This window comes from Stegostoma tigrinum, chromosome 1, assembly GCF_030684315.1.
Source record: "Stegostoma tigrinum isolate sSteTig4 chromosome 1, sSteTig4.hap1, whole genome shotgun sequence".
Taxonomy (NCBI): domain Eukaryota; kingdom Metazoa; phylum Chordata; class Chondrichthyes; order Orectolobiformes; family Stegostomatidae; genus Stegostoma; species Stegostoma tigrinum.
Window position 1 is genome coordinate 113,474,216 of NC_081354.1, and position 144,179 is coordinate 113,618,394.

Genomic DNA, 144,179 nt, shown 5'->3' on the forward strand with positions numbered 1-144,179 from the left:
CTACACAAAGCTGGCACATGATGCAGGTGGAAGACTGACATAACACAATGTCAAACAGCAACACATCCATCCCCTTTACTGATCACTGCTGACATCCATGTCGAACTGCCTAGTAATTTCTGTGCTAAGGTAAGGAAAGACAGTAATATTGTGAGCCTTTGAGGTCTAGCGGAGCCGAAAAATTGCAAAATGGCAGAACAAGTAGATGCGAAGCTAGTGAGTACTAAGAAAACAAGCAAGGATCCCCAAGATGTAACCTGGTCCAATCCACAGACATTCTTTTTATGTCAGCAGCATTAGAATGAAAGGTGTTTGTGTATTCCAAACTGCAGCATTGAACCATGTTATATATAGAACATAGAACATAGAACATAGAACAATACAGCACAGAACAGGCCCTTTGGCCCTCGATGTTGCGCCGACCTGTAAACTAATCTAAGCCCCTCCCCCTACACTATCCCATCATCACCCAAGATAATAAAGTGTGAAGCTGGATGAACACAGCAGGCCAAGCAGCATTTCAGGAGCACAAAAGCTGATGTTTCGGGCCTAGACACTTCATCAGAGAGGGGGATGGGGTGAGGGTTCTGGAATAAATAGGGAGAGAGGAGGAGGCGGACCGAAGATCATCATCCATCTGCTTATCCAAGGACTGTTTAAATGCCCTAATGTGGCTGAGTTAACTACATTCGCAGGTAGGGCATTCCACGCCATTACCACTCTCTAAGTAAAGAACCTGCCTCTGACATCTGTCTTAAATCTATCACCCCTCAATTTGTAGCTATGCCCCCTTGTACAAGCTGAAATCATCATCCTCGGAAAAAGACTCTCACTCTCCGCCCTATCTATTCCTCTGATCATCTTGTACGTCTCTATTAAATCCCCTTTTAGCCTCTTTCTCTCCAATGAGAACAGGCCCAAGTCCCTCAGCCTTTCTTCATAGGGCCTGCACTCCAGACCAGGCAACATCCTGGTAAATCTCCTCTGCACCTTTTCCAAAACTTCCACATCCTTCCTCTAACAGGATGACCAGAACTGCATGCAATATTCCAAATGAGGCCACACTAGCATTTTGTACAGTTGCAGCATGAATCAGAAATGTGCCATGAGGGTACAGCAAGATTGGCAATGCCCATAGTTAAGTTCTGCATGTGTTTTCAGTCCATGGACCTCACCATGTTGGTCATTGCTGTCCAAGATAGTGGTCTCCAAATGGATCAAGCACAAGATGTAATCACCAGATTACAACTCTGACCTTTATGTCAGGAATTCTCTGTGATTTGTTTCTATCCAGTGGGTGGGGAAATAAGAAACCACGTAAATGAATTAAGATTAACAACTATTGAGATGCTAATACATGTTAATGCAGGCAAAAAGGCCTCTTTCCCATTCACCAGCAAGTCTCTTGTCTCACTGTTCAACACTTACTTGTTCAATGTGACATTTTGTTCTGAACATCGCAATTTTTTAGACTGCTGATCTCACTAAATCTTTACAACTTCATTGCCAATATCTATGTTGTTCAATGTGGGAAGATTCAGCCACTTAGCTTTCAGTTTTGTACTCTGGACTCAATACTGAAGTCAACAATATTGGATCAGAACATCTACCTCCACTTTCTAGGGCTTGTTTCTCATCTTGCTAGGTTGGTCTGGTCATTTTTCTTCTCTCTGTATCCCTTTTTGTTACATTTAAATGGTTTACATATAGATTCACACCTCACTTAGACAAAACCCTGGTTTATTTATTATACCCATTGCATTGATTATTGCATTATGAAATATTTTATCATTTAATCTCTCTTGGCCCACACCCTCCTCTCTTCCTATTTATTTCAGAACCCTCTCCCCCTACCCCTTTTCTGATGAAGGGTCTATTCACAAAACGTCAGCTTTTGTGCTCCATGGCGGCACAGTGACTCAGTGGTTAGCACTGCAGCTTCACAGCGCCAGGGAGCCAGGCTCGATTCCAGCCTCGGGCGACTATCTGTGCGGAGTTTGCACATTCTCCTCGTGTCTGCGTGGGCTTCCTCAGGGTGCTCCGGTTTCCTCCCACAGTCCAAAGATGTGCAGGCTAGGTGAATCGGCCATGCTAAATTGCCCGTAGTGTTCAGGGATGTGTGGGTTACAGGGGGATGGGTCAGGGTGGATTACTTCAAGAGGTGGTGTGGACTTGTTGGGCCGCAGGGCCTGTTTCCACACTGCAGGTAATCTAAAAAAAAAGATGCTGCTTGGCCTGCTGTGTTCATCCAGCTCCACACTATGTTATCTTGGATTCTCCAGCACCTGCAGTTCCCATTATCTCTCATACAATTTTACCGCACCCCCCCCCCCGCCACCCCCTCATCACAGATCTTCTCCTTTGCTCCACTGTCCCCTGTCCCTTTCCACTGGTTTATAAACTTTCATATTTCTATCTGCAATTGTGAGGAAAATTCTTTGGCCTTAAATGCTAACACTGTTTCTGTCCATAGAAAAGTAACTTAAAGTGTGCGCTTACCTGTAAAATTTAAGGCATACATTCATGTGTGTGGACACAGGAAAAGCAAAGCAACAAAAAAAATGGAATTTCACAAAACTATTAATGGCATACCAAGATGTAGAGCTGGATGAACACAGCAGGCCAAGCAGCATCAGAGGAGCAGGAAGGCTGAAATTTTGGGCCCAGACCCTCCTTCAGAAAACGTATCATTTTAAAAAGAAAGTATTTGCATTAAATAAGAATTTTCATGCATTAAGCATTTATTTTCAGTTTTATATTTATAGTTTATATTTATGGCTAAAATTGAGAACAAAATAATTGGATAGAACACTAAATATATCAACCCACATTTGTTTTGTTTGGCATGCTGAAGTAAACACATGAGAAAACAGTTCATTGTTACCGCAATATTACACACTTTTTCAACAGGAAGGAAACATTCCTGCTGGCAGAACTAACATTGATGCATGTGGCCTGAGGGAAAATTGAGCCCATTAATTGAAAGTCTTAAAAGTGGAAACTCATTTCTTCAAACCCCATACAAACACATTGTTGCGTAGTAAATAGCTACTCCCATTAGTGCTAAGTGATATTGAAGAAAAATTACGTAGTGTGAGTTAAGTACAATTGTCATATTATGCAAATACCATTCCAATTGTGATTTTTTAAAAACATCTGTTCGTGAACAGGCTGGGAAATTATTGAGCATGAGAACATCAGTGGTTGATTTAATAAAACAATTCACAAGGGGCTAAAACTGTATCTTTCAAATCTGACACCTTTTACAAATTATATCAAATGCTTTTTTAGGCATTTCAGTGCGTCATTAATGTACTCCATTACTTGTCAAATAACTCACATTTGATAATTGGATGACAAAATGCCAATAAGAAAGTTGTAATGAAATGAAAATGTCACCACCTCAAGAAATTAAACTTGGTACAATAAAAGGCAGAACAAAGCCAATAGTTTGCATTGGCTGTAATGTTTTACCAGCAAGATTATTTAGAATTTTATTAACGTGACTCCCAATTAGACAATACTTGACTATTTTAGTATCAGCTTCAATAAGCCACATATTGAGGGCTTCCAATAATGTGAATAGCTGTGCACAGCTACCCATGCCTGGTGCTTCCTTTATAGCCAACACATCAATTCATAGCAGATCCTGATTGCTGTATGCAGCTAGTGCTTGGCCCGACTGCAAGGGAGCCGAGACTCTGTATAGTTAGTGTTGCTTAAAGTGAGCACAACTGTGTGCCAGACTGTGCCTCTGGATGTTGAGTTGTAGTCTGACAAAAGCAGTTTCTGCAACTTTTCATGGGAGTGACTCTGGCCAGAAAGAAACATGAAAACATCCTCCAATATTCTCTGAAGCTACATTGAACACCTAAATGAATGAGATGACAAGGAGGAGACAGCTCCTCCATCCATGCATTTCCTTCAGATAATTTTTTCAAGGATAGTGACACCAAATAATGTTGGAGACCAGTGCCAGGTGTCAAGCCCCAAAGGTGCAAAATGCATGCAGAACATTGACTTTGATTTGATTTATTGTAGACACATGTACCTATGTACAGTGAAATGTTTTGTTTTCTGAGCAGTACAGGCAGATCATAGCAAAAAAGGACATACAAATCATAGGGTGTTTAGACAGAGTGAGGCATATAAAGTTACAATTGCACCAGTGGTGCAGAAAAGCAAGATCAATGTTAGATTTGAAATTAGATAGGCCCAACCAGCAGTCTAATAATCATGGGGAAGAAGCTGTTCTTGAACCTGCTGATTCATGTGTTCAAGCTTCTGTATCTTCTGCTTGCTGGAAGAGGTTGGAAGACTGTTACTGGGGTGGGAGGGGTCTTTCATGTTGACGGCTTTTCTGTGGCAATGAGAAGTGCAAATGGAGTCAATGGATGGGAGATTGGTTTCCACGATGGTCTGGGCTGTGCTCGCAACTGTCTGTAGTCTCTTATAGCCCTGGGCAGAGCAGTTGCCGCACCAAGCCTTTATGTATCAGATAGAATGCTTTCTTTGAAACATCTGTAAAAGTCGATGAGGTGCCTTATGGGCTTACAGAATTTCCTAAACCTCCTGAGGAAGAAGAGGCGTTGTTGTGCCTGCTTGGCCGTCACACTTACATAGGAAGTCCAGGATAGATTTTTGGTGATCGTCACTCCTAGGAACTTGACACTCCGGTCCCCCTTCAGCTCAGTCCACTGATGTCGATAGGGGCAACTCCACCTCCTTTCTTTCTGAAATCAATGATCAGTTCTTTTGTTTAGCCAACATTGAGAGAAAGGTTGTTATCATTGCACCACGATACCAAGCTCACTATCTCCTTGTTTATTCTGACTCATCGTTGCTTGATATCCAGCCAACAACAGTGATGTCATCAACAAACCTGTAGACGGCATTCATATAAACTTTGGCTACACAGTCATGGGTGAACAGGGAGTACACTAGGGGTCTGAGAATGCATCCCTGCAAGGTGCCAGTGTTAAGGATTATTGTGGGGGAGGTGCTGTCGTCTATCTTCACTGATTGCAGGCTGTGGGTCAGGAAGCTAAGGATCCAGTTCCAGAGGGCGGAGCAAAGTTGTCGGTCTCAGATTTTGAGATTGGTCTGGGAGGGATTATGGTGTTGAAGATGGTGCTGTTGTCAATGAGTAGCAACTTGACGTACACATTATTGTTGTCAAGACGTTCTATGAATGAGTGTAGGTCCAGGAAAATGGCATCTGCCATGGACCTGTTTCAACAGTAGGCCAATGGCAGGAGGCCAAGGCAGTCTGGGAGGCTAGAGTTGATGTGAGCCATGGCTAAACTCTTGAAAGATTTCATTGCCAGAGCCACTGGGCAGTAGTCATTGAGGCATATTGTATGTGTTTTCTTTGGCACTGGGATGATGGTGGTCTTCTTGAAACAGATGTGGACTTCAGGTTAAAGCAAGGCGAGATTAAAGATATCAGTGAATTCTCCCACCAGCTGATCCACACAGGATGTAAGTACACGGCAGGGGAATCCATCTGGGAGTGTTGATTTCCTTAGGTTGACTCTCAGGAAGATTGATCTGACGTCTACAGCTGTGACATAGAAAATGGTTGTATCTCGGGCTGTTAGGGCAGGCAACATCACGCCATTCTGCTCAAACCAAGCAAAGAAAGAGTTGATCATATCAGGGAAGAATGCGTTTTTGTCAACTGTTAGGTTCTGCTTCATTTTGTATCCCGTTATATTGTAACAGTGACAGAACAGAGGGACAGAGTATCTTAAGCCTTTTAACAGAGGGGATAGAGTCCAAGAGCAAAGATGTAACATTGAACTTATATAAGCCACCTATCAGACCTCAGCTGAAATATTCTGTACAGTTGTGAGTGCCACATTGTAGAAATGCTATGAGAGCATTGGAGAGAATATAAAAGCAATTTGTGAGAATGGTTGCAGAAATGAGAAACTGCAGCTGTAAGAATAAATATATTGAAGAAGTTGGGCTTGTTCTCTTTGGATAGAAAGCTGGGAGGTGCTTGGATAGATAATTTCAAAATTAGGAGTAGGCGAGTTAGATTAGATAGGGGCAAGCTATTCCTGTTCATAAATGGGACAGGAATGAGAGGGCATAAATTGAAAGAGATGTGAGAAAAAGTTTCAGTTCAAATCTTCAAAAACAGAGTGAGTGAGTTCGCATATCGAATGAACTACCTGAAATATGCTGAAGGCAGTTTCAGCTGAGGCATTTATGAGGGTATTCGTGACTATTTGGATTGAAATAGTATGCAAGGCTATGGGCAAAAAAGCAGAAAATTGTAACTAGGAGATCATGTTAGTTTGAGGAGTGTCCATGATGGGCTGAATGGCACCTTTCTATACCATGATAGTTCTATGATTCTGTGAAGACTGGATGCAGCACTGCACAGACAATCATTAATCTCAAATGGGTAGTCAAAGCCAATGAAAATAGTGACAAGTTTTATGAGGACTTTCAGGTAGATTTATACACAGGAGTGCAAAAATGAGAGAAAATAGGTCGAGCTTAATCCAGGAGATCGGAGAGCATGCGGGCTGAAGGTTGGCAACAGGTTTGCCCTCCTGTGTTGAAGGTTTTATGTGTTATTCAGGCATTCAAATGGCCGGTTACATGCCTACTATGGGATCAAGGTGTGCAGGAGCAGAAACATCACTCCCCTGAGAGCTGCCACCCAATCACAGGTTAGCAGCTCACATTGTCGTCAGCACCTCCAGAGGTAAGAATGATAGTGGCTAGAAATATAACTCTGTATTATCGAGAGACCCAGGTTATGGGTGGCTGAGGTGTGATGGGGCTTGGTCATTGGTTGTGGAGGAGCTGATGGGCTCATAAGAAAGGGTTGATGGGTGGTTATCAGTGGGCTCCCCATCCGGATGCTCGATCTCTTGATGAGACAGTGAAGTTTGATTTTTGTGGCTCCCTGCATAGCAGTTAACTGCCCAGCCACTGAATACCAGCAGGACAACTAAATATTGGGGATTAATCCATATTCACATGCCGACCACCATAGTATTACTTGAGGTAGAGGCCTGAAGATGTTGCAGTCTCCCCAGCACATTGTTTCCATCTAAATTGCCTCACCCATGTTAAAACACACCTTAGGACAGATATTAAATTTCGCCCAATCTGTTGGGCCAATTGCTGCTATATTTCTGCTGATTGCTTGAGAAATCAGGAAACCTTTATACCCATTTTTAATACAAGATGTAACATTTATAATTCTCCAGTCCTTTGGCAATAAAATTAAGTCTAAGACTGAAACGTTATGACCAGTAACTCTTTAACTTCTTTCCTCAAATCCTTCTGGATCTTGGGATATTTTAAAGTCAGCCTTTATGCAGATCCCCTGTCAGTCAAGTGTCTGAATTACCATAATCCAGGATGTATCTTACTCCTTGGTAAAGGGAGATGCAAATTATTCATTTAGTGCCTCAGCACTGCCAGTTTCTTCCATGCATAAATCCACTTTTGGTTTCTAATCAACTATACTGTTTTTTTTAAAATCAAGCACAAAATCTGGGTTTCTCTGGCTGGGCCAGCATTTATTGCCCATCCCTAATTGATCAGAGGGCAGTTAAGAAGCAACCACAATGCTGTGGGTCTGGAGCTACATGTCAGCCAGACCTGGTAAAAATGGCAGATTTCCTTCCCAAAAGGACATCAGTGAACCTGATAGTTTTTTTTTACCCTGACAATCAACAATAGTTTTATACTTCTGAGGAAGGATCACCGGACCTGAAACGTTAACTGTTTTCTCCTCCACAGATGCTGCCAGACCTGCTGAGCTTTTCTAGCAACTTTGTTTTTGCTCAATGGTTTTATCGTTATCTTTAGACCAATAATTCCAATTTCTTTACCGAATTCAATTTGTACCATTTGCCAATGAAATTTGAACCCAGGTCCCCAGAACATTAGCTGAGTTTCTGGATTCATAGTCTAGCAATAATACCGCTAGGCCATTGCCTCCCCACCTTTATACTCTCTAGATGCCTGTGGAAGATTTCTGGATTTCCTTCTTTCTTAGCTACCCTTCTCTTCTCATATGTTCTCTTTCATTCCCCATTTGCATTTCATATTCTTTTAAATTCATTCCTGACATGTGATTTCACTGGCCAGGCCAGCATTTATTGTCTTTCCCTTCATTGCCAAGAGGGCAGTTAAGAGCCAATCACATTACTGTGGGTCTGGAGTCACATGTAGGCCAAACCAGGTAAAGACAGCAATTAGTTTTCCGAAAGGACCATCTCTCTGAGCCTTCTATGTTGAGCTTAATTCTCACTTGTGCTCTGTAATTGATAATAGTTGTGCATGCAGTCAATGACACACAGCACCACAGGCAATTCAGGAAGCATCTCAAGGCTTCATGCCCATTCTTCCCACTCCTGTCTGTAAAAGGGAATTAAATGCATTCAGCTCTCTATGCACAGAAACTTAGGCACTTCCCTTAACACCATGAACAGTGAAATAGACAATTTTGCAAATGTCAGTTTCTTCAATCAAAAAGGAACCAGACACATATTTTGAAGCCCACAGTCACCTTCACAGCAATGGGTAATGTCCTTTCCTCCATTTTCTGAGACTGTAGTTCTGGCTGCAACAAGTGACACTTTTCAATGAGCATTCCCTTAGTGAAACAAGACGTCAGATACATTGTTTCTCACTCGGATTGAGACTTGGGAATTGCTTCCCAAGAACCATCTTCTGAGAACCATTCCCCCCCTTCCACTTTAAGCAGCTCACCTTCCTCCAAGTTGCCTCCACTCATTCTCCATGTGTTATTGAGGGCCAAGGGGTTACAAACTATTGCATTCATGTCTACAAGAAAGAAATCTGGACCAAGTATATCCTTCTAAAACGTTTAATTTAATATTGAAGCCCACAATCAGAATAAACCTGTGTTGAGATTTGATGAAATAATTAAGGTTCCAATATCAACAATCTGAGAATCTGTTATCAGTATTCTTAAAATTCATAACAGAAGTGCAAAATATATGCCCAAGCAAAACAATGATGGTCTGCATGACAGCTAAGTACAAGCACAGTGTTGTAGCTCATTTACTTATTTATTGCACAAGTGAGTTAAAATTTGCATGCATAATAATTGTTCGATTTTTTTGTTTCATTTTGTCAATAGAGACATACTCATTGAGTTTGATGAGCTTAGGTCATTGATGATCGAATTATTGAAACCTTTGCACTGAAACATGTTATTTCTGCATAATTAAACTGCAATTCTTTAATGCAGCAAAGTGAGCAACTGGAATGCCAAATTTACAGTGATGATAAGCTTTTCATCATTAACAATAGAGTCGTCCATTTTAGAACACTTGTTTTGAGAATTTTATTAAAACTGCAGGGCAATTCTAATAAGCCTGTGATGTGTTAATAAATTGCTGATTGTTTTGTTTTCCTCAGCGTGGAATTTCTGCTCATGTAAGCAATCAAAACATCAGTCTGTTTCTACAACCAACATATCAGGACAATTGGCTTTATCCAGTTGTTATTATCAATAAAGTACTCATTTATATTTTAGATTCATGAAATATGATAAATTCTGCATAAGCAAGCGTTGTTAAAAATGGTCCATATCATATCAGATGCCATAACAGTTGATAGTAAAAAACTACAATAACAACTGCACAGTTAATATTTTAGAATAGATAATGGAGGTAATATTTAAGGTAATTAATGTGTCCCGTTGAATATATGTTCTGTTTAGGTGATTAACATTATCCTCCCCAGGGGGCTAGTGTTGAAAACAGAGAGAAACAGTCACAGTAAAATACATGTGAACAATATATGTCAAAGAAAACAATAGCAAAATTTCAGTTGTTACAATGAATAAAGTCCTGTTGGATTCAGTTAGAACTGCAAACTTGCCAACAATGTTAAGAAACTATAAATACTTTGAAGTTTTAAATTCATTTAATTGTTTTATTTCCACTAAATATGACTTCTGCTGGGCAGTTAGTGTTAGACGGTAAATGCTGACTTACTCATTAAGGCCCATCCTATGAACAGGTCAAAACAAAAATACCTGTAGAATTTTAAGAATTATTAAAATTGCTTTTGTAATATACATCTATTTTTTGACTTCATTGTATGACATAAGTAAGGCAACATTCAGAATTAAAGGTAACGCTAGACATTACACTGTGTAAATATCGATGAACAAATGCTAGAGAAGTTCAATGAAATTTAATTCTCATTATTCACTTGGAAGCATGATCTCATTTATATTACAAAGTTTATTAGTCCAGAAATTTTATGGCATTGCAGCCGCTATTTGGGTGAAAACAAACATGAAGAGTCCATAATGGGCTGCATTGTGCACTCACCCAGTCCATGCTGTTTGTCACATTATCGAATGCTCTACATTCACGCCTAATCTGGTTACTGTGCGTACAATGTATTCCAGAACTGAGAGACTCAAGGCTCATCCAACAATGGATCCCATCTGAATAATCCTGGAGTGTTTCAGGAATTCATTCAACATGTTGACTTACCTCATTGATATTCTCTGAAACTATTCATGTTGTTTGTGGAATCAGATCTCGGATAGTTTGTGATTGAGGAGCTGGGGGCACAGAGTTTGATTGGGCAGAATGGGAAGGTATATATATGGGAAAGGTCTCAACTTCCAGCCCTGAATTGGTCCATAGCTGTGGAGATAAGTGGAGCATTCCTACAAGATCCAACTGGTTAAACCTGAGAAATCAGGAAGGAAAAACATACTTGACTTCATCCTTATCAATCTGCCAGCTGTAGATGCATCTCTCCATGCAGTATCGGTAAAACTAACCATTGCACAGAACTTGTGGAAACAAAGTCCTGCCCACACATCAAGAAAACCCTCTAACGTTTTAAGGAGCACTATTACCATATTAAATGGGATAAACATTGAACAAAGCTTGCAACTCAAGACTGGGCATCGATGAGAGACTGTGGACCATCAACAGCAATTGTACTCCAACACAATTTGCAACCTTATGACATATTCCCCATTTAAGCATGACCATCAAGCCTGGGAGATGGACTCAATGGAGAGTGTAAGAGTCATGCCAGAAGCTGCATCAGGCAAACGGAAGCAACCAAACAGGACTACTCACGCTCCAAAAAGCTTAAACAGCTAATGATGGACTGAGCTAAGCAATCCCACAACTAATAGATCAGGTCTCAGATCAGAAGCCTTATTACATCCAGTTGTGAATGATGGTGGGCAATCAAACATCTCACTGAAGAAGGAGGCTCCACAAATATCCCCATTCTCAATATGCAGAGCCCAGCACATCGGTGAAAAAGAAAAGGCTCAAACATTTGTACCAATCTTCAGTCAGAAGTGCCAAGTGAATGACCCATCTTGGCCTCCTCCAGATGTCCCCAGCATTAATGCAACAATATCTGGACAATATCCAGGCTTGGACTGACAATTGTTAGGTAACATTTGCACCACTAAAATGTCATCCCCAATAAGGAACAATTTAACTACTACCCCTTGAAATTCAACGGGGTTACCATCACTGAATTCAACCCTATGAATATCCTTACAGTTACCACTGACCAGAAATTCAACTGGACTTATCAGTGGCTGCAAGATCAGGTCAGATGCTAGGAATATTGCAATGGGTAACTCATCTCCTGTCTCCTCAAAGCCTGCCCACCATCTACAAGGCACAAATCAGGAGTGTGATGGAATACTGACCACTTACCTGGATGGGTCCAGCTACAACAACCCTCAAGAAGCTTGACACCTTTCAGGACAAAGAAGCCGACCTGATTGGCATTACCAACAACGTTTCTCCAAACCTGATACTCTCTTTCCTGACAACAAATGCTCAAGATACAAGGAGGAGATACAAGTCAAGGGAAGGGATCCAAACATAATAACCCTGACCGAGGTATAGCAGGAGGAACTGGACACGTGTGGTTCAAATGGATCAGTGAGCATCATTGGGGGAGAACCTGATGGTATTCTGGAGCATGTTGCCTGCATTTTATTCTTAACTTTTCATTTACTTCAGCAAGTATGCAGCAAGAGTCATTAATTTGAGCTTCATTCTCAAGGCTATCACTGTATTATCCATCTTCAATATACCATTCCAAAGCTTGTTTCTTTCTCTTTCTTTTAGATCTTTCACCACAGCATCAATTCTTTCTTTAACAATCTCAGAACAGGAATTTGCTGCTGACCAGTATTAATTCATCTATTTGTGCATGGTTTAGTTAGTCACACCAAGATGTTTCCAGCTAATGAAACACTAAGCAGGCAAAACGTAGGAAGGGGAAACCCAAGAGGAAACTTGTCAAAAGATATAGCCTGCTTTCCAGCATTGCCTAGAAGAACAGAGTTATCGAGTTCTTTCACTGAAATTGGCTGAAGATTGCACTAGAAGTTGCACCAAGTAAGAGATAAGCTGCTAATACTTCCATGATTAAAATGAATCTGTTTTAAGCCTTTGTGGTGTTATTGTCAAGATGCAAACAACTTGGTAAATGTGGTGACCTCTAGCAACAAAATGCATCTTGGTCCTTGTGCCAAGACAATGTCTGTGCAGTGCTCTTCATTGATGGATATTCAAAGAGCTGCCAACCAGGCTCTCTCTTGGAAGAGACTGAAGGGATTGGTGAACCAAGCAAAGAAAGGCTCGAATGAGGTCAGTAGTCATCTGTAGTCTATTCTTCCACAAGTCAGTGGTAGAGTTAAATGCCATTCCCATAACAATAGGGGAGGAGATAGTGGTGTTATTGCTGGACTGTTAATCCAAACACCCAGGTAATGTTCTAATGACCCAGGTTCGAATTCCACCACAGCAGATGCAGAATTTGAATTCTATAAAAAAGAATTTGAATTAAGACTCTAAATGAATCCATTGTCGATTGTTGGAAAAACCCATCTGGTTCATTAATGCCCTTTAGGGAAGGAAACTGCCATCCTTACCTGGTGTGGCCTACATATGACTCCAGACCCACAACAATGTTATTGACTCTTAACTGTTCTCTGGACAATAAATGTTGGCCGAACAAGCAATGTCATCCCATGAATTAATTTAAAAAAGACTTCTCTCCCAACGTCAACACATCTGATTCTTCACTGTCTTCCAAATAATGCTCATAATGGCATCAACAGGCCACCTCAGCTACAGCAGGCAAGAAGCACTTTAACCCTTGCAAGCTCCAGCCCCTGGCATTGCAAGCCATGAGGAAGTTAAAGGTTCTGTTGTGAGCAACAGAGGCTTTCATACATTTTGAACTCTTCACACTGAGTGCACATTGTAGGAGTAAAAGAGTTCAAAAACTCGAATACTCTAACATGCTGTAATGGAAAGTACAATAGGTTGATGCTTGAGTACAAAATAAATGGATAGCAATTTTGCGATATGAATTAAATTTACTAATTATTGCATGCATTTATTTCAAATATCTATCCAGCTGTAGAAAGTAAATTGTGTTCACTGATAAAAGTTGCAGAAGGAAATATTTTAACTTTATCTCTGTTACAGTGGCTAACTGCGCACGTCATAAATACTTATTCTTCACTGTGTACGGGGTCACCTTCCAGCTAAATCTGCTGGGCATTCTGGTGATGAATATCATGGCTCAGTAGCGTTGAATATTACCCTGGAATATGGTAAGATCACAACTGTAAATGTTTATGATCTATCCCATTGATTTAACAATAAGGATGACTGCGCTTGTTGAAATTTAAACAGATAACTACCTTCATCAATAGATATTGCTTTTGACTAACGCTAAATCTTGTGTATACCACTCTGAAGAATCGGTAGTCAATGGCTTAGGCATTATGTTATGAAAGTCAAAGAACAGGGAGAAACATTGAAACATAGAATGTAGGAATAGAAGTAGGCCTTTCAGCCCTTCATACCTGCTTCACCATTCAACGTAACCATGGTTCTACTTCAATCTCTACATTACACACCTGCTGTCTCCCCAGATCTCTTGACATCTTTAGTTCCTAAAAGCTTTTAGGAAATGAAAATTCTCCAAATCCATTGATTTTTATACTTACTTTATGATGTGTGTCTCACTGACAAGGCCAGTATTTGTTGCACATCTTTAATTGCCCAACTACATACCTGTCCTGTGACATGGCCAAGTAAGTTAAGACATTGTGGGCCTGGAATCACATGTAGACAAGAGTAGCAAATTTATTTCTCTGAAGGACATTAGTAAGCCTGGTGGGTTTTTTTTATGACAATTGACAATGGTTGGATAGTGTTACAGTTGAGATGTTGCCAGCACTGCAGGGTTTGAGTTATAGGGAGATGCGGGACAGGCTGAATGGGCCGGGGCTTTTACCGCTGGAGCGTCAGAAGCTGAGGCATGACCTTATAGATGATTTTTAAAATCATGTGGAACATGGATGGGGTGAATAGCCAAAGTCTTTTTCCCAGGTTAGGGAAGTCCAAAACTAAAGAGGGGAAAATGCGAGGGGAAAGATTTAGAAGGGACCGGAGTAACAACATTTTCATGCAGATTGTTGTGCATACATGGAAAGAGCTGCCAGAGAAGGTTTTGGAGAGGGGAACGTTTAAAAGGCATCTCAATAGGATGGTTTTAAAGGATATAGGCCAAATGATAGAAAATGTGACTAAATCAGTTTAGTGTATCTGGTAGGCACTGACAAGTTGGACCAAAGGTCTGTTTCGAAGCTTTTTAACTCTACAACTCAATGACTCTATCATCAGACTAGCCTTTACTTCCACCATCTGCCATGGTCTGATTTGAACACTTACCCCAAGAGCATTAACCTGAGCATTTGGACCAGTAGATCATCAACATTACAATGGACATCCCCCCTCCCATCTGTATACTTTAAAAAAACTCCCACAGGTTTGTCAAACATAATTCCTCTTCAATAAATCCATGTTGACTTTGCCTAACCCTCTTGATATTTTCTAAGTGACCTGGTATATATGCTTTAATAATCTGCAATAAATCTCCTACTACTAACGAGAGGCTAACTATTCTGTAAATCCTTCTTTTCTCTAGCCCTCTTTTTTTAATCAGTTAGTTTATGCTTGCCATTCTCCTCCTCAACAAAACTCCTAAATCCCGTGATGTTCATGGCAGGTTGTCTCTCTGTGTGCGAGAACTCTATGCAAACAACCAGCCTTTCGCCATCTGTTTCTTAGTCTCAACTGCTTCTCCTGAGATGGTACATTGAACGTGCCCACCCCTGCACCTCTCTGCAGTACTATTTCCTGCCCTTCTGTCTTTGTTTGTCAATGCATGTGTTGCTCCAGCCACCCTAACACGCCATACTAGCTCTCTCAATAGCTACCAAAGGGAGCTAACACTCAGTTTACACTCACTTGCTGCTTCCCTTTTACTGGCACTGTAGTGCCCATGTGCCACAGTAAATTTAGAAATAACCTCCGAAATTGATGTGCATAGTCCAGCTTGGGTGGTAAGGTGGCTCAGTGGTTAACACTGCTGCCTCATCATGCCAGGGACTTGGGTTTGATTCCATCCTCAGGCGACTGTCTGTGCAGAGTTTGCTCATTCTCCCTATGTCTGAGTGGGTTTTCTCCAGGTGCTTCAGTTTCCTCCCACCGTCCAAAGGTGTGATGGCTAGATGGGATGAAGCATGGTAAATGCAAGGTGACAGGGGTAGGGTAGGTGAGATGGGTATGGTGTGGGATGCTCTTCAGAGGGTCCATTTTGAGCAGATGGGTTGAATGGCTTGTTTCCATACTGTAGAAATTCTATGATTTTTCATGCAAAAACCGCCACCAGGAAAATTTGGAAACGACATGAAAACATTAGACTTCTGGTCCAATATCGTCGGGCCAGATTTTATTCCTCACCCACCTCCTTGATCACTCTCAAGGCTGCCAAAGTTCCAACTGCTAACCATCGTGAATTCTTTGTTCCCAAGGCTCTTTATAAATAGGAAAGCTCTCTGTGATAACTTATGAGAGATGAACAGAAAGGAAATGAATCATTCTTCTGTCATTTCTATCTGATGGACTTGAAGAACAGAGCTTTCAGTTCTTTTGATCATATTTCTGAGGCCATTAGAGATCTCCTTCAACTGTGTGCCAGTTTGTGAGCTGATGAACATCATATTTCACTCCATCTTCTGTCTAAGGTTCAGACCCTCATGCGGATTCTGATCTCCAATTCTCAGAAGCTATTTCTACTTCAAACACATACGCAGAAGCTTCTATAAGTTTGTCATCACTGCCTGCTGATGTGGTCTCTTCAGTGCCCCAACGGACAATCTTTCTTGACTTGTTTCTACCCTAACTAATTGTATCGTGCCAAAACAAGATGACCTTAGATGTGACATATCAAATGCAATAGAGCTGACTTTTTCTCCGTTTTATAAGCATAAACTGAAGTAACAGCAATATTTTTGATAACACACCCCAAACATCTAATTAGCTTTTTCTTGATAAATTTTAAATACTCAACGATAGTGTCACGTAGGCAAGTGGACAGTCGATTATATTTCTAACTTTCCAATTAGGAAACAGTGCAGTTTTGTCCCTTTGATGATTTTTCTCACCTATCAAAAAATGACAGCAACCTGAGCTGCTACAAGGCTGCGGATATAGAACTGGAAGACGGAATTAAATTGAAGAACTTTTCACTAGCTGGAATGGAACAAAATGCCCAAATTTCGTCCTTTTGTGGTGTAAATCTTGACATGTTTCTATATGTAATCTGTACATCTTCCAAGAGTGTGCCCAGAAAAGGGGAATTGTTAATATTTATTGCATTAATCTATTTATTTTACATACAAATTGTATGAGTTTTAGTTTATGGGAGGAGAGGGCTGTTTTTATTCATATGAACAAAAATATTGTAATAACAATTGCATAAAATGTAACAACTCACTCTCTTTAAAAGAAGACCTTATTTTGAAAATATTCACATCTTTTATTCTATATACCCTAGCATTTTCATTGACAGAGTTTCTGCTCAGCTAAAATGTCAAACCTACACAGGTATAAAGAACATTTGAAATAACGTCTCCATCGGAATTGACTGAAAACCTTTACCTCACGTGCCCTGTCTGCTTCTTACGTTGTTAATTTGCTCTGAAATGCTTGTGATTTTGTTGATAGTTTCCTCATTAGTGCAGGAGAGGAAAATTTGAGCTGACAGATTCATCTCTACAAGGGGGACAAATAGATTGCATGTTGCTTCAGTCACATTTCAAGTTATAAATGCCCTTTTCATCAAACTATTTCGGTCATTGACAAGCCTATGAGTGACATTCACAAGCCTATCTCTCATGGCCTATCTAATTCTTCATTCTACCCTATTCAATATGATTATGTAGCTGCTCACTTTTCTAAAAAAAAATTATCGATCATTTTGATTTACCCTTTTGTGTCTACTTTTGATAATCTTGACAAAGAAACTCCTTCCATTCTGTTTGACAGCTATAACTAATGGAACTTTTTAGACCAATTACATTCAAGATACTTCAATCTCAGAATCCTAACATATCTTTAATCTTGATGGTAATCTCAATTTTGGTTATTTTTAGTTTGAGTTATTTTTGGTATTATTTTCCAATGCAGCAATCTTCTTATAGTCATTCCAGCTTTTAGGAAAGTGGCTCGCTTTATAAGTATTGTATTACCACAAGTGATTACTTCCGAAAGAAATTGAAATTGCATTAACTTTCAAATCGATCATCAGCTTGAAATTTGAGGTCAAAATAATAATTATTGCTATTGTTCTGGGCAAAGCCATTCATTATTGAACATCATGTGTACATTAGCCACCTCTGGAATGCTACTGTTGAGCACATTGGGTGTGGAATTCAGTTTCCTTCCCTGTTGCCACCCTCCTGCCTTTGATCCAATTAATTTTGTGATGAAAAGATCTGTGGACTCACTGCCCGAAACACTGCCGCTGAGGCCTAGGTCCAGCTAATATTGCCCCCTTATAGATTCATCCTATCACAAGGGGTACCACCGCAGAAATGGTAAGGAGCATGACAAACAAACACCACATGGGGGTGTTTGTGGATTCCCAGCTGGGGGCTGTAGGAGTGTCCTTCATTCAAATGACTTGACGAGGGGATTTGACATCGTGAAAGGGTTGGGTGAAAAGAAGGCGCTGAGAACTCATTCCCCTGTCCTAACTTCCATTACCTCTCTCCCAAAAACCCTGGCCTCATGGTACCCCACGCACATCACTCATCTGTGCCCTGGAATCCAGCAATGAAAGCAGGTCTCTGGTGAATACCTGATATCATTGCCATTTAATAGAGCTGCTGTTGACCCCTGCTGTGGAACTCTTGATCATGGCATCCTATGTGGCACTTTCTTCCATAGGCCATGTCTAATTAGCTGCTAAGGGGCTGTCACTAGTTTTCTGGGCACTGGCTGAGACCGCTATCACCTCCTCCAGGGGATGAATTTCACATTCCCCTACCAAAGTGTTTGAATGTGGTGGGACATGTCGTGTCCAGCAAGTGGATTCCCCACCACCCTTTCACCTACTCCTACCCACCACCATGGTTACACTAGCAGTGAGGACAGGATCAGGCAACCTGGTCTTCAACAGGCCAATTGAGGCCCTTAAGTGGGCAATTAATGGCTACTTAATCGTCACAATCTGTTATTGTCAGAATATAAACAACATAGAAGTGACCCGCACCAAAAGCACAGGGCTCTCACCCACAAATCTAGTGTTCTGTCCTTTCTGCAATGCCTGTGTTCGTTCAGCTCAAAGATGACCCCAATCAATGTCATGCTGTACACTTATTTTCCTGCTGGCTCCTTTCTGCACATCAATTTTCTTTAAGCTCCATACTGAACCTGTCAGTAAAAAAGCTTCTTCTTTCATGGCAACATGTTTCTCCTTTAATTGCAGATAAAACTTAGACATGTCTAAAACTTGATGCTACTCCCATGCCTGGAAAGACTTTATTCTGCATTTGTCCAGTTGTCTTTGAAAATAGAGATGATATTATCCAATTTTCTCTCTGCTTCACTGCCCTTCTTTTCCTTTTCCATTTTATTTAAACTACTATAATTAATTATCCTTTAAAAGTAAAATCTAAGGAAATTGTCAGACATGCAATCCTCCGTCTAATTAAATTCTTGAGGAATGATCTATCACCCCATCCCATAATTTGATTTATTCTTCCCCAAGAGCTCAAAACTGTAGGAATGAATTGGTGAGTGCACTGACCGATATTCCAACAGGTGTTCCAAGCATTTGCTGGTATAACCTAATGAACATTATGATTCAACAGGGTTCAAAAATGCTGTTTTCTCTGGTAGAGTATTCTAAAACAAATAGGGCTTACACTTTAAAATAAAATCAGGAAACAAAGTTCATAGAAATCTGGAATTCTTGTTTTGGAAAGGCCTGGTTTGCTGCCAATTCAATTGAAATTTTCAAGTCTGTGTTCAACTAAGTTTAATTAGATAAAAGAGTCGGGAGATATAGATCAAGGCCAGATGAATGATATTGTAGTGTAGGTGCGATATAATTAAATAGCTGAATAGGCTGAAGTAGCTGAATAGTCTGTTCCTGTTCCTACATTCCGATCTTGTCAAAAATATCTGTATTTTTAAAGCACCTTTCATGATCTTAGAGGTGACAAAGAAAGTTGGAGAAAGCAGAGCGGTAAATGTTGTCTATATGGACTAAATGGGCAAAGCATTCAACGAGGCTCTGCATAGTAGACCGATTTGTAAGGTTAGATTTTAGGGATCCAAGGGTAGCTACCCAATTAGATACAAAATTTGCTTTAATGTAGGAGACAGACAGTGGTGGTAGGGGAGATAATGGGAACTGCAGATGCTGGAGAATTCCAAGATAACAAAATGTGAGGCTGGATGAACACAGCAGGCCCAGCAGCATCTCAGGAGCACAAAAGCTGACGTTTCGGGCCTAGACCCTTCATCAGAGGGTCTAGGCCCGAAACGTCAGCTTTTGTACTCCTGAGATGCTGCTGGGCCTGCTGTGTTCATCCAGCCTCACATTTTATTATCTATGATAAATTATCATGTTGCTTTACCTCTGCTACTGTTTATTCGCATATTCACCATGTTGTATTCTTCATTCTAATACATAACAAAAATAACTTCTTGCTGGACTGTGCACATTGAGAATGTGAAATTCTTTACTGTTGGCATAAGCGACAACATTCAGCAAATTATTACATTGGGCCGTGCAAAGGTAAATTCTGACTAGACATTGAGGGATTCAGCCTTTTCTGAAGTGATTTCTTGTTTTGTATTCTATCAGCTATCGAAAAAGAAATTAATTGCTTGTTTTGGCATACAATGGAAGGTACCAATGTGGACAGTTATTTAATTTATGTTGCACAAGTCACCAGTGACAGCCCTGGAATTACCCTGTGGCTTACATACAAGAACAACTTTAATAGAATCGTAAAATTATCTTAGAATCTTAGCATTAATATTACTGTCACATATACTCAAACATGTGCAGTGAAAAGTTTACAAATTGCCACTTATAGCTCATCTTAGGTACAAAGGTACCTGAACACAGATTCTTATGTATCAATTCTTATGGTAAAAAAAATTAGAAAAATAAAGAAATAAAATGTTCAATGTTACAGATCATAGGAATAAAATAGAAACGTAAAGAAATAACAAGTTCAAGAATAGTAGTCCTTCCAAATTGGTCCATGCCAGCACTTAAGCTCTAGTCTGCTCTGGGCCTTGACTCCAGACTGTGCTGATCTTCACCTCAAGATTCTTGAGGTCAGCAGACTGTTCTGGAATCACCTCGAGGCCAGAAGTCCACGGCGTGCGGAAAGACCACTAAGAGACAGCCATACAGGACTGCAGCAGTGTGCTATCAGCTTTGGGCAAGGTACATTGATGCTTTGTGAAGCATATTGTAGCATCTGTAGGCCCTCATCTTTGGCTAACTTTAGGTAGACATGTGTTCTGCCTGTATTTTTTTGTAGCTCAGCCTGCAGTGTAGTATTAAAAGTCTTAAAATTCACTGTTGTCGCTCTTCCTTCAAGGAATAAAGAGTGACGGCTATTCCCAAAGATTGATTACTACTGGAAATAATATTGCAAAATAGAGTAAGCATTAATGTGGGCTATGCTTCAGTTGGCCAGATTTCTCCTCTGCTGCCTGAAATTTTCATGCCACAAAATGGGGCACAGGCCAACAGGAAATCAAGGCTGATAAGTCATTAGAGAGATCTAAAGGTTAGTTTTAATTAAATTAGTTCCCACATTCAGAGGAATGCAATTTGGGTTCACAGCAGGTGGCATTAACTGTTGGCTATCCTGTTTACTTTCTTGGAGAAAGAGCTAATAAAGCACTTTATCTGAATATACTGAAACAAGAAAAAACTATTGTGTGTTGTTGATTCAGTACATCTTTAGCATCTTTTACCCAAGCCATGTGATGTGTTAAAAATGCGTTTGAGTACATCAGATTACAGTTTCCATCTGATGTCACTGTGCTAATAACTCTGCGATTTATCACAACTTTCAGAAGTAGAAAAACCTGAAGATGTTGTAGTTATATTCTGATGAACACAAGCACATAGGGCAGGATTTGCCAGGGTTAGAAGATGTTCTCCAAGGCCACCATGACCAGAAGTGTTTGGGTGGGGAAATCTGAGGCAGGTGACAGAATCCGTAGATTCAGAGTTGGCACCAGGCCTGCCAAAGCCCATTAAAGGCAGCCATCAAATGCTGCTGGTCCAATCACCCACACTCTCAGCATCCTCACTGCAAACAGTAGCTATCACTACTGAAAGATGATATACTGACGAATATGTGGCCTCTCAAACAAGCAGTCAGGTAGGATCTGGGGAGATGGTGGCACCAAGATTGGTTGCAGAGAAGGTAAGATCTATTGAAGGCAGGTAGTTATAGCCAATGCTGGATGGCAGGAGGAGGGGACATGGGGAGGATTACAAGGTTCTCCTATTGGCCAAGGGTTGGCCAATAGGAGGATTCCCTTTGAGCCTGCTGGAAGACTGCCAGCATTTACTGAGTGGCCTCCTCGCATGACAGACTGCTACTACTATATGGCTAGCAAAATGTCCATCATGACAGGAATGAGGCATTCATTCACCACATGGTGACTTATTTGGAGACTGTGTGAGTGGTCTGTCAGCCTCTTTATACATCAATAGCAAAATGTTAAGGCACCGGGAATGTGTTGGGCACATTCCTGATGCATTTCTATGTTATTTTGCCAGTATTCCTGCCCCAGGCCCACTTACGAAAGGTCACAATAAATTTAGCCCAGAATTCCTAAGGTATGAAATGAATTGGCAATTTCGAACACAATAGTGTGGGGTGACAGAATGGCTCCGTGCTGCTTCACAGCAGCAGGGACCTGGGTTCAATTCCAGTCTCAGGTGACTATCTGTGTGGAGTCTACACGTTCTCCCCGTGTTTGAGTGGGCTTCCGTCAGGCGCTCCTGTTTCCTCACATGGCCCAAAAATGTGCAGGTTAGGTATTCTGGTCATGCTAAATTATCCAAAGTGTTGGGTGTATTAGCCATGGGAAATGCAGGTTTACAGGGATCAGGGAGGGGGATGGATCTGGCTGGGATGCTCTTCAGAAGGTCTGGGTGGACCTGTTAGGCTGAATGGCCTGATTCTAAAATGTGGGGATTCTATGGAATGATGTAAATTCATAAAATCCCAGAAGTCTACAGCACAGTAAAAAGACCTTTGGCCAATGGAGTCTGTGCCAGTCTAAGAAGAGCACATAATTATTCTAATCAAGTAAAGTCATTCAAAGAAATAAATCCGTAGCTCTGTATTATACTCATGAGTGTATGATTGCAAAAAAAAAGTGATGAATTTTTATTTTCATACCCTAGTAAGGCCAGATGATGTGCATAAAACATCAAGGTTTAAATGTTTTATGGTCCGGTGACTACATGTTGCATTTTGACTGTTACAATTTTTGGAGACATCAGCCAAAAGCATATCAAATGGAACAACCCCAGCCCCGACTGACTTGCCATATGTCTGCCTTTTACAAAGACTGAAGAAATTTGTGTACTGAAGAGCATAAACAGCAAGAGGAGAGCCTAAGGAACTGTTTGGTTCCTGAGGTGGGTTGATTGAAAAGCCTGCCTGAGGGCTCTAGCAGGATGTTCAAAGCTTACAAATAATTATAAAAACAAAATATCTTTCTTGATCTCACCCTTCATTCTCCATTTCCCATCAATGTTAATCTGTGCCTCAGGACCCATTCCACATTGCCCATCATATTTCCAGGCTACTTTTTGCATATCTACCAACCTTATGGTCCTACAGATCCCCATGCCACCCTATGCCCAGCTACCCATGCTTTATGGCTCTCAATGCTTCTTTGCCATTCATCATTCTCCCAGCCCTTTATTGCCCCTCTGCCAACTCAGATACTCACCCATCATCCTTTCCCATTTCTACTCTATACCAGCCAGATTATAGAACATAGAACAGTACAGCACAGAACAGGCCCTTCAGCCCACAATGTTGTGCCGACCATTGATCCTCATGGATGCACCCTCAAATTTCTGTGACCATATGCATGTCCAGCAGTCTCTTAAATGACCCCAATGACCTTGCTTCCACAACTGCTGCTGGCAACGCATTCCATGCTCTCACAACTCTCTGCGTAAAGAACCTGCCTCTGACATCCCCTCTATACTTTCCACCAACCAGCTTAAAACTATGACCCCTCGTGCTAGCCATTTCTGCCCTGGGAAATAGTCTCTGGCTATCGACTCTATCTATGCCTCTCATTATCTTGTATACCTCAATTAGGTCCCCTCTCCTCCTCCTTTTCTCCAATGAAAAGAGACCGAGCTCAGTCAACCTCTCTTCATAAGATAAGCCCTCCAGTCCAGGCAGCATCCTGGTAAACCTCCTCTGAACCCTCTCCAAAGCATCCACATCTTTCCTATAATAGGGTGCCCAGAACTGGACGCAGTATTCCAAGTGCGGTCTAACCAAAGTTTTATAGAGCTGCAACAAGATCTCACGACTCTTAAACTCAATCCCCCTGTTAATGAAAGCCAAAACACCATATGCTTTCTTAACAACCCTGTCCACTTGGGTGGCCATTTTAAGGGATCTATGTATCTGCACACCAAGATCCCTCTGTTCCTCCACGCTGCCAAGAATCCTATCCTTAATCCTGTACTCAGCTTTCAAATTCGACCTTCCAAAATGCATCACCTCGCATTTATCCAGGTTGAACTCCATCTGCCACCTCTCAGCCCATCTCTGCATCCTGTCAATGTCCCGCTGCAGCCTACAACAGCCCTCTACACTGTCAACGACACCTCCGACCTTTGTGTCGTCTGCAAACTTGCTGACCCATCCTTCAATTCCCTCGTCCAAGTCATTAATAAAAATTACAAACAGTAGAGGCCCAAGGACAGAGCCCTGTGGAACCCCACTCACCACTGACTTCCAGGCAGAATATTTTCCTTCTACTACCACACGCTGTCTTCTGTTGGCCAGCCAATTCTGTATCCAAGCAGCTAAGTTCCCCTGTATCCCATTCCTCCTGACCTTCTGAATGAGCCTTCCATGGGGAACCTTATCAAATGCCTTACTGAAGTCCATATACACCACATCCACAGCTCGACCCTCATCAACCTTACTAGTCACATCCTCAAAAAACTCGATAAGGTTTGTAAGGCATGACCTACCCCTCACAAAGCCGTGTTGACTGTATTTGATCAAGCCATGCTCTTCCAGATGGTCATAAATCTTATCCCTCAGAATCCTTTCTAACACCTTGCAGACGACAGACGTGAGACTTACCGGTCTATAATTGCCGGGGATTTCCCTATTTCCTTTCTTGAAGAGAGGAATTACATTTGCCTCTCTCCAGTCCTCAGGTACGACTCCAGTGGAGAGCGAGGATGCAAAGATCTTCGCAAGTGGCGAAGCAATTGCATTTCTCGCTTCCCAAAGCGGCCGAGGACAAATCTGATCCGGGCCTGGCGACTTGTCAATCTTAATGTTTGACAAAATTTTCAGTACATCAGCTTCCTCTATCTCTATCCATTCCAGCATGCACACCTGCTCTTCAAAGGTTTCATTCACTACACAGTTCGATTCTTTCGTAAAGACAGAAGCAAAAAACTCATTTAGGGCTTCCCCTACCTCCTCAGGCTCCACACACAAGTTCCCTATGCTATCCCTGATCGGCCCTACTCTTTCTTTGACCATTCTCTTATTCCTCACGTAAGTGTAAAATGCCTTTGTGTTTTCCCGGATTCCTTCTGCCAAGCCTTTCTCGTGCCCCCTCCTGGCTCTCCTCAGACCATTTTTGAGCTCCTACCTTGCCTGCATGTAATCCTCTCTAGCTGAACTTGACCCTAGCTTCCTCCACCTTATGTAAGCTACCTTCTTCCTTTTCACTAGAAGCTCCACCGCTCTCGTCATCCAAGGTTCCTTTATCTTACCCCTTCTTGCCTGTCTCAGAGGGACATATTTACTCATCACTCCCAACAACTGTTCCTTAAACCATCTCCACATGTCTATAGTTCCCTTACCATGGAACAACTGCTCCCAGTCCATGCTTCCTAACTCGTGTCTAATCGCATCATAGTTTCCTCTTCCCCAATTAAATATCCTCCCATTCTGCCTAATCCTCTCCTTCTCCATAGCTATGTAGAATGAGAGAGTGTTATGGTCACTATCACCAAAATGCTCTCCCACCACAAGATCTGATACCTGCCCCGGCTCGTTTCCGAGCACCAAGTCTAGAATGGCCTCTCCCCTCGTCGGCCTGTCAACGTACTGCGTTAGGAAACCCTCCTGAACACACCTTACAAAAACAGCTCCATTCAAATCTTCTGCTCGAAGGAGGTTCCAATCAATATTAGGAAAGTTAAAGTCACCCATTACAACAACCCTACTGCGTCCACACTTTTCCAAAATCTGTCGACCTATGCTTTCTACAGTCTCCCTGCTGCTATTGGGGGGCCTGTAGTAAACCCCTAACGAGGTGACTACTCCCTTGCTGTTCCGAATTTCCACCCATACTGACTCAGTAGGCAGATCTTCCTCGACAATGGAAGCTTCTGTAGCTGTGATACTCTCTCTGATTAGTAGTGCTACACCCCCTCCTCTTTTTCCCCCCTCCCTATTCTTTTTAAATGTTCTAAACCCTGGAACATCCAGCAACCATTCCTGCCCATGAGAAACCCATGTCTCTGTTATGGCCACAACATCATAGCACCAGGTACTGATCCATGCTCTAAGTTCATCACTTTTATTCCTGATACTCCTTGCATTAAAGCAAACACACTTTAACCGATCCCTTGGTTCCTTCCCAGGAAGATCCTTCCCACTAGCTGGTCTACCTCTTGCTACTGCCTCACCTGCATCAACGCTCACCTCTGGTATACAGCTCAGGTTCCCACCCCCCTGCCATACTAGTTTAAACCCTCTCGAACGACTCGAGCAAACCTTCCACCCAGGACATTGGTCCCCTTCCAGTTCAGATGCAACCCGTCCTTCTTGTACAGGTCCCACCTTCCCCAGAAGGCATCCCAATTATCAACATATCTGAAGCCCTCCCTCCTACACCAGCTGCGTAGCCACGTGTTCAGCTGCGCCCGCTCCCTGTTCCTCACCTCGCTATCTCGTGGCACCGGTAGTAAACCAGAGAACACTACTCTGTTCGTCCTGCTCTGCAGCTTCCATCCTAACTCCCTGAAATCACTTTTTATATCCTCAAACCTATTTCTGGCGATATCATTTGTGCCAATATGTAACACGATTTCTGGCTGTTCACCCTCCCCTTTCAGAACTTTATACACCCGATCGGAGACGTCCCGGACCCTGGCACCAGGGAGGCAACATACCTTCCGGGAATCCCGATCTTGCCCACAAAATCTCCTGTCGATTCCCCTAACTATCGAGTCCCCTACCACGAGTACTTTTCTATTCTGCCCCCTTCCCTTCTTTGCCACAGTGTCAGGCTCAGTGCGAGAGAACTGACTACTATGGCTTTCCTCTGGTAGGTCAACCCCCCCAGCAGTATCCAAAACGGTATACTTATTGCTGAGGGGAATGCCCACAGGGGATCTCTGCACTGTCTGTCTGTCCCCTTTCCTCCCCTTAACTGTAACCCATCTATCCTCGTCCTGAGCCTTAGGAGTGACCAACTCCCGATAACTCCTCTCAATTACCCCCTCTGCCTCCCGAATGATCCGTAGTTCATCCAGCTCCAGCTCCATTTCCCTAACACGGTTTTCAAGGAGCTGTAGCTGGGTGCACTTCCCGCAGATGTAGCCAGCGGAGACGTGTGCCACATCTCCCAACTGCCACATTTTGCAGGAGGAGCAAGCAACTGCCCTAGCATCCATACCCCACTTATCTGAACACCCACTCAATACTAAAGCAGAAAGCTCACTTCAAGTAATAATAACAAATTAATAACAAACTTATGTTCAATAGAGAAAGTTTAGAATGAACCTTACCTTATTAACTAGGTTAGAGGAGGAGGGCGGGTGGGAGACACTACAGTTGTAGAGTCTCGGGTTAAGCCGCCTTGCTGATATATATGGTCACTGCTTTCCTTCCCGGCTGCCCCTCTGGTCCTCGTCACTTCCTCTGATGCTCCCGCTCCTTCTCTGAAAGAGGAAAAAAAAAACACCGCTGCCCGCTACCGGTAAGTAATTTTAAAAATAAACTGCTTTACCTTAGCTGCAGTCTTCCGGGTCCGTCTTGCCTCCGCTGCTGATATATATGGTCACTGCTTTCCTTCCCGGCTGCCCCTCTGGTCCTCGTCACTTCCTCTGATGCTCCCGCTCCTTCTCTGAAAGAGGAAAAAAAAAACACCGCTGCCCGCTACCGGTAAGTAATTTTAAAAATAAACTGCTTTACCTTAGCTGCAGTCTTCCGGGTCCGTCTTGCCTCCGCTGCTGATATATATGGTCACTGCTTTCCTTCCCGGCTGCCCCTCTGGTCCTCGTCACTTCCTCTGATGCTCCCGCTCCTTCTCTGAAAGAGGAAAAAAAAAACACCGCTGCCCGCTACCGGTAAGTAATTTTAAAAATAAACTGCTTTACCTTAGCTGCAGTCTTCCGGGTCCGTCTTGCCTCCGCTGCTGATATATATGGTCACTGCTTTCCTTCCCGGCTGCCCCTCTGGTCCTCGTCACTTCCTCTGATGCTCCCGCTCCTTCTCTGAAAGAGGAAAAAAAAAACACCGCTGCCCGCTACCGGTAAGTAATTTTAAAAATAAACTGCTTTACCTTAGCTGCAGTCTTCCGGGTCTGTCTTGCCTCCGCTGCTGATATATATGGTCACTGCTTTCCTTCCCGGCTGCCCCTCTGGTCCTCGTCACTTCCTCTGATGCTCCCGCTCCTTCTCTGAAAGAGGAAAAAAAAACACTGCTGCCCGCTACCGGTAAGTAATTTTAAAAATAAACTGCTTTACCTTAGCTGCAGTCTTCCGGGTCCGTCTTGCCTCCGCTGCTGCTCGCACTCAAAAAGGCCGTTGGCGTCGAAGGGTGAGTATTTATACTCACTGCTTTCCTTCCCGGCTGCCCCTCTGGTCCTCGTCACTTCCTCTGATGCTCCCGCTCCTTCTCTGAAAGAGGAAAAAAAACACTGCTGCCCGCTACCGGTAAGTAATTTTAAAAATAAACTGCTTTACCTTAGCTGCAGTCTTCCGGGTCCGTCTTGCCTCCGCTGCTGCTCGCACTCAAAAAGGCCGTTGGCGTCGAAGGGTGAGTATTTATACTCACTGCTTTCCTTCCCGGCTGCCCCTCTGGTCCTCGTCACTTCCTCTGATGCTCCCGCTCCTTCTCTGAAAGAGGAAAAAAAAAACACTGCTGCCCGCTACCGGTAAGTAATTTTAAAAATAAACTGCTTTACCTTAGCTGCAGTCTTCCGGGTCCGTCTTGCCTCCGCTGCTGCTCGCACTCAAAAAAAAAGAAAAAAGGATTATTTGATCCCTTTCTTGGGATTTGCATGATCAGAGAAGCCAAAGTGATTTTTTTGTTCTCCAGAATTTCCGGGATGCATGCTTCTGGCACCTTAATTGAAGTCCAGCTGCACACCATTTCAGACACTGCAAGCCAGGCACTGCCTTTTGCTCTGCACTGAACAAGCCTCAATATTCAAGACATAGTTTCTGTTGCCTGCACTATGATTATCTGCCTTTTGGAGAGTGACCTGTGGATGGGGTAGTAAATTTCCTGCTGACTACAATATGAGGCCATGCTGCCAGTCCAAGCCAAATTGGACTCAACTAGTAACTAGGGTCAGTACAGCGTCCGGATGAAGCAGGATATCCAGCAGTGTAGATGGAACGTCCAAAAAGGATAAACACCACCATTCCTTATCTGCTATCTCACTCTCATAAGTCTGCCACTCACTAACTCTTCCGCTGCATATTAATCAATACAAGATTCATGAACTCACTTACCCAACTATCACTATTGGATGTATATGTTCAACCAGAATATCAGAGCCATCTCATCTTCCCAATCCTTTCTGCCCTCTGTGCTTCCCACTCACTCCTGGGGACAACTTACCACTTTTCTATGTCATCACTAGCTGCTCTTGCATGCACTTCCATCAGTCAATCCCTTCCTTTTACTCATTGCAGGAACAATTGGTCCAACCTCTGAATTGATCATGCAACAGCACCCTCACCTCTCTACTTGTAACATTCTGGCCGGTTACACTTAATCTGCAGAGCTGACCGTGAACAATCATCTGAACCACAAGGACATGGATTGTTGGACACTGATAGGAACAAGCACCTGACTGACCATAGCCAACCCCTTGGGCTTGAATTGGATATGCCGTTTGGTTTAGTGTACAGGTCCTAGGATGCCAGACTTCCTCCAGAAATTTTACCACAACAAGAATTTTCTCCAGTGTTGCAAAGTTCAGGGCCAAACTTTTCCTCCTATTATTGCCTTACATTTATGGATTCTCTAGTTTTTGTCCTAATTTCCTTTGTGCCTTTGTGTGGACAGTGGTAATGGTTAGCTCAAGATCAGACTGATCTTGGTACTGGATATCCCTCTTGAATAGTTAGTGATCTACATGAGAGCCTTGAATGATACCTCCAATGCAACTGTTCTGAAAATACAATGTGTATGGTTGTATATTAGGCAACCATTAGGCCCACAGCTCTTAAATTAATCCCAGAAAGAATAATCAGTAAGACTGTTGAATTAGCATAAAAACTAATGTACTGTACATAGTTGTCACCTTTGGTTCTAGTCTACATTACACATCTGTCTGCAGTAAGAGGTAACAAGGTGTAGAGCTGGATGAACACAGCAGGCCAAACAGCATCGGAGGAGCAGGAAGGCTAATGTTTCTGGCCTAGACCTTTCTTCAAAAGAGCTTTAATGTTGTTCATTTTCTGCCAACTTGTCACATCAGAATGAAAGCATGTGGAAATGCTTTTTGCTCCTGCAGGTTCAAGAGGAAATAAAATTCCTCACTCATAAAACATGCACATTGTGGGATTTCACTTGCTTTCCACAGGAGCACACTCTTTCTACTTGTGAGTTTGTGTTAGCCCATGCATTTTTCTGTATTTTCCCTTTCATTTTTCTGGACTGCGCTAATAACTGTGGGGGTACTAGGGGCAGCTGGAGTGCTTGATACAATCATAGCTTGAAGTGCCACAGCCAACATACCACTTGGTTTCTCCTCCTCATCGTCAATTGGATCCTATTGAAAGAAAAATGTTATTCCCATGATAATGCCTTCTGAAAAATGTAGAGCATCTTATGCACCAGGGACTTTCTTTGCACTGTTTGTCTCTGTTGTAAAGATTAAGAAACTCATTCTGTATAGGCAACCAACCCTTGCCAATCCCCCAGACAGATTAAAAACAAAATTGATCTAGGTTCATCACCTCTCACTGAATGAGTAGGTTCAGCATGACTGCCCTAATGTCTGTTTTGGTGTATCTATATGACTGTATATTGCTTTGGCTTGTAAACATCACAATTGTTAGTGCATCCCAAGTAGAAACAATATACACATTCCTTTCTGTATCTACCATCTTGCACAATGTTCATGCTACTGTACGTTTTGCCAGCTAAACATCAAACTTCTATTTGAGAGGCACTGCTGTTTTGCACTAAATTTATTGTAGGCTGAAAGATATACAGAGACTTGGTGACACAGTTGTACCGTTCCTGCCTTTAAGCCAGAATAATCTTAGTTTAAGTTTCATTTCAATGACTTGCGAATACTGTTAACATTGACATTTCTGTGTAGCATTGAGAGAACGCTGCTAAGTCAGAGGTGCTGCACTTTTGTTAAGACAGTAAACCGAGGTTTTTTGGCATGTGTAAAAGTTCTGATGAAGCAGTTTTAACAGTTTTCCCCAGTTCTGTTCCAAAAGGGCAGCCCTTAATTTTAAGACATTTTCCCCACTAATTCTGGACTTATCTTCCTATTTCCATACTATAACAACCATTCAGGATCTAATACACATCAATCAGCGGCACGGTGGCTCAGTGGTTAGCACTGCAGCCTCACAGCACCAGGGACCCAGGTTCGGATTCCCACCTTGGGCAACTGCCTGTGTGGAGTTTGCACATTCTCCCCGTGTCAGCATGGGCTTCCTCCCACAGTTCAAAGATGTGCAGGTTTGATGGATTGGCTATGCTAAATTGCCCATAGTGTTCGGGGGTTGTAGGACGATGGGTCTGGGTGGGATGCTTCAAGGGACAGTGTGGACTCGCTGGGCTGAGGAGCCTGTTCCCACTTTTTTTTTATTTGAAAAAATATACTTTATTCATAGAATGTACAAAAAATAAAACATTTATACACCTACCCAGTCATGCAAGCCGCTCCGGGTTACCCGGGGGTACGTACACCAACTAAAGGAAAAAAAAACAAAACAGAGAGAAAAAAAAACAAAGCAAAGAAACCGCCCCGGCAGTCGTCACCCCGCACAGTCCCCATTGGCCCCCTGACCAGCTGGGGAAGGCGCCAGCTGGGCCCAGTTAAGGAGCCTGTTCCCACACTGTCGGGAATCTAATCAAGCCACCTTTCATTCTTCTAAACTCATGGAAACAAGCCCTACTTATCCAAACTTTACTCATTAGACACACAATCATTCCAGCTGTCAATCTAGTGAACCCCCTCTGAAACACCTCCAAAGCATTTATACTCTTCCCTTCAAAACTAAACTCACATGTTTCAATGCAAGCAAACAGGTGATAGCCATTTTCTGGCTCATTTATCAGTGCAATGCCTCAAACTATCAGAGTCAACCCATCTTATTTAAACAAAGCTTGACAATTATTTATCTGTTATTTGCAAGTGATGCATTCTCCATGTTAATGCCCCTACTAATCAGAGCCTTCTTACCGACAAACCAGCACTTTCCTCTCAGAGGATAAAGTAATCTCTTTTCACTTTGATGATTCTCGAAATTCATCCTGATGAGAGCAAAATGAAAAGCTTTGTCAAATGTTGATGGTTTCCAGCACCATTCATGACATTGTTTGTGTGGGACCTCACTGTGTGCAAATTGATGGTCACATTTTGTATACAAATATATCTCATTGGCTGTTATGTGAGATGGGATGTCCTGAATTTATGAAAGGTGCTCTATACAAATGACTTATTTCCTCTTATGAGGACGAGTTGTTATGAGAATACGTTTGGGCTGTATTTTCTGTATGTTACCTTCCCGAGACTGGGGAGAAAACCATATCCAATGGCTCTGGGGTCAGGATTTAATTGGCATGGTAAGTTTTTGCCTGAGACCTTCACCAAGGGACCCAGTTTCACTGTAGAATCGCAGACTAAGTGAGCATGAGACAGGAACCATGGAATGGGAGTCACAGATTAAAGAATGGGGTGGGCCAGAGGCAAAAACAAGGTTATCACTTAGTTGCCAACACAGAATAACAGTGAATGAGGGACCTCTGCAGAGCTACAGTAAACACTAATGCTCTAATCCTAACAGGGTTTGCTGGGAAGCCAACAGAAGGGCCAGGAAAGCCATGCAGCTCTCATTAAAGCTCTGATTCACAACTGAACCGCAGTGAGCTTAGGGATAATGTGTCGATTGTCACACTGATAAGCTTAAATAACCTCCTGCCTCCAAAAGGTTCTGAGTGCTCTCATCCGTCTCTTCAATCCAGAAATTTAATTGGGAGAGGCTTCTCTTTTTGCTGGGACATTGACATAGAAATCCCAATCTCCATCCCCAATTAACTGAACACATCTAGGGTGATACCCCTCAATACAGCCTGTACATGCTTCTGCCTTATTTCTTTCTATTGATAAAAGGTAGATGTGAATGTTAAAGTTGGTATACTTGTTAATCTTCCTTATGTCCTGAAATTTCTCTTGTATTACTTCAAAGGCATATTAGAGCTGGGTTGCTTTATTCACTTTGAGGTACAATTGGCTTTAACAAGGTGGATGGATTTTTGGCACCAAGTATTATCCTCTGTCACTGAATCTGTCAAAAAAGACATCTGAGCAGTTAATCCTAAATGAGCAAGCCTTAGCAATGCATTAACTTTACACATTTTGTGGCACTGAAAATGTTATTTCTCCTCTCCTCCCAGAATGAGACTCACTTGTATTGGTTAGCCATTGAGAGGGTTTGACAGTGAGGTTCTCTCCTAGAGACTTGGCTATGACACTCCCTTATATTTTATGGTTTAATATTCAAACCCTCATTCTGTGGGTATTTTGCAATATGCATCAGAATGTTACAAACCTTATCTGCACATAGTATGAGAGAACTCAGCAAACCTTATCTTCTAGCTGTATCATAGGTAAGTTGTTTAGCTCAGTTCACTGGATAGCTAGCACCTGGGCTAAACTCAAAGTCTATAGCAGCTCAAGTTCAATCCCTGTGTCATCTATAGTATTTCATTGGCTGGTGTGTGTGATTTGTAGTGTCCAAAAAGCAGGATATGTTCTCGTAGAGCGATGCCCTTCCTTCATTTTGACATTTAGTTAACGCCAGGCTTGTATTCCTAAGAGAGAGTATAATCAGTTGAATGGGAAAGGACCTGTCCTACAATATTCATGGACATCAATCATCCAAATGTATAATATTTGAGTTGCTCCAGTTTTTTTGATCCAATTAATCTGGACTTAAAGTACACAATGTTGTATGAATGATCACAAAACAACTTAGTTTTACTCAATTCAGTTTCAAAATTAAACTCAAGCAACCACTAGGCCTCCTTTCTCTATCCAACCTGCACTGCAGCAGTCCTTCCAATCAGAATAACATAGCCAGTACTTGCTACCTGCACATAGCCTGCATTGCAGCAATTTGCTCACCAGTTTGGTAAACTTAGCTGAATTTTTACATCCATACAAAATAGGATTGTTTTATGAAAACAGGTGAGTACATGCTACTGATGTGTACACCATGATGGAATGTACAGTAGAACTCCATCTTGTTAATGGGTGTTTCAGTAGTTACAAATCTCAGTTGATTTTGGGTTTTGTTTGTTCCCCACCTCCCATATGTTTTCCCAGCATGTATTTCATTGGAGCTGGAACAGTCTCAAGGCTGTACAATTTTCAACGTTTTCTATACTAAATAGAGTGATTTTGCTTGTGTGTTAATTCAGAGATTCTATTTTTAACAAAGATACAGCAAACCAACGCGTTGAAATTACCCAAAATAATTTTCTTCAATAAATTATATTTCATTTCCATTGTTTAAATGTGTTCCAAGTTTTTTGTCATCTGTGAATCTATCAGCATTGTATAGTTTTTTTTTCTCCTCCCTACAGGGCATCCTAATTTTTATGCTGAACAATTATTTTCTGGTGTGTTATTAATTCTGAACTGACAGAAATGGTGGATTGAGGAGGCCACCTTGTGAAGGCAAACTGTAAATGCACCAGCAAGTCTTAGCATGACAGATAACCAAGCATTTTCTCAGCCACATTAAGATTTATTACATAATCTGAGCATTTTATAGTGGTTCCACTGTATATGAACTGTAGACATCAGCATGTTAATATGTTTCTCATCATTTTAGAGAATGAGATCATAAATAACTCTGGTTAACAAAACATCAGGTCCATGTTAAGAGAGGCAGGTTGATCCAGTTTTACATACTGTTGGGCAAAAGTGGTGACGAATATATTCAGGAATCATTAAAATTCTTCATGAATTGTAGGATATATAATAACATTCAGGGATGGAAAAATGATAGCTACGTAGATGAAATTCCAAGTTAATTTACCACTAAAATATAATGGAGATTTGCTGTATTGATCAGGAGGGTGGATGGGGGAGATGTCTGCCTAGGCATTGGCAGGAAGCCCAATTAAATTTCAGAGTTGGGTCTCATTAATATTGAGCTGCCAAATTTCCAGAGTTAATGGTGTTCCTTATAGGCAGTTAACTGAGAAGCAAACCATAGATCCAATAACGTGACTACTACTTAAAGAAACATTTAAAAAAAGGTGAGGAACACTGTTGCCTTTTTAAAAACTGAATCCCTGCACCTCCCAGTCGCGAACCATTTCAACTCCCCCTCCTATTCCTTAGATGACATGTTTATCCTGGGCCCCCTGCAGTGCCATAATGATGCCACACGTAGGTTGCAGGAACAGCAACTCATATTCCACTTGGGAACCCTGCAGCCCAATGGTATCAGTGTGGATTTCACCAGCTTCAAAGTCTCCCCCTCCCCCACTGCATCCCAAAACCAGCCCAGCTCATCCCCACCTCCCTAACCTGTTCTTCCTCTCACCTAAAGCCGCACCTCCATTTCCTACCTACTAACCTCATCCCGCCCCCTTGGCCTGTCTGTCCTCCCCGGACTGACCTATCCCCTCCCCACCTCCCCATCCATAATCTCCTCTATCCATCTTTGGTCCGCCTCCCCCCTCTCCCTATTTATTTCAGAATCCTCTCCCCATCCCCCTTTTCTGAAGAAGGGTCTAGGCCCAATACTTGAGCTTTTGTGGTCCTAAGATGCTACTTGGCCTGCTGTGTTCATCCAGCTCAACGCTTTGCTACCTCTTACAATATGCCAAGGTCATTTGGCAAATCAGCATGAACCAAAGATCTTCATCTGACATAAGCCATTTCCTCCAAACTTCATAGTCATAGAATTATACAGCACGGAAACAGACCATTCAGTCCAACTTGTCCACATTGACCAGATATCCTAAACTGATCGAGTCCCATTTGCCAGCATTTGGACCATATCCATCTAAACCCTTCCTATTCATGTAAGGATCCAGGTGCCTTTTAAATGTTGTAATTGTACTGGTCTCCCCCACTTCCTCTGGCAGCTTGATCCATATACACACCACCCTCTGCATGAAAAGTTGCCACTCAGGTTCCTTTTAAATACTTCCCCTCTCACCTTAAACCTATACCTTTAGTTTTCAACTTCCCTTCCCTGGGAAAAAGACCTTGGCTATTCACTTATCCATTCCCCTCATGATTTTATAAACATCTATAAGGTGACTGCTCAGCCTCCGTCACTCCAGGAAACAAAACTCTACCCTATTCAGCCTCTCCGTAAACCTCAAACCCGCCAATCCTGGCGACATCCTTGTAAATCTTTTATAGAACCCTTTCAAGTTTAATGACATGTTTCCTATAGCAGTGAGACCAGAATTGTATGCATTATTCTAAAAGTGGCCTAACCAATGTCCTGTACAACCACAACATGACATCTCAATTCCTACATTCATTGCGCTGACCAGTGAAGGCAAGCATACCAAATGCTTTCTTCACCACCCTGCCTACTTGCAACTCGACTTCCAAACAACTGTGCACTTGCACCCTAGGGTCCCTTTGTTTGGCAACATTCTCCAGGAGCCGACCATTAAGTATATAAGTCCTGCACTAATTTGCCGTACTAAAATGATTCACCTCACGCTTATCTAAATAAAACTCCATCTGCCAAACCTTGACCCATAAGCCATAAGATCAAGGTCCCATTGTACTCTGTTATAACCTTCTTCACTGTCCACTACATGATCAATTTTTGTGTCATCTGCAAACTTACTAGCCATGCCTGCTATATTCACATCCAAATCATTTATATAAAATGATGCAAAGTAGTGGACCATTACCAATCCTTGTGGCACACAACTGGCCACAGGCCTCCAGTTCAAAAAGTAACCCTCCACCACTACCCTCTGTTTCCTCCCTTCAAGCCAATTTTGAATCCAATTGGTTAACGCCCCCTGGAGTCCATGTGATCTTATCTTACTAATCAGCCTACCATGTGAAACATTGTCAAACCCTTGCTGAAGTCCATACAGCCAAGGTCTATCACTCGGTCTTCATCCAACTACCTTGTAACTTCTTCAAAAAAAAAATTCAATCATGTCAGTGAGACACAATTTCACATGCATAAAACCATGTTGACTCTCCCTAATCAGTTATTGCCTTTCCAAATACATGCAAATGTCGCCTTTTCTTTGCATTTATAAAGCCTTTAGTTCTTTCAGGGCCATGAAAGGAATTTTGGGATTTACGTATGCATATTAATCAATTAAAACCTTCTAACTAATTAATCATTTAATGGCATCTTAGGTCTACTTAGTGTATCATCAATGAGGTGAGCCTTCGATCTTTCATGTAAATTCTGTGTCTGATGCTACCTTTCTCATGAACGTCTGAAGGAGGATGGAGTCTCCAAAAACTTGTTTTCAAATGAAGCTGTTGGACTAAAACCTGGTGTCATGTGATTTCTGACTTTCTCCGCAGTAAATACTGAAGCAAAATATTTTTGTTTAGTATCATACCTATTTCCTATGGTTCCATACATAGATGGCCTTGTTGATCTTAAGGAAACCTATTCTCTCCCTGGGTTACTCCTTTTCCCTTAATGTATTTGTAGAATCTCTTTGCCTTCTCCTTAACCCTATTTGTCAAAGAAATCTCATGACCCCTTTATGCCCTGCTGATTTCCCTCTTAAGAGCATTCCTACTGGCCTGATGCACCTCTAGGAATTCTCTTGATCCAGCTGTATATACCTGACATAGGACTCCTCCTTTTTCTTAACTATAGCCTCAATTTCTCTAGGCATCCAGTATTCCCTAAACCTACCAGCCTATTCCTTCATATGATCAGGCATGCATGGACCTCTGAACTCTTGTTATCTCACTTTTAAAGGCCTTCCACTTTCCGTGCATTCCTTAACCTGTAAATAGTCTCTCCCAATCATCTTTTGAAAAGTTCTAGTCAAATACCATTAAACATAGCGTTATTCCAATTTAGAACATTAACTTTTTGATCAGGTATATCCTTCTCCATCACTATTTTAAAGCTAATAGAATTATAGTCACTGGCCCCAAAGTCCTCCGCCACTGATACCTCAGTCACCTGCCCTGCCTTATTTCCCAGGAGAAGGTCAAGTTTTTCTGCTTCTCTAGTAAGTGCATCCACATACTGAATAAGAAATGTTTCTTGGACACAATTAACAAATTCCTCTCCATCCAAACACTTCAAACTATGGCAGTCTCAGTCAATGCTTGGAAAGTTAAAATACCCTACCATTACAACCCTATTGCTCTTACAGATGTCTGAGATCTCCTTCCATATTTGCTTCTTAATTTCCTGTTGACTATTGGGAGGCCTATAGTACAATCTCAATAAAGGTGATCATCCCCTTCCTATTTTTCAGTTCCACCCATTTAATTTCACTGAATATACTCACAGGAATATCTTCCCTAAGTACAGCCATAATGTTATTCCTAAGCAAAAACACCGCTCCACCTCCTCTCCTGCCCCCCCCTGCTTCCTATAGGATCAATACCCTTGAACAGTAAGCTGCCAATCCTGCCCCTCCCTGAACCATGTTCCTATAATAGCTGTGATTTCCCAACCATGCCCCGAGCTCATCTGCGTTACCTGCCAGGCCTCTTGCCTGGCCGTTTAATTTGTCAGTCTTACCTCGTTTTCTGTCTTGCTGTTGCTTGCCTTGACTATTTAATTTACTCCTCTTCTCTACCGTACCAGCTTCAGCTTATCGCTTTTCTCACTATCCTATTGGGAACCCTCTCTCACTTCGCTAGTTTAAAGCTTTCCAAGTAGCACTAGCAAATCTCCCCACCAGGATACTAGTCCCTTTCTAATTCAGGTGCAATCCAACCTTCATACTCAGGTCACTTCTACTCCAGGAGAAATGCCAATGGTCCAAAAATGTGAATTTCTGCCACCTTGCACCAGATCATTAGTTAAGCATTTACCTGTCTTATCTTCCTACTTCTACTCTCACAAACACTGGTGACAGGAATAATCCAGATATTACTACCCGTGAGGACATATTTTTAACCTCCTGCCTAATTTCCTACATTCTCTCTACAGAACTTTGCCCTTTCGCCTCCTATGTCGTTGATACCAATGTAAATAATGACCTTCTGCTGGTCACTCTGTTAAGAATTTTCTGCACCCTCTCCAGCTAAAATATCCATCATTCTCACCTTAGGAACTGATTTATTTATGTCCAGAACTCTGACTACTTGTCACTAAGGCCCTACCTTAATGAGCAGCTACAATACAGCCTATAGGTAGTACACACTGCAGGCATGGTATACAGATGATGACATACACATCTTCAAAATGGTGGATACATTGCCAACCAATGGGCTGCAAATTTACCTTTTCTCTCATAAGGAGAGTAAACTGTACACAATGCTCCAGGTGTGGTCTCACAAAGGACTTCAACAGCATAAGGCTTTTTTCCTTCTTAACTCAAATCCTCTTGCATTGACGGCCAAAATGCCACTGACTTCCTAGCTGCTTGCTGCATCGACATGTTCACTTTCAGTGAACGGTGCTCAAGAACACCTGTGTTTCTTTGTGCTTCACCATTTCCTAATCTATCACTGTTTAAATAATATTCCACCATTTTGCTTTCTTCCCCTAACTGTGCATAATTCCCACAAACATGACAATAGCATTAACTACAACTTGCCTTTCCATCTTCCTTTTTACTAAGTACAACTGCCATAATTGTCAAGTTTTCACTTGATCTCCACTGTTATGAAGGGGAGGTTAAAAATCAAACAATTAAACCAGAACACTAGCCCCAATCTGTTATGCCAGGAGTAGAGGTTCCCTTGTAATAATTAAACTCGAAACACCCAGAGAAGTTTGCCTTGCCCCTTCTGATCTGTTCAAAAAGGAGGTAAATGAAAGGAATCCCTGATATTCACTTCTTATGTAACAAATAATAATTTGTTTATTTAACCCTAACGGTGAACAATTAACAGAACTAATAACTAACCAAACTGTTACCTCAACTACTAATATTCCCGAACTGAACTAAATTGTGCTGGTATGCTGTTCCAATAAATATAGGTCCCACTTGTATAAATCCAAGTAATAAGAAAACAATGATTTAAAACAGTCTCTCAAAGTTCACACATAATGTCTTCCAGAATGCCTTGCCTTCTCCATTGTCTCTCCAGCCTTTCTTCATCTGATCCTGGTAGTGATTTCTCTATAATTTCTTTTGTGATCACTCTTAAATAAAAGTGCTATGTTACCTTGTGTGGTGCTGTTTTAGAGATCTTGGTGATTTTGTGAGTGCTAGACATATATTCCTCAGATGGCAGGTTCACTCTCACCCCTTTGATGGCAATTGGCTCTCTGCCAATTTTCAAATGCCCTCTTTTTTATACACTTGGTGACATTTCTTACACTAGGATTGGTCCCCAGTATGCAACACCATCATATTCAATTGGCTTTCGGTTTCTAAGTGCCTGGTTTAAATTAATTGGCTCATGAGGCTAGTTGTCAAAACACCAAAACAAACCTGGGGGTTTTCATCACAGAGCCAATTGATACATGGTTCAATTTTTAGAACTGTCTGTAATCTGCAGCTGCTTACAAACCCATTTTCTGTAGAAATCTCTTAACTTCGAAACGCACTTTATCTCTTAAAGGGACCATGCACTGTTCTCCTTTATTACTTTTTCCACAAACAAATTCTAGCTTCCTGCCTTCTGATTCACAATTCTTCTACAGAACCTCCTAACACCCCCTTTAAGGAAAGAAAGAGCATTTATTATAAAAAGATGGCTTTTTTGTTTTAACTCTTCGATCATGAGATGCGTAGATCAGTAATCGAAAGTTACACATTTCATATTAATTCTGCATATATACATAGAAACATGAAAGATATGAGTGGGAAGAGGCCATTCAGCCCTTTGAGCCTGCTCCGCCATTCTTCACATTCATAGCTGATTGTCCAACTCAGTAGCATAATCCTGCTTAGCCCCATAACGTTTGATCCCATTTGCCCCAAGTGCTATGTCTAGTCACGTCTTGAATACATTCAATGTTTTGTCATCAACCACTTCCTGTAGTAATGAATTCTACTGGGGCACCACTCTTTGGGTGAAGAAATATCTCCTTATTATTGTCCTAAATGGTCTACCCTGAATCCTCATATTGTGATCCCTGGTTCTGGACACACCTACCATCGGGAATATCCTTCCTGCATCCACCCTGCCCAGTCTTATTAGAATTTTATAAGTGTGTATGAGATACCCCTCATCCATCTGAACTCTAGCAAGAACAATCCCAACCTAGTCAATCTCTCCTCATACATCAGACTTGCTATCCCCAGATTCAGCCTGGTAAGCCTTTGTTGCACTCCCTCAAGAGCAAGAGCATCCTTCCTCAGAAAAGGAGACAAAAACTGCATACGATATTCAATGTATGATCTCACTAAGGCCCTGTATAACTGCACCGCTACCTCTCTGTTCCTGTATTCGAAACCTCTCGCGACAAAGGTCAACATACTATTTGCCTTCTTTACTGCCTGTTGTACCTGCATGCTTACCTTTAGCAACTGGCACACAATGATAACCAGGTCTCGCTGCACAGTCCTCTCTCCCAATTTACAGCCATTCAGGTAGTAATCTGCCTTCTTGGTTTTGCTTCCAAAGTGAATAACATCATATTTATCCAAATTATACTGTATCTGCCATTGATTTGTCCACTCGCCCAATCTGTCAAGATCATGCTGAAGAATCTCCGCATCTTCGTCACAGTTCACCCTACCACCCAACATAACATCATCTGCAAATTTTAAGATGTTACATTTTGTTCCCTCATCCAAATCACTAATATAGATTGTGAATAGCTGAGGCCTCAGCACTGATCCCTAGGGCACCCCACTAGCTACTGCCTGCCAATGTAGAAAGGACTCATTAATTCCTACACTTTGTTTCCACTGCGCCAACCAGCTCTCTATCCATTTCTGATTTTATCTTGTCTATACATTTTCTCTCAAACCCGTGATAATGCGCCTTCAGTAACATTTTTATAACTTGTAACATGTACAATCTCTAAGTTAAAAGTTTGTAACATAAGACTTCGATGAAATAGTCTCATATTTTTGTCTTTAAATCTTTCTGAAAAGGTGAGAAGATTGTTGTCTGTGCGCATAACTGTCTCTGAAACGTTGTTTGTAACATAAACATTAAAATGTTACAAGGCCAAACCAAACTCATTAACACTTTTTCAATGGTGAAGTATTTTCACTGGTTGGTTTTGAGTTTCTTTGAAAAATAACCATATGGCTTTTCAATTCCACCATCATTCTCCCAAAACAACACAGCTCTAACCCCAACATTGCTGGCGTCAATAGTGACCTTAAAAGGTTTCAAAAAGTTTGGTGTGGTGTAAACTGGTACAGTGGTTAACATGGCTTTTAATTCTAAATGCCCCCTGGCATTGTTTCTTCCACTGAAATTTTGCGTTCTTCTTTAGCAAATCCGTCAGCGGTAAAACCACGCTCCTAAAGTTTGGTACAAAACTTTCGATGGAATCCACACAATCCCAAAAACTGAAGCACCTCTTTCTTCAAGAATGGCCTTGGAAATTCCTTGATGGCCTTTGTCTTCATGTTCCTCAGGGTCATCCTTCCATGTTCAATTTTTTGCCCCGAGAATGTCACTTCCGCTTCTTGTTAAACTTATAACCAGTTTTGCCTCCTGCAGTTTTATCAAAAAGCTCTGGCAAGTGCACCATGTGATCTTTCCATGAATGGCTAAACATTACAGCATCATCTATATAGATGGCACAATTAGTCAGTCCTACAAGAACTCTGCTCATGAGTCTTTGAAATGGGGCTGGTACATTCTTCATTTCAAAGGCCATTACTTTAAATTGATATAGCCCCTTTGGGATTACAAATTCAGAAACATCTTTTGCTCTCTTTCACAAAGGTATTTACCAGGAACCATGCAGTAAGTCCAACTTTGTGATGTAAGTGTCTTACCAACCTTATTCCACACAGCCCTCTAGCCTTAGAATTAGGTCTGTAACTTTAGTTGCAGTGTTGACCTTTCAATTATCCATGGTACCGAGGGTACCATCAGGCTTCAGAACCAACACAACCAGCAAACTCTGCTCACTTGGACTCAGCTTGATGATGTCTTCTTGGAGCTTCTCTTCCAACTCCTTCTGTACTTGTGCTGCTTTGAGAGGATTAAGCCTGTAGGAGTGTTGTTTTATTAGAACAGCATTCCCAACATCAACCTCATGCACTATAGTACGAGTCCTCCCCATTCTATTTCTACATATGTCCTCATATCTCTACAGCAAACCTTTCAATTTAGTTCTTTGTTCCTGAGACAGACAGCTCACTGCCCTATCCCATTCTCTAAGAGTGTCCTCATTATTTAGCTTGTTTTGAGGCACAGCAAAATCCAAATCACCTGGCGTTGATTCCTCACTCTGAATGGCAGTAACTAATATCTCAGTTACAGTAAGGTTACAGCATGTTCACATGACATACCCAATAAAGTTTTGTTCCCTATCTGGCAACTTTACCAGATAATTCACCTGACTTAACTTCTCAATCTGATAGGGACCACTAAAGCTTGCTTTGAAAGGAATCTCCAACCAAAGGTAACAGCACCAATGCTTCATCCCAACAGATAAGTGTATTTTTTTTAAGATTTCTTATCTGCTTCTTGCTTCATTAGTTCCTGAGCCACCTTCTGATGTTGTCTAGCTAATTCACTTATTCTGTTTAATCTTTCTTTCACCTCAGATAAAATGTCCAACTGTGAGATCTCTGACTTCAGACCTGTCAACACTTCCTTAATTAATTTTAAAAACCCTCTTACTTCAGGTCTGAATATCAATGCAAATGGAGTAAACTGAGTTGATTCATTTGGAGCATCTCTAATGGCAAACAATATATATGGGATATCTTTATCCCAATGATTTGGGTAATCCTGACAATAAACCCTCAGTGTGCTTTTTAGGGTCTGATGTCACCTTTCCAATGCTCCCTGGGACACAGCATGATAGGCACTTGATTTAAAGTGTTAGACGTCTGAACTATCCATAACTTCATTAAATAGTTTGGCAGTAAAATTAGGCCTTGGTCTGGCTGAATGTCCCTGGGTCATCCATAATGACTAAAGAAAACAAATAACTCTCCAAAATATTTTTTGTCTTGACATTCCATCATGGAGTTGCCTCCAGAAACCTGGTAGACACATCCACTATGGTTAGCAAATACTGGTTCCCACTTTTGGTTTTAGGGAGGGGACCTACACAATGAATTATAACCTGCATGCAATGTTCTTCAGTTGTGGGAATTGGCATCAAAGGCACTCATCTTATTACCATCTGCAGCTTTCCTACCATCTGACACATTTGACAGGTATAGCAAAATTCAACCACATCTATATGTAACCGAGGCCAATAGAAATGCTTCTGTATCCTAGCCTGAGTCTTCCGCACTCCTAAATGGCCTCCTACATGTCATTTGTGAGCTACCAAAATACATCCTGTCTGTATGCTACTGGCAACACAATCTGGTGAACATCCAAACATTTCTCATCTGCACTAATCTGTTGAGATCTTCTTTTTCATCTTAGGATTCTATACTCGCAATAAAAACACCTGAGAATACATTCTGATTCCTTTTCCAAGTAAGCTTTAAGATATAAATCTTTTATTGTTTCATCTTTTTGTTGTACCACCATTAGTCTTCCAGAACTAAACACCTCTGCCTGATCCTCTACCTGCTCGGGTTTCTGCTTTATCGTTTCATCAAACAGGGTGTCAGCGAATTGGACCTTAACTCCTACAACTTTCTCTTTGGTTCTTTCCTTCTGGCTTTAACTTATAACCACAGGAACATGTTACCTCACAGTCCAGATAAATCCCAGGGTATGTTTCTTTGAGCTCTTCAGTTCCCTGGCTTTCCTTTCGGTTTCTCCACTACAAGGGGCATCACTCCAGCCATTTCCAAGAACAAACTGTATTCCTGGAATAAGCATTTTTCATTCACTTCCACTGTCACTTCCCCAGTCTTGACTGGGCTTTCCAACCTTATCTTATGCAGGGGAACACTACATTTCTCTTTGCTTATCCCTCTCTTAGGTTTATCATTCTCTTAGCTAACATTTCAGAAGGAGTGTAAATGCTTTAATCTCTTACTATTAGAGACTGATTAACTCCCATATCTCTCAATATTGTAACTTCTTTACCTGCTCCTCCTGAGTAAAGCTTACCCCAGAAGTGAAGTCTTTGCAGTGATTTGGCTCCATCTCACAGTCCAGCCAATGAACAGGCATCTAATCTCGTGATAATGGGAACTGCAGATGCTGGAGAATCCAAAGATAATAAAATGTGAAGCTGGATGAACACAGCAGGCCCAGCAGCATCTCAGGAGCACAAAAGCTGACGTTTCGGGCCTAGACCCTTCATCAGAGAGGGGGATGGGGTGAGGGTTCTGGCCCTCACCCCATCCCTCTCTCTGATGAAGGGTCTAGGCCCGAAACGTCAGCTTTTGTGCTCCTGAGATGCTGCTGGGCCTGCTGTGTTCACCCAGCCTCACATTTTATTATCTAGGCATCTAATCTCACTGGTTTAGCCTCCTTTACTACACCCTTTTTCCCAGTGTCTTTCTTCAACCACCAGCACTGTGACTTTGTGTGTCTCCCTCTATTATAATGGAAATACCTAAGGCCTTTTTCACCTCCTTTTCACTCTCTTGAATTTCACTTTTTAAACTTATGTTAAACTGTTCCCAGTGTGATCTACTTTCTGTTTTTCATTGAAGGATCTTCCATTTTACTAACTTCTCTCCCTCATTGGTGAAGTTGTTGTCAGAAGCTACATTTAGATTTATGCACTAATACATATTCATCTGTCACCTCTGCAGCTCTTCTCGCTGTTCGAACATTCTGTTCTTCAATATGAGTTCACATCATTTATAGAAGTAAGTTTTTTGAACTCCTGTAGCAGAATAATCTCTCCAAGATCCTCTTATGCCTTGTCTATCTTTAATGTTCTCACCAATCTATCAAAGTTGCCATGTTTAATGCCTTCAAACTTGACATGTCAGAAATGGTTCCTTCCTTAGGTTTCTGAATGGTTGTCTCTATGCTTCTGGTACCAATTCACAGGCACACAAAATAGCCTGTTTAGCATCTTCATAACCTCTTGATGCCTCCTCTGACAGCATTGCAAACACCTCATTAGCCCTGCCTACCAACTTGGCCTGAATTAACATTACCCACACTGTCACTGGCCAGCCCATCTGTTTTGCCAGTTTCTCAAAGGAAATGAAGAAGGATTCTACATCTTTTTCATTAAATTTTAGTACTGCTATACATATTTGTAAATATCCCTACCAGGTCTTTTGCTGCAATGAGTTTGGACATCATCACTATCCTCCTCACAAAGCCTACCTTCCACCGTCACCTCCATTCTGTTGTGTCAACTTTCCTGTCCGCTTGCCAAATACTGAAGTTCAAACTCTCTCTATTTTTCTTTTTTCCTTCACCAGGGTTTCTTCTTTCCCTTTCCTTTTCTCTTTCCTCTGATTTTAACTGAAATTCAAACTCTCTAACCTTCCTTTCATTCTCTAACTCCAGTTGTCTCATTTGTAACCTAATTTTTTTCTAACTCCACCGCACTTAACTATTTTTCTGATTCAACTAAATGCTTGACAAACTCCACTTCAATTTCAGCTTTCCTCTTGTCCTCAGCTAAACCCAATTCTAGCCTGTTTGCTAATTCTAAAAGAGCCTCTTTTCTCAGTCTTCCTAAACTTTCTCGTAAATTTGGGAAGCATCCTAAACCTCCAGAACCTCTTTAGTAATGTTAAGAGCCATTTCCCTCACTTGTAATTCAACCGCCAACAAGTAACCAAAATTAAACTGATTTCCCACTTCTCCATAAGTCTTATTTAAAAGTCTAGGACACTAATCCTAAGTCTGTTTAAATCTGCTGGGATCTTTTGTACCCCAAATCTGCTCATATCAGCAAAAGTCTGTTCAGATCCATTCAGATTCCATACACAAACTGGCCAGATCACAAGCTTGATCTGTTGAAATCCGTCCAGATCTTGTGCTTGAGCCAGCAATCTGCAACAAAAGGGAGGTTAAAGGTCAAACCTTTCTGATTGTTAGACCAAAACATCAGTTCCAATCTGTTTTGCCAGGAGTAGGGGTTCTCTTCTAATAATTAAACCTGAAACATCCAGGGAAGCCCATCTTGCCCTAGTAAGCTGTTAAAAGAGTTAAATGAAGGGAAACTGATACTCACTTTTTAAGTAACAAACAACAATTTATTTATTTAACTCTAACAGCGAACAAATTAAAAGAATGAATAACAAATCAAACAATTTTCCACCTAACCACTAACTATTCCCTAACTGAACTAAATTCTCCTGGTATGCTGTTCCAATAAATACAGGTCCCATTTATACAAATGAAAGTAATAAGAAAGCAATAAATTGAAACTTAGGCTCTCAAAGGTTCACACAGAATGTGTCTTCCAGAATGCCTGGCCTTGTCCACTGTCTCTTCAACCTTTCTTCTGCTGATCCTGCTCTCGGGGGTGTTTTCTGTAATTACTTCAGTGATGGCTCTTAGCTAAAAGCGCTATAGTACCTTTCATGGTTCAGTTTTAGACAGCATCGTGATTTTCTGTGAGAGCTAGATGCTTGTTCCTCAGATGGCAGGTTTGCTCTCACCCCTTCAGATGGAAGATGGCTCTCTGCTGATATTTCAAATGTCCTCAGTTTTAAGCCCTTGAAAACCCATCCTTTTCTTACCCTAAGATTGGTCCCCAGTTTACAACGCCATCATATTTAAATTCAGTTGGCTTTCAGTGCTTGGTTTAAATTAATTGGCTGATTCAAGTTAGTTTCCAGAACATCAAAACACACCTAAGGTTTTCAATTGTGGAGCCAATTGATACATGTTTCAATTTTTAGAACTGCCTGTATTCTGCAGCTATCTTATATACCCATTTTCTGCATAAATCTCCAAATTTAGAAAACCACTTCAACTCTTAAATATATAATGCGCTGTTCTTCTTTATCACTTTTTTTACAAACAAATTCTAGCTTCCTGCCTTCCAATTCACAATCACTCTGCCCAACTTCGTAACTTCACTGACTCATTTTACTAGAATTTCGCAGTCCAACATTCAGCAGGATATTGCCTTGACAGCAAAAGACATCATTCTTACCTTTTTCCTTTTGTCCATAACTGGACCATGACTCTAATGAGTTCTGGAGCTGTCTGATCCTTGCAGAACCCGGAACTGAATATTGATAAGCAGTTCATCAGTGAGTGAGTGTTGATGGATGATGCTGCTGATGACTCATTCCATCACTTTGCCAATGAATGAAAATAAGTAGATAGGTCAGTAATTGGCCATTTGACTATCCTGTTGCTTGTGGACAGTACATACCTTGGATATTTTCCACTTTTTCAAGAAGATTCCGGTGTTGTAATTGCACTGTGACTATTTGGGTCAAAGTGCAGCTAGTTTTAGAGCTAGAGTGTACTCCAGGCACAGGACAACAGGAGAGAGGATATCAAAGGATAACTAGCACTGTGAAAGAAATGCTGCCATAACCACTGGCATCCTCGTCCCATAATGCTTTCTCTTTTTAAAAAACCTCAAGATTGCAGCCAGAATATTGGGTTTGCAATGTTGAGTGCACTTAATCATTTCTTAGTGTCATGCTGAATGAATAAAATTGTCTGGGAACAGGCAACTGTGGTGATAAGAACATCAGGAGCAATGTCTCCTCTATACTGTGCAGCTGAGTGCTGATGCCACTCCAGCATTGACTCTCAATTGCAAAAATCACGACCATACATGGGCCTCAGGAGTTGTGCACAGAAGGAAAAAGATTAGTGGGAACACTGTTCACCCTTCCTCTCACCACTTCTAGCTTTGGCATCAATGAAGAAGATCTGGTGGATCCGAAGCCTGCATATCTTGTTAGGTCCTTGATTGTAGTCCCACTATTCATGAATGAATTTGGTGGGACTACAGTGTTTTGATCTTATCCATTAGCTGTCGGGTTACTTACCTTGGTTTATAGCATGCTGGCTCTGTTGTTTAACATGTATGCAGTCCTGTGTTGTAGCTTCAGCAGGCTGGCACATAATTTTCAGGTATATTCTGTGCTACTACTTCTGCACCCCTCATTGGACCAGGGTTTGTCATACAGCTTGGTATTAACTCAGGACTGAGACTGTGCCACGCAGATGCTAAATTCTGAGCTTTGAGATCAGCTCCTAATTTATTTCTGTTAGCATGGTGGTTACATCACATGATATGACTGAGAGTTTCCTGATGTGATGAGTTTGGACTCCAAAAGGTTCTTCTACTTCTTTCCTCCTGAAATCATTTCAGTATCCAAAATCTTATTTCTTATCATTCAATTTCCTATTTTCTTTCTCATTCCCACCAACAAACAGGATACAAATGCTATAGAGCACTTTCAATCAAAGAAGTAGTTTTGAAACATTTTCACTGTTTTAAAGTAGGAAACACAACACTAATGTGCCCATAGCAAACTGAACAGCAAATCATAGTGACCAGATATTCATTTATGATGTTGATTGTGGAATACATATTGGCCAAAAGACACTTGTTTTTTTTCAAAATACTATCGTGGTATAACATCATCTTGCACAGCTACAATGGCTTCTCCCCTAATACATAATGACAATTCCCTCAGCTTCTATGGCTCACATGTGCTTGAATTGTTTAATGGGGCACTGCTTATTGCATATGTGGCATAAAGAATGAGCTCCACCTTTACTCCAGGAACAATTACTGTTTGTGTATCTGAAGAAATGTGTCATGGTGATTTCAGACCACGTGAAATCAAGTCTGAATCTCTAGGGTCCCAGAAGAAGTCTTATCTTACAATCAATTATACATAGGTCAGTTGGTTAGCGATACAGATTTCTGCCAACAGCATGGGTTCAAATCCACATTTGCTGAGCTTACCGCAAAGGGCCCTCCTTCCAGAAACAAAAAAACTGGCAAATGAAGCTCCAGGACACTGCAGTGCTTCTGGTTAGTGACAAGACCATCACAGTCGTACAACCCTGTAGAGAAATTCTTCAGCAATAGGATGCTTCAAAGTCCAAACTGGTTCTGAACTGTGAAGGGAGAGATGGTGACAAGGAATTAACATTGTCTGCTTCTTCCATTGTAACCATAAAGGATATGCATCAACACCAACATTACCAACAACAAGCACAGGCAGATGAAGCAATCACTCCCTGTGATAAAGGCTGAAGCACGACTGAGAAACAGAAAGACATCAAATTCTCTTTCTCCAGCTGCTCTCAGCTGCAGCTCAATACCCAGCAGAGATGATGAGGACATTGGCATGTTTTTTGAAAGTTCAACAGAAACTAAAAGACCTGCAAGTGTTGGAGGCTACGTGCACTGAGCAACCACGAAGTGTTGAGGCCCTGATACTGAAAAGGACGGCAGAAGGAAGACCTTCAATTACAGATGAACAGTGAACAAAACATCTAGCTGAAAACTATGATTGAGCCCATCGGCAGACTACAAAATCACCCAAGGTTTCTTTTGGTAAAGAGGAAGTGGATCAGATCACTGAGCATTTAGAAATGCAAAATGAATTTTTAAATCTTAAATTCAAGCATCAAAAGCACATTTGAGCAGATCAAAGTTCTTTAAAATTTGAAACTGTAAGGACTTTGTGGCTCTATTTTGTGCTTTTAAAATTGTTTACTGAAATGAGAAAGATAAAGTTTTCAAAACCAGTATTCAGAAGAGTAGTTGCAGCTTTGAAAGCAAACAACTTGACACCCATTGCAGGCACCATGTAAATAACTTGCTAAACAAACAATAATTGAAGGTGAGCTACGTCAATTTGGAGTTGAAAAGCTGGATTGATACAACATTTTCTGGCAACAAATTAATTGATATGTGGACCAGCAGTTATCAATGATCGAGACATTTTTTTGCCTGCCAATAACTGCTTCTTTGCTTCGCAGGTAATTTAACAGTTTGGAGCCAGGAATGAGAGAAAGAGAGAGGAAATGTGAGAGAGCGGGATTGCGAGAATGAGAGAGAAAGAAAAAGAAGTATTCAGTTCTTCCTAGCCCAGGGGTATCCTCCCTGTTTCGTGCAGTCAAAATTTACTGTAAACTTGAATAAATCCAAATTATCTTCCCTGCAACAGTTGTTATAAGATTTAGCTTTTCACTGATGCATCAGAAATATTTTATGAGTGAACCAGCCACCTTGTTATCTTTTCAACCAGTGAAAGTATCTGGACAAAGATGGCTGAAGCAATATGCTGTCCAGAAGAAGAATGATAGGGGTCACCTTAACAGAGCTTGAATAAATTGTCTTACCCATTTTTTACCCTCTATACATAATCTATATTTACCATCTGTTTGGCTGCCTGCGTGCTGTATAAGGGAAGTTTCTAAGGGAATTAGAATTTTAATTGGTAGTGTTCTCTGCCAATGGTTTATAACTGCTTACCTGAAATTAGAGTCGAATTTTTTGGAACAAATAATAATTCTGGCTCATACTGGGAATCTGTTCAAAGCTTTCTACTAAAGCAACCAATTGTTGTTTTACTTTTGCATTGATATTTGGGTGCAAGATGAGAATCCTCAACAAAGTTCATCTTTTTATAGTAATACTCCGACATTATTCTCGACAGAGAACCTGCTATTCTACTCCATCCTTTTGCTCATCTCTGTAGTCAAAGATAAGCATGAACATACATCCTTTTTGTCATCTGAGAGAGCTGAAAACACTGTTGAAGATTAATGCCAAGCAAAGATTTGCGATAGAAAGGAGGTAGAATGTGGGAATAAAGAGTTAAATACTCAAGTATAAGGTTAGTGGTTAAAGGGAGGGCCATAAATAACTTGAGTGAAGTTATGCAGTAACGCGCCAACTATATCTTTGCCCGATAAATAAAAGTGTGCATAGGAGCTATATAATAATGATGTCAGACTACGCAAAACTGGAGCCTAAGTCTCTAGAATTCCAAAAGACATTCTCTAATGCATCCTTAGTACATAGTTATATTTTATGAAGCTTGTTACTGTTCACTTACAAGATTATAAATTTCCTCCTACCACAAACATTTTCCCTTCTGAATAAAATAGATAGCACTTATTTAACTCTGTCTGCACAAGGATGTCCTTTCATTTGGCTTAAGGCTCACCTAGTGAAAACAGACATATTCCCCATAAGTTAGATAGAGCTGAATACTAGGAAACAAATAAGGCTGCAGTTATGCTTTTAAATAGCTTCACAGAATGTTACCTTCATTGGTTATTGCTCTTTATGGGACAATGGAATATTTTGAAGTTTTGAAACTCATGTATATTAGCCAGTATGTTTATTTCTGCCTTTCCTGACCTCACCAATGACTTAACTACAGAATAGACCTCCACAAAGCAGTTAATAATTTTATGTTTATTAGTTTGGCACATCATTTGCTTTCCACCTGCAGTGTTCAATGTCAGTAGAGAGTTCTGGACCAATCACCTTCGTTATTACACTGACTTGGGAAAAAGGATATATTCACAATGAAGGAAATCTGCCAAACGGGGTAAGCAATGTCTGCTTTTGTTCTTCAGGTTTAGGCACTCAACCATAATAATAATGGTGATCATAAATCCAGGGATAGTACTACATCACTTTTCACAGGGCAGACTCGTAGCAAAAGATATGACCAATTTCTTAACTAGTTCTGAAGCTGATGTCACCAATGAGTAATGCCATTTAATAGGATTTACTCAGCAAAGAAGATCTGCTAAGGAGAAGTAAAGAGCTTTAGCTGGGTATCGAAGTTTTCTTAGAGTAACATTGTGCACTGTTTTAAAGTTTTGATCTTAGGAATGTGGCTAGGACAACATGTATTGCTCATCCCTTATTACAGATTAACAAAGAAGAACAAAACAGAATTACAGCACAGGAACAGGCACTTTGGCCCTCCAAGCCGGTGCCGATCATTATGCCCTAAGTAATCTAAAAAACAAACTTTCTGCCCTTTATTTCGGTCCATGTCCCACTATCCACACCACCCACCGCCCCCCCCCTTTCATGTAACCATCCAAAAGCCTCTTTTGAATGTTGCCAACGTGCCCACTTCCACCACCTCTTCTGGCACTACATTCCAGGCTCCTATTACTCTCAGTGGGGAAAAAAAACTCCCTTAAACTTTTGCCCTCTCACCAAACCCTCTGACTATCCACCCTATATATGCCCCTCTCAATTTTGTAGACCTCTGTCAGGTCTCCTCTCAGCCACTGTATTTCCCGTGAAAACAATCTTGGCCTTTTTAACCTTTCCTCATAGCCAATGCCTTCAAGACCAGGCAACATCCTGGTGAGCATTCTCTGTACTCTTTCCAAAGTTTTCACGTCCTTCTGGTAGTATGGTCACCAAAACTGCACACAGGTACTCCAAATGCGGCCTAACAAGGGTTTTATTTGGGTGCAACATGATTCTTGAACTCTTGTACTCAATACCCCAGCTGATGAAGGCAAGCACACCATATGCCTTCTTAATCACCTTGGCCACCTATGTTGCCACTTTTAGGGAACTGTGGACCTGCACGCCCAGATCCATCTGTATGGTAATGTTCCTAAGGGTTATGCCATTTACAGTAAAATTCACATAAATTTGATCCCTCAAAATGAATCACCTCACATTAGTCTGGATTAAACTTCATCTGCCATTTGTGTATCCAAGCCGTCAATTTATTTATATCCTGTTGTATCTTTTCAAAGTCATTGATACTATCAGCAACTCCACCAATCTTTGCGTCATCTGCAAAGTTGCTAATCAGACCACCCACATTTTCCTCTAGATCATTTATATATATACTGCAAACAACAGAGGACCTAAGACTGATCCCTGTGGAATATGACTAATTACCAGCCCGCATTCAGAAAAACACCCTTCCATCACTACCCTCTGTATTCTATGACCAAGCCAGTTTTGTGTCTACCTAGTCAGGCCACCCCAAATCCCTTGTGGAGTTTAGTTTATGAACCAATCTGCCATGTGGGACTTCACTAAATACCTTGCTAATGTCCATACAAACTATATCCACAGCTCTTCCCTCATCAATTAGCTGACACCTCTTCAAAACATTCAATCGGTTTGGTGAGGCATGACCTTACCCCTAGAAAACCATGCTACTTATTACTAACTAGTGAATTTTCTTCCAAATGTGCATATATCTTGTCCCTCTGAATCTTCTGAGAGTTTTTGCACCACAGATATCAGGTTTACCAGCATACAATTTCCTGGATTATCCCTGCTTCCTTCCTTAAACAAAGGAACAATATTGGCTAATCTTCAGTCTTGTGGAACTTCACCTGTGGTCAAAGAGAATATGAAGACATCTGCTAATCACCCCAGCTATTTCTATGCGTGCCTCTCTGACTAATCTGGGGTGTATCCCATCTGGTCCTGGGGACTTGGCTACCTTAATGCAATTTAGGTTACCCAAAACCTCCTTCTTCAATATATTAACATTCTCTAGAGTATTCACACACTAATCCTTGACCTCGTTATCAGTCATGTCCTTCTCTTTGGTGAATACTGACAAAATACTCATTAAGGATCACTCCTTTTTCCTGTGGCTCTGCGTATAACTTCCCTCCTTTGTCCTTGTTTCCCCCGCTACCTTCTTTCTTCTAATATACGCAAAGAAAGCCTTGAGATGCTCCTTGACCCTGTATGCTAAAGACATTCCCTTGTCCCTTTTAGCCTTCTAATTCTGCTTTTATGTCCCTTCCTACTTTCTTATACTCCTCAATGGCTTTGTCAATTTGTAGCTGCCTAGGCCTATGGTATGCTTCCTTTTTCCTTTTGACTAAGCTTACAATTTCTCTCGTTGTCCGTGGTTCCTGAATCCTACGCTTCCTATCCTTCAGTTTTGCAGGGACATACATGCCCTCACTTTAATCAACTGGTCTTTAAAAGCCTCCCACAAGCCAGATGTAGATTTAACCCTCAAATAACTGCTCCCAATCCACATTCCACGATTCTGTCAAATGTGGATGTACTTGGCCCTTGCCCAGGTAAGCACACTCACCCAAGGTCCACTTCTTGTCCTTGTCTATGACTAATCAAAAACTTGTGGATTTGTAGTCACAAGGCCCAAAATACCCTCCTACCGAAACATTGGTCACTGTCCTGGCTCATTCCCTAGTAACAAGACTAATATGACCTCCGCTCTGGTTGGATTGTCAACATGCTGCCTCAAAAAAGCCTTTGACAATGAGATCCTTCTTGAAGAGCTGCTGCTTAGAATAGATCAGTGCTGCTGGCATCAAGGATTTCAACTTGAGGCTCTCCAGGTTGAGTTAAATGGAAATAGATATTAATCACCTTCTGTTCTGTCTCCTTTGAGTTATTACCAGGCCCCTCCTCAGGCTGTCAGATCTAAGAAAGGCCTAAGCACAACCTCATAATCAGCTGCCTTGAGGAAAGCCCAAGCCAGGATTTTGGAGCAGATTAGTGGACATTCCTGCTCAACCCATTTTTGTATGGAAATGTGAGCTCATTACACTCACTAGGAATAGCTCTACAGTCTGGCAGCATCAGAAGGACAAAGATCTTCTATAATGTTTACAATGCTAATTTCTACCTTCAAAATAGTAAAAGTTGAGCATTCTACAACCAGTGAATTGAGAAAAGTTGGGCCTTGTATGTGCAAGCTGTTTTCTGGTGAAACTGTGCTGTATAAGTGTGTTATGGTGTGAAAAGTTTAATACTGAGGACCGTCTTTAGCATCCCCTACCCCCCCCCCAATATGATGACATCGTATGGAATTAGCAGGAGGACAGCTTACAATTTTTTATGGAAAAACACCACCATTTAGGTGCTCTTATACATGTCTGTAATAATTTTTTTATCACTTTGATGCAACCTGTAAAGATGATACAGTCCAACTCAATTAGAGAAAGATAAGTTGCAATGATTTGGCCTGAGTATCATTATGCATCGGGGAAGAGGCAAGAATGAGAAAGTGGAACATTCAAGGTAACCTCAGTGGCATGAGAATTGAACCTGTGTTATTCATTTTACTCTGCATCACAAACCACCCATGCAACCAACTTAAGTAAACAAACTTCAGGTGCTGTCAACCATTAAAATATATCTTATTTAAGACAAGAGCCTCTTCACATTAAGCTACCATGTGGCATTCCTCCACCAAATCAGACTAAGCAGGCCCTGTAGATCCTTAACCTGAAAGGATCATGGCAGTGAATCTACCTTAGAGTGAGCAATCGTACAGAGAATCTGTGCAACACAATGAACAATGGCTCCACATTCCACGATTCCTGTCAAATGTGGATGTACTTGGGCAGCTTGGAAAATGTTTCCAAAACAGTCAACTTGAAAGTTAGATATACAAATTCAGTTTGTGTTTATAAACATTTTGGAAAGGGGGATCATGCAGCCAGAACTCTTGATGCTGTGTCCATCACTATTACTGAGGAAATGTTCTTCCGTATTCCACACGAATATATCATTTGGGAGCAGGATTAGGTCAATTGGTCCATTGATTCTGCTCCAGTTTATAGAAAAAGCATATGATTGCTATAAAATAAGGATCATTTTAAATGATAATATACAGTTACCACAATAATATCAATTTGTATGTGAATATATTGCAACTCACAACATTTTACCTGTGCAACTTTATCTGTCGCGGGCCTCAGTTGACTACTCACTCCCTGAGTTTTGCACACCTTCCTCATTCTCCTTTGAACCATGTATTAGTAGTCGCCTTTGATGATTAAAGTTGTATAATGCAGCGTAATGAGAGAACTAAACGGTGTTTCCTCACACAGAGACAGAGTGAGCCTCAGCTGTGATGTTTCTTAACGTCAAATAGTGCACTTAAGTTCACTTTCCTGTTTTAGGAATAACAGAGGAGAGGATCTATCACAGCCTGGCAAAAGATAACCTTTTTCAGAAACAGCAAAACATGAAAACATTTTGTTTATTTAAGTCTCAGTTAATCTTGATAAATTATTCGCTTCATTCTGGGAATTTATAAATGCTATGGATTGCTATTTAGAACAATAATGAACACAAAACTGCGTGGCTCCATTAATTTAAAGACTATTTCATAATATTGCTGTATTAAATCACACAGCGTGGCATCTCCTGGTCTCAGATGCTGAGCCTTGCTGCAGTATTAAATCATAGGAAGTAAAATTCAATTTATTGTCTGCCTGTAAATGACGTTACTGCATTAAAGTTATGAAGGAAAGAATTAACAGGGACGAGTTGCTGAACCAAAATAAGCCACGTTGGAGGTATAAGAAGCTATCGGTTTATTAGTGATGATCAAGATGAGATTCAGCTCAGTAAATACTTCACTTTTATGAGCTCTGAAGTCAAACCTCAAGAACACAAATTTCATTCTTAAGAATTAATATTAAAATGCTGTATTTCAATACAGGGATGAGTGAAGAACCTAATGAAAAATTCAAAGCTACTGCAACTTGAAAGGTCTTAATGGATTTGATGCAAAAGCCAAACTATGCTCCCTGACGTTTGCTTCCATTCCTGTAAATTATCTGTTAGTATCATCAGATCAAAGGGAAAAAGTCTTAGACTCTGTGAAACTATACATCTGCTATATTGAACCAAAAGTGAGGTGAAGAAGTAAGTTTTTACAAAATGAAAGAGAGGAAAGAGAGTTTCAGAAGAAAACAGGCCGTGATTTTTGAAATTAAGGAAAATGGAAATTAAGTCGAAAGCATTTAAGAAAGGTTAGGAGGTAATCCGGTCTAAATAGATGGCTCTATGATGGTCTCTGCAAGGAAAGAAGTAGAAATTCAAACCTGAGGAATGAAGAAGTTGATGATAAGGATATGCCTGTGGTCAGATTTCATGCTAACTGAACTTTATTTTGGAACAAATCTAGATCAGAAGTTTGAAATTACTGATTCCATAACCATGGAACTGGGCCTGTGCTAGTCAATACTGATCCAATCCTCATTTTAAATTTAAAGCTCATTTGTCCTTGCTGTAAGAAATACAAATCATTTAACATATTTCCCAGAGCTGTCATTACGAAGTTATGCTAATAGTTATAGAAACTTTGGCTGATCTAAATTAAGGATGCAACTAATTTCTCTTGTGAGAATTTGGACAGATTTCTTCACATCTTATTAAAGGATTAATTAAAATATTAATCATAACTTTCCCTCAGGATTCTCAGAGTAAGTGAGACAATATTTTAGAGCAGCAGCAGTTAGTTATTTGTACAATTTTAATATAAAAATGAAACGTAATCTCACACTCATTGAGGTTATGCTTTTTCTTAAGTTTTTTTTTAAATTTTAGTTTTAATCATATAGTAGCAGCATGACTTTTAAATTGCCCAGTCCCACGATACACTGTATTGTTTCATGGCTGTGACAGTCTACATGTAAGTCACTGTACAGAGTTTCCAGTTTGATCGAAGCATGTAGCTACAGTATCCCCTACTGGTGTCTATTAGAAGCAGAACAATTCTGTCAGGGTACAAAGATTATCTCTACACTTTCCATTTAATGTGAGAGTGGGCCCTGATTTTAATTTGGCCAACCGCTTATAAGCTGGTCAACAGTAACTTTAAAATCCTGGCAGATCACTTGGCGATCCATTTCACTGGCACTTTGGCTGACACTGAGAAGTCTCTTTCCAATAGGTAGCTGAAGTGTCCCCTCACGCTGTAATAGTAATACAACATAATTGAAACGCAAATTGGAGAAGGACTAAAACTTTGACATACAAACGGACAGAGCAACTTGCTACCTGGTGACCTTTCAAAAATGAGGCCTGAATCTGCTTTGAAATATACTTTTTGAGAGACCTGAAGATGCTACTCCAAATTTCACAAGAATACTGTGGCTATTATGGCCCAGCAGCTGGAGAGGTGGCATTACAGTAATAATGTTGCCAGACTGGCATTCCAGTCTCGCGGCAATGGTTCTAATCCCACCATAGCATCGATGAAGCATGAATTTAATAAAAATCTAGAATAAAAAGCTCGCTCACTGATGGCTGCATAGCCACTGTTTATTTTTGTTTTCTTTTAAAAAGATCGGGTTCACGAATCCTGTTAGGGAAGGAAATCTTGCCAGACTGACCTGTTCTGGTCTTTGTGTCGGTGTAGGCCATCAGTAATGCAGTTGACTCTTGATGAATGGGCAATAAATGCGAGCAATGTCTACATCCCATTAAAAAAATCTATACCCTTGTAACAATTGGCCAGTTAGGATTCCGGAATGCAGCAGATAGCCATCTGGGCATGAATCCTGGCACCTTAACAATGAGGAAATATGTTTTGCAAGCTGATCCCAAAAAAAGTCAATATTTATTTCATGGACCTAATACAATCAAAATATGTCTTCATTTTAGTTAATTGCATAAGCGAGAGTGAGAATTAAGCATAGCCTAATGAGGTATCCCATCACCAGAATAAGATAAACTTTCCGAATTCTGCCACAGTAATGGGCCAGGTTTTTTGTCAAAATAATGATCTGGCTAATAGTGTTCATTATTACTCATGCACAACTGCAGATTTGTGGTTAAAAATGGCATTTAAAAGTTGTAGTTCAACATGGGAGCACTCCACTTTTAACATCTTAAAAACGGCATATTGCAGTTGTCCTCACAATTGAAAAGCATTGAATAAATAGAACTTGTATTATAGATATAAAACTGAGTGTTGGAAGCTAGGGGTGGAATTTTCTGCTTCCTGAGCAATGGAGAGAAATGTAAGAAAATACAAGAATTTTCTTTAAAATGCTGTTGATATTTTTTTCTTTGATTTTCTCTAAAAGGCTTAAACAGAGAGTTCAGAATCATTGATGAGCAGATTTCAGTATATTTCAATCTCATTAATAGCCCAAGTTTGTCCATTTCAAGTCAAAATTACTTATCCTCTCCTTTCCCAATAAACCAGATGGTGCCAATTCCAACATGGAAATAAGAATAGTTACCTGGTGGCAATAGCCAGGAAATCCCCAAATTTTGCTGGGAGATTCAGTGACGGTAATGTCATTGAATGTCAAGGAGTGATTTGTCTATGGTCAGTGTTTGTGTAGCATGAATGTTGCTTGTCACTTGTCAACCCAAGCCGGGATATTGTCCTTCCCACTTCTTACCGTATGATGGATAGAAGATCATTGCTGGAGCAGCTGAAGGTAGTTGGGCCTAGTACACCATTCTGGGGAACTCTTAAAAAAGATGTTTTTTCCCCCAATTCTGAATTACTCTAATTTTGTTCAGTCACCTTGATGCCTTACTCAGTCAAATGTAACCTTGATGTCAAGGACAGTCACTCTCACCTCACGTCTGTAATTCAGCTCTTTTGTTGATGTTTGAGACAAATCTGTATTGAGATCAGGCGTTAAGTGGCACTGTTGGAACCCAAACTGGGCATCAGTGAGCAGGTTATTGCTAAGCAAGTGATGCTTGATCACAATACTGATGCCACGTTCCATCATTTTTCTGATGATCAAAAGCAAACTGATGGAGTAGCAATTCGTCAGGCTGGATTTGTTATGATTTTGTATCCAGGACATAGTTTTTGAATATTTTCTGAATATTGGTCTGAGCTGCAATAAGGTTAGGATTCAATCATACCTAATATGTTCAACCACCAGAGATGTCAGCTTAAACTGATGACAAGGTGGGGGATGGAAAGTTTGGTCAGCTTCTAAAATTTGCCTTTTGTGAGTTTGCCTGTGCACATGATAAACTCTTGTAATCTCTTCGGCCTTGAAGCTGCTCGACCATGTCCTGAAGCAAACCAGGTACCACAGCCACATCACCTTCCTCAGCACCTGCCTACGGAACCAGATCATCCCCAAGGGACTACAGTCTACATTTCAGCCTTCCCAATTTGGCCCCAAGCGCGACCACCTCTACACCCAGAATATTCAGACCCTTCAGAAGCGTTTCTCCCTGCGAGTCCTGAAACAGACACTCGCAGCCATGCGCTGGCACCTCCACACACTGCAATCCAGCCTGCCCCAGCTCAGAGCCTCCCTCTCCCAGACCTGCAAAGGACCTCTGCTGCTTTTTATCCTACGCAGGATCCACAGACTGAACACCCAGTTTCACTCAGCTTTACTGGACACCAAAAATCGTAAGTACAACAAACTCACTGGCCCCTGCCACCCACAAGAGGATTCCTGCGCCTCCCAAATCCCGACTCTGTCCCTGCCCCTCCCCCACCATGCACCCGCCGCCATTGACCATGAGGACACGGCCGGAGGCCCCACGGATGACGTCACATCCGCCTCCGCCGGCCACAGAACTTCCGGAACCGCTGCTGCAGTCACCACCTCCACTTCCCGGTACAACACCTCACACACCACCCTCACCGCAGCCGCTGCCGCCCACCCCGATACTCCAACCTCCACAGCCAGCAACCCCAGAGGACACAACCACACTGAACCCTGCCGCATCTTCACCATCCCCCCAGACCTCCCACTGACTGAGGACGAACGGTCAGTGTCTCCCTACAACCACACATCAACGAATACCAGTCACGATTGGACATAGAACAGTTTTTCCGCCGTCTTCACCTCCACGCCTACTTCTTCAACCGGGAGCCTAACCCTCCCTCCACTGACCCCTTCACCCGCTTCCAACACAAGTCCTCCTCCTGGGCACCACCCCCAGGCCTCTTACCCTCCCTCGATCTCTTCATCTCCAACTGCCGTCGAGACATTAACCGCCTCAACCTCTCCACCCCTCTCACCCACTCCAACCTCTCCCCCGCAGAACGGGCAGCCCTCCGCTCCCTCTGCTCCAAGCCCAACCTCACCATCAAACCCGCAGACAAGGGTGGCGCAGTGGTAGTATGGCGCACGGACCTCTACATCGCCGAGGTCAAACGCCAACTCTCCGACACCACCTCCTACCGCCCCCTCGATCATGACCCCACACCTGAGCACCAAACCATCATCTCCAACACCATTCACGACCTCATCACCTCAGGGGACCTCCCACCCACAGCCTCCAACCTCATTGTTCCCCAACCCCGCACAGCCCGTTTCTATCTCCTTCCCAAAATCCACAAACCTGCCTGCCCTGGTCGACCCATCGTCTCAGCCTGCTCCTGCCCCACCAAACTCATCTCCACCTATCTGGACTCCATTTTCTCCCCTTTGGTCCAGGAACTCCCCACCTACGTCCGTGACACCACCCACGCCCTCCACCTCCTCCAGGACTTCCAATTCCCTGGCCGCCAACACCTCATCTTCACCATGGACGTCCAGTCCCTATACACCTGCATTCTGCATGCAGATGGCCTCAAGGCCCTCCGCTTCTTCCTGTCCCGCAGGCCCGACCAGTCCCCCTCCACCGACACCCTCATCCGCCTAGCCGAACTCGTCCTCACCCTCAACAACTTCTCTTTTGACTCCTCCCACTTCCTACAGACTAAGGGGGTGGCCATGGGCCCCAGCTATGCCTGCCTCTTTGTAGGTTACGTGGAACTGTCCCTCTTCCGTACCTACACAGGCCCCAAACCCCACCTCTTCCTCCGGTACATTGATGACTGTATCGGCGCCGCCTCTTGCTCCCCAGAGGAGCTCCAACAGTTCATCCACTTCACCAACACCTTCCACCCCAACCTTCAGTTCACCTGGGCCATTTCCAGCACATCCCTCACCTTCCTGGACCTCTCAGGCAACCAGCTTGTAACTGATGTCCATTTCAAGCCCACCAACTCCCACAGCTACCTAGAATACACCTCCTCCCACCCACCCTCCTGCAAAAATTCCATCCCCTATTCCCAATTCCTCCGCCTCCGCCGCATCTGCTCCCACGATAAGACATTCCACTCCCGCACATCCCAGATGTCCAAGTTCTTCAAGGACCGCAACTTTCCCCCCACAGTGATCGAGAACGCCCTTGACCGCGTCTCCCGTATTTCCCGCAACACATCCCTCACACCCCGCCCCCGCCACAACTGCCCAAAGAGGATCCCCCTCGTTCTCACACACCACCCTACAAACCTCCGGATACAACGCATCATCCTCCGACCCTTCCGCCATTTACTATCCAACCCCACCACCCGAGACATTTTTCCATCCCCACCCCTGTCTGCTTTCCAGAGAGACCACTCTCTCCGTGACTCCCTTGTTTGCTCCACACTGCCCTCCAACCCCACCACACCCGGCACTTTCCCCTGCAACCGCAGGAAATGCTACACTTGCCCCCACACCTCCTCCCTCACCCCTATCCCAGGCCCCAAGATGACATTTCACATTAAGCAGAGGTTCACCTGCACATCTGCCAATGTGGTATACTGCATCCACTGTACCCGGTGTGGCTTCCTCTACATTGGGGAAGCCAAGCGGAGGCTTGGAGACCACTTTGCAGAACACCTCCGCTCAGTTTGCAACAAACAACTGCACCTCCCAGTCGCAAACCATTTCCACTCCCCCTCCCATTCTTTAGATGGCATGTCCATCATGGGCCTCCTGCAGTGCCACAATGATGCCACCCGAAGGTTGCAGGAACAGCAACTCATATTCCGCCTGGGAACCCTGCAGCCATATGGTATCAATGTGGACTTCACCAGTTTCAAAATCTCCCCTTCCCCTACTGCATCCCTAAACCAGCCCAGTTCGTCCCCTCCCCCGCACTGCACCACACAACCAGCCCAGCTCTTCCCCCCCCACCCACTGCATCCCAAAACCAGTCCAACCTGTCTCTGCCTCCCTAACCGGTTCTTCCTCTCACCCATCCCTTCCTCCCACCCCAAGCCGCACCCCCAGCTACCTACTAACCTCATCCCACCTCCTTGACCTGTCCGTCTTCCCTGGACTGACCTATCCCCTCCCTACCTATACTCTCTCCACCTATCTTCTTTTCTCTCCATCTTCGGTCCGCCTCCCCCTCTCTCCCTATTTATTCCAGTTCCCTCTCCCCATCCCCCTCTCTGATGAAGGGTCTAGGCCCGAAACGTCAGCTTTTGTGCTCTTGAGATGCTGCTTGGCCTGCTGTGTTCATCCAGCCTCACATTTTATTATCTTGGAATTCTCCAGCATCTGCAGTTCCCATTATCTCATCACATGATAAACATGTTTGCATTTGTCTATCTCCTTAAGAATTTTCTTGTTGTCAGTGTGATGGCATTACACTGTATCTTTGGTGAAATGTGTTTTGTTCCAGAGCCTGGTTTGGCTTTTGGAAACAGATTTCCTGCACGTGTCCAATGCCTTTTGAAGCTGTATGCTTTGCAAATGTGAAAAATTATTAGTCAGCATTTGGCTCTGCCTAGTACCATAAAAAAAAACTACAGATGGTCGTGTGCACGGCCCAAACAATCCCCGAACCCCACCTTCCATCCATGGACCCTATTTACACATCTTATTGCCACAGAAAGGCTTACAACCCCTTGCAAAGACCCCTTTCACCTCGGCAATCCTCTCTTATAGCTCTTTCCATCAAGCAGAAGATACTGAAGCTTGAATACCTGCACCAGAAGGTTCAAAAATAGTTTCTTTCCTGCCAATATTGGACTGATGAATGGACTCTAACTTCAAATAATGTTGACCTAAATAATTTTGATCTTTTTGCTAAGTGCATTTCTTCTGCAGTGTAATCAGTATGCCTAACTCTGGCTAAGCACCCTATGCTCTGTATGTCCTTGCTGACAATGATCTGCCTGCACTCCCTGAAAACAAAGCTCTTCACTGTTTTTAGGCATATGCGATCACAATGGATCAAATCAGATCAAGGTGCAGCAAATTGTATTTGTGACAGATTGTGTTGGTATAGCGACTTTGTTGGCTATTGTAAAGTATTGGCTGCACCAAAAGCATGTAGTTGATGCAGACCTGCCACTATGGCTTCATGGTGATATCCTTTTCAAGCAAGGCTTCAATGAAATGTCCTTTTTTTTGCCTCTTGATATCCTTCCTGAAGGCATTAATTGTTGTAATGTGGGTCACTAATTTGAGCCTGTCTAAAAGTTCTCCTTTAATGAAGTCACACTCATTTCCTTTTCTGTGGCATCTTTGACAAACCATCATTAGACGCTTGGGGTTCCAATATATGACAATGCCAATCATGCATGAAGGCAGAGATGGATAAAAGCCCAATGATGATGATTGTGCAGTGATATTGAGTGACAGCACGCAATAATAAGACAATCAAGTTTTCAAACAAGTGTAAATGAGAAAAACATGTATTTCTCCAGGTGGCTATAGACTACATAGTGCAGGATGAGTTGTCAAACATATAAATTATTACAATGAAGTTTGATATGTTAATTCTTACCTTAAGCTTGTCTTTGAATATTCCCCATATCTCATTCTGGATGATTTTTATTGTCTACAGAAAGACTAGATAAAATAGTTCTGCAAAGACCCGATTTGCTAATGAAGAGTCAGATTTTCAGAAACCTCAGGGTCATTTATCACTTGGTCTGTGACATTGAGCTGTATGTGTTGCTAGAATAGTTCTAAATCACACCAAATATTATTTGCTGCCGAGTCCATAATTAAATATTTGGCTTCCAGCTCTCGATGAAGGTCTGTTGCAGTTTATTTTCAAACTGAAGCTTTGTTTGGGCTTATTTTTTATTTGTTTTGCTTTCCTTTCATTTTTCCCTCATGCTTATGTTTCATTTTATTTTTTCAACATTGCAGTCCCTTTTCCGACTAATGATATTCACCTGCACTTCAAGATATATGGGCGTGTAGTAATATGTTTCAGCCACTAGATGCTGTTCACACCCAAATTTGGTAATTATTTAAATTCATCTGTTTGGACATGCTGTGACACTCCTCTGGGATAATTGGGACTTGAACCTTGATCTCCCGGCTCAGTGGTGGAACGTTACCATTTTGCCACAAGTCTCTCACACCAAATAAATTAAGATAGCATCATACCAGCTTCTCTCTGTTCTGCCAACAAATTGCAGCTACAAAAAACAAGCCAAGCAGCCAGTGCACACAGCTACACTTAATGTGGAAAAATATTTTTAGCAAAAAGCATTTTAAAATTAATTTCAGGTTCTCAATGTATTTGAGTTGTAAGAAGCCTTTGAATTCCAGTGATTGTAATAAGGTCAGCCAACTAGACAAAATATGGTAGAATCAGAGAGATCCGGTTGATGAAAAGGATGAATATCAGGGTTAGCTAGTCCCTGATAGTCTGTCTAGGTCAGAGGCAGTGCTATTGTCAAAGGCTGTGCATTTATAAAATGAGGGTGATTGGTGATGGGATGCCTGCCTCTGAAGGGTCATTTCAGAATATTGTTTACACACTTAAACTGGAAAGCAGTCTGACGATCCATTTTCTAAAAACAAAGGAGATAGGTTTTCAGCTTGACCTACCATACATTTTAAGTAGAGAAAAAGCAAGTCTACCTCCTGACTATTTAATCTGTGCAACGTTATTCACAGATATTGGTGTTGTTTGTTTTCTGAATGGTTTGAAGTTCAGTCAGTAAGACTTCAATATATCTCCACCCAGGAACTAACTGCTGCTTACCATCATTCCGTCATCATGATCTTTGACTGTGACATGCATTTCTGCCTCCAGCAAATGATAAATGGATACTTGTGTTAGCTCCTGTAACATTAGAAGTAAACATGGTTAATATAGCACTGAAAGATTCAACAGATGTGAACTACATCTCCTGGTATCTACACACATTATTCACAAGAAATTCAGATACAAACAGTGGTATGTTTCCGTCTGTGTGCCATGTTTCAAGTGGCTCCAGTGAAGATGGAGACTAAGATCTTTATAGCCTCAGGTTACATACAGTGATGATATCATGACCATGTCTTTTAAAAGTATAATGCATACTAGCTTTGAGATAGAACACGAGTCTTTGAATTGGCCAATCTTCTATCCATGCAAATATGTTCCCCTCATCTTACATGAGCTTTTATTTTCTGCAATAACCTTTTGACGTGGTACCTTATCTAATACCTTCCGGAACTCTAAGTACAGTACACCCCCCATTTCCATAGCCGATGTTACACCTTCAAAGAAATCTGTGCTGAAATCTATTGCCTCTGAGGCTAATGGTACATTTTCTATAATTACATTTTTAGCACTCAGTTTCAGAATAGTTAGTTGGTAATATTTAACCTGCAGTAGGGTCAGGACTTATTGCAATGTTTTCAATATATCACTTGGGACATTTCGACATTCACTGAAGAGCAGTTCCAAGATCATAACATAATAGTCTGGGACCATAATGTGATTTGAATGATCACCCTGAAAGATTAAATGAAGGCCTATCCATATTACACAGTAGAATACTGTTACTGTCTAAACCCTCTAGAACTGAGTGTGCTCTAAATATTACACAGTTACGCTGCCTCCTCTACCATATCTGGACATTCGGGAAATCGATTTCATGACAAGTCCAACTAATTGGTTAAACACGATTTCCTTTTCACAAATCCATGTTAACTCTGCCTGGTTACCTAATTTCCCTGTTGAATTGTCTGTAATAATAGCTTCTTGCATCTTCACTATGACAGGTGTTAAGCTAATTGGCCTCTAGCCTGTTTTGCTTTTCATTTTCCTCACTTTTTGTATAAAGGAGTTACATTCACTGTCTTCCAATCCGACAGAATCTTGAAAAGTCAAAACTGATACTTCAACCGATCTCAGTAATCACTTCTGTAAAGCATTGGGACAGCATCACTTCCCTAATGGTTATAAGTTCCCTTGAGTTCCTCCTTTTTATTTCATGATTTACAACTATTTCTGAAATATTACTTACATCCTTTATAGTGAAGTTAAATGCAAAATATCTATACAGTTCATTTGTGTCATCTTAATTTCCATTTCCGGTCCGGTGGCCCTTCCTCAGAACTGAGGAAATTTCAGTTCTGGGGAAGGGTCACCGGACACGAAACGTTAACTCAGTTTTCTCCTCCACAGATGCTGCCAGACCTGCTGAGCTTTTCCAGCAACTTTGTTTTTGTTCCTGATTTACAGCATCCGAAGTTCTTTCGGTTTTTTCTTTTTTGAATAGCTTGGGTTAGCTTCAGAAACGTGCATTTAATTTTTGTACACTAATTTTTCATTTTTTTCTTAATCTTTAAGTCATCGTTTTCTGCTCTTCTTCTCTGTCAAATCTCCTGTCCTGTCCCACATCTTTACACAATTATACACTTTCTTTATGTTAGAAATTGTCTTTAACTTCTTACCATTTTTTAATCAACGATGAGTCTGCCCCTGCACATTTTTCTTTCTCATCAGAATTATATATTTTATGTATTCAGAAATAACTTGGATGAAAATGTAGATGGGTTTGTTCGTAAGTTTGCAGACAATACAAAGATTGGTGGGGCTGTGGATAGCATAGAACATTATCAAAGGAAATAGTGGGATATAGATCAGTTGCAGATATGGGCGGTGAAATGACAGGTGGAATTTAATCTGGGTAATGTTAAGGAAAAATATGCAGTTAATAGCAAACCCTGAAAAACATTGATAAAAACATGTATCTTGGGGTTCAAGTCCATAGCTCCGTGAAAGTGGCCATGCAAGTAGATAGGGTGGTGAAGAAGGCATATGGCATGCCTGCCTTTATTGGCCGAGGATTGAGTACAACAGTAAGGATGTCATTTTGCAGCTTTATAAGAGTTTGGGTAGGTCACACTCTTAATATTTCATTCAGTTCTGGTCACCACATTACAAGAAGGACGTGAAGGCTTCAAATTGAGTGCAGAAGAGGTTTACCCAGATGCTGTCTGGATTAGAGGGTATGAACTATAAGGAAAGGCTAGGAAATCTCGGGTTGTTCTCTCCTGAGCAGCAGAGGCTGAGGGGAAACTTAATAGAAGTCTATAGAATTACAAGATACTTAGATAGGCTTGACATTCAGAATCTTAATGTGAGGGCGGGGGGGGGGGGGTGTTCAAAAGAGATGTAAGGGACAAGCCTTTTGCACGGAGAGTGGTAGGAACCTGGAATGTGCTGCCAGGGGTGGTGGTAGAGGCAATTATGATAGGGGCATTTAAGGGGCTTTTAGATAAGCACATGAATATGCAAGGAAAGGAGGGATATGGACCAAGGACAGGCAGATGGGATTAGGTTAATTTAGGTGTCAGGCTTGACATACCATCATGGGCCAGAGGGTCTGTTCCTGTGCTGCATTGTTCTATGTTCTTGTGCCTTATGTATGCTCTTGCACTTCTATTGATTTATCCATTAATTTAGCTTGCTAGCTCCTTTTGACTAGCTCTGGTTAATGTGTCCAAAAAATCCTTTATTTAAGCTTAAAATACTAGTCTTAGACCCATTCTTCTCTCCTTCAATCATAATGTAGAATTCAGTTGTATTATGATCACAGCTATTTAGATACACCTTCAATTTGAGTGTATTAATCAATTAATTAATAATCCAATAATATTGCACAATGTCAGATCTAATATAGCCTTCTCTTTGGTCAGCTCCAAGGCATGCAGTTCTAAAAGTTCTTACCTATCTTGAATACTTTCAATAAACTGCTCATCTACTCCATCTTTGCTTATTTGATTTTTTTCTAATCTATATGTAAGTTGAACAACCCACTCCTCCCTGATAAGCTTCTTTTATGCCCTCCTTTGTACTCATTCCATTGAGCAGCTTAATTCAAACATTCAAATGTACAGCCTGCCTCCTGGGACCACGTTTATGGTCCACCTCATATCTTTCCACCACTAAATTTTAATGTTGTAAGATGCAAAATAGGTTAGTTTTAGGTTTGAGATTTTGTACATTTTTTACTTCCTTAAAGTTTTGGCAAAGATCTGTAGCTTGGGTTGTGGGTGATATTGTAGATTTGCTCACCAAGTTGGCTTGTTCTTGTTCAGACATTTTGGCACCATGCTAAGTGACATCATCAGTGAAGTCTCCAATGAAGTGATGTCATTCTACTCCAATTGTAATTTATACTATCCGGTCCGTTATGGTGAGTACTGTCATTTCCCGTTTTGATCTGTATGGGTTTGTGTATGGGGTCCAATTCTATATGTTTGTCAACAGAAATATATATTCACTATAACGGACCAAACAGTACAAATCCCAAGTGGAGTAGAATAACTTCACTTCAGAGGTTCCACTGATGACATCACCTAGCATGGTGATGAAACGTCTGAACAAAAACAAGCCAGCTCAGCGAGCAAGTCAACAACCTCATTGCTTACTTCCATTTAGTAAAAACAGTCCCATTTGTGGGATTTAAAATTCCTTTCATTATTTTAGTTGTTATTTTTTGCCCCTGAAACTCTCAAATCTCTCATCAGAACACTAGCTTCCAGCCACGTCCTGTTCTGATATGACAAGGATCACGATTGGCAAAAGCAGCTGCCAATCTGAGATATCTCCAACTGACTAATTCAGAATCACAAATTCCCAGGATGTTTGGAGGCAATAACGGTAATTAATTTGTTTCAGTCCAGCCATTTGAGAGTGAGGAAAACTAATCCATGTAAGAGGTTTCATACATATCTTAACATAACATGGCAACATATTGCAAGGTTTCATTCCTAAATCTCCCGGGGAAAGTGATTAATATTTAACCTTAGCTTGAAATAATTAATATAACTATACCTTCAGTCTCTTTGTTTAATAAACAGTATGCAGTATGGAAATAAATTTATGTCTCCAATTTTAGGAATCTTGTAAAATTACTTCAAAACTGCAAGCAAACAACCACAATGGACCAGATGTTATTATTAAAATTATGGCAAAGTTAGCAAGCAGCAGTAAAGTTTCATTCTTCTATTAATATAAGCAAGAAAGTAATAAGTAATGGAGATAGTAGGAACTGCCGATGCTGGAGAATCTGAGGCAACAAGGTACAGAGCTGGATGAACATGGAAGGCCAAGCATCATCAGAGAAGCAGGAAAGCTGACGTTTCAGCTCACAACCTTTTCTGAAGAAGGGCCTAGACCCAAGACGTCAGCTTTCCTGCTCCTCTGATGCTGCTTGGCCTGCTGTGTTCATCCAGTTCCACACTTAGTCATATAGCAATAAGTAATGGATGTCTTACAGGGTAAAGGAACGATTTGTATTAGAAATCCCAAAGGATCACTGCTAGGAGCCTTGCTTTTCCTGATAGATATTAATGACATAAACTTGAGTACAGACAATGACACACATACATTAAATGATCATGACAGGATACAAGTGGGAATGTGTCATCACCCCCATCCTTTTCTCTGTCTTCATCGCCACCATTCTTCGCCTGGTCATGAACAAGCTTCCCAGCAGTGTGGATGTTATTGAAAGGATGGATGGAAACCTTTTCAACCTCAACTGGTTGAAATCCCAGAAGAAAATAATACTAACCTTAGTCATGGCATTTCAGAATGCAGATGACAACGTCATTTCTGCTCTCTCTGAAGCAAGTTTTCAAGGCTCACTTATTGTTTTTGCGGAAGCATACCAAAGAATGGGTGTGAGCCTTAACCTCACAACAGCTCAAGACCTTGTCCAACCTACCCCAGGGCAATTTTCTACATAAGGACCCACAGAACTAATGACCAGTGATACAGAGCTTCCTAGTTGGACAACTATATTTGTTAGCGAGTGATTACTGATGATGATGGTCTATCAGGCATCAATTTCAAACATTGTGGAGATATGATACTTGGAAGCATTGTAAACTGTGAGGAGGATAGTGTGGAAGTTCAAAGGAACAAAGGGAAGATGATGTCGGAAGGTAATTGACAGACGAAGCTCAAAGTGGAGAAACATATTAGTAGGAAGAATATGGAGAGAAACATGGGCAAAGCAGAGAACGGAAAGCAGAGAAACCTGGGTATGTATATGCATAAATCATGAAGGGTGTCAGAATAAATTGTAAGAGCAGTTAAAACAAAAATCCAGTATCCTAGACAATATGAATAAGGATAGGGACCACAATAACAAGGAGGTTTAGGGGAATGTTTCCAGGGATGAAGATAATCTGGAGAAACTAGCAGGGCTGTTCTTGGAGTAGAGCAGACCGAGCAGGGTTTTCTTTTTATTTACTCACAGGAAGTGGAATCTATGGGTGCCCATTGTTATTTATATAACCCTCGTTGCCCTTGAGAACATGGTGAGGAACACTAAAGCATCCTTCGGCATACCATACCTGAGCATTGAGGAGAGAAGCATTTCATTTTAGCCAGCAGTTGAGAGGAATCACTGCAGTCCATGTGGCATAGTTAAGTAGCCAATGTCATCAAGTAGGGAGCTTCAGGATTTCGACCCAAAAATAGTGAAGGAACAATGATACATTTCCAAGTCAAGATTGAGAGTGGCTTACAGAAGAACTTATAGGTGCTTGTCCTCACTTATATCTGCTGCCCTTGCCCTCATATGACTGAAGTATTCAAAATCATGAGAGTCTGAATAAAGTAAACTATGACACATGTGAAAAAACATAGAATGAGAGGACACAAATTAAAAGTAATTTGGAAAAGATGAAAAAGTGTTATAGGGGAAGTTGTCTTTCACACAGCAAGTGTTTAAGGTTTGCAATGAACTGCCTAAGAACGCACTGAAGGCAAATTCAGTTGAGGCATTCAAGAGAAAGGAAGCATGTGGAGAGTTACAGGGAATAGGAAGGAAAATGGCACTGAATGAGATGTACATTTGAGGTGCAAGGCAAACCGCAATAGACAGAACTTTCCCATTTTAAGTGAAAAGTTGAAAATCCTTTTTTTTGAAGAAGGGTCTCGACCCAAAATGTCAACTTTCCTTCTTCTCTGATGCTGCTTGGCCTGCTGTGTTCATCCAGCTTCAGACCGTATTATCTCAGGGTCTATACACTATTGGTTTAAAATCCATTTATAGGACACTCTGAAAGCAATGTAGGTGTGCTTGATAGTGGCCTGTATAGCAGAAGGTTGGTAATTTTGAAGAAGCTCATTGCCTCGGCTGCTTAACTTCTATTGACACAGGAAATGAAATGAACAGCTGTTCCCTGGAGAAAATAGCGTCAGCAATATCCCAGATGCATTTAAGTTGAAGATTCACACATGCTGCACAGGCCCTCAGTAGCTCCTTAAAATAAGCCAATGAGACAAATAATCAGGGCAGCTGAGTTCTTGATGGCCACCAGGATGGGATTTCCATCCAGTCCTCTGAGTACAAGTCCTCCTTCAGCAGATCAGAAACAGCAGGATAATATATCTTTCATCAGTGTCTGTACTGTCTTTCAGAAAATAACAACAAGGTCTACAAATGCAAGGGCTCATCATTTTCCTCCATCTGTTTGGCCAATTTTCATCTGCTGTATCTCCCAATGCAGGTTGTGTGACTGGGTTAAGAGGCCAGTTAACTTGCTGGGATTGTCAACAAAGTTGTAATTATTGTCTCCTATCATGTTATCTTTTGGAGTTGCTCCAAAGCAGTACTGATTCCACCAATAACATTCTCCGTGTGAGATTCATGAGCAGATAATCCAAGGGAATGTCAGAAGGATAATTTTTTTTTATTGAAGGAACACATTAGACTCCACAGCCACCACAATGAATTCTTATATATTTTGCCCTCTTAAGGTGTGGTATGTACATTTACCCAAGGAGATCACTGTCATGCCTCCCAATGAAAATCTGAGTTATGTGACATTGTCCAATTGAATGTTGCACAACCAAACCTTCTATGCTACACTGGGAGTGGAATTCTGGCAGTAAACTATCATGATAGCCCCTAACCCCACGTTGCACCCCAAAGAGTATTCTCTTTTTCATATTGCAGTCCATGTCCCACCATACTTGCAGTTCAGTGTACAAATCTAGCAGCTGAAAAGTATTGCCTCCATTGTTTACGAGGGAATGCAGTTACAAAATGGGAATTCCGGATTCTACATTTAAGGCCTATTGCATTTTTTTAGCTGATATGCCTAGAGAGCAGTTACTACAGAAAATCTAATGGTCATACTTGTTTAAGGCCATAATGTTTTTTAGAGCATGTGTTCTTGAACAATGTATGACCTGTAAACAAAGTTAAAATTCAAGGTAAAAATCAAGGGTTGCCAATTTTAAACAGATGTGGGCTGACTTTTTTTTAATCTCAGAGAGTTGAGTGTCTTTGGGTCACTTTTGAAAACAGTACAGTCCTTGAATATTTCTAAGGCAGAGGTGAATTGCTTCTTGTTGAGCAAGGGAAGGTGAAAGATCATCAAGGGCTGGAGAGAATGAGGATTTGTGGGTACAATCAGATCAGCTAAGATCTTATCGAATGGTGGAAAAGGCTTGAGGGGCTGAATGGGCCAATCCTGCTTCTGAATCATATGCCTGCATGAAGCCAGATGGTGGCATTCTGAATCGGTGGGTACATGATGAATACAATTGCCATGGGGAGGACCCCCAAATCTAAGACTTCTTCTCCGCATGCAAGGAAAACTCTATTAAATATAATCCATTCAGTGTCAGCCATTTTATAAAATTTTGTGGAAGTTGCCGTCTGGACTGGTATATTTTGCCCATCCCTAATTGCCGTTGAGAAAGTGGTGAGCTGCTATTCATTTGCTGTAGGTAGACCCACAATTCCATTAGAGACAGAATTTCAGGATTTTCACCCAATGAAACAAAAGGAATGGCGATATATTACTAAGTCAGGGTGATGAATGGAAAATGGGCAACCAGTTTTCTTTGGCTCATCTAAGTACAGTGGACTAAGTGGCCTTCTTTAGAACATTTCTAAAATTTTGTTTTAATGAGGAGTTTTAAGAACACTGGCCTGGATTTTCCAGTGGCCAGATCATCATTTCTGAAATAAAACTGAGAGTTGCACCGAATCACTCCTGAGAATCCCCATGACAACAGACATGGAGGAATTGCATGGGAAAATGAACATACAGCTCGACACATGGAACCATCCACAAATACACATGCAAATCAGAAAATTCCGGAGTGAAATAAATAACGACACAGAAAATGTCAGATTTTTATAAGCCAACACTAACTCTTGACTAAGTGTTCAACTCTAGTTTATCCTGCACATCCCTAACAACAGCAACCCCCCACACCCCCTAGCAACTCTAAGAATTTGACTTGACACCCTGACATCTCCAGGACCTGGCAACCCCTGCGATTGAAACAAACCCTCACCTACTATATGGTCTGGGGACCCAACAACCCTGACATCAGACTCAACACCCACCCTTCATCACCCAAATCCCAGCACCAAACTCAACATCATTGAAGGCATTACCCCGCTGCCTGCTCTAACCCCATCCGATCCACTGCTAAGCATGACCATGCACTTGCATGGGGCTGGGGGTCTGATTCCCAATAACCCACTTACCTTCACCCCACACCATGCCAAACATGTTCAATGCCATGCAACCCAGCACACCTTGCACTTTTACATTCTGTCAGTCTGGCACTCGATGCACTTTGCAAAGTATCCCCTTATCCTTTCCTCTCGGTCCTCTAACCTTGCACTTACTTTCTGCACTTTCCCTTTGACCCCAGTTGTCAAGGTGGCTGCCTGTGATTCTGGATCTTTACATTACAGCATGCAGCAACTGACTGTTGTGAAAAAGAGATGTCTAATGAGGACAGCTTGAATAGATTGAGCCTGTACTCCTTGGAATACAGAAGAATGATGGGTGATTTTATCGGAAAAACAGCATTCATAAACAACTTAACAGGGTAGATATGAATGGTTGTTTTCCCATGGGGAACATTCTCGGACCACAGGGCATAATCTCAGAATAAAGGATTGCATAGTTGATAGAGATGAGAAGGAATTTCTTCTCTCTGAGCGTAGTGAAGCCATGAAATTCTGGTAAGGTTGGGTCATTAAGTATATTCCTCACTGACATTGATAGGTTTTTAATCCGTGAGGAGAACAATGGCGGTGGGGAAAAGGCAGGACAGGAGAGTTGAGGATTTTCAGATCAACCATGATCGCATAGAATGATGGGTTGAACAGCCCCCTTCTGCACTAGTGTCTTATGTTGACTGGCGTGCACAGCCACAGGTCCCTGAAGGTGACAGGACAAGTAGATGAGGTGGGAAGTAAAGCTTATGGATGCTTTCCTTCATTGGGCACTGTACTGTAAACAAGGGCAGGGACTGAATGCTGAAATAAGACATTGGTTAGGCCACAGTTGGAGTCTTCTGCAAAACTCTAATCTCCACACTACAGGAAAGACAACATAGCTCTAGAGAGAGTGAAAAAGACATCGATGAGAATGTTGCCAGAGTTTGATAATTCCAGCAATGAGGCAAGATTGGATGGGATAGGTTTGGTTTCATTATAACAAAGGAGGCTGTGAGTTAGTTTAATCAAGGAATACAAAATAATGAGAGGTTTGGATAGCATGGACAGGATTCCTGTTTTTCCTAGCAGTGACAGCAATTACCAAGGAGGGGACAGGTTTAAAGTGATTGGCAGTAGAATTAGAGAGGACATGAGGAAAAGCCTACTCACTCAGAAAGTGGAGCTGGTCTGGAATTTGTTGCCCGTTTAGTGGTTGAGGCAGAAACCCTCAACTTATTGAAGAGTAACCTGGAACAGCATGTGAAATGCTATAAACTGCAAGGTTATGGGCCAGGTACTGGAAAATGTGATATGAACGGATGGCTAGTTTATGCAACTGGTGCAGACACAATAAGTGTGTAACCTTTCTGATATTGTGATGTGTCAATGCTTCCAACCTCACATTCTGCTTGATTCACCTTCCCCATCCTAACTTCCCAACCAATACCAACCAACAATCCCTAACTCAGCTTCTCTCTCCGTAGATGCTGCCACACTTACAGAGTTTCATCCAGTCATACATGGAAACAGATTCCTCATTCCAACTTGTCCATGCCAACCAGATATCCTAAGTTAATCTAGCCCCATTTGCCACCATTTGGCCCATATCCCCCTAAACCCTTCCCATTTGTAATCACATCCAGAAGCCTTTTAAACATTATAATTATACCAGCTTCCACCACCTCCTCTGGCAGCTCATTCCTTACATGCACCACACTCTGCATGAAAATGTTGCCCCTTAGTTCCCTTCTAAATCTTTCCCCCCTCACCTTGAACCTATGCCCACTAGATTTGGATTCTGCTACCGAGGGGAAAAGATCTTGACTATTTATGCCATCTATGCCTTTCTTCTTTTATTTTAGATCTCCAGTCCCTGTAGGATTTTTTTTTAAGATAATTCTTTTTCTCACCTTCTTTCATCATTTATTCCAACAAACGTATGCCCCCATCCTCCTTCAATTTGCCACAACATTGGCATGAAACCAATGGATAATAAGGAGTGCCATTAGTGTTTAATAATGGCTAATTCCACTATTGGTCTGTGAGTTCTGAAGGACTCCCCCTGCACAATAGTGGGAAACTTAGAAAAATCTTGTGATATTTTAAGACCATAAGAGTGGAAGTAAGGCCATTCGGCCCATCAAGTCCACTCCACCATTTAATCATGGCTGATGGGCATTTCAACTCCACTTACCCCACTCTCCCCATAACCCTTAATTCCTTGCGAGATCAAGAATTTATGAATCTCTGCCTTGAAGACATTTAACATCCCGGCCTCCACTGCGCTCCGTGGCAATGAATTCCACAGGCTCACCACTCTCTGACTGAAGAAATGTCTCCTCATTTCCATTATAAATTGACTCTCTCTAATTCTAAGGCTGTGCCCACGCTTCCTAGTCTCCCCACCTAATGGAAACAACTTCCCAGCGTCCTCCCTTTCTAAGCCATACATTATCTTATAAGTTTCTATTAGATCTCCCCTCAACCTGCTAAACTCTAATGGATACAATTCCAAGATCCTCAGCCGTTCATCATATGTTAGGCCTACCATTCCAGGGATCACCCGTGTGACTCTCTGCTGGACACGCTCCATTTCCAGTATGTATTTCCTGAGGTGTGGGGCCCAAAATTGGACACAGTATTCTAAATGGAGTCTAACTAGAGCTTTATAAAGTCTCAGAAGCACATCACTGCTTTTATATTCCAACCCTCTTGAGATAAATGACAACATTACACTAGCTTTCTTAATCACAGCCTCTACCTGCAAGTTAACAAGGAACAAAGAAAATTACAGCATGGGAACAGGCCCTTTGGCCCTCCAAGCCTGTGCCGATCAAAATCCTCTGTCTAAACCTGGCATCTATTTTCTAAGGGTCTGTATCCCTTTGCTCCCTGCCCATCCATGTACGTGTCCAGATACATCTTAAAAGACACCAATGTTTCAGCATCTAACCTTTAGAGAATCCTGGACTTGCACTTCCAGATCTCTTTGTACTTCAGCTTTATGAATTTTCTCACTGTTTAGAAAATAGTCCATGCCTGTATTCTTTTTCCCAAAGTGCAAGACCTCGCATTTGCACACTTTGAATTTCATCAGTCATTTCCTGGACCACTCTCCTAAACGGTTTAAATTTTGGGACATCGTAAGCTTCTTTGGACAGTTCCAAGCCTTTTCTCTCTGTGAGTGGTAATTAAATCTGAATTGTCTAATCACACACCTTCTTCTGAGTCTGCGAATCCGTATCACTGGTTACAGAGATTGCTGTAATGATGATCATTGACCAAGTGCCTGAATGTCAGCTGCTTTTCCTGTGGACAGTTTAAATATTAATTTAGAATGAATCATACTATGATGTTTCAAGAAACTAATGCAACCTGAATAATCTTCCCATTATTATTTATTTATTGTGGTGTGTTTATATCCATTGGTAACTCCAAGGTGGTGCAACTTCCAGACTTTCTGGAGGGGAAAGGAAAAACCAGGAGACAATCACCGTAAACAAAACAAAAGGTTGAGAAAGAGGAGCAAAAAGGACAGCAGCTTCAAAAACAACAGGATAGAGCTGGGGTGGGCATCTTTAAAAAGAGCAGGAGAAAACAGGGACAGCAGCTTCATAAAATAAAGAGTAGGTATGTGTGAGATAAGCAGTAATTGTAGGAGATTTAAAGTGATGGGTGAAGAGGTTTTGCTGAAGGATTATGAGCAGTCAGGCCTGAATTAAAAAGCAGGACCCCAAAGATAATAATTTCTCATTTACTACCTGAGCCATGTGCAAATTGAAACTGGGTAAATAATATTAGGGGACAAATGCCTGGCTCAAAGATTGGTTTGAGAGAAGTGGGGTCTGATCCAAGGTGCACTGGAAAAAGAGAAAGCTGTTCATTTGAGACAGGCTTCATTTGAACCATGCCCTGGAGAAATATATCGTTAGGTTTCTTGATGGAGATTTAAATTATTTACGCATGGAAAGGTTTCAATGCAACATTTAAAATATCAAAAATTTTAAAAAACAGCAGATGTACAGGGTAGGGAAGAGTTATTATGGAGATATGGTTGCATGGTGACCAAGATTAGGAACTCAATATGCAAGACTATTGAACATTCCGAGTTAATAGTCAAAAATCAAAAGAAAGTGGGATAGCTTTGTTAAGAAAGGAAGATATTACACCAGAGATAATGGGAACTGCAGATGCTGGAGAATCCAAGATAATAAAATGTGAGGCTGGATGAACACAGCAGGCCCAGCAGCATCTCAGGAGCACAAAAGCTGACATTTCGGGCCTAGCTCTTCCCCCCCACCCACTGCATCCCAAAACTAGTCCAACCTGTCTCTGCCTCCCTAACCTGTTCTTCCTCCCATCCATCCCTTCCTCCCACCCCAAGCCACACCCCCATCTACCTACGAACCTCATCCCACCTCCTTGACCTGTCCATCTTCCCTGGACTGACCTATCCCCTCCCTACCTCCCCACCTATACTCTCTCCACCTATCTTCTTTTCTCTCCATCTTCGGTCTGCCTCCCCCTCTCTCCCTATTTATTCCAAAACCCTCACCCCCTCCCCCTCCCTGATGAAGGGTCTAGGCCCGAAACGTCAGCTTTTGTGCTCCTGAGATGCTGCTTGGCCTGCTGTGTTCATCCAGCCTCAAGATATTACACCAGTTGTGAGTATTGATATAAATGAAATAGATTGCGACATGGGGTGAGTTTGGGTGTAAGTAAGCAATAGCAAAGGAGAGACGTCACAGGTAGGAGTCACCTATAAGGCCCAAAGTATTTCCTCACTGTTGGAAAAAGTATGCTCTGTGAAATAATGAAAACGTGTAAGCAGGGCACTACAATTGACATGTATATTTTTAATCTGCATATTGACTAGACAAAGCAGATGGGCAAGGGCAACATGACAGAGGATTTTATAAAGAACATCAGAATTGTTTCTTAGAGCAATGCATTGCAGAACCTACAGAGGAATAGGGTATTTTAGGCCCAATAATATGCAATGAGATACGATTAAGAAAAGGTATCATAGTTAAGGATGCTCCTGGGTGCAGCGAACACAATGTATTAGAATTACAAATTCAATTTCAGGGAAAGCAACTCGGCTGTCAACCCAATGTCCTCAAAATAACTCCATACGTATGAAGAAAGAGTTGTCTGAAGCCAACTGAGAAATGGAATAAGCAGATGGAGATGATCTGTAACAGAAATTCAGAAATATGTATTTTCTACATCTAACCAACAAATATTACTAGTTAAAAAGGAGGACACAAAGAGAAAGCTTAACCACTTCAACCAAGGCTGACTTATTGCTCAATTATAACTTGCTCCCTGAGGTTGAGTTTGGGTTTTGCCAGAGCCACTCAGCACCTGACTAAACACATGGACTAAAGAGCTGAATTCCAGGGTTAGGGTGACAGTGACTGTACTTGTCATCAAGGCTACATTTGACTGAATGTAGTGTCAATGAGCCTGGCGTAACTGGAATCAATGGGAATCACAAGAAAATTCACTGCTGGTTTAAGGTGGTTATGGATTTAGGAGGTCAGTCTCCTCAGCTCCAGGACATCTCCTCAGGGTAGTGATGCCCCAGGCCTTACCATATTCGGCTGCTTCATCCCTCCACCATAAGGTCAGAAGTGGGGAAGTTCACCAATGATTGCAAACTGTTCACGTTCATATCTCATTGGCCACTGAAGCACACCCAAATATAACAAGAGCTGGACAATATCCTGGCTTGGGCTGAGATGTAGCAAAAAAATTTGCACTAGCCAAGTGCCAGGCAATGGCCATTTCTAACAAGAGAGAATCTATTTCTAACAAGAGATAATCTCCTCTTGAGGCTCATTGTGTTTATGTATTCAAATAATAATGATCAGAGGTTAGGAATCCTGCAATGAGGAATCTACATCCTGACAACCCAAATCCAGTCCATGATCTGCAAGCCACAACTCAGGAGTACGATACAATAATCCCCACTTGGTTGGATGGATGCAGCTCCAACAACACTCAAGAAGCTTGACACCATCCAGAACAAAGCGGGCCGCTTGATTGGTATTACATTCACAATCATTCACTCCTTCCACAATTAACACTCTGTATCAGCAGTGTGTACCATCCCATCTGCAAGATGGATGGCAGAAATTCACCAAAGCTGCTTATAACAGCACCTACCGAGCTCATGACCACCACTATCTAAAAGGACGAGGACAGCCGATTCTTTGGAACATCAACTACTGTTTAAGTGGAGATGGGCTAAAATAGCAGAGCAGAGGGATCTGGGTGTTCTTGTACCAAAGCATAACACATTCGCATGAAGGTGTAACGACTAATTAAGAAGAGAGATAGACTTTTGGTCTTTATATGCAGGGGCTGGAGTTTAAAAAGAGGGAATTCTTTTACAACTGTTGAGGTTGTTGGTGAGGATGCATCTGAACTACTGAGTGCAATTTTCGCCCCCATATTTAAGAAGGGCATACCAATATTAAAAGTAGTGCAGAAGAGATTCTCCACACAAATTCTGGGGATGAAGAGGCTGACTTATCAAGAATGGCTAAGTAGGATTACCTTTATTTATTAGAGTTTAGAAGAATAAGGAGTGATCTTATTGAAAGATACAAGATTCTGAGAGGTCTTAACAGGATAAATTTTCAGAGGATATATCCACTAATGGAGGAATCTCAAACTAGGGGACATATTGCAAATTACTCATTTAAAATTGATATGCAAAGAAACTTCATGTCCAGAAAATTGTAGTGACTGAATCACTAGAAAATGTTTAAAAGTGAATGCAGGCATGTTTCTGAACAGTGAGTACTTGAGGGCTAACATAAAAAAGGAGTTGAAGCCTGGGAAGATCAGCCTTGATTTTATTGAATGGCAGGATAGATGTGAGGGGCTGAATGGCCTACTCTTGCTCCTATTTCTTGTGTTCTAATTTGTGAAACCTAAATTTGTAAACAGATCCATTGCTTCATAGGTCAAAGGATCAGTGTCATTGTTGTAGAGTTTGCATTTTCCTCACTAAAATACTTTCATTGCATTGTCTAGCACCTATCTAAATGATCACATATTCTGTGTTTAGGAGGGAACAATTATGGGGATCTTTTACTTATTAAAATTCTTTAACACCTTCTGAGAATTAGCCTGTCAGCGGATATTTGTCATGAGCGACTGCCTGTCAGTATAGATGGCAAGGTACTTATTCTGACTGATCTGCAATCATGGCTTCATTCTTATCTACTTACACGAAATAATCATAACATTATGCAGAACAGTACAGAATTAGACCACTCAGCCCAAATAGTCTATACTGGTAGTAATGTTTCACATTATTCTCCAACCACCTACGTTCCTTTAGATCTATCGGGGAACCATGCTTTTTCTTTCTCCTTTCTGTTGTTATCAAGCTTCCACTTCAATCCATCTATTCTATTCACCTAAAATACTGCTTGTGGTAGAAACTGCCACACTAAAACTATTCTGTGTATTTATACATTCTTTCACTTCACTCATATTTTGCCTTTCTCTTATCCTCTCAAGAATGAGAATGGGCCACATGAGGCAAAATTTCTATCGAAAAAGATTAGTGAAGAAAAAAAAAGCCATCTCCAGCATCTGCAGTTCCCATTATCTCTGATACCATATCCAGTTGCATTCAGCTTAAGTTTACCCCAGAAGTAACATGCAGTTGCAGTCACTCGTTGACACAACAGAATTTTCAAACAAGAAACAAATTGAATGCAATAATAAATGACAGTGCTTTTGATCTGTTAATGTTATGTAGACCAAATATGATTACCCTGACAATATACATTTCCAAATAATACTGAATAGATCAAAATGCTCTTTTCTGCCAGTGGAACTTTAAGTCTAACTTATTTTAAATCGACATTTTTTCTTTATTTTCCCCCGTTTACAGAATATAGGCATCATTGACAAGGCCAGCATTTATTGTCCACCCTTTATTGCTCTTGAGTAGGCAGTAGTGAGACTGTTAAAGTCCATCTGCATTGGGGAAACACCTACAATGCTGTTAAATGAGAATTCCAGAAAATTGTCCCAGTAACCATTTTAATGAAGGAACAGCAATGTAATTTAAAGTCAGTTGGTATCTGGATTTGAGTGGAACTTATAACTAAGCTTAGGAAAATCAGATTGGCAGAGGCAAGGGAGAATTTATATCATATGTTTGAGGCAATTTCCTAGAATATGTTATGGATCCAAACAGGAGATCAGGCTATTTTTGGATCTGGTGATATGCAATGAGCCAGGATTAATAAATGATCTTGAAAGATTTTCTAGGAGACAGTGACTATAACATGGTAAAATGTAGCATTCCATTTGAGAGGATTAAACTTGGGTTGGAAACAATTGTGTTATACTCAAATAAGAATAATTGCAAAGAAATGAAGGCAAAGCTAGCCAGTATTAACTGGAAGAGGAATGTATCAGCAGAGACATTTGAGGACCAATGGAGACTTTTAAGAAAATAATCCATGGCTCACAACAAATCTTAAACTCACTGAGAAAGAAGGATTCCAGGAAGGGAATAAACTGGACCATGGCTAACCAAGGAAGTTAAAGTTGGCATCAAATTGAAAGAATTAAAAAGTACAAATGTGGCAAAGATTAGTTGTAAATCAGAGAACTGGGAAGTTTAAAAGAAAACAAAATCACCAAAAGAAAGGGAGAAAATAAATATAGATGATAAAATTGTAGGTAGATCAAGACAGATCACAAAAATGTCTTTAAATATGAAATTAAAAAAAGAGAGCAGACAAAGTAAACATTGTCCCATAGAGAATGAAGCTGAGAAAATAACAGTGGGAAACCAGGCAGAGGAGTTGAATAAATACTTTGAATCAGTCTTCATGGCAGAAAATATTAATAACATTCCAAATATAGTAAATAATCAAATGGAGAAAAGGGGGGAGGAAATAAATGCAAGAACTCTCATTCAAGAGAAAATACGAGGCTGAAAGTCAGAGGCAATGGGGTGGCCCATAGAGGTTTATAAAATCATGAGAAGCATGGATAGGGTAAATAGACAAGTGTTTTCTCCAGGGGAGCAGAGTCCAAAACTAGAGGGAATAGGTTTAAGGTGAGAGGGAAAAGATTTAAAAGGGACCTAAGGAGTAACTTTTTCACATGGAGGGTGGTGCGTGAATGGAATGAGCTGCCAGAGGAAGTGGTGGAAACTGGTACAATTACAACATTTAAAAGACATTTGGATGGGCATATGTGCAGGCAGGGTTTAAGAGGGGTGTAGGCCAAATGCTGGCAAATGGGATTACATTAATTTAGGATATCTGGTTGGTATGGACGGGTTAGACTGAAGGGCTTGTTTCCATGCTATACAACTCCATGTCTCTATGACTTTAACTTCCTTGGACTTGATGGCCTACATCCTGGATTATTAAAAGATGTAGCTACAAAGATAATGGATGCACTGGTAATATTTCCCAAGAATTCATAAATTCTGGAAAAAGTGTCAGAAGATTAGTAAACTATATATGACTGATGTTTTATGTTTATTCAAAAATGGAAGGACATAAGAACTGTTAACTATAGACTGGTCAGCTCAGCATCTGTGGTAGGGAAAATTTTGAAGTCAATTGCAAAGCTTACAAAAATTATTAGAATTCTTTGAAGGAGATAATAAACAGGATAGATAAAGGGAAAGCAGTAGATGTAATATATTTGGATTTTCAGCAAGTGTTGATCAGATACTACACATTAAGCTATTTAGTAAGAAAAGATCTTGTGGTGCTGGTGTGGGGAGTAGTGAGGAGTAGCAGATTGGCTAACTAATAGAAAGCAGAGAGTTAGGACAAGAGGCAAGAGACAAGATGGCAAGCTTTAACTAGTAGAATACTACAGGGATCAGTGCTGATTCCATAATTATTTATAACATATTTTCATAAATTGCAAGAAGAAAGTATCTGCATATTGTCAAATTTGTGGAAGACTACTACTAACTTGTGGGTGACGTTGTTAAAACAATAGTACTAGGCAAACAAACGGTCCCTGGCCCTGATGTTTTGCATCGATGGATTCTAAAAGAAATACTGAGAGATAGTGAAAGTAGTTTTATAATTTATCTGAAAGCTTTAGATTCTAGAGAAGTACCAGAGGACTGGAAAACTGCCAATGTGACATCATTATTAGAGGTGGGGGTGGTGGTTGGTGGGAGAAGGAGAAGTACGAAAATAGCAAGTAACTACAGACTGATTAATCTAACATCTATTGTTGGAAAAATATTTGAATCAATTATTTAGGAAGAAATAGCAGCACAATTGGAAAATCATAATCTAATCAAGCAACCTCAGCAGGGCCTTACGAAAGGAGAATAAACTGACTAATTTATTGGAGGTTTTTGAGGATGTTGCAACAAGAGTGAATTGAGGGGTATCAGTAGATGTGTTGTATTCGGACTTCCAGAAGATGTTATGAAAGATTATGTCATAATTAAGAGCCTGTGTTGGAGATAGCATATTCACATGGATAGAGAATTGACTGATATGCAAGAAACAGCAAGTTGGGATAAGTGGCTCTTTTTCAGGTTGGCAACCGATAGAACCTAGTGGGATTGTGTAGGCGTCAGTAATGAAATTGCAAGATAACAAAGTGTGAAGCTGGACGAACACAGCAGATCAAGCAGCATCTCAGGAGCACAAAAGCTGACGTTTCAGGCCAAGACCCTTCATCAGAGAGGGATGTAATGAATTTGCAACTGCTTACAATATACATTAACAACTTGAAAGAAGGAAGTGAATGTACTGTAGCGAACTTTGTGGATGACACAAAAATACGTGGGAAGACAAGTTACAAAAGGGATACAAACAATTTACAGAGCAATGTTGTTTGATTAAATAAGTGGCAAAAATTTGGCAAATGATGTATAATGTGGAAAATGAGAAGTAGCTCGATTTAGAAGGAAGAACAAAAGAATAAAGTATTATTTAATTGGAGAAAAGCTATAGAAAGCTGCAGCACAGAGACTTGGGATATTTGTGCACAAAATACAGGAAGCTGGCACACAAGTAGAGACAGTAATCAGGAATATTGGCCCTTGTTTTGAGAGGGTTGGCGTATAGAGAGAGTGGGAAAGTCTTACTGCAACTGTTCAAGGTGCTGGTGCGACCATGTCTGGAGTACTGAGAGCTGTTTTAATTCCCTTATTGTAGGAAGGATAGTGCATTGTTGGAGGCATTACAGAGAAAGTTCACTAGGATGATCCCTAGTGCTGAGATATTGGCTATGATTAAACAGATTTGGATTCTACTCAGCAGAGTTTAGGAGAATGAGAAGTTCTCATTGAAACATGCAGAATTCTTAAGGGGCTGGACAAGGTAAGTGCTGAGAGAATATTTCCCTTCATGGAATAGTCTAGAACCTGAAGGCAGATGGAATATAATTTGGAAAAATGTGAGGTTATTCACTTTGGCAGGAAGAACAGAGAACCTGAATATTATTTGAATGTGAAAAGACTGCAGAAAGCTGCAGCACAAAGGGATGTGGAAATGCTCATGCACAAATCACCAATAGCATCCAAACAGGTAATAAGAAACAAAGACGGAATGTTGGTCTTTATTTCAAATGGAATAGAGAGTAAAGATAACTGTGATTAGCATGTCAAATTAATAATTGAAAAAATGGTTCACTCATTCTGAAATTACAGTTTCCTTAATTAAAATGTTCATCCAATTAAGATAAGTATATTTGAGATGGCAAACACTTTCCTTAATCCGTTTTAAGATAATGTGAAGCAAAAAAAGACATAGACCAATAAAATATCATTGCAATCATACTGCTAAAGAAGTTGTCAATGATGCTAATCACATAATCACATATCCCTTTAGATTAAAATAAATCAAATCTTAGAATTAGCATAGCTGTTTCTTTCATTACCAAAAGAAGCAACTAAAAAAAACGAGGCAAATGAACCAGAATTATTGGCCTGTGTATTGTTTTCACTTTGACAATATGTTAAAATAGTTGAAGGAAAATGATCCGATAATTGATTGTAGATCAGAACATTGACTGGTTTTAAATAGTTCCTTCACCTTCTGGGATTCAAGCTGAAATCTAACCTTGAGACTTTTTGGACCAGATTTTTCTGGTGGTTGTTTCTGCAGGATGGATGGGAGTTGCACAATAGAAACATGCAAAATATTCAACTTAAGAGACTCCAAGAGAATTGAACATTCCTCTGGACAATTAACCAGTGCCTTAAACTCACTGAAAGTATCCATTTAACATGGAGATTTGAGACGGTTGCACTGCAGTTAAATAAATAGATTGTGAGGAAACGTTAGACCAGTAAAAAGCTAAACTAACTCCTGAGTCACCAACTTGCCATTCAGCTCTCCACTATAATGCCCACAGTCCCCTCAGATCATGCCTAAGACACTTGACATCACTTCTCAGCCCCCCAGGATACATCATAATCCAGCCTCACTCCCAGCATGCAGCATCCCTTTCTCCTTCTCCCCTGGGAACCAGCATCCCTCTTCCCCCACTGGATGACACTCCCTCCTGCTCCCACCTGGAACCCAAGTCTCCAATTCTCCTCCCAGGACCCCCATCCCACCAGAATGCAACAACATACCATCACACAGAAAACAACAAATGTCCTTTTACCATCAGAGCTGAAATGCCTCTCTCTGCCCAAGACCTGAAGATATACTCACTACACAGGGCCCAACAATCCCCTTGTCTCCCAGGATCCACCAACTGCCACTCCATATCCAGAATAACCCATATATACCCTGGCATACAGTAACTGCCACCTTGATTCCTCAACCTGGTAAAACACCCCTTTCCTCATGGGACCCACCCTCACCATGCACTCAACTCTCTGCACATAACACCTCACCTGAATCCACTTGTCCCCCTCAGACTCAATAAACCATCACCCCTCCTGCGGGCACCTAGCGCTTGACAAAACTGGCACAAGGACGTCACTCCCTTGCTCACCTTTGGACCCCAATACCATCCCCACCCTGTTGCCATTCCCAACCCTAGAACACCCACACACCCCAAAACTCTCCACCCCCAATTCCCAAGGGACATGACACTTGCCGTCACCAAACCTAATAGTTCCTAAACAGTCTGACCTATTCTAAAATCTCTATCATTTATTTGCTTCCTTTTCAATATTGTGTCCTGGAATCTTACCCATCTAACAGCCTTATCTACCTGGCACCATACCTCCGCTCCCCGCGCCCCACACCCAAAACCCCCCATATCCACATGACACCCTACAGCCCTGGCAGCATAACCTCACACTTGCTTTACGTACCTACCCATTCAAAACAGCTATCTCTAATGGTGGACATTTAATTGAATACAGAATACAGCACTGACTGCTGGGACTAAAAGGAGGTTATACCTTCCCTTCTCCCATTTTCCTTACAGTAAGAAAGAATTCTATATTTCTGTCAGGAGATTATGATCAGGGGCTCCTGCAGAACTGCAGTTCATAGTTAGTATCGCCTTAAAATGAATTAAGGTATGCATGTGATATCCACTGATCCCTTGTAGTGCAGAATACTAGGGAGAAGGGAAGGTATAACCTTCTTTTAGTCCCAGCAGTCAGTGCTGTATTCTGTATTCAATTAAATGTCCACCATTAGAGATAGCCACTTTGACAGCTGTTTTGAATGGGTAGGTAGGTAAAGCAAGTGTGAGTATCTATTCGGTTAACTAATCTGTGTTTGGTCTCACCAATGTGGGGGAATTTACGTTCTAAGCAACAAGTACAATAGACTAAATTGAACAAAATATATTGAATCACTTCTTCACCTGGAAGTGGTGTATAGTGAAGAAAGAGGGGTATAAAGCACAGCTATTGCATGTTCTGTGCATGGGAAGCTGTTGTGGGAGGAGGATGAGAGTTTGGGGATTGGCGAGGAGTGGTCCAGGGTACCATGAAGGGAACAGTCCCCTTGGAATGCTGACAGTTAAGGCGAGGGGCATGTGTAGTTGGAGATATCATCATGCTGGAGATGATGGAAAAGCGGGGGGATGATCCTCTGTATGTGGAGGAGGTAGAAATTGGTCAATTTTTTAAAAAACTTGAGAGCAACAAGATGTATGGAGATAAGACAGATAAATTAAGATAAAGATCAGACATGACAAGACTCGAAGGACAAATGACCTCTTCATATGTGATCTTTAATCGAGCATGATCATTATCTCTTACTTTCTAGTGAGGACGTTTCTTTCACTATGTAAAAGATACTACACAAATTTTAGGCTCATGGATTTTAGGCAATAAATGAGGACTGGTTATAGAACAGAAAACAAAGAGTAGGAATAAGTTAATTATTTTTGAGTAGACAGACTGTAACTAGTGCAATCGGTTTTGGACCTTAACTTGTTAAAATCTATGTGAATAGCTGAGACGTGTGGAGCATGTGTAATCAATCCATGTTTGTTGATGAAATAAAGTAAGGTGCGAAAATAAGCTGGGAGGAAAAATACAAAAGAGGCTTAAAGAGAGAGTGGACAGCAATACGGTAGATGGTGTATCATGTGGGGTGATGTGAAGTTATCCATTTTGGAAGGGACAATAGAAAATATTCCAAGGTGAGTATTTTGGAAATGCGGAAAGGAGTCCTTGTACTCAATAAGTTAACAAATAGTTAGAGGAAGCAATTAAAGAAGCAACTGTATGTTCACCTTTATTACGAAGGAATTTGAGTATAATGGGGAAGAAGCAAGGGAATAAGGTGAGGCTGGATGGCTAGAGGTAAGACAGGTGAGCCAGGCATGATTGAGGAAGGGGCAGGACTGGCAACTCAACATTCCATTCTTGAGGCGAGATGAGGAAGGATGTAAAAGAGGAGGAGGTGTTGCATTACTGATGAAAGAGTCAATTAACGCAGTAAGATTATTGATTTTTACTGACAAGCGTGTGGACTATCTTCAACCAATAACCTAGTCCTGTTTGCAGTAACAAGTAATAACTAGCCTCAGAAAGCCGGTACCGAACAATGAAGGAGCTCTTGATGAGAGCCCCACTGACAGTATAAAGCAGTCGGCTGGGGGTTTTGAGATCAACACAGGCAGCAGATCAGCCATGCAATTAACACAGACTACACCATGAGAGACATGCATTCTGATCTATTTCACTGAGAACTTCCTGGAGTATAGAAGACCCAGGCAGACTAAGCAGAGCAGAGCGGGGATAAGCCTTTCCAAAACGCAAATCTCGGAAGGTGCAAAATTGAAAAGTACACCACAGCAGTAACAGTGGAAGTGTGCAGAATGAGCGTCAATCATCATTTTGCAATCTCCACACAATGACACAAAGGAGGTCCACATTGGGAAGAAGATCCTGCTCACACTGCCAAAGGCCATTCATTTCTCAGATCACTTAAAAATTCCTATACTAAACAAATATTTCATATTTTACTTGAATATTACTTGATAACAAATCTGACTGAAATGGGAGTAGGGTGTCCAAGTCAAGAAACATAACGAAAACAAACTCCAAAGTTCTCACATCTGGGATGAAGGATCTGGAGAACTGGGCCAACAGGGTAGGGCTGTAGACAGAAGAGAAAGAGATAGGAAAAAAACATGTTATGTTGGTCACTCAAGAGAAAAAAGCTGTTTGACTTAGCAAATGTTAGTAATGTCAAAAGCTGAGCAAACTGTCTGAAAACAATCACTCAAACTTCCCATTTGGTGAAGTGCGTGAATTAGATCAAATTAGAAACCAGTTACAACTCTAGACTAGAGATTTTTTTCTGACAAGGGTCCTGACCTGAAACATCAACTTTCCAGCTCCTCTGATGCTACATAGCCTACTATATTTCTCCAGCTACACACGGTGTTATCTCTGACTCCAGCATCTGCAGTTCTTACTATCTGAGTAAGAATTGCAATTCCATGGAGAGCACCATTTGCAATGAAGGCAAAATGAGAATATTCCTCCCTGCAATTTAAAACATAAGTTGCCAACAGTAAAAAAATAACATTTAGTCAAGAACATTTTGCGTTTTATTTTACGGTAAATAAGTATGCACTATTTGACAATGCTCATGCAGCAACTTGTAGTGGTGACTGATTAATTTTCCAGATACAACTTATAAAATAGCTCAATGTATACAGACTCATAAATGGCAAACAGTTATTGCTTGAAGCTAGAACCAGTGTGAATTTAATTTGACATTTACAAAATAACATCCCTTTTTAAGCCCGATAATGTATAATTGGTCCTGCCTCAACAAATGTTCTGAATCAATCATATTGTTGTTCAGTGCCATCTTATCCCCCTTTCTTTGATTTTATAATCTTATCACAAAACCTTCCCTTAGTACTGTACAGCCACCTGAACCTTGCAGACAGAAATTTTTTTTAAATGTAAGTTTGCCTTAAGGTTTCCTACAAATTTAAAACAACTTGACTCTGTTTTCATCAAATTATCATCCAAACTGTAATTTGATTAAGTATTTGTTTGACACAGATCACATCCTGCAACGTACTCTGTGGTTGAAGTATCTGTTAGAGTCAGCATTCACTTTGGTTCTGTATTTCAAAACAGCAAATTAAACTGTGTGAGATACTAAAATTATTTTTGAAAGCTTGCATGTATGGGAAGTAGATAGTGGCTGGCAAGGAAAGAAATTCAAATGATGTAATGTTTACAGCTGCAGGGTCGGGAAATGTCCTCTTTCAAAAATAATGACAGCAACAACAAATTAGGTGTTCCTTAGTCATGCCTTTTCTATCTAAGCTAAAAAAAAAAAAATCGCATTTATGTAAAATGCTTCTTACAACTTCAGACTGTCTCAAAGCACTTCACAGTCTATGCAGTGTAGCCACAATTATAAGGTAGGAAACATAGCAGCCAATTTTCCTAAATTAGATTTCAAGAGCAATAATCCATTTTAGTGAAGCTGTTTATGGGATAAATATTAGCAAGATTGCAAGGGTAAGTCCATTATTCTTTTTTGATCAGAAATCATTAAAGATCTATTTGGGGGCTTGCATTTGGTTTAAAGTCTTGTCTGAAAGATGGCATCTCCAAAAATGCAATGCTGTATTTTGTACTGCACTACCAAATCAGTGCATTTCAAATCACTGAGATTTGATGCAGAATGAAGCAAGCTGCTCAAGACAAGAACTGGAAATTATAAATTCCAGGAATATGCTCTCACAGTTCTTTTTCCTTAATTAAAGGACTACATTTCAGACATAATGCCAAGTCCCAAATATTATTTGTTCAGGTAGAATTTTACGTTTATGTCAAAAATCAATCGCACAAAAATTGTTTGAGTGTTCCAGAAATTCATTCTTGTAAATGTGGTTCACATTACTTAAGTCAAAGGGGGAGAAGAACATCAAAATAACAATGACGCACTTTAACATAATACGAGGAAAAGGAAAGACAATGGCCTGAACTTTACAGGGATAGATGAATTCCAACCTTTGGATGGACTTTGCAGCTGGGTCTAACTCCAGATGCTACAGAATGTCAAGAAAGGAGTACCCATTTACCCTGAGATAACAAGATGTAGACCTGGATGAACACAGCAGGCCAAACAGCATCAGAGGAGCAGGAAGGCTTACGTTCTGGGCCTAGACCCTTCTTCAGAAACGGTAAATTCTCCCATTTCTGAAGAAAGGTCTAGGCCCGAAATATCAGCCTTCCTGCTCCTCTGATGTTGCTTGGCCTGCTGTGTTCATCCAGGTCTACATCTTGTTATCTCAGATTCTCCAGCATCTGCAGTTCCCATTATCTCTGATCACAATAATTTAAAACCTAATATTTTTAAAATCTTCAACAACAATTCATTACCCATATAAATCTGACCCATCATTTAAATTGTTTACTTTCTACACTCACCCTTCCTTATCTAACTCAATAAATACCTGTACTCTCTTAGATATTTTCTAATCAACCTGCTCAGAACTATTGTTACACACCTCTGGATATTGTGGAACTTGAAATCAGGAATCTTGACCTAGAGAGAGGGACACTACCTATGTGCTCCAAGAACACAAATACAGTCTCACTTTCTATTAAGTACAACTATATTGGTCATTCAAATCAATCAATGTCATAGCAAAATTCTGTGTTATTATCATTCCCTTGGTGAAGGGGTTTTTACTGAATTTCTAATTTTCTTTCTTAGTGACTACAGCAGTCCTCAGGTGGTGCAGCATAGAGAAAAAGCTTCTCCTAACAACAAGTATGTATGTTTTCAAACATGTATTGGTCCATTCAATTTAGTCTCTTTCATTTTAAGTCAACTCTTCCTGCAGCTAATGGCAGTATTTTGTACATGTCGACAATCTTTACATCCAACATTTCACTGGCCCAAAAGACAGCAATTTCATCAGGTTATATATTTCCACCACATACATTTGTTCAAACATACCTGGGTTCTTTCCTTCTCTGTCACCCCAACAGAAATTCCCAGAAGTGACATAATCAGGGAATCAGACTAATAGAACAGCTCTGAAGAATTTCCAATTATATAGAACCAGGTGACATTAACACCACATGCAATTAGAGCCGAATAAATGTGGGTCACATTATCTGTACTGAGGGCACTGTGCCTGGAAGTTATGTCTGTGAAGCAACAATGCTTTGAGAAAGGGAGCAAGTGATAAAAAGTATGGAGGCGGCATGAGGAAAGAGAAGAGCAAATAAATGGTACAGAAAAATGTTACGAGTGTACATAGGTGAAGACTGGAATTAAAACCACTTAAAGGTGTTACAAAGAGCTATCAGCTCAGATGAAAAGAAGTGACAGGTGAATTGTTAATTAAATTGAAACTAATGACAGAAATAGTCAGGACAAATAGGTGAAGACATCCAACAAGCAACTTTACAGACTGTACAGATGTTGTTTGAATCAAAGGATAATTTATTTGGAATTGACAATTTTGCTGGATGCTACTTTCACAAATCACTCTATGGGAGGGGATGCAGAAGTGGATTACGTTAAGAAAAAACAATAAACACAATGCATGATGCTCCCAATTTATTTCAAAATACATACACAGGATTAAAAACTATCAATGGATAAACATGATCATGTCTGAATATTATTCACCTTGTTTCATTAATTTATTGTAGATAATTAGAATAAGCCATCCATTTATCATTTCAGCTCATTTTGCTTCTCCCACTACCACTCTTAAATTCTCTGTTCAGAAGTTCTGTCAAAATCTATTTATCTTCATTAAAGAAAACGATTGGTAATTGGAATCTCAAAATCATCTTATGCTTGTCCAAAGTTTATTCTCATCTTTTATATGCTGACCTCTCACCATACTCATCATAGAGTAGATATAATATTGGCTAGATATTGAAGAGGAGGGAAATTTGAAGTACTTAACAATGTGATATCAGTAATTTAATACACATGTAGATGTAAATCCCTGAAATCTCTGTTATCAGATCCAATATGCCTTGAAGAAAATGACCAGGTATTTCAAACTAATGCAAGTAATGTACTCTGTGGTAATACTAACAGGTTTGTGTCATTCCAAAAATAAATCCCATGCAACCTTCCATGTGTTGAATCTCAACCTCACTGGCATCAATTATGTTGTTTTATATTGACTCATTTTAATAGCAATTACATTTCCCAAGTTGCTAAATCCTTTTCCTAATCCTACAATTAGGTGTGTTCTGTAATAAGCAGGTGATCTGCTTCAACAGTTTACCACCCAAGTTGTGGAGGTGAAAATTGCTCCTAAAGGCATTTAAACAGGATCCACTGGTAAATAAATCTGTTTAGAGAAGGATTAGCAGCAAGAGTTGAGATTGCACAAGATTTTTTTTGTTGAAATTAATGATCACTAATTCCCCGTGTGGACCAGAATGATAGCTTATAGCTTCTGGAGGTATTCTAACAAAGAAACCTGGAGGGAAAATTGACTTTTGGAGAAACAAGATCAATGGGATGAAGGGTTAAGAAATCCAGACAAACTGAGAAGAAAAGACTAGGGAGCATTAGAAATGAAATGTTAGTAAGTGAGTAAGTGAGGTCTAAAAATATTGCAGCAAGAAGCTAAAGACTGAGGAAAACCACATGTAAAACGTTTGAGCAGAACTGAATCAAGACTATGTTCATGATGCCTTTAATATATTCTAATTTCTGATTTCCTTCATCCTTTCCTGATCTGGCTGCAGACCCACAGCAAAGTGCTTGACTCTGAATTGCCTTCTGGACAATTAGAAATGGGCAATAAAAGCTGACATAGCCAGTGACACCCACATTCTGTGACTGAATTATAAAAAATATTCATGTACTAGTTTCATCGTAGGAAATGCCTAGAAGCAGTGAGGCTGCAGGCTTGCAATAAACTGCAAGTTTTATACTGTTCCGTGCTCAGTATGGCTGGCACTCTTTATATGTGAATGTTAAAAATGTGTTCACAGCTCCAGTGTCAGAATATATGTTCAACTGAATGGCTGTGCAACATAACCCTAACCACTTTTGGAACCCTCTGGATTAGGTGTATTTCTTAGAAATACATTGTCAATTTAAAGCTGAGCAAGCCAAACCATTAATACACTTATTATGGTGGCAGGAATGAGAGAGCTTCCAATCAAAAACACACCAGCTGATAACTGTGTGAGATACAAACAAAACCAGAAAATGCTGGAGGCCTAGCAGTATCTGTGGAGGCAGAAGAAGAGTTAATGTTTAAAGTCAAAAGGATTTTTCATGGATTTCAGATCTCCAGTACCTGTAATATTTGTATTTCTGTGGGTTGCAAATTCTGGTCACAATAAATCTTAATAATGTCAATGGTCATTACGGATAGATCATAGTCATCTCTGAGAGTAATCAAAGGCGACTTTAAAATGTCACCTGCAGGTCCCCACACCTGGCCTCATTGACTGCGTAAGGGAATGAAGCTGATTTTCTCTCACCATAATAACACTAAGAACAGAGAACATGTGCAGCTCAATTCTTAAATCACAATGCATTTACAAATGTGCACTTTTATTTGCAATGAAGAGTCAACAATGGCAACTATGTGCATTTGTTTTCAATTCTCCTTCCACTAAGTGCTCCATAAAATGCACCTCCTGGCTGTCAGCATTTGACCTATCGCACAGCTGGGCTTTCAAAATGGTGATGACACTGGGACACCTTGGCAATGATGACTATTTCTTCCATTACTGAATGAAAGATAACATGAGCCGAGTGCCGTAAGAGATGTGATATACAGCTAATGAGGTGAGCTGCAGAGAATAGTGTGGGAAAACTTTCTCGGGTTCACAGAGAGAGAAACCCTTCAGGAAAGTCAATAAAAATTAATTTCAGGTAAAATTCAGCCCATTGTTTTTAATACTTTTAAACCAAGTTGTGAGTATTAGCTTGTCTTGGAATTCTGCCTTTAGTTGAATACATGCGTGAGTAAAGTAAAAGTTACCATAGTTTTACGGGGCCACACGGCTGCTCTCTCAATAGAAAGAGATGACTGATGGTGCTTTAACTTGAGGGTTAACACACCTCAGGCAAAGGGAGAGATAAACTTCATGATGACCTCAGTCGGTGTGGAAAATGAACACATGCTGTTGGCATCACTCTTCTTTTGCAATCTAACTGAGCTAACCAACTCCCAAGGTAAAGTCACCATAGTCCTGCCAGAACATAGGTCAACTCTCTCATTAGCAAGCAATGACTAGTAGAGGTTTAACCTGAGGGCCACCACACATCAGGCGAGGGGAGAGGTTGTGAAGGAGACTCCTTCATTGTAGCCCTCAGCCAGTGTGGGAATTGAATCCACTCTATAGACATCACTCTCTGTTGCAGACTAGTTGTGTGGCCACTGAGCTAACTGACCGTCTATGAGTAAATAAACAGTAATTCAGTGGTGGGAGTGGTGAAAGCACGAGTCAGGGGCAGCCAGGAAGGTAAGGAAACATGTAAAGAACCCTCCTAACTATGAACAAAAACAAAGTTGCTGGAAAAGCTCAGCAGGTCTGGAAGCATCTGTGAAGGAAAAAACATATAGCGTTTCGGGTCTGGTGACCCTTCCTCAGACTGTGACCTTGTTTCCTATGGAATTGTCCGTTATTCCCACAGATAGTAAGCATGTTCTATCAGTAAGACAGGATGTGCAATTCTTCTAACTCTCCCTTGAACAGCTTGTCCTTTCTCTCTCTATCTGTCACTGACTCACTCCACTTCTTACATCTGGGCTTCATGACCACAGTTTGGAATAAATTATCCAGATATTTCTTTCTTGAGTGGCAGGTTGTAACTCCAGCATAATGAATCTGATCCAGAACAATTCCAATAATATCCATTTATGTCACAGCATTAATATAGGAAAATGCCCCAGAACACCCTCTAGGGCTATTATCATACATTATTTCGCACTGTGCCACATGAGAAGATATAAGGGCAAATGACATACATCTTGGCCATATAGATATGTTTCATGTAGCATCATAAAGGAGAAAAGAGATCGAGAGAGTGAGAGAGTTTAAGAAAACAAGTCACAGAATCACCATAAGACCATAAGACGTTGGAGCAGAAATTAAGCCATTCGACCCTTCGAATCTGCTCTGCCATTCAATCATGGCTGGCCCTATTCTCCTGCTTTCTCCCTGTAAACCTTAATCCCCTTGACAATCAAGAATTTATCCCTGTCATAAATATACTCAATGACCTGGCCTCTACAGCTTTCTATGACAATGAATTCCACAGTTTCACCACTCTCTGGCTGAAGAAGTTTCTCCTTATCTCTGTTCTAAAGGGTCTTCCCTTTACTATAAGGCTGTGACTCAGGTCCTAGTCTCTCCTGCCAATGGAAACATCTTTCCAACGTCCATTCTGTCCAGACTATTCAGTACTTTGTAAGTTTTAATTAGATCCACCCTTATCTTTCAACACTCCATTGAGTATAGACCCAAAGTCCTCAAACATTACACGTATGTTAAGCCTTTCATTCCTGGGATCATCCTCATGAACCTTCTCTGGGGACCTGCTCTGGGGCTAGTACATCCTTCCTGAGGAATGGGGCCCAGAATTGCTCATAATACTCTAAATGTTGTCTGACCAGAGTTTTATAAAGCCTCAGAAGTATATCCCTGCTTTTATATTCTCGTCCTCGCGAAATAAATGTTAACATTGTGTTTGTCTTCCTAATTACTAACTCAACCCGCAAGTTTACCTTAAGAAAATCCTGGGCTAGGATTTGCAAGTCCCTTTGAACTTCAGATTTCTGCATTTTCTCCCCATTTAGGAAATAGCCTATGCCTCTATTCTCCTTACCAAAGTAAATGACCTTACCATTTCCCACGTTCTGTTCCATCTGCCACTTCTTTGCCCACACTCCTTACCTGTCTAAATCCTTCTGCAGCCTCCCCCCTTCTCAATACTATCTGTCCCTCCACCTGTCTTTGTATCATCTGCAATCTTAGCCAGAATGCCCTCAGTTCCTTCATATGGATCATTAATGTATAAGGTGAAAAGTTGTGGCCTCAACATTAGCCCTTGTGGAACACCACTAGTTGCTTGCTGCCATCCTGAGAATTAACCTTTTACCTCAACTCCCTGCTTTCTCACAGATGCCAACGGTGCAGTCAAAGGCCAAAATTGAAAAAGTACAAATAGGTTTGAAAGTTTTGAGCTTAGTAAAGATTACTGAGGCCACAGAGGAATACAAAAACAAGAGTTTCAAAATTGAGAAGTTGCTTAACTGGAAGATCAGTAAGCACAGAGATGCATGGTGAATTGGATTTGAGCACATTAGGCTAAGGATGGTAGAGTTTTGCGTGGCCATCAGTTCTTAGAAGGTGGAAACCGGGGAGCTCATGTGGAGTATATTGGAATAACGTAATCTACAAGTGACCATTCTAAGGTGAGTATTTCAACAACAGAAGAGCTGAAGCAGTGATACAAGTGAGCAATGTTACAGAGGTTAAAAGAATCAGCTCTTAATAACAGCTTTCAGAATGTGGTCAGGAGCTCATGTCAACATCAAATGAGACTCCAAAGATTGAATTTTACCGGAGGCAATGGAGGATCTCCACCTACCTGGGTAAAGGTCTATTGGGGAACAACATATACTTCAAATCTCAGCCCGTTCACTTCGACTGGGCCTTTAATTAGCTTCAGGAAGACCTTGTGCTCCCACAAATTCCAGGCAATGACCATCTCTAATAAGAATCAATCTGGCCACAGCCCCTTGATACTCAACAGTGAATCTCTCACGATCAGCATACTGGGGGGCTCACCATATAAATGTAATGGCTACAAGAGAAGATCAGATGCCAGGAATACTGCAGTGAGTAACTCACTTCCTGGCCCCTCAAAGCCCATTCGCAATCCACAAGACACAAGTCAGGTGTACGAAGGAGTACTCCCCGATTATCTGGATCAGTAGCTCTAACAATACTCAAGAAGCTTAACACCATCCAGGACAAAGCAATCCACTTTATTGGCATCACATCCACAAATATCCACTCTGCCCCAATTAACACTCAGTAGCAGCAGTGTGTACTATCTACAGGATTTGCTGTAGAAATTCACCAAAGATACATAGATAGCCTCTTCCAAACGCATGACGACTTCTATCCAGAAGAGACAAGGGCAGTACATGCATGGGAACAGCGCCATCTGCAAGTTCCCCTCCAAGTCACTCACCATCCTGACCTAGAAATGTATACCCATTCCTTCAATGTCACTGGAACTAAACCCTGGAATTCTTTCCCTCATGGAACTGTGGGTCAACCTACAGCAGCAGTTCAAGATGACAGCCCACCACCAGCTTGTCAAGGGCAACTCAGGGCGGCGATAAATGGCGGTCAGCCAACAAAATCCATGTCCCGCGAATAAATATAAAAAAGCCTGACCCGCAGTGTCTAGCACTTAATTCAATGGCCAGAAGCTGTCTTGTTTCAGCATCAGCCACAAGTAGCAGACATTCACCAAATACATGTGGAATAGAGGTATGGAGACTGGACTTATAAATCCTAGGTACGTGCAGTTGCCATGGCAGCCAATCTTATACCTCTTGCTGTTGTCTGCCAAATTACTGCCAGGATAGCGTAAAATTCTGACAAAAGGTTGTGACCATCTAGTCTAACCTCAGACGGTTATTAGAGACACTGGGTGAGTTGATGGTTGATGAACAAAGTACATGATGGGCATAGCTTCAATCTCTCCAACATTTACTGGAATACATTTCTGCTCATCCTTTACTGGAGCCTGGAAAAGTTAACTCCTAATTTACAGGCAATCATGGAGTTGAGAGAAGGAATGGTGTGCTACATTTGCAGATCCTCAACATAAGCTCAACACTGTGCTTTTGGATGATAGTGTTGGGAGGCTATATGTAAACAAAAAATGGATGAAGCCAAGTCAGAGCTTTGAGGGCACCAAAGGCAAAGACGCAGGAATTGGAAGAGAGATCATTGCTGGTGACTCTGTGACTATGATGAGACTTTAGTAATGACATTGGTAAGAAACATTTTGTTGTGTCCACAATGGAATCCTGACTAAATGGATTCAAACACAGAGATTCAGGCAAGAGGAAATAAATTGCAAGTCAACAATATGTTCACAGGCTGTGAAGAGATAAAGGATTTGGATAAGGGGCAGTAATTTGTCAAGACAAAGGGGTCAAGACTTGAATTGTTGATGAACACAATGTTGACAACAGTTTTGAAGAAAACAGAAATCCTTAAAAAGTATTGCCAACAAAGGAACAAGAAAAGCAATTGTGTAGTCAAAAGTTTGGTGGAAATAGGGTAAGTGAAATCTGAATTAGATCTCTGGGACAAACATACCTCAGAGATATCTTTAGAGGAGATAAGATGGAGGTTAAAGAGAGATGAAAGTTCTGCTCTCAGGTAGAGGAGAAACATAAAGAAAGCATTTGAAACAAATGAAATAAATTGCCTCAATCTTAGTGAAAAAAAAGTCTAGGGGACTCCTTGCACTTGCTGGTGGAGTGAGTGAGGTGAAGGAAATAGGGAGAGGGGATTCAAGAAGACAATTTGTAGTAGACAGAAGAGGTTGATGTCATCCATCCATCCATGTCTGGATATATTTATCTCATATTTCTGCAGGTAATTTCATGTCATGGTTATTTGCCTGCTTATTGACATTTTTGATTTGTGCATGAGGACACCCAAATCCCCTTGTATCTCAGAGCTCTGCAATCTCGGACTATTTAGGTTTTTTAAAATATATTTTTCCTGCCAAAATAGATCATTTCAGTTTCCTACACTGTATTCCATTTATCAGATACCAATCCAATCATTTAATCTATCTTTTTGTAACACCTTGTATCCTTTTCAAACTTATTCTCCTACCTATATTTGTGTCATCAGTAAATTTAGTTGGCATACCTTATTTACCTTAGAGTCATTGAGTTATATGCCATGGAAACAAACCCTTTGATCCAACTCATTCATGCCAACCAGATATCCTATATTCAACTAGCCCATTTGCCAGCTTATGGCCCATATCATTCAAAAGCTTCCTATTCATGCACCAATTCAGATTCCTTTTAAATGTTGTAATTGAACCAGCCTCCACTACTTCTGGCAGCTCATTCCATACACGCACCACTCACTGTATGAAAAAATTGCCCCTTAGAACCCTTTTATATATCTCTTCTCTCACCTTAAACCTATGCATTTTACTTATGGAATCCCCTAGACTGGGAGTCTTGGATCTTCACCTCATTATTCTAAGTCATTTATGTATGTTATAAACAGGGATCAGACCTAACACTGATCCCTGTGGCATTCTACTCATTACATCTCACCAACCTGAAAGACCTATTTATTCCCGCTCTATTTCCTGTTAGTGAGCAACTTATGTGTTATTTTCTACAATAAACTTGGTGTGGGACCTCATCAATTGCCACTGGAAATCCAAATACAGTACATCCACCAGTTAGTGTTCATGTACAGCTTGTAATATTTCTTCAAAACACTCAAATAGATTGGTCAAATATTATTTACCTTTCACAAAACCATGTTAACTCTGCCTGATTGCATTAAACTTATCCAAATGCCATGCCTTAACATTTTCAATAACAGCTTTTAACATTTTCCTCGTGTAAGATGTTACGATAACCATCCTATTGGTTACCACTATCTGCCTGTTTTCATTTTTGAATGGATTCATTACTTTGACTTGGCTTCCCTGGCTGTCCTACACTACAAAGATTCATTGCAGTTTTGAAGCCTCCAGCATTGAAACAGGACCACAATTTAAGCAATAGTACAATAGAAGCAGGGTGGCTACGGTTGTTGCTCTCAGAAGATATCATTGAATCATAGAATCAGAGAGTACAATACAGGCCCTTCAGACCATTGAGTCTACGCCTGCAACAACTGCTCTAAATCTACATCAGTCCCACTTTCCAGCACTTGGCCCAGAACCTTGAATGTTGTGATATTTCAAATGTTTATGCAAGTACTTTTTAAAGGTTGTGAGGTTTCCCACATTAACTACTGTCCCAGTCAGTGCATTTCGCATTCCCCACCCTCTGGATCTGATTATTTTTCCTCTTTAACTAAGCCAGATAGCTGCTTCTAATCCATACTGTCTATGCCCCTCACAATCTAATACACCTCTATCAGCTCCCGTCTCTGCCTTCTCTGCTCTAAAAAAAACAAGCCAGGCCTTTTCAGTCTCTCTTCACAATTCAGCAGCTCTATCCCCTGGCAGCATCTTGGTGAATCTCCTCTGCACCCCCTCCAGTGCCATCAGATCCTCCCCACGGGGGAGTGAACAAAACTGCATACAATACTCCAGCTGTGACCTAACCAAAGTTCTACACAGCACCAACAAACCATCCTGCTCTTCTCATCTGTGCCATGAAAGATAAAGACGTGCATTTCTGCTCAACTACCACATTAACTTCTCCCCCTACCTGCTGTGAACAAGCACCAAAACATCTCTCCGTCCCTCTCAGCTACCTACTGTCTTGCCATTGATTGAGCACTCTCGTGTCTTGCTACTTCTTTCAAAGTGCATCACCTCACACTTTATCAGTTCCATCTGCCACTGCTTTGTCCATCTGACCAATCCATCTATATCAACCTGTAACCTAAGATATTCGTCTTCACTGTCAACTACCTAACCAATCTTTGTGTCATCTGCAAGGATGTTGATCTCATTCTGTTTCAGATAGCAGCTGTCCCACTTGTATAGGTCCCACCTTCCTCAGAAATAGTTCCAGTGACCCAGGAATCTAAAATGCTCCCTCCTGCATCAATTCTTCAGCCATCTACCCTATTGTCCAAATTCTTACTTGGTATGGTGTGACAGCAGGAGTAATCCAGTGATTACAACATTAGCTTACTGCCTAATTATCTAAGGACCATTCAATAACTAGCAGAGGACAGACTGGCACCTAATATGCATTTCTCATGACAGGACTTTCCATGAGCTTGTAAAATTTGGTGGGTTCAATGCCAGAATTTAAAATTAACATATTCCAATATTCTCTCAAGGATGTCATCCCCTCAGTTTTCTGGTCCTAACATATTTCTCTTTTGATTTTTCAAATGTATTTTTGAATAGGAAATCAAATTCATCAATAAATCTCTATATTCTCTCCAATCAATCTATCAGAATGCTCCAGCTCTGCTGGAAGAAGGAGAAGCTGCCAGAAATGTTCAAGTGTGCACAAAGTATATATTTTTTCTGTTAAAAGCTTCTTACGTTTATTTCCCACTGCTTATAAATTTGAAGGTCTATGACACTTTTCCTCAGGCACAACTATCACCTGTGAAATTATTTCAGCTCTTTGACAGAATTACTATTTTATCAATTAGTCGGCACTGATTTTGGCTTTGATAAAACAAATTAGTTCATTTTTAAGCTGAATACCATATACCAGAGAAATTTACCTAGAATCCCCACTATAGCACATGGTGTACAGACATATGTGTCAATGGGCTGCATAATTATCCCTTTGATAGTGCAAAACACAACATTAGCTGAAAATATATTAATTTCCAAAACAATTAATCCTAATTATATGTTCTGACCTTGGGTGCATAACCTTGTCTGGACCAATATATAGAGTAATTTTTGTCACTTGTCTTGGAAAGTAAAAATTAGTTTCAAATCTCAAACAAAATCAGTTATAACTTTTCTTTAATGTTAATAAAAGCAAGTAGTGCAAACAAAAATAACCACCCAACTTTGTGTCACTGCCAATACAATTATATTCACAACTGTAGGGGGAGCTATTATTTCATGGCCTCAAAAACCGAGAGAGAAATCTTTGAGCTAATTGTATTCAGCTCTCTTAAAGCAGAGAAGTGAAAATCCAATAAAAGTATTTTTAAGTTGTATATTATTCAGAACAGAGTGAAGAAGGATTGTCTGCCACTTATTTATAATAAGCTGATTTTTCAAGATGAAAAATGTTGGTGAATCTATTTTTTTATTTCTATATTGTTTTACAGGGCCTTTGAATATTTTAAATACTAGGAAAAAATGGATTTTACAAACCAAAATAGAGTATAAGACATGGCATGATATGTAATCAGATAGCAACTCCTTTTTGTGGTGTAGTTGCCCATCTGTGTACTGACACTGTTTCCTCTACTTTGTGTGGAGTTTGAGAAGGGGCCCTTGTTCATTGTAAAGGAACAAGAAGGGCATCATTATAAGTTCAGATTTCCACAGTATCTGTCAGTTCGATGAGGGCTGAAACAAAAAAGAAATGTTTTCATGGGAATTTGATGGAGATAAAAGGAAAGAAAGTGGTTATTTTGCCTGTTGGTGGGTAGGGGCCAGAGGAAAGGAGTGACCGCAGACAACCTGCAGTAATGAACTCAAAATGTTACAGACATGATTTGCTCAGCACTTCGAAGAAGACACGGCCAAAGCAACAGATGCTTGTCACTTTATGCAGTGTGAAGTTACATCTCTCTTCCTAGCACTCACAAACCCCCAGCAAGTAATCAGAGGCTGTATTAATAAAGTAAAAGGCAGAAGATAATTTCCCCTCATAATTGCCAATGAGGAGAAGAACACAATAATATCAAGGAGACATAAACTCTGCATTGTGTATCCAACATGATGTTCACACCCTAGTATATATTGCATATTCATTCCTGAGATCTACACTCAACAGCTGTGATTGTCCTGAGCTTTCAGTGTGAAATTTATGAACGTTTTTATGGCTGTAGCTGCTGTAAACAAAATTCACTCATACTCGCACATTGGGAAAGCATATCAGCGAATCATAGAGCAACATAGAAGTGCTACATGGAGATTTTCATGCAGCTTTTATTTGGATTTCACAGCGTTTAGGTGGCCTGCTGATATTTTTGTCTTGCTCTAAAGTTTCCCTTTTGTGCGATCATTGATGCACGTGAGTGTTTATTAGGCTAAAACAAAAATGCCAGACATTGGACAGACTATGCTTTGCCGGCCAAATAATCAATGGCAACTTGTGAATGGCATACCTATTTCCAATGTCAGTGAGACTGGTTGCTGTGTCTTAGTTTAGATAATGCAGCCTGAAAACAACTGGTTGAGTATTTTTTTTTCCCTCTACTCATTTCGTGGGATGTGGGCATTGCTGGCTGGCCAGCATTTCTTGCCCATCCCTAGTTGCCCTTGAGAAGGTGGTGGTGAGCTGCCTTCTTGAGCAGCTGCTCTCCTCCTGCTGTAGGTTGACTCACGATGCTATTAGGGAGGGAATTCCAGGATTTTGACCCAGCAACACTGAAGGAACAGCAATATATTTTCAAGTCAGGATGGTCAGTGACTTGGAGGGGAACTTGGAGATGATGGTGTTCCCATATATCTGCTGCCCTTGTTCTTCCAGGTGGAATTGGTCGGGGTCTTAGAAGGTCCTGTTTGAGGATCTTTGGTGAATTTCCGCAGTGTATCTTGTGAATAGTACACAGTGCACCATTGAGTGTCAGTGATGGAGGGAGTGAATGCTCATGGAAATGGTGTCAATCAAGTGGACTGCTTTGCCCTGGATGGTTCAAGCTTCTCGAGTGTTGTTGGGGCTGCACTCATTCAGGCAAGTGGGGAGTATTTCATCACAGTCCTGACTTGTGGCTTGTAGATTGTGGACAGGCTTTGGGGAGTCAGGAGGTGAGTTACTCCCGCAGTATTCCCAGCTTCTGGCCTGCTCTTGTAGCCACGCTGTTATTATGATGAGTCCAGTTGAGTTTCTGGCCCATGGTAACCCCCAGGATGTTGATAGTGGGGGCTTCAGTGATGGTAACACTATTGAATGTCAAGGAATTGTGGTTAGATTGTCTCTTATTGGTGATGATCATAGCCTGGCATTTGGGTGGCATGAATGTCACTTGCCACTTGTGAGCCCAAATCTGGATATTGTCCAGAACTGTTGCATGTGGACATGGACTGCTTCAGTATCTGGGAGTCAGGGATGGTGCTGAACATTGTGCAATCATCGGCGAACATCCCCACCTCTGACCTTATGATGGAGGGAAGGTCATTGATGAAGCAGCTGAAAATGGTTGGGCCTAGGACACTACCCTGAGAAACTCCTGCAGAAATGTCCTGGAGCTGAGATGATTGACCTCCCACAACCACAGCCACCTTCTTATATGTCAGGTATGACTCCAACCATTGGAGCGTTTGCCACCAGTACCCATTAATCCCAATTTTGCAAGGGTTCCTTGATGTCACATTCAGTCGAAAGCAGCCTTGATATCAAGGGCTGTCACTCTCACCTCACCTCTGGAATTCAGCTCTTTTGTCCATGTTTGAACCAAGACTATAATGTGGTCAGGAGCCGACTGGCCCCACGGAACCCAAACTGGGCGTCACTGAGCAGATTATTTTTGAGCAGGTGCTGGTTGATAGCACAGTTGATGACACCTTCCATCACTTTACTGATGATCAAGAGGAGACTGATGGCAAAGTAAATTGGCCGGATTGGATTTGCCCTGCTTTTTAGGTACAGGGCACACTTGGGCAATTTTCCACATTGTCGGGTAGTAACTGTACTGGAACATCTTGGCTGAGGGGGCAGCAAGTTCTGGAGCACAAGCCTTCAGCACTATTGCTGGAATGTTGTCAGGGCCCAAAGCCTTTACAGTATCCAATGTTTCCAACTGTTTCTTGATATCATGTGGCGTGAATCGAATTGGCTGAAGATTGGCATCTGTAATGCTGGAGACCACTGGAAGAAGCTGAGATGGATCATCCACTTGGCATTTCTGGTTGAAGATTGTTGTGAATGCTTCAGCCTTATCTTTTGCACTGATGTGCTGGGCTCCTTCTTCATTGAGGATGGGGATAGTTGTGGACGTTTAATTGTTCTCCACCATTCACGACTGGATGTGGCAGGACTGCAGAGCTTAGATCTGATCCATTAATTGTGGGATCGCTTAGCTCTGTCTATCACTTGCTGCATTTGCTGGTTGACGTGCAAGTAGCCCTGTTTGGTGACTTCACGCGGTTGATCTTCAGGTATGCCTGGCGCTGCTCCTGGCATGCTCTCCTCCACTCTTACTACCAAAAATACAATTAAAAAGTCTTTGCTTATCACTTGAAAAAAACCACCCATGCATCTGACAAGATGAAGGGTCTGCAAAGGGTTGAAATCTTTTCGATCGGTCAGTGACATAATAGAGCCAAGTTGGTGTTGTTGCATTCTGCCCAAGTACATTTTGCAGCAGGTAACACTCACAGAGCATTGAGAACATTTCTAGTAAATAACTGAATAGTATGGATTATGAGTCACCAGAGGCAAAGAATTGGCCAGTGCCAGATTTGCTTTAATGTTATTACCTTCAGAAATGTTCCCTTCAAGGAAGAATTTGAAATAAACAGATGATTGTACATAACAATGTTTATATGCAACAGGCACTGCCCAGAATCCCCTGTTATTCTGCACAACAGAATTGATAGAGCATATTTCACTGAACTAGCTGCTCTACTCTCCAGCTAACACTTTCATTTAACAGTAATAGACCTGTGAAAAATCTCAGGCCTCAGAGCAACAATGGCAGGTGGGAGAAAGTGTGTGATTCCCATCAAGTGACCCTTGTCTGCCAAAAGGTAAAGGTAACGCCCCTGAATTGGACAAAATAATCCAAAAACAGCCACGCAAATCTAAAAATTGAGATCATCAAAATGAATTAGTGTATTAAGTCATCCTGAAAATATGGTATTTAGTCAGATTGCTTTCCAGAAGCAGGTTGATATCTTTTCGAACGGTCAGCATGTTTTGATGTTGCTCACTGTTTTTTTATGAGTCTCCTGGATCAATAAGCGTCAATTTGTCAAACACAAAATGAAACTAAAGGTACATCTCAATTCTTCTTTTTCATTTCTTTGGGAAATTCATTTACCACAATTCATTTGCTATTCATAGAGTTCTATGCCTCTTCTACATGCTTGGTGCTGCAATCTTAATTTAATAGTTTCAATCAAAGCAATAACAAAATAAATGTTTCTAACAAAATGTTACAGTCATCTGCAAAAATGCACAGTCTCAGTGATCCAACATGGAGGAGTCATTTGAGATAATGGGGACTGCAGATGCTGGAGATTCCAAGATAATAAAATGTGAGGCTGGATGAACACAGCAGGCCAAGCAGCATCTCAGGAGCACAAAAGCTGACGTTTCGGGCCTAGACCCTTCATCAGTCTCTGATGAAGGGTCTAGGCCCGAAACGTCAGCTTTTGTGCTCCTGAGATGCTGCTTGGCCTGCTGTGTTCATCCAGCCTCACATTTTATTATCTTGGAGGAGTCATTTGTTGTGTAAACACAGTAAATCCAATTAATAGCCATTTAAGAGACATTTTCAGGTTAGTATATTACTTAATATTATTAGTAAATGTATTTTATAATAATAAATATGTATCCTTAGAGTCAATACAAATCAACTGAAAATACATGTCGTTGAATCATTTTTCCTACGATCCAGCTCTGCCTGAGACTAACAATTGCACTGGAGTCAGATCACGGGATAACGTGTCCTCCATTTCCAGCAGTTTTCTATCACGTATGTGTGGATTTTTCAATTCAGGCAAGTTCATTGATCTCACAAATTGTCTTGAGAGGTTTTTGATAAACTGGGCTGTTAGGAAACTCAGAGGAGAATAGGAAGCCACCCATCGGCGGGGCCATATCCATTCATGAGAACAGAGATGCATTTATCTTGTTGTGGGCTTAAATGCCAGCTTTCCCCCTCTCTTTCATTTTTCTGAAGCTTTGATGTAGATTATAAAGGAGCCAAAATCAGGCAAATTACCTGAAGACTGAAACATTTCTGTCCTAAGTCTTGAGTGCAGAGCAAGTCATTTTTCTTCTCAACTGGTCTAGCTCTGTTTCATCTCTAAGTCAGGATGACAGCAGCGATGATGGAATGATGGGACAGCTGGCTGATGTTCCACAGCAGCTGAAGGACGGAGGGTCTAGACCTTCCTTTCAGGGCATTTTAGCTGCAGAAAATTCACACCAACCTAAACGGGGAATAAGAGCTCCCTTTAATTCAGTGTATGTAATCAAACCAAATTACTTTCAAACATGCACTTTTGTCATTTGAAATTTTAAACATACTTTACTATGCATTGTAAGAGAGACGATCCCATGCTAAACATTACAAAAGCCTACTGTAGAGTTCTGAGATAATGAAATTGGTGTCAAAATTCCCAAATTCATATCAGATTTGTGAAAGAAGTCATCAGTGCTGGTATTTTCAAAAACTTGTGGCATTCCATCAAATCCAAATATCCCTTCAAATCTAGAGATAGTAGGGACTGCAGATACTGTAGAATCAGAGATAACAAGGTATAGAGCTGGATGAACACAGTTGGCCAAGCAGCATCAGAGGAGCAGGAAAGCTGACATTTCAGGCCGAGACCCTTCTTCAGAAAAAGGGCCTGAAGAAGGGTCTAGGCCTGAACTGTCAGCTTTCCTGCTCCTCTGATGCTGTTTGTCTGGCTGTGTTCATCCAGCTCTGCACCTTGTTATCTTAGCCCTTCAAATTTATTTTGATTAAAGCCTTTTCCAAAAAAAAAGGTTATCAGTTAAAACCTGGATTGGGATTTTTAGACTGACATTTTCAGGAGAATTGCCCTGTGGAACAAGAGAGGTTTTGTCCAAAATAATTTGAGGGGGTGATTTACATCTGTCATTTGTTGCAATGTTAATCACTGGTGGCTTGTGATTGAGGTAATATTTTATTCATTCACAGGATAAGGGCAGTGCCAGCTAGGCCAGCATTTACTACCCATTCCTAGTTGCCCAGAGGGCAGTTAAGCGTCAACCACATTCCTGTGGATCTGGAGCTGCACGTAGGCCAGACCAGGTAAGGATAGCAGTTTCCTCCCCGAAATGACATTAGTGAACCACATGGCTTTTTCCTGACAATCAACAATGGATTCGTGGTCATCACTAGACTCTTAATTCCAGATTTATATTGAATTCCCATTCAGCCATCTGCCATGGTGAGATTCAAACCCAGGTCCCCAGAACCTTATGTGGGCCTCAGGATTCACACTCTGATGATAATAGCACTAGGCCATTACTTCACCTCACCAATTCTCCTTTCTCTGCAGACTCTTGAAGCCTATCTAATTAGCAGAGATGGATATTGAGTCTTAGTGAGAGGAAGTACTTGTCCTACACAACAAAATGTAGATTATTGCATATTAGCAGTAGTACACATTATATTGACTAGTTGGGTATAATAATAAATCAGGAGCTTGAGATAACATCTCTGCCATCATCAAGGACTTATGCTTCTTCTCCACCCAAGAATACTTCATGATATCATCAGAATGAGTGCAGCTCAATGAAACTTCAACATTAAAGGTGTGATTTCCCCAGCATCTCAACAATGTGGGCAATGATCAGATAGCTTTAGCAAAATACGGTGAGAGTTGGAAAATTATGGAGTGGAATCTGAGAGAAGCCTGAGCTACAGGGGCTATGGTGATATTTGTAACAGAAATAGTCAAGATGTGCAGTGAGGCCAATCTCAACACTGGGAGCAACTCATTCCTTTTTTTACTCATTTGCAGCGTCACACAGTGAGTTTCTTGGGAGGCAATTGCAAGTTGCCAATGAAAGAGGATTATTGTTTGCTCAGCACCTTATTAATGCTGCAACTCACTTTAATAAAATTCAGGTTTTGATTTGATTTGATTTATTGTTGTCACATGTCCAAAGATACAGTGAAAAGTATTAGTTTGCGTACTAACCAGACAAATCATGTCTTACATAAATACAACAGGGTAACAGAACAGAATACAGAATAGCCCTACAGCTACAGAGAAGGTGCAGAGGAAAATTAACTCTAACGTACGAGAGGTCATTCATAAGCCTAACAGTAGTGGCAAAGAAGCTGCTTTTAATTCTGTTGGTACACATTTTCAAACTTTTGTATCTTCTGCCTGATGGAGGAGGGTAGAAAGAAGTTTATCCAGGCTGGGAAGGTGTGTTTGATTATGTTGGCTGCTTTGCTGAGGCAGTGAGAAGTGTAAGCAGAGCCAATGGAAGGAAAGCTGGTCTTCATGATGAAGTGGACTACATTCACAACTCTCTGTAATTTCTTGAGGTCTTAGGCAGAACAGTTGCCATACCAAGCTGTGTGGCACGCAGATGCTTTCTATGGTACATCTATAAAACTTGGTAAGAGTCATTGTGGGCATGCTGAATTTCCTCAACCTTCTGAGGAAGTAGAGATGTTATTGTGATTCCATGACTGTAGTGTTGATGTGGATAGATGAGGATAGATTGTTGGTGATCTTTACTGCTCAGAACTTGAAGATCTCAACCACTACCCGCCTCAGCACCATTAGTGTGAACAGGGGTGTGTCTTCCTCTCTACTTCCTAAAGTCAATGACCAACTCCTTTGTTTTGCTGACATCGATAGAGAGATTGTTGTCTTTACACTATGCCAGTAAGCAGCCTATCACCTTCCTGTACTCTGTTTCATCATTGTTTGAGATCCAACCCACCATGGTTGTGTCATTAGCGAATTTGTAATGGAGTTAGAGCTGAATTTGGCCATACAGCCATGAATGTACAAGAAGTACAGTACAAGGCTGAGTACACAACCTTGCGGGGCACCGGTATTGAGGGTTATTGTGAAGGAGGTGTCGTTACCTATCCATACAGATTGTGGTCTGCGCGTCAGAAATGCAAGGATTGAGTTACAGACATGGGAGCAGCGTCCTAGGTCACGGAGTTTGGAGATGAGTTTTGTTGGAATAATGGTGTTGAAGGCGGAGGCTTAAATCGGAGCCTGGTGTAGGTATCCTTGTTATCCAGATGTCTAGAGATGAATGTTGGGCCAAGGAGATGGCACTTGCTGTGGGCTTGTTGTGATGGTTAGCAAATTGTAGCAGATCAAATCTGTAAGGCTAGAGTTGACATGTGCCATTAATAATCTCTCTAAGCATTTCATAATGATGGCTGTCAGAGCCATTAGGCAGTTATCATTAAGACACTGTTCCCATTTTCTCCATATACCCTTTGATCCTTTTAGCCCAAATAACTATATCTATCTTCTTCATGAAAATATCCAGTATTTTTTCCTAAACCACTTTCAGTGTTAAAGAATTCTACAGGCCCATCACCCTCTGGCTGAAGGAATTTCTCCTCATTTCTGCCATAAATAGCCTACATCTTATCCTAAGACTGTGACCCCCCCCCCCCCCACCCCCTACACTTACCGAGTGTGGGCCTGTTAGAATTTCATAATTTTCTATGAGATCACCCCTTACTCTTCTAAACTCTCATGAACATAGTCCTAGCCAATCCGGTTTATCGAAATACACCAGTCCTGCCACCTCAGAAATCTGTCTGGGAAATGTTCCTAGTCCCCGGTCAGCACATCTTTCCTCAGAGAAGGGGACCTTAAGTGCATACAATATTCCAGGTGTGATCTCGCCAAGGCCTGAAACATTTGCAGCAAGATATGCCTGCTCTTATCATTGCATTTGTTAGTAAATGTTGTTCTGTGTGATTTCCTTACTGCTTGGAGCCTGGGCTGAATTTTCCCAAAATTTGGCTGAGTAAATTTCGGAGACTTTTATCAAAGGTTGCCCTTCATGAGTACTCGTGAGTTTTCTCCACTATTTTACAGTGCTCAACTGATTAGGTATTTTCCATGCATCTGAGACTAGTGGTTATGCCAATAACTCTGTATCCAAGTTGCACACTCTAATCTCACTACCCTAGGCTGATAACTTACTCAACTGTGGAAACACCAGCACCATTAATCATTAAGTATGTGTATGAAGTATATTCCAATGTTAACCATGCATTGCCTCCCACTTAATACACAAAGCAGATAAAACAAAATAAACGCATCACATGGTCTACCTCTGGAAAAATCTCTTCTTCAGGAACATATCGGTCAACAGGCTGAATGACCTAATTCTGCTCCTACATCCCATGGACTTTTGATCTTCCCTGCTGTACATTCCCCAATCACTGAATGGGCAAAGAATTGAACAATCAGCAAAGTGAACAGGAGTAAGTCCCCAAACTCACAGAGTGTCTCTTTATCTGAACTTTATAGACAGGAGTTAACTTTGGAAAAACTCTTCTGGGAACTTTATGCGCACATGAAGTGAGCCCTCAATGAATTCAAAACTATGTTTTTGATGAATGACTTTGCAGAATACAATAAATTTTAATCCAATAATTTATTTGCAAGCTCAGGTCACATGGCCATTGGATTCATCAGGTAGAAATTCCTTGTATTTGTGGGAACCTCACAATCTTAGTAGTAACTTTTCAACCTCTTTCCTTCCTTCTCTTTGATTTATCTTCATCTGTCTTTGTTTTATTTTCATTATTCCTTTATTAATTCCTAGCCTTTTTCTTCTGTTTTTTTTCCTTCCTTTAATTTGAGTACTTTATCCTTTATCTTCCTTCCCTCCTTTGATTTTCTAGAGCCTGCTTAAACTTCACAGCTGTATGTGAGAAAGAGGAGGAGGAAGGCCCTTGCAGCTGGAAAATAAAACATCATCGCAGGACAGGTTGGAAACAGCAACAGACAGTTACCCAAACACTTTGAAAGAGGTTGATTTGAGTTGGCACTGACAGGACCTAGGGGCAGGTAGTGGTTTTCTCCAGCAGAAGGCAGAACAGCTACTCCTAACTATTGTTGTCCTCCAACCCCACTTTGACAGTAATCTACAGCAGGCCATCTCTACTGAACATACACCTAAAATAGCAATGTTGAATCACTCAATCAGTAAAAAGCAAATATCATTCAAATCTGACTCTTAATATTATGTATTTACTGATCGCAACAACACAATATTGGGCAGAGGCTTATCAGGCCTCCAACAACATGAGCTATAGTGATATTTGGTTGAGCAGTCTGGCCAGGCCCATCGCCATATTAGGAGTCTCTCACACTGTCCTGTGTACATTTGCCAAGTGGTGAGGCTAGTTTTTCTCTACTCAGCAGTGCGTTGCCAATTGAGAGGGATTATAGTTTGTTTCATACTTATCATTGCAGGGAAAAGACAGAATAACTGCAGATGCTGGAAATTTGAAACAGAAACAGAAATGGCTGGAAAAACTCAACAGGACTGGCAGCATCCACAGAGAGAAATTAGAGTTAGCTTTTCAGGTCCGGTGGCCTTTCTTCAGAATCCTGTTGTTATATACGCAGCAACTTGTCTCATAAATATTCAGATTCCCATCTTCTCAAATGTGCTGAACGAATGAGATATTGAGAATTCTTGACATGGAAGTCAGAGCGAGTGCCTGCTGACTTCAGCTCACATCCCCCTGGGGAAGACCCTCCATGTTGGTCAAAAGGAAACAGCATCTCAGGGCATCAATCACCAAGCTGGTATTAGAACATAGAACATAGAACAGTACAGCACAGAACAGGCCCTTCAGCCCACAATGTTGTGCCGACCATTGATCCTCATGTATGCACCCTCAAATTTCTGTCACCATATGCATGTCCAGCAGTCTCTTAAATGTCCCCAATGACCTTGCTTCCACAACTGCTGCTGGCAACGCATTCCATGCTCTCACAACTCTCTGTGTAAAGAACCTGCCTCTGACATCCCCTCTATACTTTCCTCCAACCAGCTTAAAACTATGACCCCTCGTGTTAGCCTTTTCTGCCCTGGGAAATAGTCTCTGGCTATCAACTCTATCTATGCCTCTCATTATCTTGTATACCTCAATTAGGTCCCCTCTCCTCCTCCTTTTCTCCAATGAAAAGAGTCCGAGCTCAGTCAACCTCTCTTCATAAGATAAGCCCTCCAGTCCAGGCAGCATCCTGGTAAACCTCCTCTGAACCCTCTCCAAAGCATCCACATCTTTCCTATAATAGGGTGACCAGAACTGGACACAGTATTCCAAGTGCGGTCTAACCAAAGTTTTATAGAGCTGCAACAAGATCTCACGACTCTTAAACTCAATCCCCCTGTTAATGAAAGCCAAAACACCATATGCTTTCTTAACAACCCTGTCCACTTGGGTGGCCATTTTAAGGGATATATGTATCTGCACACCAAGATCACTATTCCTCCACACTGCCAAGAATCCTATCCTTAAACCTGTACTCAGCTTTCAAATTCGACCTTCCAAAATGCGTCACCACGCATTTATCCAGGTTGAACTCCATCTGCCACCTCTCAGCCCATCTCTGCATCCTGGGGTCCTCACAGGCTGTTTATCTGTGGAGGTGGTGGGGATTCTGGAGTCACCTGCAAGCCACATGAGAAGGTGCAAGGTGGCATGGCTAGTGATCTGGGGTGAAGAGCACTGAAAGCAGGACTAACGTGACAATTACAGTGGAATGAATAATATACTTACTTTGCCAGGAAGGACATGATACCTCAGCATTCCCACAAGAGTGGTCTTTGGCCAGAAGTCCCACAAAGTAGGGATTGAGGAGTCTAATGTTGGATAGTTCTCCACCCATCCAGGCTCCTCCTGTCCTTTTTGTGTGGTGTCTTCTCGTGGAATGAAAGAAAAGGAGAAATTTAGTGGGACGAAAGGGATGGCATGCCTGTTACCGTTGATGCAGGTAGAGGAAAGCTGGTGATGTGTTTTCAGTGAGTGAGTAGGCAATGCAAAGCTCATGCAAAGTCAATAACATTGTAAGTTGGAGGTGGGCAAGAACATGTGGGAAGATGTCGCTTCATGAGAGTGGCACAGCATGAGCCTTGGTGGGAGGTACAGTACCAGAGTTGGAGTAAGTGTGAGGTGGCAGACAGAAGAGTGTTCCTTCATGCCACTGAGACAGCGTTGACCCAGGTAGCAACCTCAGACCAGGTTGCCAGTGTCTGATGGCATGGCCTCCTCTGCTGGTCCTCCATCACCCCTTCAGCCAAGACCTCCAGCACATTGTGAGAAAATCACAGTGCCATCATCCCATTCTCCATTGTGTTCTGAATCTGTCCATGAGTGAGGAGGGCACCTTCAGAATGCCAGCTCTCATCTGGCTGCACAGTGGCCTTTTAAATATGATAGGGGTGCCATGGAGGTCAGTCATTCAGCAGATATCTGATTAGGTGGCGATGTGTTTTGTGAATGGTGGGTGGCAAAATGGGGACAGAACTGGAAGTGAGTAATGTCCTAGGTGCCAGTCAATCGTAAATGTGGCAAGTTTGGTAAGATACAGTAAGCACCTTCATTAGGTCCCATGGCATGTCCCCAAAAACTTTGACACAACTCACATGTAAAGCCAAAACAATGTAAGATGCAGCCCGTAGGCTTTTAATTTCCTGTGGACCCTACCATCAAAATAGTTCACAAAGTGATTTGAATGCTTACATTGGGTAATATGGCACTGGAGGAAATAACCTTCTTGAGGTATAAAGTTACAATTGTTCATCACCATGTATAAAAAGCACAACACAGGAAAAGCTTGCGGTGTAATTTTTTAAATTAAGGTTTAATATGCAACATAGATTAACCCACTTCGTTAGGGGAGGTGATGACGTAGTGGTATTATCACTAGACTGTTAATCCAGAGACCCAGATAACATTCTGGGGACTCGGATTTGAATTGCATCATGGCAGAAAGTTGAATTTGAATTCAATAAATATCTGGAATTACGAGTCTAACAATGACTGTGGATCCATTGTTGATTGTTGGGAAAACACATCTGGTTCACTAATGTCCTTAAGCGAAAGAAATTGCCATCCTTATCTGGTCTGGCATAAATGTGACTCCAGACCCACAGCAATGTGGTTGACTCTTAACTGCCCTGTGGCCGCTAAATGCTGCCTAGACAATTATGCTGTCATCCTGTGAATGAATAAAGGGGAAAGAAAAGCAAATAAAAGATTTGTATCAATTATTTATTTGTACCTTGTCTTTGTTTCTTGCCTATGATGGTATTTCTTCACTTCTTGTATCTTCTCGTTTAGATTCCCTACAGTGCGGAAACAGGCCCTTCAGCCCAACAAGTCCACACTGCCCCTTGAAGAATCCCCCCCAGTCCCATCCCCCTATACCTCACACACCCCTGAACACTATGGGCAATTTAGCATGGCCAATCCACCTAGCCTGCATATCTTTGGACTGTGGGAGGAAACCGGAGCACCCAGAGGAAACCCAGGCAGACACAGGGAGAACGTGCAAACTCCACACAGACAGTCGCCTGAGGCTGGAATCGAACCCGGGTCCCTGGCGCTGTGAGGCAGCAGTGCTAACCACTGAGCCACAGTGCCGCCCATTATGTTGTAGGTATGGAAACCAATTAAATTATGAGAAACAGCTACAATTTAATGTGAATATTTGCCAATTCAAAATTTCTTGAAATTTGCTCCTTAATAAACAAAGGGATGTCATTCACTAATAATCCCAAATTTCAGGTTCATGCGCTGTGGGCTTGGGTACAAATTTCAACATGACAGATGGTATAATCTAAATTTTAGAAATCTGGATTATAAAGTTTACCAAGTGATGACCATGTAATCCCTTCCAACTCTCATAAAGACTCATTTGGTATACTAATGCCCTTTAGGAAGGGCATTCTGCCCACTTTTACCTAGTTTGGTCCACATCTGACTCCAGATTCACAGTGATGTGGTTATTTCCTGAATAATTGAGGAAAGAGAATAAATGCTGGCCTAGGCTGTGATGCCTAAAGTCATGAATGATTTTTGTTTAAAATTGCACATGGACAGCATATCTAAAGAAAAACACAAGTAATTCAAATTTGTAGAGAATTAGCCTGCAATTTTGTGCTGTCAAATTAATAATATACAACTTAACTGATTAAAACAATACCTCTCCTTTGTCTTCAAATTGTATTCATTAGAATAATGTACAACTTTAACAGAGCAATTTACTTCGAACTCATTCCGACTTAGTTTAGGATTTTCACTGTATTGTTTTAATCCATTTAATTGGTTCGGCCACATTTAGAGTACTGTGTACATTTCTGGTCACCACATTACCAAAAGGATGTGAATGCTTTGGAGAGGGTGCAGAGGAGGTTCACCAGGATATTGCCTGCTATGGAGGGTGCTACCTGTAAAGAAAGGTTGAGTAAATGAGGATTATTTACATTAGAAATACAGAGTTTGAGGGGGTACCTGATTGAGGTCTACAAAATCATGAGGGGTATAGACAAGGTGGATAGCAACAACCTATTTCTCAGAGTGGGGGACTCAATTACTGGGGGTCATGAGTTCAAAGTGAGAGGAGGAAAGTTGAAGGGAGATATGTGTGGAAAGTTCCTTACATAGAGGGTGGTGGGTGCCTGGAACGCATTGCCAGAGGAGGTGGTAGAAGTGGGCACAATAATGTCTCTTAAGATGTTTCTGGAAAGGTACATGGATGGGGAGGGAGCAAAGGGATACAGATCCTTAGAAAATAGATAATAGGCTTAGACAGAGGACCTCGATTGGTGTAGGCTTGGAAGGCCGAAGGGCCTATTCCTGTGCTGTATGTTTCTTTGTTCTTTGTTCTTTGTTCTTAAGCACACTTTGCCAAGTAACTAATCCATTTAACATTGTGATTTATGTTATGGATGACAGCATGAATATTTTATGAAAAGCCAAAGTCTTTCAGCTTTCAACTGTTCTGCAACAAATAGAGTAACACTCATGTCAGTTTACATGTTTTTATGTACCAAGTACTGCACCTTTTTCTAACATTGAATCAAACGTGACTACACAGATACAAGGACCAATAAAGCTTTCATTAGGTCATGGACTATTTCCAAACTGTGCTTGTCCAATGATCAGAGCAAAGATGCTGCAGAAAGCAAAGCCCTGTCATATCTGTATTTTGTTTGATCCACATTTCAAGGATATCAAATTCCAAAACTGACACCAGCAGTAAGCAGCGCAATAAATTGTGGGCTATCTTTTCACATCAAGTTCCCTTAATCAACCTTATCATCCTGAGAGTTTTCCTCGACATTAGTTGAGGACAGAGTGCATACTGCAAAGCTGTGTCACATGTTATTTTAAATTTTAAGATTCTTATCACTTTTTGTAAAATTCCTCCATGGCCTTGCACCCCTATCTTTATAATCTTCTTCAGCCTTACAGTTCCTCCAGCACACAGCCAGTTCTGGCCTCTTAATAAATTTTGCTTTTAATCTTACTATCATTCACTGTGCGCCCTCAGCTGTCCAGACCCTACACTCTGGAATTTCCTCCTGCTCGCCATATCTCTCCGTCTCCTGCCCTCTCTTTCCTCCATTCGGACACTGCTTAAAATCTGTGGCCATGATTGAGCTTTTGGTCCATGGCCCAATATCTTTTTATATGATGTGGTGTGAAATTTTGTTCCACGAAACATCTTGAGATATTTTATTACGTTAAAAGTGCTATACAAATGCAGGTTGTTGTCGATGCTGAGACCTACATAGTTATCAAATAAATTTTGAAATAATTACAATATTATCATTTGAAACAAAAGTCTTTTTGGAGATTTTTACAAGGGTGATCATACTTCCATTTAATTATTTCCATGCTACAAGATAAAAGTCCCTCTGTTTGCCTTGCACAGGGTAATCATAAATGCAATCGGAAAAAAATTCCTTTTTGACTGCAATTTTATGGGAAGTACTAACTAGAAATTCTTTCATAGCCACATTTGCACATTTCTTCTGTCCTAACTATTGAGGTAGTATTTCTACGAAGAAACCTGAAAATAACACTAAAATACTAACCAGCCTTTTTTTAATTTTTTGCCTTTTGAGTTTTCCGACCAGTACAGCTTGCTAACTGTCAGGTCAGAAAGCCTGTGACACAAGACTACACTCAAGGATCAGAGTGAAGAGAGACAGTGACAGATGGCAGATTGTGAGAGAAATCATGAACATTGTGAAGGATAAGGGAGAGATGGGATCCAGGATATCACAGCAACTATTAAGAAGTCTGTTGGTTGGGATTGCAAGAAAATGCCCCTGCTCCTGCTGGCCCACAAGCATTGCTGTAAAAGTCCTGTGGATCCATCCTTTTTACTCCCTTTTACCTAAGCCTTCATGGGTTAAAATAAAAAGCCTATTAAATTGGGAATATGTAGCCTTTTGACTCTGATTTACCAGAGCCACCTCCTTTAAAACTAAAAATGTCCGTATTGAAGATCATTTGAGATCTTGCAATTTGAAAATTCTGTAATGCATTTATAGATGTACAACTGTAAGGAGGAGTCTAAAAGTAGTTCATTGAATGCAAAATATTTTGGGACTCAATAAGGTACAACTATTTTTTTAAATTAAATTTTTTGTAATTGTCAGTTTGCCATTGAACTTACTCCTGTTCTAAAAAATCTGCCAAGAAACTCAAACAAGAATGTCAGAGCATAATAAATGGGACCAGGGAGAATCATTTGGTGCTTCAAGCCTGCTTCACCATGGATTATCGGAATGTAGTCTTAATTCCAATTTCTGCATCACAGCAGCGATGATTCATTTTTGCTGTTTTTAAAGAATAAATGGAAAAGTGGTAAAGTACACAGAGTGATAGGGAACTGTAAGTGATCGTTAATGTGTATTCATCAGGCTGGAGAGAGGTTCGGGGTTTTTGAGAAGATTTGGAGGGAGATTTGTTATGAAGCCCTCTGAGGTTAGTATTGGGTAGGACCCTTGCTTTTTCTAATACATATAAATGATCTAGATCTTCGTGAGCAAAGGGCAATTTCAAAGCTTGTGGACAATACAAAAGTTGGGAGTGCTGTGACCTATAAGGAGGATGGTGTAGAACTTTAAAAGAACATTACCAAGTTGGTAGAGTGGGTGGATAATGGTGAATAAAGTTCAATAGTTCAATGCAGAGTATTACGAGGTAATACATTTTGATACAAAGAACATGATGAGGTTATAAAATGAAGGATACTATTCTTAGGATGTATAGGAGCAGAGAGACCTGGGTGTTCATGTGCGTAAATTATTAATGATGGCAGGGCAGTAGGAACATTTAATAGAGCATGCAATATCTCATGCTTTGTTAATGGGAGCATAAAATGCTAGAGCAGAGAGTCTCAAAAGACCAGGGAAGTGACTTAAGGGGCATAACCTTGGAGGTGTGACTTCCATCAGCATCTCCTGCCTTTCCCTACTGGGCAAGGCCCTCCACCACACGCAAAGCACCCAGACAGGCCGTACATTTTTCTCCCCAGTAATGACTCAAGCAAAGTCATTGCAAGGGAAGAACTGAAAAAAAATCCATATCAATCTGTGTCTAACTTCGCTGCTGGAAGATACATTTATTTCTGTTTCAACACTTTCTCCCAAAATATAATCTTTGTTCATGCAGATATTTTCTTTTATTCTTCTACACATTATCCAATCTGCTATGAGGGCAAACTCACTCAATGTTAAGAAAACAAAGCACGACTGTGTCGCTTTGGTTACATGTAAACAATAGTTGGGGCCGGGAGAAATACATCTTATCAGGCAAATACAGAATACTAGCACCAAAGTGAAAACTCTGAAATTATTAGCCGTACAACAGAATATGTTTCCATTCCCTTACCCACCTTAATTGCCATAAACTTATTTTTGAAATGTTGGTAAATCCCGCTATTAGCGCATCTTGCACAGCTTTTCTTTGAGGCTTTAGCTTTACTTTTATAACATGTGTTGAGTTCGATGCTGGTGCCAGATGAATTTGAAGATAGTTGGTTATAAATGTAATTGCTTTGTGCAATATAATATCTCAATTATGCGTGTGTATATGTTAACTCAGTTATTTTAATGCATGGCAAAGAACTGTTTCAACAGCTATGCATTGTGCACTTATCAGTATGATAATGAAGAACATTAACCTCTCATAACTGAGTATACTGTTGCTATCAAGAGGATGCAACCCTTTCATGTTAACACGAATACTTGACACAGCAGGTCAATAACTAATTACAGCAGTTGGTACAGAAGCAATACCACAGCTGGCAATATGAAGATAACTAGATGCAAATTCTGCTTGTTTTTAAATCAATCAAAGCACCACCTCAGGGGAAAATCTACTAAGCTGCTCTTCAAAGTCCCAGTGTGTTTCATGGAGTATTCAGAAGTCAGAATAATAATTAATTGTTTTATTATTCTCAAAGCTGCAGTCCCATGTAACTGCAATTTCAATGCAGATGTCGGGCCCAAAGTCATCCAAAAGATAACAAATAAACTGCTTCCCACACAATATAATTTGGAGCAATTTCAAATTTTGTAACCATGATTAGCATCAAATGTACATGTAACTTGTCAAACCCTGTTGAATTTCAACATGGACTACTTCGGTACCTGAGCTGTGGTGAATGGGACATTGTGCCATCGTCTATAAACATCGTCTATAAACACTTCTGACCTTATGAGGGAAGGTCATTGATGAAGCAGTTGAAGATGGTTGGGCCGAGGGCACTACCCTGAGGAACTCCTGCAGAAATATCTTGGAGCTGAAATGATTAACCTCCAACAACCATGGACTTTTGCCTGTCTTTTTCCTCTCCAACCTGCGGAGAGTTTGCCCCCAATACCCATTGATTCCAGTTTTGCTAGGGCTCCTTGATGCCACGTTAATGCAGCCTTGATGTCAAGGGCTGTCACTCTCAGCTCACCTGTGGAATTCAGCTCTTTTGTCCATGTTTGAACCAAGGCTGTAATGAGGGGTCAGGAACTGAGTGGCCCTGGCCAAACCCAAACTGGGCATCACTGACCAGGTTATTTGCTGAGCTGGTGCTGCTTGATAGCACTGTTGATGACACTTTCCATCACTTTACTGATGAATGAGAGTAGGCTGATGGGGCAATAACTGGCCAGGTTGGATTTGTCCTGCTTTTATGGACATGATATACCTGAGCAATGTTCCACATTGTCAGGTAGACCCCAGTAACTGTACTGAAACAGCAGGTTCTGAAACACAGGTCATCTGTACTATTGCTGGAATGTTGACAGGCCCCATAGCCTTTGCAGTATGTAGTGACTCCAGCTATTTCTTGATATCACGTACAGTGAATTGAATTTGGCTGAAGAGTGGTATCTGTAATGTCAGTGACCAATGGAAGAGGCTGACCACCTGCAATGTGCAGACCAGATTATGCCTCCTGAGCGTAATATAACTAGCCTGCCCACCAAGGCGACTGTCTGAGTACTGAACACCTTGCTGCTTCACAGGCTTCCTCCTCAGAAGTGGTGCTAAGACAGAGGGGCTCAGGGTGTGAACGTTCCTTTGTTGACCTTTCCTTGGGACTGTGCATGCCTGTGGAAGAGAAGAGCAAGGATTAGTTGGTGTAGAAAGAAAGACGTTTATGCAGAGTGATGTGCGATCATTGCAGATGATTCAAGGACAGTGCAGCCCAATGGTTCTAATTGGGTTGTTTGCCAGTGCTGTCACCCTACCCCACAGGAATGGTGCTGGTCTGCCCTTGTCAGTTTTGCTGTCCTTTCCTCAGAGAGATGAGCAGTTTGATATCCATGCCAGCCTCTCCCACCCTACCACAGTGCTGTAATGTGATAACATTTCATGCATTAACAAAGGGAAGGACCAAGTGTGATGAGAGTGAGTGTAGCCGTTTGCAAGCATGTATAATCATGTGAGGCAGTCAGGCATCTCAAATATGTAAGTAGGAGGTGCAAAAAGCAGGAAACTTTTGCAGAATGGATATTATGCATGTGATACTCACACTTGCAGGCTATAAAGGTTTGTGAGATGCATTTCTAGTGACAGAGTTAGAGTGAATGATAGCCTGTGAGCATGAGGTATCAGAGAGAAGATGGTGACACATATCACTGCATTGACTATTTTCTGGCATTGTTTGTCATCACGTTTGTGGGGTCCACCAGCACTGTCCTGTAACCTGGTCCTGTAGAAGTGGGTGTGATGCTTGAGTCTCTGGATTGCACATATCAGAGGAAGGACGTAGACTACACCTCCTCTCACCCATCTTCCTGCAAGAATGTGATCCCCTCTTCCCAATTCCTCCATCTCTGCCGCATCTGCGCCCAAGATGGGGCGTTCCACTCCCGAAAATCCCAGATGTCCTCGTATTACAAAGACCACAATTTCCCCTCCACAGTGGTGGAAAATCCCCTCCACTGCATCTCTTGCATTTCCCACACATCAGCCCTTACACCCTCTCCCCACAATTAAAATAAAGACAGAATTTCCCTTGACTTCATGTATCACCCCACCAACCTCCAGATTCAAAGCATCATTCTCCACCACTTCCGCCACCTGCAGTCTGAACCCACAACCAAGGATATATTTCCCTTCTACCCTTATCTGCCATTGATGCCATTGAACTGCAGGGTTCCCAAGCGGAATATGAGTTGCTGTTCCTGTAACTTTCGGGTAGCATCGTTGTGGCACTGCAGGACATGTCCATCCTGGACCTCCTGCAGTGCCACAACGATGCTACCAGGAACAGCAACTCATATTCCGCTTGGGAATCCTGCAGCCCAATGGTATCAATGTGGACTTCACAAGCTTCAAAATTTCCCCCTCCCCCACTGCATCCCAAAACCAGCCTTGTTCTCCCCCTCCACCCACTGCATCACCAAACCAGCCCAGCTTGTCCCCGCCTCCCTAACCTGTTCTTCCTCTCACCTATCCCCTCCTCCCACCTCAAGCCACACCTCCATTTCCCAGCTACCAACCTCATCCTGCCTCCTTGATCTGTCCGTCCTCCCTGGACTGACCTATCCCCTCCCCACCTCCCCACCTATACTCTCCTCTCCACCTATCTTCTCCTCTATCCATCTTCGGTCCGCCTCCCCCTCTCTCCCTATTTATTTCAGAGCCCACTCCCCATCCCCTGCTCTGATGAAGGGTCTAGGCCCAAAACGTCAGCTTTTGTGCTCCTGAGATGCTGCTTGGCCTGCTGTGTTCATCCAGCTTCACATTTTGTTATCTTGGATTCTCCAGCATCGGCAGTTCCCATTATCTCCGAACACATTAAGCTGCCAATCCTGTCCCTCCCTTAACCAAGTTTCTGTAATAACAACAACATCACAGTTCCAACTAATAATCCAAGCTCTAAATTCATCTGCCTTACTCTGTTACACTTCTCGCATTGAAACAGATGCACTTCAGTCCACCAGACCCGCTTTGATTAGCAACCACACCCTGCCTGCTCTTCCTCTGAGTCCTGCTGGCCCTATTCTCTAGTTCCCTTTCTGCCATTTCACCTTTGGTTTGGTTTCTGTCCCCTTGCCAAGCCAGTTTAAATCCTCCTGAGTGACACGAGAAAACCTCCCAGCGAGAATATTTGTATCCTTCCAGTTTAGATGCAATCTGTCCTTCTTGTTCAGGTCCCACCTGCCCTGTAAGTTTGGTCACTTGTGATGTGAATATATGTTCAGTTTTTAAAAATTACTATTTGAGAACATACAGAGGCAATGGAAATAAACGTAGATTGCATAGTATGTTACCTGGAATGTTAAGGACTTCAAACTTTAGGGTTTTATCCACTAAAGCTAAAAAAAAGCAGTAAAATGTGCTCGATTCTTGATTCTCAATCTAATGTTCCTATTTTTGAAGAACTGTTCATAATTATTTTTAAAACAAATCTTTTGCTTGTAAGAGATGTTAAAGAGCGCTGAGTTTTGTGTCATACTAGGCATCCTTGTGGAGCACAATTGATGGATTGAATCTCTTAGTATTGTGTACTTTCATGATATAATTTCTGAGGAAAACCAGTCTGTTTCTGAAATTGACAAAGAACATTAAAACATGACTTCCAGAAGTCATATGACTATCCTTTGGATTTCAGTTAGTATTGGACTGGGCTAAATGCACTTCAAGGAGAAATCACAAGAAGCTTTTTCAATTTCACTAAATATTTCAGTGGTAAACAGAAACTCTGTGACACCCTGGAGGTGTGAATACCTCTTCCTAGCTGATCATAACCTGACAATGTACGGCCAATCCAATTCCTTAAATGAAAGCCTGATTTGTCAGTTTTGGGAAAGAACAAACATTTGGCTCCTAGCATGCACAAATGAATCACATTGCCAGCTTGGATAATCTTAAATTGGTTTCCAGTCAAATATTTAGCATAATCAAGATTACTCAGTAAATGAGATAAAATGGTATAGAGCTGGATGAACACAGCAAGTCAAGCAGCATCAGAGGAGCAGGAAAGCTGACATTTCGAGCCTAGACCCTTCTTCAGAAATAGGGGAGGGAAAGGGGGTTCTGAAATAAATAGGGAAAGAGGGAGAGGCGGATAGAAGATGGATAGAGGAGAAGATAGGTCAAAAGGAGATGGACTGGTCAAAGAGGCGGGGATGGAGCCCGTAAAAGTGAATGTAGGTGGGGAGCTAGAGAGGAGATAGGTCACTCCAGGGAGGACGGACAGGTCAAGGGGGCGGGATGAGGTTAGTACGTAGGAGATGAGGGTGGGGCTTGAGGTGGGAGGAGGGGATAGATGGGAGGAAGGACAGGTTAGGGAGGTGGGGATGAGCTGGGCTGGTTTTGGGATGCAGTAGAGGGAGGGGAGATTGAAGCTTGTGAAATCCACAATGATACCGTTGGGCTGCAGGTTTCCCAAGTGGAATATGAGTTGCTGTTCCTGCAACCTTCGGGTGGTATCATTGTGGCACTGCAAGATGGGCATGTCGCCTAAGGAATGGGAGGGGGAGTTAAAATGGTTCGTGACTGGGAGGTGCATTAGTTTATTGTGAAATGAGCGGAAGTGTTCTGCAAAGCAATCCCCAAGCTTTGGTGCTCCTGAGATGCTGCTTGGCCTGCTGTGTTCATCCAGCTACACACTTTGTTATCTTGGCAGCTTTATGTTCCAGAATACAGATGTTTCAGGTGGGATAGAGGGGGATATGAAGGGGGTGGGGGAGTTGCACTACTTATTAAGGGAAGTATCACAGCTGTAATGAGGGAAGACACCTTGGATGACTCATACAGCGAAGCAATATGGGTAGAGTTCAGGAAGAGGAAAGGTGCAATCACAATGTTTGGGGTTTACTATAGGCCTTCAAACAGCAAGCTAAAGAAAGAAGAGCAGATATGTATACAGATTTAGGCTCGGTGTAAAAGTAACAACATTGTTGTCGTAAGTGATTTTAACTTCCCATATATTGACTGCGACTCACTGAGTAGTTTGGGCATGGATGGGGCAGAGTTTGTAAGAAGCATCTAGAAGGGCTTCTTAAAACGGTATGTATATGGTCCAGAGATAATGGGAACTGCAGATGCTGGAGATTCCAAGATAATAAAATGTGAGGCTGGATGAACACAGCAGGCCAAGCAGCATCTCAGGAGCACAAAAGCTGACGTTTCGGGCCTAGACCCTTCATCAGAGAAGGGTCTCTGATGAAGGGTCTAGGCCCGAAACGTCAGCTTTTGTGCTCCTGAGATGCTGCTTGGCCTGCTGTGTTCATCCAGCCTCACATTTTATTATCATGTATATGGTCCAACTAGGAAAGGGGCCGTACTGGACCTCGTATTGGGGAATGAGTTTGGCCAGTTGGTTGACGTTTCTTTAGGGGTGCAACTCGGGAACAGTGATCACAACTCAGGAAGCTTTAAGGTACTGATGGATAAAGATAATTATAGATGTCAAGTGAAGGAGCTAAATTGGGGAAGTCTAATTGCAACAACATTAGACAGGAACTGAAGAATGTAGATTGAAGACAAATGTTTGAGAGAAAATCAACATCTGGTAAGTGGGAGGTTTTTAAGTTTAAGTTGCTCAGAACTGAGGACCGGCACCTTCCTTTAAGGATGAAGGATAAATATGGCAAGTTTAGGGAATCTTGGATGATGAGGGATATTGTGAGCCTAGTTAAAAAGAAAAAGGAAGCGTTTGTTCAGGATAAGAGGCTGGGAACACATGAAACAAGGGTAGAATACAATGAAGGTCAAAAGAAACTTAAGCAAGGAGTCAGGAAGGCTACGGGGGTCATGAAAAATCATTGGCTAACAGGATTAAGGAAAGTCCCAAGGCTTTTCATACACATATAAAGAGCAAGAGGGTAGCCAGGGAAAGGGCTGTCCTCCTCTAGGACAGGGAAGGGAATTTATATGTGGAGTAAAAGGAAATGGGCAAAGTATTAAATGAGCACATTGCATCAGTATTCAACACAGAGAACGACTTGTTGGATGATGAGTCTGGGTAAGGGTGTGTAGATCAAAAGAGATCAAAAAGAAGGAAGTATTGGGGTCTTGAAAAACAATAAGATAGACAAGTCCCCAGGGCCTGATGGGATATACTATAGAATACTGAGAGAGGCAAGGGAGGAAATTGCTGGGGCCTTGAGAGAAATCTTTGTATCCTCACTGGCTCCAGGTGAGGCCCTACAGGTTTGGAGAATAGCAGTTCTGTTCCTTTGTTTAAGAAGGGTGGCAGGGATAACCCAGTTAATTACAGGTCAGTGAGCCTTACGTCAGCGGTAGGGAAATTATTGGAGAGGATTTTTTGAGACGGGATTTATTCCCATTTTGAAATCAGTGGGCGTATTAGTGAGAGGAAGCATGGTTTTGTGAAGAAGAGGTCGCGTCTCATTAACTTGTTTGAGTTTTTTCAGGAAGTGATGAAGATGATCAATGAGGGTAGGGCGGTGGACGTTATCTACATGGACTTCAGTAAGGCCTTTGACAAGATCCCTCATGGAAGACTGATACAGAAGGTAAAATTGCATACGTTTCAGAGGTGAGCTTGCAAGATGGATAAAAATACTGGCTCGGTCATAGACGACAGAAGACAGCAGTGGAAGGGTATGTTTCCGAATGGAGGGCTGTGACTAGTGGAGTTCCACAGGGATCAGTGTAGGGAACCTTTGCTGTTTGTAATATATGGAAATGATTTTGAGGAAAATGTAACTGGTCTGATTAGTAAGTTTGCAGATGACACAAAATTTAGTGGAATTGCAGATAACAATGAGGACCATCAAAGGATACAGCAACATATAGATCGGTTGGTAACTTGCGCAGAGAGATGGGAGATGGAGTTTAATCTGGAAAAATGTGAGGCAATGCATTTTGGAAGGTCTAATCCGATGGAAAATACACAGTAAATAGCAGAACCCTTAAGAGTGCTGATAGGCAGAGGGATCTGGGTGTATAGGCACATAGGCCACTGAAAGTGACAACGTAGTGGAGAAGGTAATCGACAAGGCATATGGCATGTTTGCCTTCATTGGCCGCGGCATTGGGTTTAAAAATCGGCACGTAATGTTGCAGTGTTATAGAACCTTAGTTCGGCTGCATTTGGAATATTGTGTTTATTTCTGATCGCCACACTCCCAGAAGGATGAGGTGGTTTTGGAGGGGGTACAGAAAAATTTTACCAGGATGTTGCCTGGTTTGGAGGGCATTAGGTATGAGGAGAAGTTGGAGAAACTTGTGTTGTTCTCACTGGAAGGACTAAGGTGGATGGGGCGACCTGATAAAGGGCATGGACAGAGTGGACAGTCAGAAGCTTTATCCCAGGGTGGAAGAGTCAGTTACTATGGGACACAGGTTTAAGGTGCGAGGAGCAAGATTTAAAGGTGATGCATGAGGCAAATCTTTTTACACAGAGTGTGGTGGGTGCCTGGAACTCGCTGCTGGGGGAGGGAGTGGAAACAGATACTTTTAAAGGGTGCCTTGACAAATATAAGACTGGGATGGAAATAGAGGGATATGGTCCCATGAAGGATGGGGGGTTTTCGTTGTGACAGGCAGCATGCCAGTGCAGACTTGGAGGGCCAAAGGGCCTGTTCCTGTGCTGTAATATTCTTTGTTCTTTGTTCCAAGCAGCCGCTTTTCACATCTTCAATATTATTTATCTTGTCGTGTATTCCATACCTGCAGTTGGAAAGCCAAAGATCCTTAATTGTAACATATCTCCCTTTTAGTAAGCGAATAGATATCCTGCAGCTGGAATTCAGAACAACTTCACAAGTCTTTCATTAATTGCCTCTTGTACATCCACGAGACTGATAGATCCGTCCCAGCAGCAAGAGAAATTTCCACTCCCATCAGTCACCAGGATGTTCTGCCATTATTTCACTCAATTTATACCAGTTGCCGATGAAACTCTCCTAGAATTGAAGACCCTATTTTTTAGCATTAGAAACTCCTATATTGCTCATTCAGTAACATTTGCATGTTAATATGTTCATCATCATGTTCACTAAATGAGTTAAATATTTGATTTTTGCTACTCAAATTGTAAAATCTTTCACTTTTTTATTGAATTTAGCAGTTTGCATTTTAATCCCAAGAACAGTCACTGAGTTTGACAACCAATAATACCTGACTGAAAGGTGTGCCAAAAGTGCAGAACAGAAATAAAATTCACTTTGAACAGAATAATATTTCAGGGATGGTAGTAGGTAGGATTTTGAAGAGAAAGATAGATTGTATTTGCATCTCCAGTATTTTTACCATGTACATAAAAAGGTCTAATCCGTTTACAAAGTTTCATACGTGAATGGAAATTTTAACGTGCGCTATGGAAAAAAAATGCCCTGATAGAGATCTCACTTGTTACATCTTCCAGCTAGAAGAGCCCTCTGTGAATTGATTCTCCATGCACTCATCATATTGAATGAGGATTGGCACATTTCCATTCCTTGATGCAAATCTTGGCACTCCAGTGCAAGTAAATATTCACGACTGGCTGAAGTTCAGCCTGCTGGTACCAAATTTTATAATTATGCAGCAGTAGTAGGAATGATGCCAACCCTAATCAACATAATTGGAACCAGCCAAATAAGAGCCCAACACTGCAGATCCCTGAATTAGTATGTTCACTCTGGGAAGTGAAATTGGAAGTTGTCCAATAAACTTTGTTTTAATTTCAAGAAGTTAGAACTCCTCTAGACTGGAAAAATTGTGTTTTTAAAACATTGGTAAAGATAATACATTAGATTAATGCTGTTCTGTTCCTTCTCGCCTCTATTCCTGAATATTGTATCTTTACTCGTCGGCGGCACGGTGGCTCAATGGTTAGCACTGCAGCCCTACAGCACCAGGGACTCGGGTTCAATTCCAGCCTCAGTCTGTGTGGAGTTTGCACATTCTCCCTGTGTCTGCGTGGGTTTCCTCCGGATGCTCCGGTTACCTCCCACAGTCCAAAGATGTGCAGGCCAGGTGGATTGGCCATGCTAAATTGCCCATAGTGTTCAGGGGTGGGCCTGGATGGAATGCTTCAAGGGGCAGTGTGGACTTGTTGGTCCGAAGGGCCTGTTTCCACACTGTAGGGAATCTACTCTAATCTAATAATAGATAGAGAGCATGTACACAAATGATGTCAGAGAACATGGAACTGGGTCATAAGTCTTATTTTCAGCGATGTCTTTTCTGACCATTCCTGGTATGCAGTTACGCTCAATAAAATCTGTTAAATTTTCAAACTTCTGATCTTACTATAAAGAAATGATGATATTTGTCCATCTCAGGATGATGGTTGTCTTGACAAAGGTATTACAGAGAATGTTATTCCCTTTTGGATTCAAGAACTTTTTTAAAAAAGAAAATGTTGTCAATGTATGGAATATGTTTATGTGCACAAGTGGGTGTGTAGGTAATACTTTAATGAGTAACCATAGTAATAACATTACACATAAAATTTTATCCCTTCAGTGTTTTCAGCAGGATTGCTTACCAACTGTTAATTAAGAATGATAATTCAAAACAATATCTAATTTAGGACAATACTTATAGACCTACTTTAAAGCAAATGCACATTACTTTTTGACATGTTAGTTTTCTTTCCATTTTTCTTTCATTGTTCTATATTTTTTTCCAACATGAAAAGGTAAAGCTTTAGGAATCAAGACTTCACTTTAAGGGTGGAAGAGAAAGTAATGGGTGTTGAATTCTACTTGGTCATCAGAAGGGAGATAGCAATTGCTGTAACTAGTAGGAATGTGGAAAAGCTAATGCTGATGCATTTGCAGTCTTGTCCAGTCATATTTATGAGCACAGAAAGGTTATTCTAAAAGTAAGTTTAATGGGAGAAATGAATAATAATTATATATCTCATATTTTCTATCACTTCTAATAGTCCCTGTTTTGATAGTGACACCCAAGCTGACTAAAGCATAATTAACTAAAGGACAGGTTTAAGATCCTGTTTTATAAATTGTAAATGAAAATGCATTATTCTGTGCTGAAAATGTGGAATTGGCTTTCAATTCAGTGGCTGGATGTTCAAAAACCCTTTGCATTTATATTGCACTTTCAATGTTGTAGTGAAAAACATGGTTCTTCCCACGAGTATAACTAGAAAAAAAGGACACTAATCCTATGATGAAGATATTGGGAAGGGATGGCGGTGATCAAAATCTTGATTGAAGAATTTAAATTGTAGGGAAGGTCTTAATTTAAGGAGAGGGAGATGGAAAGGTGAAGGAGAAGATCCCTTCCAGAGCAAAGGATCTAAAGGTGCTGACACCAATGGGGGAGTTCATTTAGAAAGTGTAAATGAGGGGGTGGGTGGGGCTGAGGCAGCCATCAGAGCTGCATTTAATAGTGACAATGCAAGGCCTTTTTTCAGGTCAGCAACAGGAGGGTGAAAATAAATGCAGAAGCAGACAATGTTAGGAAGATTGGGGGAAACAATCTTTCTGATAGTGAAGGCTTAGTGTAAGAAGCTCACCGCAGGATAGAAAATGATGCCAAAGTTGTACACACACAAGTTCAATCGAAACCATTGGCCAGAAGGTGCATAGAGTTAATGGCTTAACTATAGATTTTGTAGATGAGATAAAGGCAATAACATTCAACATTTAACTTGAAGAATTTCAAGTTTTTTCAGATTGGATGTTGCAGTCTGACAATGCCTGGGCTCATAGAGTTGGTTGACAAGTAGCATTGGGCCAGAGATGATGGGAACTGCAGATGCTGGAGAATCCAAGATAACAAAGTGTAGAGCTGGATGAACGCAGCAGGCCAAGCAGCATCTTAAGAGCGCAAAAGCTGACATTTCAGGCCCAGGCCCTTCATCAGAAAAGGGGGATGGGGTGAGGGCTCTGGAATAAATAGGGAGAGAGGGGCAGGAGGACCGAAGATGGATAGAGGAGAAGATAGGTGGAGAGGAGAGTATGGGTGGGGAGGTAGGGAGGGGACAGGTCAGTCCGGGGAGGACGGACGGGTTAAGGGGGCGGGATGAGGTTAGTAGGTAGGAAATGAGGGTGTGGCTTGAGGTGGGAAGAGGGGATAGGTGAGAGGAAGAACAGGTTAGGGAGGCGGGGATGAGCTGGGCTGGTTTTGGGATGCAGTGGGGGGAGGGGAGATTTTGAAGCCGGTGAAATCCACATTGACACCATTGGGCTGCAGGGTTCCCAAGTGGAATATGGGTTGCTGTTCCTGCAACCTGGTCACCCTATTACAGGAAGGATGTGGAAGCATTGGAAAAGGAACAGAGGAGATTTACCAGGATGTTGCCTGGTCTGGAGCGCAGGCCCTCTGAAGAAAGGCTGAGGGACTTGGGTCTGTTCTCATTGGAGAGAAGGAGGCTAAGAGGGGATTTAATAGAGACATACAAGATGAGACGAGGATTAGACAGGGTGGACAGCGAGAGTCTTTTTCCGAGGATGATAACTTCAGCTTGTACAAGGGAGCATAGCTACAAATTGAGGGGTGATAGATTTAAGACAGATGTCAGAGGTAGGTTCTTTACTCAGAGAGTGGTAAGGGCGTGGAACGCCCTACCAGCTAATGGAGTGAACTCAGCCACATTAGGGGCATTTAAATAGTCCTTGGATAAGCATATGGAGAATGATGGGATTGTGTAGGGGGAGGGGCTTAGATTAGTTCACAGGTTGGTGCAACATCGAGAGCCAAAGGGGCTGTTCTGCACTGTATTGTTCTACGTTCTATGTTCTATGTTCTAACTTACGGGTGGCATCATTGTGGCACTGCAGGAGGCCCAGGATGGACCTGTCATCTAAGGAATGGGAGGGGGGAGTTAAAATGGTTTGCGACTTGGAGGTGCAGTTGGTTATTGCCAACCAAGTGTAGGTGTTCTACAAAGAGGTCCCCAAGCCTCTGCTTGGTTTCCCCAATGTAGAGGAGGCCACAACGTGTACAGTGGATGCAGTATACCACGTTGGCAGATGTGCAGATGAACATCTGCTTGATGTGGAAAGTCATCTTGGGGCCTGGGATGGGGGTGAGGGAGGAGGGATGGGGCCAGTGTAGCACTTCCTGCGGTTGCAGAGGAAAGTTCCCGGTGTGGTGGGGTTGGAGGGGAGTGTGGAGCAGACAAGGGAGTCGCGGAGCGAGTGATCTCTCCAGAAGGCAAACAAGGGTGGGGATGGAAAAATGTCTTTGGTGGTGGGATCGGATTGTAGATGGTGGAAGTGTCGGAGGATGATGCGTTGTATCCTGAGGTTGGTGGGGTGGTATGTGAGGACTAGGGAGATTCTCTTTTGGCAGTTATTGCAGGGGCGGGGTGGGAGGGATGAATTGCAGGAAATACAGGAGACACAGTCAAGGGCGTTCTCGACCACCACGGGGAGATGTTGCGGTCCTTGAAGAACGAGGACATCTGGGATTTACGGGAGTGGAATGCCTCATCCTGAGAGCAGATGCGGCGGAGGTGAAGGCATTAGGAATAGGGGATGGAATTTTTGCAGGTAGGTCGGTGGAAGGAAGTGTATTCTAGGTAGCTGTGGGAGTCGGTGGACTTGAAATGGACATTTGGTTTGTATGTGGTTGCCTGAGATGGAGACAGAGAGGTCCAGGAAGGTGAGGGATGTGCTGGAGATGGTCCAGGTGAACTTAAGGTCGGGGTGGAAGGTGATGGTGAAGTGGATGAACTATTAGAGCTTCTCTTGGGAGCATGAGGCGGGGCTGATACATTCATTAATGTAATGGAAGAAGAGGTGGGGTTTAGGGCCAGTGTAGGTGTGGAAGAGGGACTGTTCTACATAAACTACAAAGAGGCAGGCATAGCTGGGGCCCATGCGGGTACCCATGGCCACCCCCTTAGTCTGTAGGAAGTGGGAGGAATCGAAAGAGAAGTTGTTGAGGGTGAGGTCGAGTTCAGCTAGGCGGATGAGTGTGTCAGTGGAGGGGGACTGGTCGGGTCTGCGGGACAGGAAGAAACGGAGGGCTTTTAGGCCATCTGCATGGGGAATGCAGGTGTATAGGGTATTGGGTGTTGTTATTACACATATGGCAGCTAACGATTTACCTTCACATGATATTTATACTATGCCTTAAATGTAATGAAACACCCCAAAACACTTCATAGTATCATTTTAAATAAACTATGATACTGAGCCACAACAGAAGCAATTATGTCAGATGGCCAATAGCTGGGGGAATGAGTTAAATGTTACGGAATGTCTTCGAGGAAGAAAGCAAGTTAGAGAGACAGAGAGGTAAGGAGGGACTTCCAGAGCTTGGGGACTCAGCAACTGAAGATATGACCATCAATAGTGGAACAGTTATAGTTGGGAATTCACAAAAGGCCAGAATTAATATTGTATAGATTTTGAAACAGCTCAAATGCCCATCATGTTCTGAAACAAAAGTACACCACACCCTTGTGTGTGGGCTCTGACATGGCTTGTAGACATCATTGACATCATATTGGTTCACAGTGCCACAACAGATGAGTTCCATTCTCAAAGGGCGACATAAACTGTATTCTATTTCAAAATTGCATGACATGAATTCATCCCAACTGTAACTCAACAGATAAACCCTGTAAGTGTTAGGAAAGGGGTGAATATGCAGCTGTAGGATGACACTGCCAGCTATTGACCTATATCTGCATGCAAGCAGTTAAACATACTGATCCTGTTGATGATGACCTCAAGGCAATGTCAATGCCCAATAGAACACTAAGTGACCTCACACTTTTCGAAGCATAGCACTATTCCCGAACAGGAGGGAAGCAAAGAAAGGATAATCTAAACAAATTTTCATCTCCCTACCACCCCAATTGGCTTGCCAGAGTTAGCACGCACCTTTTGAATGGCCACATTGTAACACAGAAGAAAGCACAGACTCCTAACATCACTTAGAGCCATAAAGATGTATAGTATGGAAGCGGATCATTCAGTCCAACTCATCCATGCCGACCAGATATCTTAAATTAATCTAGTCCCATTTGCCAGCATTTGGCCCATATCCCTCTAAACCCTTCCTATTCACGCACCCATCCAGGTGCCTTTTAAATGTTGTCATTGCTCAGCTTCCACCACTTTCTCTTGCACCTCATTCCATACATACACCACCCTCTGCATGAATAGGTTGCCCCTTAGGTCCCTTTTAAATCATTCCTCTATCACCTTAAACCCATGCCTTTTAATTTTGGACTCCCATAGCCTGGGGAAAAGACCTTGGCTGTTCACCATATCCATGTCCCTCTTGATTTTATAAACCTCTATGGAAATACCCCTCAGCCTCTGATGCTCCAGCGAAATTAGCTCCAGACTGTTCAGCCTCTCCCTATAGTTCAAACCATCCAACCTTGGCAACATCCTTGTAAATCTTTTCTGAGCCCTTTCAAGTTCTACAACATCCTTCTTTTAGCAGGGAAACCAGCATTGAATGCAGTATTCCAAAAATGTCTTAACCAATGTCCTGTACAGCTGCAACATGACCTTCCAACTGCTATACTGAAAGCAGTGAACAACAAAGGCAACCATACCAAACAACTTCTTCACTATCCTGTCTACCTCTGACTCCGCTTTCAGGAACTATGAACCTGCACTCCAAGTTCTCTTTGTTCAGCAACACTCTCCAACACGTTACGACTAAGTGCGTAAATCCTGCCCTGATTTGCCTTTCCAAAGGCAGCACCTCACATTTAATTTTAAATTAAACTCCATCTGCCATTCCTCAGCCCATTTGCCCATCTCATCAAGTGGCTGGTGTACTCTGAGTTACCTTTCTTCAGTGTCCACAACACCACCAATTTTGATGTCAATTGCAAACGCACTAAACGTACCTCAAATGTTCAAGTCATCCAATGTTCAACATCAAAATCATTTGTATCAAGGAGTGGGAAAAGAAAGGAAGTTTCAAAATTATAAATGATTTTATAATATGTAATATTATAATATGTAGTAATGTAATATTATAATATGTAATATGAAAACAATGCTTAACTCTCATGACAACAGTGGCATTCAGCACCCCACCTGGTGGCCCATGACCTTGGCAGATTAGGCAAGACAGGAAACCTGAGTGAGTTCTACATCTCAGAGTAAGGAAACTTGGCAGAGCACATTCTCTATTTGTCAGGTCATTCCTAATGTGAACAGCACTCTTCAGTGTTCACTTCATGGTGAAGAAGTCTATTACTACTGACAGTTCAAGCCTGCCAGTCAGCCATCCAAATGCACCATCTTCCTGTGTTTCACGTCTAAGATCTGCAGCATGCAATTATCATAAGCTCTTCGGCTCCAAACCGGAAAGCTAACCCAGCTGAGTAAGATATAGTGTACATGGGTCTTTGTGAACTCATCTAGAGTGCTTATCCCAAAGACAAAATTTGTAATCCTGAGACATTTCAACAGCAGTGTTGGCTGTGATAGCCTGGCATAGAAGTGAGTGCACAGAAACTATGTAGCTAGAAACAGCAACGGCAACTGTTGTCGACTCTTTGAACTCGAAGCAGCAAAGCAGCTGTCCATGACAAATATCTTCTTTCAACAGAATAGTCACTTCAAGATATATCTCCATTCAAAGCACTGGAATTTGGGTCTCACTGCACGAGGTGTGACAATAACGACAACCTTGATACACACCCAGTGCTAACTGTGAAACATGACCACTGGTTCCTTTGCTCAAAACTGAACTTCAATTTCAAGCCTAAGCTCAAGAACCGCAAAGAAATTTTGAATCAGCAACTTTCGAATCTCATTCTGCAGAAACAGATACCAAGCAACATTATAGACCAGCCGGGATACACTGGTCTCAACATTGATTTCACTCTAAATTGCCCACAGTATTCAGGGATGTGCAGATTAGGTGAGTTATAGAGGGATGGGTCTGGGCAGGATGCTCTGAGGGTCTGTATGGGCTTGTTGGGTCCAAAAGCCTGTTTCCACACTACAGGGATTCCATGACGATTAATTTAGAATATCTGGTCAGCATGCACAAGTTACATTGAAGGGTCTGTTTCCATGATGTACGTCTGTATTATGACTCTATGACTCATGGAAGTCTCCTGTCTAAGACCACCCAAACTGGAGAAGAAGCATCTGTGAAGATGCCAATCGTTTCCAGAAGCCAAGTGCAAACAGCAGAAGGGGTGCACAGAAAACCAGGAATCCCACCCACCACTCTTTACACGCCACTGCCCAGCTGTGGTAGAATCTGGATTTAGCACTAGATTTAGAGGCCTCAGGGCTGATAACTCCTGAGAGGGAGAAAGTCATTCTCAATCCTGAGGGGCTGCTGGAGAAGGTAAGCAGGGTGTCACTACATGTTCATGTCAAACACGATATGGTTCTATTGACCAAAATCACCTGGAAGAGACATACACACAATAATAACAGCTGACGTTTTATACTTTACAACTAAAGGTTCAAAAATAACTCAGTTAGTCCACTAAAAGCCATTGGGTTTTCTAATGTGGGAAAGATATAATTATCCTTAATGCTGTTTCATCATTAGACATTTCAGCAAAAATTGCAGGCCAGTGTGCAGATCCATATGAATGAAATTGACCTGAATGTGTGCAACTATGTTTACTTTGATTTGAAAGTATCACAATATGACAGTGCACCTCCTCACAGGCAACATTAAACCAGTACCAACATTGTTAAGAAGCATAACAAAACCTGCAGTTTCAGCATTTCCGAACACCTGAAATTCTGACTCTTCAAAGGTTACTGTAAATCTTAAAAGAGCTGCACGTTTATCCAAAAGCATCAGTAATCCTTGGATTAGGAAATAATTAGAACAAAAAGAAACCAACTAGAAAGAATATATCATGACTGGAAATCCAGCTAATCACATTTATCAGAGGCCTCAAGTACCTCTTAACTAACATTGTAAGGTTAATGCAACTTCTAAAAATTATTGTGGATACAGATATTATATTTAGCCAGATTCATAATTAACTAGCAGGAACAATTTTAAAAATCTCAATTTGAAATGATCCTAAACATAGCAATATTGAAGAGAGCCCCAGGAATAGTTTACTCAGGTGGGTCTTCCCAGGTCCTAAATGATGTGGGCTATGGAGGGCAACTTGGGAGAATCATGTGAAACGTCAACCAAAGCTGTTCATAATGTCAAGACCAAAAGGTTGCATTTTCCGAAAAAGTTCCCCATGTTGAATTGGGAATCCCGTTAGTGAACAGTGGGATGCCTATTAAGGGAATTAATGCTCATTATCATCCCCATTGCTATCTATTCTCACCTCATTAACATGCAGGTTCCTGTTAGGGTGGCATGGTGGTTCAGCGGTTAGCACTGCAGCCTCATAGCACCAAGGACCTGAGTTCGATTCCAACATCAGGTGACTGTCTGTGTGGAGTTTGCACATTCTCCCTGTGTCTGCGTGGGTTTCCTCCGGGTACTCCGGTTTCCTCCCAGTGCAAAGATGTGCAGGTTAGGTGGATCAGGCATGCTAAATTGCCCATAGTGTTCAGGGGTGTCTGGGCTATAGGGGGATGGGTGTGGGTGGGATGCTTCAAGGTCGCTGTGGTCTTTTTGGGCCGAAGGGCCTGTTTCCACGCTGTAGGTAATCTAAATCTAAACCTTCTCCAACCAACAGATAGAAAATAAATGCTCAGAATTCCAGACGTGAAGGTTATAATAGTTACGTAGTGACTCCAGCATGCTGCTTGCTCCACCAGACCTCTGACACTTAGCAGAAACATCTCAGGGCCTAATACAAGGCAGATCACTTTACCTCACCTTCTTTCCCTCTGAAGAGGGTAGTGCAGCAGCCCGGGCAGTAGGATGCAGCAATATACCTCCTGTGCTGCAGTGCAATGGACTGGACACACATCATGTTGGCAGGACCATAACATGACCATAACAGTGAAGCTCAGCAATAGAAAACAGTTAGATTCCATCAACGTGCGAGTCATCTGTAATCGTCAGTACCACTTCTTAGAAGTTCATATACAGTAACCTAGGAGCTGCAATGATGCCTTTATACTTGAAAACTTGTGTTCCTATAGCATTTGAAGGGTCAGTGCCTTCCAAGAATGGTTAGTGGGAACAAGTTCTACCCTCCATGACTATGAGTGATAATACCATAACACAGCCCCCTGACCAGGGCTGAGGGTCAATACAGTACAATGCTTGTCATGGTGGAGCAGTTGATAGGCCTCTTGAAGATGTGGTTCTCTTGCTTAAACAAGCCTGGACATGTCTTGCATCACACTGTAGAGTGTTTTTTATTCCTTTATTCGTTAACGGGAGGAGGACATTTATTTATTGTCCATCCCTAATTGCTCAGGGGGGAGTTGAGAGTCAACCACATTGCTGTGAGTCTGGAGTCACATGTAGGCTAGACCAGGCAAGGATGGCAGTTTCCTTCCCTAAAGGACATTAGTGAGCCAGATGGGTTTTTACCCAATCAGCAATGGATTCATGGTCATTGTTAGATTTTCTTTTCATTGAATTCAAATTCCACCATCTGTCATTGCAGGATTCGAACCCAGGTCCCCAGAATGTTATGTGGATTAGCAGTCCAGCGATAATACACTAGGCCATTGCCTCCCCGCTGCATGATCTTAGCTTGCTGTGTTCTCCATAACTGGAGCAAACAAAGACGGTAATTGATGGAGACTGATGAGTTGGGGGAGTGGGAATAGTACTGGGGCATTGAGCAGGAAAGACATCACCTTCCACATGATAGAGTGCAGAAGTATCAGACATTACAAGCCAGATAAGATTTAACTGATGGCCGATTCCAGTAGGTGAGACCTGGTTGCGGTAACCATTCATTGACTTAAAATTGTTTGTGTTAGATTGCAAACAGCTCATTTCTCTTCTGAGAGGCAGCTTCTGATCATCTTTGGTGTTAGCCAATAAAGTGAATGTTTTGAAAGTTTTGAAGTCTTCCTCTATGATTATTTTACCGTAAGCAGTGTTAACGTGCTGGCAATGGCTCACATTAGGGAAAGAGGAACAGTGACATAAAGGATTGCAAGAATAAATGTGGCTCAGAACAGATACTCTGTGTGAGTTGGTCACTATGATAGGTTTAGGACTGTGCAGGTGTATTTTCAAGGTAATGTCAAGTGTGCTGCCAAAAGAGACATTGTGTTGTGGCTGCTGTGCCATCACATTGATGGTGAAGGCAAACTCCAGACTGCCAATGCTTGACCAGGCACACGCTTTGGGATCAAAGATATAGCTAGCATGAAGGATGGTGGGAAATCCCAGGAATCCTGCAGTGATGATTACCTCTGTCTATGATGTGTGGGAGAATCAGACTAGCACTGGACCAGGGAGGCACAAGAGGGTGCGAAGGTAGTCAATTAGGTGAGTTTGAATGGTCATGTGAGAAAACTCACTGGGTCTTGTGGTGAGAAGCCCTCCAACAAGCTTGACAAAAAATGACACTTGGCTAAAACACCGTAAGATTCAGCCCCTTAAGCCTTAATTTAAACTTCCACAAGGATTCTCAGGTCAGTGAGTAGGGCAAAAAGTCCAAACATTGTTCTTAATAATTGTTTAAACTGCATAATTAGGTTGATCCAGCACTAGCAATTATTTGTCGTATCATCAGATTGCAAGCAAATTATCTTACTTTAATTCACATTGGGTCTTTTGATAAAGGATGTAGTGTCTCTCCCACACATTAACCTAAACATTCAAGAGATTGTGTGTGATGGTGTGGAAAGAGTGCCAGTGAGACAGCAGTCCATTCCACAATCTCTCTTTCAACTTTTGTTCACGTTGATCTATCACGTTCACACCATCCTTCAAAATGTCAAGCCTGTGGAATGTTTTTGCATTCCAGCAGTTATAGTCCCAGCAGGAGTCAGTTGAACAATGCAGAAGCATTAATCTTATCAGGTGCTGGTGGAGTGGTAATGTTGCTGGGCTAGTCATCCACAGACCCAGGTATGACTCTGGGCACCTGCGTTTGAATCTCGCTGTGGCAGATGATGGAACATGAGTTCAATCTTAGAGAAAAAACCTGGAATTGGTTTAATGCTACCATGAAATCATTACAAACTGTTGTTCACTAACACCCTTTAATGTAGGAAACTTCAGGCCTATATTTGACTCCTGGTCCACAACGAAGTTCCAGACTTTTAATGGCAATAGCAAGTCTTGCAGTACTAGAAAAGCAAATAGGAATGAAACCAAATGGAATATCTTTATGGGTCTTCCCACAACACAGGGACTGTAGCAGTTTCAGAATGCAGCTCGTCACCACCATCGCAAGGGCAACTAGGGACGGGCAATATATGTTGGACCAGCCAAGGATGCCCACATCCCACAAGTGAATTTTTAAAAAGCTTCTTACTGCTTTGATCTGACTAATTTGGGTCGGATTAAGGTTCAAGAGTTTTAATACAAAGCCTAGTTGTCCGTCTTCCCTGGACTGACCTATCCCCTCCCTACCTCCCCACCTACACTCTCTCCACCTATCTTCTTTACTCTCCATCTTCGGTCCGCCTCCCCCTCTCTCCCTATTTATTCCAGTTCCCTCCCCCCATCCCCCTCTCTGATGAAGGGTCTAGGCCCGAAACGTCAGCTTTTGTGCTCCTGAGATGCTGCTTGGCCTGCTGTGTTCATCCAGCCTCACATTTTATTATCTTGGAATTCTCCAGCATCTGCAGTTCCCATTATCTCTAGTTGAAATATTGTCAGGTTTGGGTCACGTGAATTTGGGATTTAAATAGTCCAGGCTAGTGTATAGCAAATCTCTCAAAATGTAAGAATGTATTTGGTGATCTGGCTCTGGACTGTAGGGATTGGTGGTTCTTGTGGATGACCTGATGTTGGCATGCAAGCTGAATTATTTGAGATTGACTCAGCAAGATCGTAATTCAGCAAGATTTTAATAAATAATTTTGACATTTATTGAACACCTTCATTTCAATAATGAAACATCTATTCACCCCTTCAATGAAAATCAAATCTAACAATGCAAATTGAACGCAATCTTTCTTTTTCCTATTACCTATCTGGCAATAAAGATAATCAAATAAAAGGAATACTGAAGCACTGAGTGAAGGCTACCACTAGGGGTCATGTAACATTAGAAATTTTCAACAGAATGGATGTTTAATGTTGATTGACAAAGGTCTCTCACTTAACAAAGAAATACAACTCATAAGTCTGTTTGGAATGCTAAAGATTTTCACTCAAATATTCTGAACACTTTGTAACTATGAGTACAACTTACACGCAATTAAGCCAACACTGAAAGGCAGTCAACTA

At 41.5% G+C, this 144,179-nt stretch overlaps 1 long non-coding RNA gene across 1 annotated transcript; it reads left to right on the forward strand.

Moving 5' to 3' along the window:
• The first annotated feature begins 28,767 nt into the window (after positions 1-28,767).
• On the forward strand, positions 28,768-93,698 carry LOC132209904 (uncharacterized). The gene is made up of 3 exons (XR_009446062.1): positions 28,768-28,817; positions 52,730-52,828; positions 93,637-93,698. It is a non-coding gene; the product is annotated as an uncharacterized LOC132209904 (long non-coding RNA).
• Positions 93,699-144,179: the final 50,481 nt, after the last annotated feature.